At 32.4% G+C, this 108,163-nt stretch overlaps 4 protein-coding genes across 5 annotated transcripts in view; 3 read left to right on the plus strand and 1 right to left on the minus strand.

The window, feature by feature from the left end:
* The first annotated feature begins 3,958 nt into the window (after positions 1-3,958).
* Positions 3,959-42,500, plus strand: LOC143911498 (uncharacterized). Its single transcript, XM_077430386.1, has 14 exons — positions 3,959-4,170; positions 4,366-4,533; positions 8,642-8,734; positions 29,888-31,195; positions 31,279-31,410; positions 31,491-32,240; positions 33,003-33,116; positions 34,493-36,976; positions 37,443-37,670; positions 37,744-38,772; positions 38,872-39,843; positions 39,919-40,206; positions 41,976-42,092; positions 42,182-42,500. Exons 3-14 carry the CDS (start codon positions 8,648-8,650, stop codon positions 42,260-42,262), a joined length of 7,590 nt encoding a protein of 2,529 aa, XP_077286512.1. The 5' UTR covers positions 3,959-4,170; positions 4,366-4,533; positions 8,642-8,647; the 3' UTR covers positions 42,263-42,500.
* A 10,860-nt stretch (positions 42,501-53,360) lies between these two features.
* On the plus strand, positions 53,361-80,893 carry Ets98B (DNA-binding protein Ets98B). Of its 2 annotated transcripts, none has more exons than XM_077430645.1 (6): positions 53,361-53,710; positions 63,915-65,040; positions 68,679-68,833; positions 72,123-72,264; positions 77,421-77,588; positions 79,102-80,893. In XM_077430645.1, the coding sequence occupies exons 1-6, from the start codon at positions 53,672-53,674 to the stop codon at positions 79,290-79,292; spliced, it is 1,821 nt and encodes a 606-aa protein (XP_077286771.1). In that variant the 5' UTR covers positions 53,361-53,671; the 3' UTR covers positions 79,293-80,893. The 2 variants fall into 2 exon arrangements, with proteins under 2 accessions (XP_077286771.1, XP_077286772.1); XM_077430646.1 differs by lacking the exon at positions 53,361-53,710 and adding an exon at positions 61,674-61,841.
* Positions 80,894-99,438: 18,545 nt separating this feature from the next.
* LOC143911803 (uncharacterized) lies at positions 99,439-103,942 on the plus strand. Its single transcript, XM_077430852.1, has 5 exons — positions 99,439-100,269; positions 101,940-102,195; positions 102,266-102,499; positions 102,582-102,771; positions 102,849-103,942. Exons 1-5 carry the CDS (start codon positions 99,525-99,527, stop codon positions 103,017-103,019), a joined length of 1,596 nt encoding a protein of 531 aa, XP_077286978.1. The 5' UTR covers positions 99,439-99,524; the 3' UTR covers positions 103,020-103,942.
* Positions 103,943-105,274: 1,332 nt separating this feature from the next.
* LOC143911804 (CD151 antigen-like) overlaps positions 105,275-108,163 on the minus strand; it is a 203,689-nt gene continuing 200,800 nt past the window's right edge. The window contains exons 7-8 of the mRNA XM_077430853.1: positions 106,939-107,094; positions 105,275-106,866 (exon numbers count right to left, since the gene is read on the minus strand). Of these exons, the coding sequence (XP_077286979.1) occupies positions 106,723-106,866; positions 106,939-107,094 (300 nt within the window). The 3' untranslated portion in view covers positions 105,275-106,722. The remainder of the gene's footprint in view (positions 106,867-106,938; positions 107,095-108,163) is intronic.

A 108,163-nucleotide genomic window follows, 5' to 3' on the forward strand; every position in this document is an offset into this window, starting at 1 on the left:
ATATATATATATATATATATATATATATATATATATATATATATATATATATATATATATATATATAAACCAACCAACTAAAATCATTATCATATTCGAATTCAGTGGTTAAAATTTAGTAAAGATTGGTTAGCCTCCGCTCTGGTAATTTTTTTTGTTGCTCAGTGTAATTATGTAGTTCCCTTAGGGAAATCCTGTGCGCGCTCATACGTATTTACTTATTTAATTTATTATTTATTATAATAATGACAACAAAATGACTAGTGTGACCTGACTGGTTGCCCCAAAGCGTTACACTAGTTTTACAAAACAAAAAAATATAAAAAACAATAAAAATTCCAATCATTCATCTTATTCAAAAAGTCTCGTGTTGAATCTCAAGAACCTAACCAGCTCATAAACATGACAATTGAACAGATCCAAATGCTCATCAATCAGATTGAGGAACCGGATAGCCTTTACAAGAGACGAGTTATTGAAAGCAGACGTTTTCGCAGGAATAGGTTGGAAAAGTAAATGATGACGCAAGCTCTACCGCATTCAGGCGCCGAAAATTTAAATTAAAATAAAATCGAAAGGTTGTCGATTCTTCCCTTTAATACTCCAAAGAAATATTTGCAAATGGCAATAATTCTTCTCAAAGATAGTGAGTCAAAGCCTAGCATACCCTGTAAAAAGGCAGTGGGAAATAAATAGGGGCAATCATATGTATTTTATTTTTATTTTATTTTATTTATTGAAAAATCAACAGACAGGATGTACATAGATATGTATAAAAAAACAAATAGTAAATAAATAATATATGTAACATCCGAGTCCAATAACAGATTTTTACAAAAATGAAAAAGATAAAAATAAGGAAAACAAATTAAAAAGTAAAGAATAAAGGCATGACAAAATATGTAGAACATTGCATAATTAAACTATAGTATTAAAATATTGGGACAAGGTTATAAAATAGAATATAAGAAGAAATTGAAATTTACAAATATAAAACAAATGAAAAAGGTAAATACAAAATAAACAAATGAAAAGGAAAATAATGAAAGCTATAATATGATTAAATAGCACATTACATAACTAAACTAAAGTATAAAAATATTGGAAATATTGGAAAAAGGTTAAAAAATAGAATAGGAGAAGAAATGAATCAATCGGTCAAGATTCTCTTGATGTTAGACCTGAATTGATGTAGGGAAATACCAAATAGATCAACCTCATTCAGCTCTCCGTTAAACATACGATAAACGCGCTGCAGATAAGAATATTTTTGGGAATTAGTATTGGAAGGATCAAGTGAAAAGAGTGCAACGCGTCTAGAGTACCGAACTGGGATTCTGAAATTAACCTTATTCAGTAAATCAGAACAATCAAGGAAACCATTTATGAGCTTAAAGAAGAATATAGCATCAGTATGTCGTCGCCTGACAGAAAGATTGTTAAAAGAAAGGATTTTTAAAATGTCGGAAACAGTAGAATGGGTATAGGTAGGAAAAAGGTAGCGTATGTATGTATAGCGTAGGTATGTATGTATCTGGGTCTACCTTACGGCACCGAAGGTGAAAAGATTGAAAAGGCAAAGATCGAAAATCGAACGATCTTATATCGAAAGATCAAAAAAAGGGTGCATGGTAAACGGTACTATGTATATATATAATATACATAGTACCGGTACTATGTATATATCGTCTCCATTGGCTCAACCTCCGTTGGCTCAATCAAAACTGCCATTTCTTGTCTCAAAGAAAGTCACGCGCCAAACTGGGAGACCGAAAATTGGTAATTTATTACCAAAATGCACGAGGTCTCAGGACAAAGCTGGCTGCGTTTAATTCAGCCGTTTCTACTACATATTTGTGATGATATGGTAGCACTAACGGAAACATGGTTGACTTCATCATTTTTTGATGCTGAACTTTTTGATTCTTCCTGGAGGCTGCATCGTCGCGATAGAGTAGATCGACGTGGTGGTGGTGTATTATTTGCTTGTCGTGATTGGTTTCGGTCAGTCCGGATGACAAATTTTGAAACTCTATCTGGTGAGGACTTATGGAATTCATAACTTGAAAATCATAATCGAGAAAGAATATTACGAAATACAAAAACCTTGTAAACATAGAATGAATTCAAGACGATAAACGATATATAATAATAATAATAATTATTTTTAGTTGTTTGTGTATATATTTGTTTTGTTTTTGTTATGTCTAATTTATTATTTTGTTTCTTGTCTTTTCTGTTATATTTTTGACCATTGTGGCGCATTAGGAATTCCTGTAATGCTACAACGGTCCAAACTTTAAATAAATAAATAAATAAATAAATATATTACTGGCATGCGGTGAAATTATCTCTCTTTTTGTCATACAGCCTTGTTTAATGTGCGCGCGCAGAATACGCGAGGAAAAGCCTATTACTCTTGTTCCTGTTGTATCCTGCTCGCGCAAATTAAGTGAGGATATACGACGGGAGAGAGAGAGTTTTACCGCACGCCAATGATATATATATATATATATATATATATATATATATATATATATATATATATATATATATATATATATATATATGTTACACCGAATCCATGAAATTGTCTATTACAAGCATTCGGCAAGAGAATTGCCGAATGCATGAAAAATGCAAGCACGTTGCCCAGTTCACGGATTCCGTAAATTCTTTGCCGAATGCGTGAACTGGACAGCGTGTTATATTATAACCAAGTGTCAAAGTGACAGCTGAATAAGGATGTTTAATTTAGTTTAATTTACATATTATTATGTATAATATGACTACATACATATGTTTCATTGTTAAAATATTGATCAAAATGTATAAAATTGACATTAATTTATGTATAAGTCATATGAGATGATCGAAACATATGTATGTATGTAGTCATATTATACATAATAATATGTAAATTAAACATCCTCATTCAGCTGTCACTTTGACACTTGTCCACGCTGTCCAGTTCTAAAAAACAATACCGGAGAGCTGCTGTCTATTTGCCGACTCCATGCTTCGAGCAGACAAATTCTTGGCGAATACACGCATTCGCCAAAGAATTTACGGAATCCGTGAACTGGGCAACATGTTTGCATTTTTCACGCATTCGGAAATTCTCTTGCCGAATGCGTGTAATAGACAATTTCACGCATTCGGTGTAAAATGGTTAGTATATATATATATATATATATATATATATATATATATATATATATATATATATATATACTAACCATTTTTCATATGTATGCATGGTAAACGAACATTTCAGATTTTTTCACTGTCGACCTTTTTACGGTCACCCGTATGTATCTACATATATATTCATACATTTTGATCAATATTTTAACAATGAAACATATGTATGTAGTCATATTATACATAATAATATGTAAATTAAATTAAATTAAACATCCTTATTCAGCTGTCACTTTGATACTTGGTTATAATATAGCACGCTGTCCAGTTCACGCATTCGGCAAAGAATTTACGGAATCCGTGAACTGGGCAACGTGCTTGCATTTTTCATGCATTCGGCAATTCTCTTGCCGAATGCTTGTAATAGACAATTTCACGCATTCGGTGCGGTGTAATAGACAATTTCACGCATTAGTATATATATATATATATATATATATATATATATATATATATATATATATATATATATATATATATATATATATATATATATATATATATATATATATATATACTAACCATTTTTCATATGTATGCATGGTAAACGAACATTTCAGATTTTTTCACTGTCGACCTTTTTACGGTCACCCGTATGTATCTACATATATGGTAAAGTCTAGTCTAAATTGAGTGTGCATTAAAAAAATACTATTGACGATCAATGAGAATCATTGATATAAGTCACAAATTGACTTACGTGTATACCTTCAGACGGAATTGATCTGGTTTGGGTACGTCTAGGAGCCGTGGTACATGTCGAACGATAGAGATCGGCAACAGGTCGATCAGCGGTCGATATCGATTGCACCTTGCTCACGACGACAAGAAGTGGTTGTCGGTTGGCAGTGGTGGTGTCATATCGAGAGCAGTGCATTATCAGTGGGACTGAGGCCAGTCTCTTTTGGGCAGCAGTCTCGACAACTACTCCAGTCTTCAGTCGACGAGTGCTTTCGTTTCGGTGGGGCAGGTTTCACTTCAGATCGCTCGCTGAAGTCTCCGCGCCGCTTCCGCATTTCCGATACGCGTCGCGATTCGCATTGCGATACCGACACCGCTTCGCAATACGAATATGGTGGATTTTCCGATCCCAGTGCTCGTTTTCCGACCGTAATTTCCGGGCTTGTTTTAATTTGTTCCATTTTTTATTCTCTCTTGCAGTTTCGAGCTTTCATGTCTATGTAGTGAATGTGAAATGTGATCGGTGAATGCGTTCTCGTCGTAAAATGTTAACTATAGTTTTCCGCGTGTCTGTGTAGTGCGTTCTATATCGAAAGTTTATGAAGGGATACTGATTTTCTTTTGCTGAAGACATTCAACAGAAAGCACGTAAGATTTTTTTAACGTTTACTTTTTATTTAAACTAAAAATTTTAAATTAATTTTAATAGATTATTCAGGATTATTCACATACATTGTCCTTTCCGTTTAAAAGCTTATAAATATTTTGAATTTTCTCGTAACTTACCAATTTCAATACCAAAAAACTTTAATTTTTTACCTTATGGAAATCACTATTCCAAGAAAATTTTCAACAATGTACATACATTTATTAACATTTTATGCTAATCGCAATGGATGCTGGCCCATTCGTCCACTTTTCTATTTAAATACACCCGCTACAGTTTAGTACCACCCTAAAAAAATAATAAATATATTACTCTCATTTAATTTAAGTCGACAACCGCCCGAGGTCTTTAAAATTTGGCCATTCATGCTACATACATATATGTAGGTAGTACTTACATATATGTATGTATGTACAGAAGAATTCGGGCAGTTATAAAAAATAAATGTGGAGTAAAAAATTATTAACGTAATTTCTTTGTGTTTATTAATAGAATAGCTTATTTAAAACATATAAAAAAAATGTACAGGTTGAAAATCGCTTCAAAACAAGTGAAACACGACCAAAATGCAGCCAACACGTTTTCCCCATTTTTATACATTTCGCAAATAATTTCAATATTTCAGTAAACACGTGGTAAAAGTTCATAGTTTGTCCTGTTTTAATATCCTTATGATCCTTGTCATCGTTTAATAAACTTTTGTACTGAGAATATCGCTACATATGTACATTTAAGAGTAAAATCAAATTTCATAGAAATCTCAAAATCAGCTTTTTTTTTTGGCACTCACTGTAGTATGAGTACCTACTAGGTACATACTCATGCTCATGTTACGTGTACATATATATTAATGCATATAAAATATATTTTAGCATTTGCTTACAAAAGTAAATTCATGAAAATCTGAAATAAATTTTAATTCATTTTGCTTTCCCCTACAAGATTTTTAGATATGTATTCCTATTACAGATACGCTACACTGAATTAAATTTTTGAATTATCAATTAGGTAACATATTGCACAACATAATGAGCAAGAGAAATATCCGACTCGCACTATTCCTGTCTTAGATATAATTGTAAATTTGTATGTATTTGGTTTCTATCAAATAAGCAAATAAACATACGTAGTTGCCAATTCACGACAAATCGTAATAATGTAATTTCACGACACGATTTGATTTGTGTATTGCACATAAAACTAGTTTTGACAAACCATGCCGTTGCGCTTATTAAAAACGTAATGAGTGAGTATTTTCGATTTTGAAATTCGACGAACGAAAATCATTTCAACGATTCGAAACTCAAAAGGGAGCCTTCAATACAATTTTTATCACAGACAACGAAATTTTCCCGCGTTACGTTCAATAAATAAAATTGATTGTCTCGATTTACTATGGTTAGTTGCGTTTGCGGCGTGCTCCACCGATAGATCGATCGTAAGTTCGATGGCTCGTCATGGTTTTCAGATCGGACAACATACGCGCAAAAGTTCAGACAGGAATGCATCGGAATTAATGCGAAATATTGGTTTACCACTTGTATAACTTGGGTGTTGCATCATGCCAATGCTTACGAGTCCAATGTTGGGCGTGCGTAGGAACGAAAGTGGTTCAGTTGACTTTTCGCGTGAAAGTATCAACGTACCACTCTAAGGTCAATCTGCAGCTAATTGCATACTGACATACCGATTTTGACAAGTTTTGCAAATGAAAGAATTCACCTTGCGAACTGAGTATACAATGGAGAATTTGCGCGATCATTAGTGCTTTGGAGCAAGTAATCGTCAAGGGAAATGTTTATGTACGCGTTCAAAGTGCATAAGAAATTAAACGAAAGCACGATGGTGCTTTCGAATGTGTTACAACGGTTAATTGTTTTTCATTTATGTCTATGCACTTTATTTTATTGTTGTACCAAGGCGTTTTATAGACATGAAATTTCACCGATAAACTTTTCATCGTTAACTTTACAACGCATATTATGTTTATTAGAAAAGTATATGTTCACACTATCATTTACAGGCAAAAAAGGCAAGAACTTATTTTTTAAATTTTTATTTTATACAGCTAAAAACCCAGTTCGGTATATCATGTATGTAATATAAATAATAATAATAAAAGGAAACAGTATACATAGATACAAGTAATGAAAACAATAATATGCCGTCAATCATATGATAAAATATAAAAATGAAAAAAAAAATAGTAAAAACATAATATTAAGGAAAAACATTTGGATAAATCTACTAAACTGACCAAAAATCACACTAAATATGTCGATTGTCGTCTGATCAGTTATATGGTTATATGTTTATGTTAGATTGGACCATCGGAAAAATGGAATATCCAGTGTGTCGCCAAAATTTCAATTGATCTATTTTATTTTCAATGCTAGGAAAAATTAAAACTCTTTCTGATCCAATGTGAATTTTCGTATCAGATTTCATCACAATCCTTTTTTCTTTGTATATAATGAAGATATTTAGTATTTAAACTGAATCTCTGTTAAAATAGATATCGAGAAAGGTAACATATATAAAACAGATAGAGAAGTAACAGTTTTAAGTGAAATTACGTATCGATGAAAAGTCCAAGAGCCTGTTTCTATATATCAGCGATTTTCAATCTGCTTTCTTTTGACCTAATAGTCTGCAGGGAAATTTTGATTTCATTTTTATTACATGTACTCATATGCTACGTACATACATATTGGTCGAAATAGATTATGCAAGTTATCATTGCGACATAATTTTATCCCTTAAACAATATTTGGTTATATAAAAGAAAATACTAGAGAAGTCCGATGCATTTTAAATTTTTTCATTGAATTTGATGGTTTTTAATTTTCATTTAAAATAATCTAATGAAATAATAATATGAGGCATTATATAACACCATTGAATATATTTGAGCAACAATACTATTTAGTACATACATATGTATATGTATGTATGTATATTTATGTCATCATTATCATCATCATTTACAACCCTTAGCCATTCACTGCTAGATAAAGTCCTCTCCAATACGCTTCTTTTCATCTTTGATTTGGCAACTCTCATCCATCTCATTCCGCACATATTTCTAATTTCATCCACTCATTTTCCCTGTGGCCTTATTTGCATTCCCTTTTACCCTTATTACCCTTTTACATTCTATATGTTTATGTATGTATGTACATATATTAATTAGGAATTTTTACAGTAAATACCCTTTTGCAGGATTACTCGCTTTTTAAGAACAGATATCACTATGATTGATTAACATGATCGAGAAAAAAATTTGAATGAAGCATCGCGCGCCACAGTTGAAGTGTTTTGCTTGCATTTATCCGTGTAAAATTTGAAATTGGTATCAAAATGTGAAAGCAACGAGCACGTAAGACCGAAGCAGTCAAGTGTATACCCGAACGGTTGTGTTAAATGGCTCAGTTCGGTAATCAACTATCGGGATTGGCGTAATGCATTTCCAATTCGAATGAAAATCACCGTGATAACAAGACATGTGTACCTATATGATACATAGTTTAAATGTCAGTATGTTGAGATTCACTGGATAGCACTTCCGGCAGAATCACACGTCGAAAGCGTGTTATATTAAAATGCTATGTCAAACTTGACGAACGTTCTCTCTATGGCTTAATCGATTTTTATAATGGATGCGATTAATAATGTCTTTTTGTACATATTGTGAGAAACTAGAGAAATTTTTAAATAAATCAATAAAATAAAATGCGATTAATTTTTTAGACTTACAGCATGTATAAGCTGCGGAAATGTTAATCTAATTCTTATCAAATCAATCTCGAGCTGAAATACATATTTGAATCGATAAATCATATAAACCAGTTTATGTTCGTTTTATTAGACTAGACACTCATCAATTCGTCTCCTAATTAAGTAATTAATTTGATTGTTATAAAAAATAATTTCGAAATTTAATACATTTGGTATAGAAATGCATACATACATATGTTGCAAAATACATTAAAATTTTATTCATCGCAACTTTTAAATTAAAAATTCAATGATGCTAAATTTAGACATCGTTACTGAATAATTCAATGCAATAAAAGTTTTTTTTTTCAGGACAAAATGAAGATTCGACACTGGACTATTTTTCTAAGTGTTGCTACACTTCTTTTAGTGCCTCTGAATGTGGATGCTGCCAGGATACCGACAGTGAGTATTAAAATAAAATTTTCAATTAAATAATAAAGCAGAAAGACTGCTCAAGGAAAATTCGATAGGGACATCGTGATGGCCACAACCCACTTAAGAGCCTTCACATTTGAAATCATGATTAATTATAAGTGATGTTTAATTATTTATTTAATTTCACACACACCTATGTAAATTGAAAATGGTACACTTTCATTTGGCTTTTCAGTAACTTTTTTTTTAAACTATGATAGTTGCGTGTTTGTGCCAATATCTAAATTATAATGAGCGACGTCTATGTCGAACGAGCATGTATCGAACGAAAAAGAAAGTGTCAGTATAATAGAAGGAAAGGCTTTCGTGGAAACTGACAGTTGGTCAGTAGTGATCACGAGTAGGTATATGACGATCGCAAAAACGCTAAACCATCAACACTTTTACTACTAATTTTAGTGCAACGACTTTTGCCGCATTCTACAATGGTGCAAAACGATAATGCTCATTTTCCATTTAGCGAGAGTGAATGCACTATTGAGAATTTTGCATGATTAATACATACATATAACGAATTATTCTTTAGCACATTTTTCCCAGATTAGTATTTTTAGCAAATATTTTAAATATTATGTAGATTATTATGAATGAATTATACATATGTACATATTTGCGTGCATTGATGCATTCGACTTTACTAAATTTTTCGCTCTAGTTCATACAAAAACTCACACTTAATCAAAAAAAAAAAAAAAAACAACACAAAAACGTAATACTTGATACAGATATTGTACATATGTACATATCCATATGCATAAATGAAATCGAAATTTTTAATGATTGTAATATGTAAACAGTTTTTACGGCAATCGAAAATAATGAAATTTTCAATGTCTCTTGCATATGCAGTGATATGAATTGGGTAATTAAACATGTGTTTCATAGAATTTTAAATTTTGGATTATTACTCCATAAATAATGTTTGGGTTTGTATGTACATAAATCAGATAAATTAATCATACCCAATCTAAATTGTTAAAAAATTGAATTGAATCGATGATGCGTGAAAACGATCACGTCTTCTTCATCGCCGATGATAATGCTGACGGTCGTTATGATTTTCTCGTCAAAATTTGATCACAGCAAATAGTCGGTCACGATAAACGATTTGATAGTATAAATCACGTTCAACTTCTTGTTTTTTTAACTCGTATACCCAACGGTCAAATATATTGGCTTTGTCAAATGGCCTTCGTTATATTATACTTGTGTTTACACAGCTCTTTTTATATTGTAAAGGAAAATTTAATTTATCGCATCTGTGTCAGCAATTCTCTGTCTGGACATGTCACTTTCGCGTCCGCTTCTGGACCAAGGAGATTTCACTGAGAAACTAGGTGAACGAGATGTGAAAAACGCATCGATAAGATCCCGGGAAAGCTGTTTGATGACTTAAACTGCACCTACAATAAATCTTCTCGCTGTATTAAATTCGCTCTCTTTTTTCTAATAAAAGCATTTACAAGTGTAAGCATTTTCCAATGTACTTTTTGGCGACAGTGTGCATGATTTGATTTATGTAAGTCGAAAATCTACATAAAACTGTAATTTTCTGTGTCCAATCACACAAATTTCTCAGTCACGATTGTCATCACTTCATCGCTCTGGATAGTTTTATAAGTCTACCTGAAATTCGCTTTCACCGATTCGTATAATATGATCCTAAAATGCGATGGAATGATCTCGTTTTAATTGTCGCTTTTGAAAATGCTCATTCAGAGTTGCGAAATAATTGTTACACCACGAAAATCCTAAGGCTCATTTTCATATTCGATGAGTGGAAAACTAACATTGTTTTCTGCACATAAAACGAGCACGATGATCTGCGTCTCTTTACTGCAATTATTTCTGTATTAATGTTAACAATAGCCGATGAAAGCGACTGCGGAATTATGTGTACTAAAATCATTATTAACGTTATGCAAATGCATAATGAGCAATGCAACATGTAATCGCAGTTTCAAACTAAACTACATTATAATAGAGATGCGTTACACCAGCGATTCTTAGACTACGTTCCGCGTATCCACTGTAATATGGACATTAATAATTCATTCGCTAACACCTTCAGGTCTGAATATAATATACATATTTATCAGATTTTTTACTTTCGAATGGAATAGGCCAAGATCTAACATACTTATTATGTCATGTATTATATTATTCGATTAGTTAGTACATATGTACATACATATATACTACGAGAATGCATTTAATTTATCTTATTATAGTCGGAATTCGTGTGACGTATATAAAGTGAATGTTTAATGCGATCGGAAGTGTGTCGAGATTAATATGATAAAATTTACATAGTGATTCATAGTTGTCGAATAATCGATTGTACAAATCGACTATTGGCAAGCAGGTACTCCAATTTCCAATACATGTTCATTAAATTTAGAATTAATGATTTTTCTCATTTTGTTTAAATATACATATCAGTTAAAAAAAGTAGTTTTTTTGCAATAAAATTCTTTTAATGAGAAATAGTTAATTGATTTATGTATTATATGTGTGTATGTGCTAAACATATCGATTCGTGCAACACTTTACCTTGACAGGTTAGAAAGTGGAGTCTATTAAATACAAATAAAGCACGATATTGACTAGACATGATCACTAATTAGAATTGTTCTGTTTTCGGTCAAGGGTTCGGATAATATTTCAACCCTATTCTTGAAAGTATTTTATTTTTGTAATGTAAAACACTAACAAGTAACGAAAGACATCGTACAATCCGGTCATATGGTGCCCGAAGCAAACTTTGATTGATTGATCAATTCATCATTATGACATTGGTAAATCAATAAAATACTGCTACGAATCGTTTTCTGAAACAATGTTTTTATTGTAAAACATTTTTTTATAGATATGAATTTGTATCGAATGAGATATTTACGATTTCAACAGCGACATAGTGCCAAACACGAAATTTGCATTCACTTTTCACTCTCGACAATATTGCAAATTTATGAACTTGCTGGCACACTTTGTGAAGAAAGAAAATAGCGCAAAGAAAACACCAAAAGAAAATCGAGAATAGTATGACAATATAAAATGCATGGAAAATTGCTTCAGGTGTGACGCTCAGAAAAATACTGGTTAACATGCATGCATGCATGCATACTCATTTTATGTTATAATTGTTTCATAGCACAATGACAAGAAGATGTACATAATACGTATGAAGACACACATTTAAGAATTACTGAAAAATAAAATTAATACTATATATAGGTAAAAAAAACTGATTCAACTGAAATTTGTTATTCAAAAAAACTTTATAGTTTTATAAGCATTTTCTTCTTCAATGGAAATTATTGTGACCGCGATATACTTTTCAAAATGAGCATGTTAGAAAGTTTGCTACCTAAAACACTAAGCAGTTACAATTCGAATACAATAGGGTTTTAAGGGAAATCTACAATTATAATTGCGATATTATGGAGTATAAAACCAGACCGAATATAAACTTTTCTTCGCATAAATTTCATGAACGAATAGTTTGAGGAAAGTCAATGATCTCTTTGCGTTAAACTTTCCTCGGAAAACAAGCCCGTTTGATTTACTCAAGATTGTTGGAATAGTTGACGGAAATTCACATCGAACACAATCGAAATTTCGGTAATTAAACACGATTTAACTGCTCAAATGGGAAGCAATTTAATTCTGCGTGGGACCAAATTTTAGGTTCGATAAAAGTGTTTTTTTTTTCTTTCCATTGAACACTTTAGAGTCACTGAAATTAAACAGATTTACTACGAGAACCCACACAAACGACTTTTAGTTTGTCCTGTCTGGGATGTGATGTAACAGTATTGATGTGATGTAATATGTTATACATTGTTGTGTTACACTAATTTTTCGCAACACTACGCCTTATTGTGTCTCGATCATCCTAATTACTACAAACAAAGACAAGACACATTTCCATTCATTTGTATGCAAAAGTGGAATATATTTTTCGGATGATAGTTTAAATTTAAATATGGTGATGAGGAATACTTACACTTTTCTTTTGAAAGTGAAAATAATAGATACGAATGTCATTTCCATGTTGCGAATTCCATTTTTGCATTTTGTATAGTAATGTCTCAAACAAAGCGCACACGTTGCACATTTGTACGTGCACATGGCTTTGATGTATGGAAATGGGTAAAAGCACAATGCACTTCAAGAAGGCAACGGTAGAAAATGCATTAGAGCGTATCAACGCAATTTAGTGCAAGTGTAATGTAACTTACCGGTATATAATGAATTCACTGTTTATAAATAATATTTTGTTCGGTAATATTATATAATAATACCATACAAGTATTTGACCTGTATAAAAATGAAATGTAATTAAAACTTTAAAACCAGATATTCACTTTATTTTATGATCAGTCTTTTTTGTAAATATAATAAATGGAGTGAAAGCGGTTCAAGTCCTATATATGTGCAGAGCATATATGTATGTACAGTGAGCGACAAAAATAGGTACGCACAAAGATTTCGGACAAACAGCGCGAAACAAACCTCTCTACCTGCCGTAAACAATGAGACCCCAACCTTTTTTTTTTTTTACACAACTCTATGTACCGTTGGTACAAAGATTTACAAAGCTGATGGTCAATTCCCTATTTAGTTTCGCGTTAACTTTGGTTGCAATAACATCGCATCAGAAAAATGTCGTCCGCGCGCCAAATGTCGACCGATGAAAAAGCGGTAATTTTGGCTCTTACGAAAGAGCGAATCGCGTATCGAGAGATTGCTCGTCGGGTGGGGTCCAGTGAAGGTTCTGTGAGAAAATTCATCAAAAAATACAGTGATACAGGATTATTACCAAGGGCTCCAGGATCTGGAAGGATGTCAAAATTGATGGAACGTGAAAATCGTGTCATAAAACGTGCTGCTCTTCAATATCAATTTATTACTGCTTCTAAAATCAGGAATGAGGTTTACACTTCAACATCCACAGCAGTACATACCCGTATGATCCAAAGGAAGCTGAATAAATTAGGGTTTAGAGCGATAAAATTCGCGAAAAAGCCACTTCTGGCGGTTTCAATGAAGAAAAAGCACTTGAAATGGGCCAAGGACAAGAAGAATTGGATATCAGAGGACTGGTACAGGGTGGTGTTCTCAGATGAATCTAATTGGAATCTTATTGGATCTGATGGGAAGACCACAGTTCGCCGTAGAAGTGGAGGATGTTTTCACGCAAGTTGTGTTTCGCGACCGCGAAGCATTCCCCGTATGTCATGATATGGGGGTGCATTACAGGATATGGAATGGGGGTGCTAGAGTTCGTCCGAGGGTCCATGAATGCCATCCAATACGAAAACACGATACGGGAACGTGTTTTACCCACCATCGAAGCACTCACAGAATCCGTCGCTGAACCAATATTTCAGGACGAATCTTTACCTTGTCATCGAGCTCGTTCTGTAAGTTATCTAACCGTTTTTCTATCTTTAATTTGTTTTTTTATGTGGTAAATATCATCGACTTGTTTTAGATAACCAATTATAATGAAAGTTTGGGAATTAAATCCCTTACCTGGCCCGGGAACAGTCCAGACCTGAACATTATCGAAAATTTATGGGCGATTTTGAAGAGGAAAGTAAGAGCCCGCAATCCAAAAACACTTCAGGAGCTCGTAAACATAATAACGGAGACATGGGAAAAGGATATTTCCCCAGATGTTATAAAAAAATTGTTTTATTCTATGCCCAGAAGAATTGAGGCAGTAATGAAAAACAAAGGGGGAATTACTAAATATTAAGCTTTATTTTATTTATGTATTATTGTTTTATGTATATATTATTAATAGGAAACATTTAAAAAATTTATACCGTGAAAACCGCTTTAAATTAAATTAAAAACGCCCGAAGAACTGCCAATACTTTTTTCCCAACTTTGTCCATTTCGTAAATAATTCCAATATCTCAATAAATACATCAATATAATTAATTATTTGTCTTGTTTTATTATCTTAATGATCCTAGTCATGATTTCAGAAACTTTTAAATCAAAAATATTGCGTTATAAGCGAATAAAATGAAATTTTGCTACTGCGTACCTATTTTTGTCGCTCACTGTACATACATATGTGTATATTTTACAGTCCAAGTGAACATTTCGTTTGTTCATGAACATACTAGTTTGTTCATATATGAATTAATCTGGCCAGTTTTAGTGTGCACAAAATAAATATTGACAAAGAAACCACATAGTTTGTTTATTCACAAATTAATTATTAGACATCAGTTTAAATATTCTCAATCGTTTGTCCCATTCTCTCATGTGCATATGTATGCTTACTCTGGGTTGCAATATTTTAAAAATTAGCGGAAAAGGGAATTATAGCAACATTGTACTGTGGCTTACATAGGATTTAATTTTTAAATACTTGGCGTTTTGACAGCTAAAAGTTTCATGCGACATCAGTCAATTTGAAGAAAACTTTTGACTGTTAGCACTTAAGCTAAAACCAACAGTTCATGTATGAATAAACTATACATACGTATATGTATGTAGTATGCTCATGAACGGACAAAAGGGAACACTTGGACTGTAACATATGCATATGTATATATGTAAGTATACGGATTTAAATTGTGATAGTGGTTTTAACGACAGAAGAAAAGGTCAAAAAGTAAAGCTACCAACTCGTTAAAAAATGTTTACATTATCTTTTGCATTTAAATTTCAGTCGATTAATCTTCAAGACAATAGATGTTATCTAACAGACATAAAGTTCAAACCTATCTATGTATACATAGATTGAACTGCTTATGAATGCCTGCGTGTATGAAGTTGTTTGAAAGTTATAATTTATTTCGCTGACAGTCACACCTATATGCATGTCGATTATTTAAAATCGAGAATGAGATTTCGATGAAATGTCATCCACTTTTGAAAATAATGGTTCAACAAAAGTATTATATATCAATGAAGTTTTCCTTGAAACATCTCATATCGCGTCTGAGTGAAGCTTTAGGTTGTTAATGCTTCTGGTAAATGTTATTAAAATAATTTGGAATTCGTGTAGTAAGAAGTTTGTTCAGTGATGTTTTCTATTCGTAATTGTTATTGCACATTTGAAAAACATTTTTTTCAAAACAGGAAATAGATGAAATATTATGTATGTTCATCATTCTGTACCGTTATTAAAATTTAAACTAGTTTAATCACTAGACGACCTTCTATCATTATAAAATGTTACAGACATGTGATATATGATGTGATGAGGAGATTGGATGTTCGTAATGCTCCATTTAAATTCTTCAAAATATCCTTGACATTATCTTTTTCATTTACAATTTTGAAGTTGAAAATCGATTTCACGTCACACGTGTTAAGTTTAATTATTATCATTGTAATAATATATTATTGATATTATATTGCACGTAGGTATGACGAACTGTGAACAAAGCCCGTAAAATTTATTCGTTGGTGTAATCATGAAAATGCATATGTATATGTACATATGTACATACAAGAAAATGGAAACGAGACACATTTTCTAAAATCAAAATTTATGATATTCTATGTCCAAGTCCCAAATTCTACAACAATACGTGCAACTTATTGCACATAATATCACTTAATAATACATATGTATATTATACATATGAAGATATTTTGTAAAAAATTATAATATGTGTATATATGTATGTATGTACATATAAAATATGTTTTGATAAATTTGAGCTAAGATGTGTTTCAAGATATTATGCCATTTACTAAAATATTAAATTTTATATCAAATGTTTTTTTTAAATATGTATGTATATGTACATAGTATCTACATATTCGAATTTAAATTGAACAAATATGTATTTAATACTTTGTTTGTTTAGAAATAAGTTTGAAAAAATGATCAGAAACGATAAATGAGGCAAAATTGACGAAGTGTAACGAAATCCTAATAAAAAGAAACACGAAATCATGCGGTTTTCCAGGCTGATTGGCATATTATAGTCGTTGGCATCGGATTTTGATTTTTTTTTACCACGCAAAAATGCAATTAATAATAATATATTTATTTATAAAAAATGAGAACGAAATTCTCACAGACTGCGTTGAAATTTCGAAAGATACATACGTACATCCTTAATAGATAATTTTAGACAACTGGTTTTGTGCAATTTATTTCTCTTTCACTTTCGATCTGTATTAACAAATAAATTCTCGAAACACATCACTCACTTTGGAATAAATTACAAAGTTTTCCTTTTATTAATTCTGCGATCAAACGTGTACTGATTTTGATCCAGTTTTTTCATCCAAATTTTTTCCTGAGATGTAAATGGCGCTTCAAGGCCTGTCAGTGACATTTGCCTTCCAAATAAAACGATATATGTATTCAAAATGTTTCATCGGACAACGATAGGGCAAATGAATTCCAGTTTGGAGGGTGTTCATTTAAAATTAAAATCGTAAGCCATTACGGTTTTTTTTACACTCGTTAAGTTAACAATAAGCACAACGCAACACTAAAAAATACGACAATCGATATATTTTCAAGGTAATATGATCCGTGTATTTAATTACCCTGTAAATACATAGGTACATGCAATTTTATTTTATAGATATCTAGTTAGTTTTGCACGAATGAACCCGTACTAGAATCCGTTGGATATCCTCACTCAATTCCACGACATTAATTAAAAATTCCAATGTATCATACATTAAGTATTGAAATAACTAAATTAAGTGTTACATTTTCAAAATCAACAAGTGAAAGTTAACAAAGACTGAGGTCAACTGGGTGTGCTTTAATTTTAACAATTAGTGACTAATATTTTACCATTCAGTAACTCTATTGTGACATTGTGTTGATTTCTTATTTAGTCATTGCATAATATATAATAGTTAATTTAATGCCATGTACTTTAATTGAAACAATCCTTTATTTTTTTACATACCGAAAAATTTTCATTTGAATTTATGAATATTTACAATGCGTAATAAAGAACAATTGATTTTCTAATTTTACAACGAAATTGATAGGATGAAACAATTGCTAAAAGTGCAAGGAAAAGTAATGAAAATAAAATGCCGTGAACTTGATTTCCCGTACGAAAACAAAGCAAGGTTAAATCTGATACCAACACTTTCGCACGATTAAATTACCACACTTTTACTTGAAAAAATGCTTATAATGATTTATGTGATCGAAAAAAATATTCACAATTGTTAAAAAAACAGAAAATCCGACTATTTTTGATTTTGAATAAAATAATACAATTAAAATTACAAATTTCTAACGAATAATAATTTCTACTATCGAAATAATTATAAGCAGAAAATGATTAAAATGACTTGTGTTAGCCGAAAGTGAAAATTATATATATCAGTCAATTCGATGCTTAAGTTTCTTATATTAAATTGCAGTAATTACGTAGCCACATAATATAATTTATTGTAAAAAAGAAAATAAGTTTTTGCATTAAAATAAGCTCTTGTTTCGAGCGTGTTCGTATTGAAATAATCATTTTTAAATGACACGTGATTATCAATAATTTTATACTAGCATAAAGTAGCATTCAAAAATGAAGAAGATGGACTGTTTATTGGTCTGTTGATTCCTAAGCTTACATATATTATTACATATGTATGTAATAGTCCTACTTAGACATTTTTCCATCATTCGCTTTCTAAGCAAGGAAATACTAATTTAAACAATAAACCATATAAGTTTAATACTTTTTATAGACTTATCCACATTGTATAAGGTAGATAAGTCTATAAAATACTTTTAGATCAATGAAAAACTCACCTAGCTAAAGTTTAAAGCAATCAAAAATGATTTTAAAATTGAATGTAAAATAAATTGTGTGCTAATTGGGAAATTAAACCGAACGATAATCATTATTGACATTTAAAAAATGTAAACTCATCATGAACAAATCATAACGCATACATCTAATATATCAAAGTCAGATTTAATTATTTTAAAATCTAACGAATCATTGAATTATATGGCGATCTGTATTATCATTGCAGTCGAAAAGCTCTCAGGTAGTTACTTGGAACAAAAAAGTATAGCACGATTATGATTATATCTGGCAAAAGTGAAAATCGACATGATTGATTGGCAAAGCATTGATATTTGATAGGTCGATCGATTGAATAATTTATGTATTTTTCAACCTTTGCGTAACACTCGACTGCTCTTCTTCTCTACATATGTATATACCTATATTATTTATAAACACGAATCGGTTTCTATTGAGCGATATCCACGCAAATATCAGCAATTACAAAAATGGATTTTCATTGGGTAAATGTATATATTTACCTTGAAATCAGCGAAGGCAATGAACAGGGGCTACTACAGTGTTGTCATGTTAAAAAAATCATAACAACTTTCGCTTCGAGCAAAGGCTTTGCATGCGGCCTGTTCGAATTATACGCGGTCGAGTTGTTTTATATGAATCAATTATATAACATTAATATTATATTTGCCGCCATTTTTAATGCCATGTCGGTTTGCGTTTTGTTTTTAATATATTTTTAAACTTAAATCGATTGGTTGGTCGATTCGTTTTTGCCTAAACATAAAAAAGACTTGCACATGTCGGTCTTGTTTTGAATACACATATAATTTATATTCGTAAGTTTAAATAAAATTTAATAGAAAAATACAAGTACCGAGCGGACCAGTTTTCAAACTGGATTTCACAAAGAAAATCATTACAATATTTTTTATACGAAGATCTTTCACTCACAACCAATTTGGACCATGTTTATTTTTTCAATTCTGCTTAAGGAATTGGGTTAAGTGCATGTTATATTTACATTCCAAAAAATTTTAATATACCGTCTATATAAACAATAAATCATACCAAATAACTTTGGTATTTTCATTAAAATATTCACGTATTAGGAAAAATAAAGCAAAACATCATTAATGTGATCGGTTGGTCGCCTTGGGTCAGTGTACTGATATTGGAAAATGTTAACAGGTTTGTACTATAATTGATCAGTGTGATATTGTGACGTTGTCACTTCCTAGTTCTTGGACTATACTGTCATGAAAGATGTGTGTAAATCAAATTATACGGATCATGCTGAAGTATAAAATTTCATGTAAATATATTCGAAAAATTTTGCATCGATTTGAATATCTTTGCCCAGAATGGTGAAATTTATTTATTTAAATACACGGCAACGTTTATGTTAATTGCGTAAGTTATATAATCCGTTCCAGTTTACTATACTTAAGTAGAATTCTAACACACGTTCAAAATGTATGTAGATTTTTGGTCGCAAGAAAAAAAGTCTTGTGGAATTCAATGTGGGGCAATTGCAATGTCGACTTTTTATACGATTTTTACAAATAACTTTCATATTGGTATTATATGTACATATGTAGATAGTGAATGTACATATTTATTGCACTGATACAAAATCAAAATAGATCCTTCACCCGATATAATAAAATACTTTCTAGGATTAATCGACCTACTTTGTAGTTGATTACATAGGTTGAGTTATTATTATCATTTCTTAAAAGCTTAAATGTGACGTAAAACTACACACAATAACAGGTGTATACAAAATACATTCTACATACATTAAGTTACGACTGCATATAATCATTTTTTTTGGAGGTTGTCACGAGATCTAATCCTACTATCAAAGCATTTTCTTAGACTCAATTGTTAGGCTTAATCAGTGCGTTCAAAAAATGATCCATTGCAATTTTCGTCTCTTACCTTAACGAGGTGGATATATGAGTGAATAATGAAAACCTCAACGAGAACAAAAATAAATAAGCAAATTCCAAATAAAGGCAGGCGACAAATTTACTATGCCAGCGTGAGTGCGGGCGTTCTACCGTGATTTATTCTCAAAATTTTCACCTAAATATGGCAGAGTTTACATCATCATCATCATCATATGTATGTAGATCCATTAAGACGCACCGATCTCACCTGATTGATGATGGGTACACTTCCGTGGACTTTCATCCACCTAGATACCTGTGTACCATTATAGAACTCACTCTAGTGAAAAGGTACACTCATTTTCATACCGAAAAGTTTTCGTTAATCTTATGCACATTCCGAAAAGCCTATTATGCTTCGACTTTTCAATTTGCATTGACAATTTTCTATGACTTTGAACGCGGCGTTTGCTTAAGTGGTACTGATTTGATATCGAACAATGGCCACTTTTGGGATTTAAATTGTCGGTGTCGGTCTTTGACACTTTATTTACGATTCTCCCCGAAAATGACTCGCTCGCAGTTTGGAACTGGTTCGGTTTACTTTCTCTGGTCAGCCCGGCAGCTGGTCGAGGTTGAGATAAGCGGAAACTTTCGGTTTGGCCGAATTGTATCGATCGTAAAAAATTGGAATATCCAGTGTTTTTCAAACGTCAACGCAAAACATTCCCACCGAATGATTTCTTCGAGTATTTTTTTCCCGGCCAGAATGTCGCCGAGTTTAATCTTCCACATCAGAAAAGTTTAATAGTGACAAAATCAATACTGAACACATCAAACACATACATATGTACTTAAAATGAGTATTATTTCTATTGAAATTTTCCAATCACATTAAGAATACGTGTTCTGGAAATTAAATGAACGATTTGCCGCATGGGAAAAAATTACCCGCAAAAGACGACGACTGATCGTATTTAACCATGTAACAACTGAAAGTGTAAGATTTCATTTTCGTTCCAGTTTAAGTACCGGTATGTAAACAAGTTTGAACTGAATTGTATCCCATCGTAATATTACAATTTATTGCACACGTATTGGTCATGGAAATCGATAAGTGTTCTTCCTTGTGCGATAACTTTGTAAAAGTTAACCAATTTTAAAATACATACATACATACATTATTGCCTGACAATATCAGATCTTATCTGCTAGTTATATGACTATTAAAAACTGTCAACTAAATAAAATACAGCATAAAATGATTGTGCGATCTTCAAAGAAAATTTATTTTCCAATATTTTTATTGCTCAATTTAAACTTTCCCCATTTAATAAACATCACAATATAGAAAAATCATTCTTCATTCCAGCCACATTCACTGCTTTTAATTTCCATGTCATTTTCTCTCGTTTTCTCGCACCACGGCTAGTACACACTTTCAATAATATGATCAAAGCTGTTGAAAATGTTTTCAAATAATCATAATCAACATTCGGAGCTTCAGATACATATCAAAATAAAACCAATGGGAAAAAGTTCCTACATTGTTACATTGTTTGAATAAAGGTTATTTGAAATGTAACATTCTAAAAGTGTTTTGTATACATACATATGTTTAACTTTCACTGATACATCATAAAATCTTTACAGCATAGGAAATACTTTCATGATTAGTATTTATATACATAGGTACACTATAAAGGTATTCAGTGGTAATATATTCCGAATGGATTGCAGTTTTACTGGTTTTGTAGGAAGTAACGAATTCTTTAAATTTTCGCTTAAAAGCCACAAATTGTATAAAATTCAGTGGTAAATTTCAATTACGTGAATTACGCAAACTGAACCTCAAAAACTGATAAAGCGAAACTACCAGAAATTTCTCTCATTAAATAAGAAACTCGGATAAAAGTAAAGTTTCCATATACGCATTATAAGTTTCTCGTCCATCTTTCTATATTTTTTAAATACTGTCAACGTTCATTCATCCGACTATCTTTTCAGGAATGCACCGCACCTACTCTCGCGAGTCACCTTACAATTAGCTTTTTGCTTTGCTGTTATATTAGCTCAAACACATTTTATTAGACAGCCGATGCGCAAAAAATACTTGCAATCAAATTCATCAAGCGGAACTTTTAAGGCGGAACGAAACAAAAATATAAATTTTTTGATAATACCACTGTTAAAACAAGTATAAAAACCGAATTATTTAGTCATGTGCGTACTTCGTCCAAAACATAATCCTTGAGATACATATAACCATAATATTAGTCATTCAGTGTCACGCTGGTCGATTCAAGAATTGAGGAAATTTTCACAGGAAGCATGCATAAACCGGTGCCAATAAATCTGCCCATGCAATGGAATGAAAACGAAAGGCATATTGGCTTTAGATGCGTTAAATACAGTGATTGCACTTCTCTAAGCGTTCGTTTCATCTTCCTGAATGCGCTGTTTGACCGCGAGGCTTCGCAAATTGCGGCTCTAGACATTTCCCGCACTCACCTACAGTGTTTTTATTTTTTTTTATATGCATTCGACCACTTTCGTTAACCGATATTTTACCAGTGAGCAAATCGAGAGTGCGTTTCGAAATTTCATCGTATTTATAATTCGAAGTCGATGGGCACGAGAGCGAAACTGGCTCAGACTTAATTACCATCATTCGACAGAGACGCGAGGTTATTATGCGATCGGTATTTATGATGACATTTTGCGAAAAAAAACTTATAAAATATTTTTTATTATAAAATAAAATTTCCCGGCCGGGTGAAAGTTCGACATATGGGCTTGATTATACTTTAATTTAATTTTTTATTTTTTATTATTTTATACATATATACCAGAAAGGAATAATACGCCTTCCTGGCCAATTATAAACAATGCAGTTGTCAATTATAAACAATTCAAGTGTCGTTCGTGTGATCGATCCGCCCGCGGTCGTATATTTATCAAATACCTTTTAAATATATTTAATTTAATATTTATATTTAACTATATGAACCCGGCATGCGTTGCAATGCCACAATAACGTATGCAATTCCCGTTTCCGTTATCGTTCCCGTTCCCGTTCCCATTTGTCGGAAAATCGCAGACATCGAACACCTTTGTCGCGACGCGAAAACATTTGTAATTATAGCGTTGTAATGACACTGATTCCCGTTTTTCCCGTGTCCGTTCCCGTTTTTGGGCGATTTTTTTTCACAGTAATCTTCCCGGACATGCATACAACAAATCCTGAAAGTTCCATCGTAATCGGTTCAGTGGTTTAGGAGCCTATTCGAGAGACAGACAAACAAACAGACATTCGATTTTATATATATGTACATACATATACTAGTTGTTTTACCCGGCTTCGCTCAGTATTTGTAATATAAATATTCATTTTTTTATTTATTAAATTTATTTTACATAGTAAATATTCATTTGTTTTTTTATTAAATTTATTTTAATCGAAAAAAAAAAAAAATCGACTCGTCGTCATAGATATTTTGACTTGTTTACGATTGCCAACCAAAGAAACATATATATTTACATTCAAAGTCTCTTTCAAAATTATATATTAGATATAGATTAATAATACTAAAATAGTAGTGTAATAGTAGGTGGGAAGGTTTTTAGCCAATTTTTAATCAAGGAACCGTTTAAACAATGAAATCAGAAAAATTGGCAAACTATGATAGGAAACGATTGACCTGGAGCACAAATATCCAAGTCTAACTGGCAGCATTACTCAGAATAAATTATTTTCAATGGAGGTGAACTCACGGGATCGAAGCCAGCGCATGCTGGTTATTAAAAGTACATATGTATATACCAAAGGAAGCTCTCTACAACTTTTATTCTCAAAATAATAACGCGATAATGAAAAAAATGACGATTTTCTGAAAATAGCATCTTCTCCATACAAATGGGCGTTGTGAGTGTGGCACGCTTTGTATGGGAATTTCTGGTAAAACGGCGAATTTGTATTCCCATTTATCAGTCAAAATCGACCCAATTAAACTGAAATACGTTAAGTTCTAATAAACAAGATATGTATTATGTATATGAAAAAAAAAACTTTAAAATAAACCGATTGGTTGTAGGCACAGGACATTGTTTAAAATTTATGAAATTTTTATTTAACGTTTCCTTGATACGATGGAAGTTTTCCACTAGGTCTGTCGATGGCAATCCAAAATCCGCGTTTTTAGCTCCGGTCTAATGAGCATATGCACCTGTGTATATAATACATAGAAGAAGATGGAATATATTGAAATTGCATTGCAATACAATAATATAAGTTTAAATCTATTCATATGCTATTATATCAAACATAAGAATGTGGAATATTAAATGCCATTTTATTTTAAAAAATAAATAAACAAGGTATAATTATTTAAAAGCTTTGAATGTTCGATTGATCTAATAATGATTCAACTCAGTTGCATAATTGTTGCTCTTTATGTTATATGTGCACCTTCACTTTCAGGTTCTATACCAATGATATATAGGTACATATATACTTATATAAGATATTTATATATATGTAGAAGAGCGGTAGCATATTATATATCGATTAAAAGATAAAATTATGGAAATAAAATTAATTTTGTTGGTTTGTGCTTGTTTTATAAAACATCATGATATTATCAATTGGGAATCGTTGTGGGAAAATCAATTAACGGTAATTTAAAAGACAATATATGTATTATACTTTGATAATAAACAAGTGTAAGAACGATATTTTGTAAGTAATATTATCTAATATTCATTATTTGGCTGTAGGCAATCGGGAAATCAATTTTCTGCTTTTTATTATCAATAAAGTGGGAGTAATTCATCAGTGTGTTGAATAGTTTTGTTGTTTCATTAAAAATATCACTTAGCTTCATGGTAATTGTTAGTGGTATATAATTAGTGGTATATAAGTACATGCGTCTCAAAATCCGCAATTTAACCATGAAATAGTTTTCAATTAGCAACGTTCGACTATTACATATAACTAAAGACTATTAGTGGACTGGTATATAATTAATGGAAAACTTATTTGAAAATAGCAAACGGGAAGTAAAAAATAGTACAATGAAAAGATTTGATGGATGGAAATGCACGCTTTTGATGCGAATAAATAAACCGAGTGCAACTTAAGTAGTAAGTGCAGTGCGAAACAATAACAGGAACTGCATTAGTGGAACACAATAACAATATACAATAACTTATTGGAGATGTCTTTCACGGCGATAATTCTTCGGATTATCGCTGAGATTCTTCCAGTCGAATGAGAGTTAAATTATCAACTTTATTTCAACGGCTCGTTTATTTCGTAAAATAAAAATATCGATTCACGATCTTGTTATTACAAAATTACAGTAAAATTGCTCGTCACCTCGAGGGCTCACGTTTTCAAGGAATATATGCGTTTTATCGCATATCAGAATAACAAAATGTCGTGATGTTGCGTATGTGAAGATACCATTAAGTGAAAATGGAACTTATTTTGAATTTTCTGTACCTGATAATGTGTTCATCAAACGGTGAACACAATAGAGAGAAATCGCGCGGAAGAAAGTCAAAGCGTTTTCCTAAATATATGACACTAATTAGCACGGTGTTTTTGCTGTTTAAGAAAACTTATATGTAGGTACTTACAAACATTAATATTCTAAGCGGCATGATAAGCTTTATAAATCGCTAGTTGTGCCCGGAAAAAAGTTTCTAAGACTAGATAGTTGATTTGTAACTAAGCAAACAAGCAACAACGAATAATTTTTCAAATAAAAAATAATAAAGGTAAAATGTCATTTGTTTTTCAGTAGATAAATAGACCAGTAAAAAGTCGTTTAAATAATGATATATATATATATATATATATATATATATATATATATATATATATATATATATATATATATATATATATATATATATATATATATATGTATACATGTATAAATTTCAATGTTTCTTAATCATTTGTATTTATGTATCTAAGCTCTTTAACAATTAAAAAATTACTAAAATATAATATCGTAATAATAAAAAAATAAACTAGCGGCGTGGACTAGTGGTTGGCATATTACGCTTTCGAGCAGAGTGGTCACAGGTTTGAGTCCCACTAGAGTCCCACTGCTGGCCAGATGTTGGTTTATGACTCCAGGTCGATCGTTTCTTATGGAACCTCATTTTATACAGAAAATCCATTTTTACTAATTACTAACCTCTTCTTAGTTCGGAATCGATTTTGTCGTGTGACGAAGTTAAGGTTCTTATTCGATCGTTTTCAAATTTTGCTATTTTGCTTGGTTTGGTCATCAATATAATTGGAAATGTCCGCCATTATCATGGTGAAAAATAATCGAAATAGACACGTTTGAAAATACTGCATCTTCGTTCACTGTCGCATTTGTCCACACTGTTCTGATCGTTTTTTACCTTTTCGCCCCCCTCTCACTATAGCAGATTGAGCACTTTGCCAATACTCATGATCAAAATTTACAGAGGGAATTGATGATTTCTCAATTAGGATTTTTATATATGTACATTTATTTTTTATATATTGTCTTATTAAATAATAAGCATCATATATGTACACTAAACCTTAGCTTATGTGCTGAGTAAAAAATTTCATTGATTTTAAGCGATGTTCACCAGCCAATTGATTTATCTCCTCAAAAATTTCGGAAAAGTGCGCTTTTTTCATATCTTTTTTTTTTAGAACAGTTTCAATTTATTATATTTTTTTATCATTATTATTTAAATGAACGCTTTATTAGCTATTCTAGTTTAATCATGTTGATTATGATTAATTTGAAGTGTTTAACGAGAAACCAAAGTCGCAGTTTTGCCAGATACTACCATACAAAGCGGCCATTTGTATTCTAGAAGCGTTTTTTTTTTTCAGAAAATCATAATTTTTATCATGTTTCCGTCATTATTTTAAAAATAAAAATTGTTGAGAGCTTTCTTGGGTATATCTTTAATTTAATTTTTTACAATTTTCTTTGTTACACTTTTGAGATATGCTGCCCAAAGACATACTTACCACTTGTACATACATATGCAGTAGTAGTTATAAATTACAGTGACCATTTGTGCAAAATTTGGCTCTGATTATTTCATCTAGCATCATCATCATTTACAGCCATTCACCATTCACTAATGAATGAAGGCCTTTCCAACATGTTTCCATTCGTCAGATTGGATTCAGCGCCCCCCCCTCCCCTTAAATTTTTTAACAATAAATTTCATGAAAGTTCTTGAAATTTTATGTTGAAGAAAAATATATTAAGACAAAAACAAAAAATTTAATTTAAAATTTATATTCAAAATAGGCACGTTTTATGTATAAAACTGAATAAAATAAAATAAAATACGGATAACTATTAATAAATTCGGTAATGAAGACATTAGAGTGACATTTCTTCTTTCAAATATGATTGGTTAAGATATTTAATTTCGTGAAGCAAATCCAACCCTGATATATGTATATATATTGTACATTTAGCGGTATTTTATATAAAATACAATTCCATATTACAGTTTGTTTTTATTCGTGAGTCGTTGATATTTGACAGTCAACTTCCTGCATTCGTCGTAAATTATATTTTACAATCAGTAGTGTTACTTCGAGTAGAAAAATTAAGTTGATTATATAAAATGTTTTATAAGTTCAAAGCAAGCCAATTTTTTTTTTCAATTTAATAATCAAAAAAATAAAAATGGGGGTGCCCCGCAGCGCCCCTTACTTATGGCGCCCCTAAGCACGTGCTCTGCTTCTAACCCACTTATTCAGTTTTCTATTCATCCGTATTATGCCAAGCATACAGCAATTCTTTTGCAGCATTCTGGCATTCGATGTCCAAGTTTTACCTCCATCGTCATCACTGGTAAGATACACTGGTCCAAGATATATTTTTTTTCAGGCACAATGCATTTTACATAGATTATGCTTATATAATATAACCTGATTTTCAATTATACATATATGTATATTTTATTTATTGGATTAACAGGCCTGACGAAAATGCCGATACGTGATATTAATCCAATCCGTATTCGAAGACAAAGGCTGAAACAGGATATACATAGATAACATTTGAAATGTGATTAGTGATCGTACACGAATGTTGGTCACTGGTCATTGCGGTAACACTATTGCCGAAGGCTCTATCACAATAGGACAACTAAAACAACCGACAAGGCCTTAGGGTCGTTGTTCACTTTCAACGGACATATCTTTAATTCTTTTAAAACGATCACCGTCACACCATTATCGAAACACACGACTTTTTAAATTTTAGCACACGCGAAGGGCGGTTCAAATGATTGGTTCTGAGAGTTGCTTATCGGCAAATCGAATCGTAGAGACAGTTGCACATAACCGTGTGGTAAAAGTAAGCGAATAGAAAAAAAAATGACCATTCACTTACAGTCCGTATATCGTATATTGTATGTACATATAGAGAGAATTAAATTGACATACGTGTACTGGGTAAAATCTAAGTTTCAAATTCTCGTGTATATGTATGCTGTGTGCGATTTCAATTAAGTAATACATCTATGTAGTATTGTACTTAACAATGTGCAATGTGCAATTGTATAATAGCGAATAATGCGATATGTATCGTTATCAACGGCCACTTCCGGAATTTGCGCGGGTGCACAATTAAAAGAAACTGTTTATCAGTGACAAGAAATCGAATTGTTAGTTTTTCCGCAAATTTTTATCGCATTTGGATTACACGTGTAGGTGTTGCAAAGTGATAAATTTTAAATCGTCAGCGTTTAGAAGTTGTACAATTTGAATTGTGGGTCTTTTACTTTATTTGTAGTGTGTTGCGTGTACCAGATGCGAGTTGCATGCATGCGAATGCACTCTTGATTTTATTGGTTATTTGACGTGAATGGTTTTTCCAGGTGCAATAGGAGGTCAAGGAGTTGTTAGTACTGAAATGAAAGTTAATCTGATACCGTTTTGGTTATGCGGTCACAAATCACATTTTATTTCAAATTATTTCTGCCGATATGAGTGTGTATTTTATTCAACTAAATTGTGCAAACCTTTGCTGTTTGAGGGCATTGCATTTTTGAAATATTAGATTGGATATTGATTTTAATTATTTGAATTATTTTTATGACATATTTTCTTAATAATGTGTGATGATGGAACCGATTTTTATCCAAAATAGACAAATTTGATTTATTGTTTCAGCTTTCCATTCTTTGAATTCATATACGCTGTCTGTTTTTTAAAGTTTCAAGGTTTTATTATGCGAGTGTTACTAGAACCATTGTTACAACATAAAAATCGTGATTGTACAAATTTGTAACAGCCGTTAACAGTTCACTTACTGTTACCGTAATGACATTTCTTTCGCGTGCAATAAGCACGATGAATTGTCCAAAAATGAAAAGACCCACTGCTAGAAATTGCAAAAAAAGAAAACTAAATTGTATTATGTTTTCAGAATAATAGAAACCTGCGTACGCGGAGTACTTCCTCAGAACTACCACCGACAGCAGAAGAAAATGACCAATCTGACGCAATCAGTTGGGAAGCATCACGAATGTCTATTGATAAAGAGTCCAACTATAAGCCGAAAAGCTTTTCCAGAAGAATTGACGGTTCAAGTAATATGAAAGCGCCTCGACCAGTAGTCGCAGATGTAGTCGTAGCAAATGCCGATCCAGTATTTCCCAAAAGTGCTAGGAATGTGAGAAGAAATAGAAAACCGACTACAGAAACGTCTGTTGTGGAAGTTAAAAACAATGGAGCATTTTCAGAGACGCGTCAACCGAGAGTTTTACCATCAAGAGATAGCTTAGACTTAGAAACAAAAAACACCCATCCAACAAACAGAGGAAATAGACAAGTGTCTACAACTCGAGTAAAAGGCGAAAGTTTTACACGGGGTAGACAGCGACGTACTACTACAGAAAAAGCAGCTTCTCTTAATAGAAGAGGTAGAATAACAGCGTCGGATACAACTAACAACATCGACGAATCTAAAATTGAAGTATTCAATTTAGACATGAAAAGTGGTAATATAGAAGAGTACAGAAGTGAACTAAATAGAAACACAAGGCCGCAAAGTAGAAGCAGACAAACGACTGATACGACTCCAGTAGAAATAACTTCACCAAGGGGTCGAGGTAGATTTAATAGTAGGAGTGATACTACAGAGATTACAAATATCGACAGCACTACGGAAGTTTCTCGCATAAGAAGTAGAAACAGAGGTTCAAGTCAAACTCAAAGACCGGCGATTCGAACGGAAGCACTTTACGATAGAGTTGAACCTGAAAAAAAGAAGGAAAATTCGAGATCAAGGCAGACTTCTAAGTTTCAAACGTCTACAACTGCACTTCCATCTGCAAAGCCGACGGTAAGAGCTCGATCAAATTTTAGAAAAGCGGAAACAACACAGACGACGAAGACACCGTATGTCCAAAATTCCAATAGAAGAAGTTCAACGCATGTCGAAAACGAAAATGATTTCTCCCCGCCCACGAACACAGCAACACGAACGACTCCAACATCATCAATTGTGAGATTTACAAGAAAGAAAACTACTACGACCGAAAGCAGCCTCGAAGCTACCAGTGTCAATGCTAATGATCAAAGTAAAAATACCAGAGGTAAAGCACGTGGAAGTTATCGTGCACCTGTATCAGAAAGAAAAGGAAATGGTGATGCAGCTGCAACAGAAGACTATGACAATGAAAATTATCCTGAACATTTTAAACTTCTTCTGCAGGCAAAAGAAAAGACCACAGTAATATATTTTTATTATATAATTAATTATTTTTTCTTATAAACTCATAAATAATTCATGTTTTATATATAATTAATTTATAGAGGAAGCCATTGCGTGTGACAACATTCGAAACATTATCAACAAGAGCGTCGCAAAGAATTTCCAACATTTATAATCCATATACTTCAGAGAACTCAAACGTAATTAATACACCTGCAAATAAATATGCTAGGGTAATTTAAATTTAAATCTATAAAAACTATTGACACTCATTACCGAAAATAAATTTAATCATATAAAAATTGATTTTCAGTTTCGATCAAAAACATCGACAACACCAAGTACAACAGTAGCAGTAAGCAAAAGTACAATCGAGGATGTAAGTTATGAAAACGAATTGGACGAAAGCGACGATATTAATCCTTCAAAACGTCCTTTAATTCGAACCCAAAAAAATAGTGAGTCAACACCAGCATCGTATTTGGACAAATGGACAGAAGTATCGATCGAAACGACCGAAAGAACTTCAACAACAACTTTAGATTTAACGACAAAAAAATTGCCCAAGTATGAGTATAAGAAAATATTTAACGCATCTCGTTATAACTCTCAAAAGAAAGAACCAATAGTCAATACAATAGATAATATTGTGACGTCGACAGAGGCTGTGAATAGTGTTCCACATTCTACTTACAGAAGGAATACGTTCAAATTAAAAACAACGACTGAAAAAGTGCAAATAGATGATAGTATTAATAATTTCAAATCTCTCGAAACAGCGTTAAAAAATGAAAACAAATTCAATTATAGAAAAAACACTGGAAACAGAACAAGTTCCTTTAGATCACGAAATAAGTATACAACTCCCAGTCCCAAGAGAAACCAAGTAACGATAAAACCTTTAAGATTAAAAAGTTTCACCACGAGATACACCCCAAAGGGAATTCAAAGAAAGAGTGATGAAAACAGTGGAAATTTATTAAGCAGAAATGAAAATGAAGAGCTTATTTCACATAAAGATACTGTATTATCCAATAGTAAGAACACATCACCTGCTGGTTCTGTAAGTATGATTTTATATAATTATAATTAATAATTATAACCGTATTGAGATTGTATGACATAGTTATGTGTTTTATCGATTAAAACGAAACAAGTCTTTTTACATATGTCTATATAAAAAAAAACAGTTTGTACAAATAATTAAAATAGTTACAGGACTATGTGTAAAATATGTATAAATATAAAAAAGATTGACAATTTAAGAAAACTACTACTTCTATACGTTTTTTCTTTTATTGTATTAATAAAACATTACAAATTGTAAATATGACGTTAAAAAACACTTAAACATAACATTGTTTAAAAGTTATATAAATGATACATAGATGGCTACAGAAATTAATTAAAATAATATGATGGATTAATATACATATAAACATGCTCATACATTCTTACACATAGTATTTTCACATATTTTTTTTTATTTAAAAGGATAATCTTCTTTCAAAAAGATATCTACATATGTAGTTTGAACGGTGAGATTAAAAAATAAAATTGCATTAATGCATATGTATAGAAACAAATGTGTTAATGTAAGAATATTGACTATTTTGTAAATATATACAAAACATGTGTTCAATGTTTATGTGTGCGAGTTTGCAATCATTTCTATGTATAAATGTGATTCTTCTTTCTATACATAAAGCTTTTTTTCTCATAATCTCATTGCTATCTTATGTACAATATAATTGCAACATAGGCAAGGGCTTTAATAAGTGTATATTGAAATTGACGTGTGTTATATTTTAATTCCCTAATTTAGTCCCCTATAAATACTGGGAAACGAGGTCATAGGTTTAGTTCTCGTTATAAAGCTCCACTGTTACGAGCCCCGCCAGCTTACCAAGCAACAGTCCCGTCAGTCACTTCAACAATGGTATGTCTAAATATGTATATTTTCCTCCTATTTTTAAGTGTATAATCCAATTCATTTAAATAGTAAATTGAAATTCGTAAGTCAGTATTTGGCCGACCTTTCAAACGCTCCCCAATATTCAGATAGTGTTCATCCAAATAACCACTATACTAAAATGTAACCTTTAATTTGGATGTATCAAACCAATGTACTCCTTGGTCCTGGGAACAAAAAACAAATCAATTTTCATTTCGAAATCTATGGGTTTAACAATTGAAATTATCCTACTAAAATTTACCCATACCCCAAGGTAGTTAAGCAGAGTTGTTTGCTTTGAATTTTAAACAAAATTGATTTGTTTTTGATTCTCCCTTCGGACAGGCTTGGCTGAAGTTCTTCGTAACGGACTTTCCAATCATGGACACTCTAACGGAGCCAGTATGGTTTGTAGCAGCTGACGGTCGCTTGCAGGGAAAATCTCATCAACAAATCATTCGTGCCATCACTCATCCAACAACAATCAAAGAAAATTATCATTAATTTTAAAATCTAATTTAAGACATCTGTATTCACATATTTTAAAAATAGCACTTACATATTTTTACTACATTATGCAAATATATACATAGGTATGGTGAATTTTTTAATAAAATTTATTCTCATTCAAGTATGCATTGATAAATTATAATATTATACATACTAATTCATTATTAATTATAAGTAAAATTAATTTTTATTCATTAGTTTAAATACAGTTCTGCTTTCATTCCACGATCTGAATTTGCTGAATTCATGCATATTATATATAATATATTTTAAATACGACAAATATAAATATTTACAAATCCCCTTCCATAAGAATCAATTCAATACAAAATACACACAATTTGAAAATTAAAATCAACATAAATGTTTACATGGTTTGGTTAAAAACACTGAGTATGGGAATTCATAACGTAAAATTAACTCTAAAAAGACAACATGTATTTAGTTTATTTAAGGTTTGACAATTATAATATTATATTTGTGTTGTGTGTATGTATGATTAAAGATTTAATCATTTTCTTAGCCACGCTATAGTGTAACTTATAAATAGGTATTTGCAACACAATTTTCTGCTACCATTATAAATACTTCAAACCTTATATACCAAGAAATCATTTCAACATGATTTTTTACTAAGACTATTAGTTTAATTAGTTGAAAAAATCCTTTTAAATGATACTTATTATTTTCTTCTTTCTTTGAAAGAGGTTAAGGTTAGAATTTTTCCTTTCATTATGTAGCACATACTCATTATGATAAATTATAAAGTTGAGTATATCTTCAACTATTATATCTATTATCACTCTATTTCTGAATCACTTGTAAAAGCACGAGCTCATTTCTTATTGCAGGACATAGGTGAAGAAAGTATATATCCTGATTTTGAAGTTATATCCTTCAGTCAGCCCCGAAGTACTCCGGCATCTGACAGTTTGAAAACTGCAGAAACTGTTATGATGGCTTCAAGACTTATTAACGTGGAAACTTCCAATCACTCTCCATCCGTCACTGTTTCAATATTTGATGCTTTAGCCGAAATTTTAACTTCCACTCGAAAACCCGTGCCTAGTGTTTCAACAACAACAACGACAACAACAACAACAACAACTTCCAAACCTCTCGATTTAGTGTTGAATATACCAACGAAAAATAACATAGGAGTGAGTACAACAGAAACATATAGTAGTAGTACAAACGATTTTTCTGAAAAGGAATACTCTTCAGAGATATCTTTAAATGTACAGTCTGAGAGCCAAATGTCTCAAGTAACCACTACTACTAAACTTGTACAGGCATCCACAATCCAGGATGTCACAACAATATCAACTATGAGCACATCAGAAATGTCAAGTACTACTTCTCTTCCATTAGAAACAAATGCACCATTGCCTCTATCCACGCCTACTCCAAAAACTCTTGATTATCATGCACAATCTACTATAGAAACACCCACTGAAACTCAAGTTTCTACAACCACAAATTCACCATCCACTATAGAAACATTAACTGAAGCTCATATTTCTACAACCACAAACTCACCATCCACTATAGAAACCTTAACTGAAGCTCATACTTCTACAACCACAAACTCGCCATCCACTATAGAGGCACTAACTGAAACTTATGCCTCTAGAACCACAAATTCACCATCCACTATAGAAACACTCACTGAAGCTCAAGTTTCAACAACCACAAATTCAGCATATACCTCAAACCAACTCTCTCAAAGAAAACCATTTGCAACATTAGTGTTGTATTCCACAACCTCTGCTCCACCAACACTTAATGAAATTATATACAGCGTCACACCACACTATCATCAAACTGAACCCAATACATTTAGTACTACTGAAGTTATTACCGATGATATCACTTCAGAAATTTCACTTCAGAACTATTATGAAAATACAGATAATGAAATAATCGAAACTGCAACAAACATTGAAGAAAATGAGTTTGTTAAAACTTCAACTTATGAATCCTATAATATTGGGGTCACTAATATAATTGAAAGTACGCCAGAAACATTAATAACAAGCACAACATCTAATTCGTTATTATCAACAACAGATACTATTGTTGACTATTCATCCACTGAAAAATCTTCTATTGCTAATTATGATATTCAAAGTGACATTAATAATATTATCAAAACATTAACAGCAACACCACCAACTCTTGAATCACAGTCACTATCTACTGAACCAGCATCTTTAATATATACTGACCAACTAACAAAGGAAATTGAACTAATTTCATCCAAAATCCATGATATCCTAAACTCGTCTGCTAAATTACCGGGCTTAACACGCAAAGCAAAATTATTGCAAGATATAGAAAAGATTATATTGGATAATGACATTGAATCCCTCCAAAAGGTAATGGTTTCTGGTACAGTAGTATTAGACCGACCACTTCTAACAACTGACAATACTAACATCACCGATATTAACATCGGCAAAATGTCGAACTCCACATTCATTAACACAATGACAAACACTGGCCAACAGTTGGAATTTAACAATTCAGCACTTGATGAAACTAACATTTCAAATAACCTCGATGAGAAAACAAAAATTGATGGCTATTCAAGTATTGACACTTCAACGGCTTCAACTCTTTCAATTTTAAATGACAACTTACAAATATTAACATCGACTTCTAAGGTTGCTTTGAATAATTCTACATCTAAAGTTGAAGTTTCACAAACGACAATTTCTCCTGATGTGGCATCATCACTCTCACAACCGATCAATTCCAATAATACTACTCCAAGTACTTTTAATAAAGTATTACAAACATCTCCCAACTACCAATGGATCCCACCCTTCCCTACAGCCTGGCGTAATAGGCCAGATAATGCACAGCCAAAAGAAAATCTTGCAAATGGTATAGCTAATGCACCTTTTGGAACACAAAGTTCAACCACATATCGACCAAAGAAGGATTATTTTGTGTATGGAGTCCTCCCGAATAACACAGTGGTACGTAAAAATCCTAACGATAACCAATTGGAGATTTTAACAGAAGCCAGTCCATTCATAATCTTTGGATTGCTACCGAATAACACCATAATAAGAAAATTTCCGAATGGGACATATGTGCCGACTGTGACTCAACGAATTGACGTTCTACCAATTGATCCGAGAAGCTTGAGAAATCCACAAAGTCCCGTGTATAGCAATCCTGATTCAATAAAACCAATTAATAACGATAATGTAGTGTCTACTAATGAAATAACTCGAAATATCACAAATCGGAATCCAGAAAATCTCCAAATCACCGACCAAAGTAATTCAACGACGTCTGCTCCTGTACATAACAATCAAATAACGGTATAAGCGTCTTTTTAAGCATGTTTTGTGCATTATTTGTGATTGCTTGTAGTATAGTAGTTGTGATGGTGGTTGTGGATTTTACATGAGGTGTTTACTAATTTAATTTACACTAAATTGTATTGTTTATAAAACACATTTCAAAAGTACTTACATTTTACATACACATTTCATATATGAATTTGAAATGATAATTTGGTTGTGTGACATAATAATTACGAACTGCTCCAGTAATATAATATATATTTATTGTTATTGGCAATGATGGAAAATTCGATGACAAAATCCTACAAAAAGGACTGATGTGTATCTACATATTCATATATTTGAAATATTATGTATATATTATTACTAATAATACTAAAAGAAATTTAAATTTAAAAGTTATTTAACAATTAGGTAACTTGTATTAAAAAATTGTGAAAATTTATAAAGATAATATTTTAAATGTGATTGAAATTTTCAGCGTCCAGATAAAATAAATTCAAATGAGAATATCGTACAAAATAACAGAGAACGTTCGCCAGTAACTGAATCAAACGTTGCTAATCTCTTAACGACAGCAAAATTACCTGCTATTAAAGATATTTTATTGACAAGTATTGCTGCAGCGGCTAAACAAGAAAATCTTCATATTAGTTCTAGTACAACATCGACTACTCCTCAATATCTTACTTTGGATATTGATCCAGATGTATGAGTGAAATTATAATAAATATTTTTTATTAATAAAAACTGTCTAGATTTATAATGACTAATTGTTTCAGACAAAACAAATTCGCACAGAGAAACCAAGAGATGGTAATTCAAACGGCGCATACCGTTGGAAACCAATTTCAAATGATATATTATCCACGGAAAAAGATGGTTTGCCCAGTATATTAACAACAGCTCGAGGATCAAACATCCAAAGGATCACCACATTGAAACCGGCAAGCTCTACTGTAACAACAGTTTATCCATCGACATCTACAGTTTTTACTACAACCGAAAAATATATCGTCGATGTGCCAACAACTGATTTATCGAATCTGATCAGAACAGCTGAAAATCAAGTAACCACAGAAAAATATGTGCATAGTAATTATGAAAACAACATAGAAGCGTCAACTATTGATAATAATCTATCAACATCAACAAATGATTTGAACATAAATAATGTAGAAACTTCTACAACCTACGGGTATAATCCAATATACGATTTAAGTACTGAAAATCAATATAAGAATGTCGATACTATTGAAAATATTCAACATGAAACCGAATCATCTTTAGAAAAAGAAGTAATTATAATTTCCACAACAAATAAACCGACAACGATTACGACGCCTAAGGAAATTTTTGAAGCTACCGCTACATCTACAAAACGGGGTACCAAAACTTATACAGAATTGCCTGTATTTGATTTTAATTCACAACCAAGTAGGCAAGTTGTTACAACTACCACTCAGAGAAGAACAACAAGTCCGACAACAACTAGAGCACCAAAAGTTTCTACCAGTCAGCATACAACAAGAAGTACGACAACAATTAGAGAGAGACAACCGGAATCGAGAACCACTCAAAGGACAACCACAACACCAGAAGCAATCACTGAATATTATCCGACTCAAACAACTGTTCGATATAATCCAGTGACTACTACAACAAATTTACCGACTCAGAAAAGGTCTCAATCAAATACATCAAAAAGGAGTGAATTTAATAATTATGATTTAATTCAAATAAAAACGACTGTAAAACCAAAAACATCGACCTTTTCTGTTGAAGATGATATTGCGTTTTTAAATAGCTTGGTAAATATCAGAATATGGATTTTATTATCATTTAATTGTATGAATAATTTTTAGGTTTTTTATATTTAAATTTTGAATACCTATGTTCTTGCTTTGCAGCGTCAGTTTGTTACTCCAAAAACCCAAGATAAGGAACTGTCATTGGCTAATAGAATTATAGCTTTAGCGGTAGATAGAAATTTGGCTGAAATAAAGAAACCACCTCCTACAACTACTACCACTACTACTACTACAACCACAACTACAACTACAACTACGACGATGAAACCAACAACAGCTAGAAGTCCTAAAAATTTAAATACCGGTCCTTTAAATATCAATAACTTAAGTTCCCTATCTTTGAACAGACAGCAAGGTTCAAAAGATGTTCCATCAATAGAAGATGATTTAATTTCTTTTCAAAATGACGCAAGGCTACTTCAAAATCTATTGAAGTTGACTGGACAAACATTGCCACCGATAAATGTACCTCAAACTACAAGTGCAAAGCCATCTTCGTCTACATTTAAAGATTCAGAACTGAAGCTTCTTCAAAATTTACTTGCTAGTCCATCAACTAACACCAATATAGACGCAAACAATGAATTATTGAAAGAGCTATCATCATCGTTGAATTCAAATTTGATAAATAATCAAAAAATCATACCAACAACACAAAGAAGAAGAACAACACCTACTACAACTACGACTACTACTCCAAAACCAACAACTAGGAGAACGACAACTACCCGAAAACCAATAATCACCACCCCTAAATTAACCCCTTCGATTGAAGAAGATTTAAAAAACTTCCAACAAGATGCAAAACTTCTTGAAGGGTTATTAAAAATCCAAGGTATCGGACAAACAACTGCTTCTCAGCAGTTAGATTTGAGTAGCTTAACTCAGGATAAGCAACTGGCATATTTACTAAAGCAATCGGAAAAACCGGTGACTGTTACAAATGCTCCGATTCAAGTCAGCACAGAATATGGAAATAGTAATGAAGCTATATTAGCAGCACTTTTAAAAGAAAGAGGAATTGGACCTGCGACACCTGAGAACAATTTGCAAGAGCAGTTGAACTTAGCAGTAATTTAATAAATTTTGTCGTTAATTTTTTGTATTTATTTATGATATTCTATTAATGAAATATTTTTGGTGTAGGCATTATTAAATCAGGTAATTGTAACTCCGAAAGTAAAACCACGCACTACAAGACGCCCTCCACCACCACCAACAAGACAAGCACGTCCCATATTAGATGGTTTAGCATGGTTATGGCAACAATGGCAAGAATCATCACCCGGAGCCGGTGGTGGACAACGTCCATCTCAACCGGCGGCACGACCTTCATCTTCTGGTGGTGGAGGTTTGTTCTTTGGCTCAGGACCATTCATTGGAAATGCCGAGGAAGAAGAGGAGGATAATCAACAATCGGGATCAGGAAATAGGGTGAGAACTGAATGATTTTTTTTGAGTTGGCACACTAAATTTCGTATAATACTTACATTTTGAATTTTGAACTTATATCAAAGTGAAATATATAATATAGTCAAAATCAAAATCAAGTCAAAATTCTCAAGGTGGATTTATCTCATATTTATGCAAATAAAAATACATAGAAGTACCATAGCTTTTAACAAAATTTGAAATCATTGATTTTGAATATACAGTCAAATTTCAAAATTTTCATTTCAAGTCAACTCTAAATTGTAACATTTCATACATTGGAAAATCGCCTCTAATGAGAAAAAATTGTATATATGTACGTATGTATAGTGATTCATCTTTTACATAACTAAGAAGCATGATAAAATATATTGTTTTATCTTATATTTATGAAAAAGGTAGGTTTTAAAATTGTGTAAATATAATATATTTAAAACATGAATATTTATTCAATAAGTTATCAAATGATTATTTAATGGTTGATATTTATTGGTTTCAAGTTAAATTAAGAATAAACATAAATAATATTTAAGGAAATCATCAAACATAATATTTACTTGTTCTTTAATTTCTAATATTCTACAATGAATTAACCAAATGATACGATTCCTATAATATATATGTTTACAGGAAATTCTAAATGTTATATAAATGTAATATATTTCAACTGTGATATAATAACCATTCATATTATGTACTGACAGACAGACGGACGGTGAATTTGCACGTTGACTTTTGCACTGCGTGCTTGAAATTCATAAATAAAACAGTTGAAACTGTTTGTTTTCAGATATAAAATTGGATCCTTTGAAAGTAAATAAGATTTTTGAATCTAAATGTCATCAGAAAACGTGATATTCAAGAATTATAAGAATTCATTTTGTATCAAAAATTATAGAATAATCATTGATAATCGATATACATTTACAAATAGAGCGATTAGAGGTCGAAAAGTGCGTAGAAAAGCATTATAGAGCAAGAATGATAGTATTTACCAGTGAAGAGTACGAAAATGAAGACAAAGTCAATTGAGTGCTGTGTATTAATGATATTTAAGGATTTCATTCAAGTTAATTGTATTGTGAAGTATTACAAAAGTGTCACAATTTCACTTTTGTAAATATGTGTGTGTTTGTTAGTTGTACTGCAATTTTAATTTAAATAACATTATTATTATTAATTTATGAATACATCACAAGTGTAAGATCAATATTTAATGCAATTAAATTATGCTATTTAATAAACGGCATTTACTAATTTATAAATCGATAACCTCAATTAATAGTAAAACTATTGATTCCTGCTAATTGCGGCAACAAAACTGAAGTTGGGAGTGAGAAAATCTGATCCATTTATTTATTTTGAATTCAAATTGAATTGAAACACGTGAAATAGACATGCGATTGACTCAAAATGGTGAATTTTTCTGAATCTCCCTGCTTCTATTTTATATTTATCGCTTTAGATAACTAGGGTTGGCTCTATTTAATGCATATTATATACATACATAGATAAATGGTTAATGGTTTTTAAATTATTGTATATTTTTTTATGTTTCACAAGAAGGTAAGTTAATTTCATATTAAAAAGTATTCATTCGAATAAAAAAATCTCATAATTGGCGATTTTTCTGACAATACATAAAAAATTAAATTAAAATCATTCACAAAATATTTAATTTGGAATATAATAAAAACACCACTTTTTCTTATAAAATAAATTATTCTTAAATTTGATTAATGTGGTTCTTTTTACTTTCAAATAAATTTTAGGTACCTCTGCCACCACCTCAAGAAGAATCAGAAGGTGGAGGAGGCAGAGGACAATTGGTAACGGCTGCTATCAACGTCACGCGAGCATTTTCACAGTTCCTAGGAGCAGCAATTCAGGTTATATATATTTTTTTCTGTTTTATAAATATGTGTGTGTGTATATAAATATTATAAATTATTAATAAAACAAACATTTAAAATTATAGGGTGCTACTCAAACATTCCAAAGTGTCTTCAGAGCGGGTCAGAGAGTTGCCGGTGACTATTATAGCAGTGGCTCAGGATAAACTACATTTAGTTTAATCAATCACTAAGTCATTAAATTACGTTTATTGTTATCTAATGTATAAAACTTTTTTATTGTGATTCGACTTTGTGTCTTAGTTTGATAATTTATAAAAGTTGATTCGGATGAACTACCAGTGAACAAGGTATTAGATAAATAAACTTTTGAAGAGAGTGACGCCGAAGAGAATCGAGAGTTCATTTTGAACTTGAATTAGGTGAAAGTTAATAATGGTTGTGAATAGAAAATTGAAAATGATGTTTTTATAACATAAAAAATGTATGTACTTATTGAAATAATAAAAATGGCTTTGGTTCCATTTGTTTAATGTTGATCATGTGTGGGATACATTAATGATGATAACGACGTGTATTAGGAATAGCTTATTAATAACTAGTCTCAAGCCTATAAATATTTTTATATTGTATTTAAAATAAAATATTTATATACCTACTTTTTTCTATGTATTATTTTAGAAATTAATTGTATTAAGTATATATATATGTATGTAGTTCCTTAGTTTTTCATTTTCATAAATCTTTTTTTATTGTGTATAAAAAATAATAAAAAAAAAACTTATGTATATTCATTTAGAACAAATACTAAGAAAAACTTTTTAAAATAGTAATGAAATCAAATTTCATAGACTTCTTTGTGCCATAAAAGCACGTTATTATTTTTTGTACTTTTCACAAAATTTATTCTTATTTAAATGTACATATTTTTGTGTGAAATAAGTGGACACACGTCTCTTTAAACATGTGCACTATTTTATAATACATATATCAGTGCCTTCTTAAATTAATTGAGTAACCAAAGAAAGAATTAAATATTTATCAATCTTGGTGTTTACTCTATGTATTGTATTTATATAATATTAAAGTTATGAAGAGCTTGTACATATAGGTAATAAATATACATAAAATTGTATAAATTGTGTACATAAAAAAATTAAAAAAAAAAATCATATTGTGTTTTTCTTTTATTATAGTTCCAATAAATTATGTATAATCTATTATATTATTCAATAATTCGATTTTGGAAAATGAACAAGGATTAAGGATCTAATTCAAACGAGGCAAATCATAAGCACATGCATAATTTTCTCATTATCGAATATTGGCAACTTGTTAGTGGTCAGCTTAACGCCGTCAAATTCAATAGATAATACATATATGATTTATGGATTTTCTTAAGTTGATTTGGATTACCTCACCAATATAAGCTTCCGCGTAACTTCCATATACCCGATTATTTTAATGATACTTTTATTAAACAAATCAGTAATATAAAAAAAATACGCACACATATGATTGTACAATGTATACGTCACAAAAAATATTAGTTAACCGCAAAACTACAGGGTTGAATTCATACATAAATTACTAATTAAAGCAGCCGTTGAAATTCTCAGTATTGGTAATTTTTTATAAATAAAAACTTGAATACCTTTACTTTTCTTAGAATTTCGTTTGATTTTACATCGTAAGATAATGCAATAACTAATATCCTGATCCAGTTCTATATTTGGAAATATTTATTGGTTGAACACGATGAATAATCACTTGTGTTTAGACATAATTGTTCAGATTGATTTATAACAATATGCTTTTAAATTAAACAACGATAAAAATAACGATTAATTAATTCAAAGTTATAATTAGGAGCAGTTCAAAATGCCGATATATTTTTCTTACTTACAAACTATGTATATGTGTATCAAATAGAGGTAATAAATTTGAAAACATTGAAACATACATCAAGCGAAACGAGTCGCTAAGGAAAATCACACGCAAAATTCATTGGAGTGGATAATAATATTTACAAATCGCAAGCCCAAATAAAGATTTTTTAAATATTTGTACAAATAAGATCATTGTTTGGTTGCTTAAATAATTTTGGTGTGAGAGCATTTTTTCAATCTTATTTTGGACAGATTTACACAATCTGAATATGGTTAGTATTTACATACACATAATTCTGCAGATATGTTTTATGAAGGTATATTATATATTGTGAGTATGTACATACACAGAACCCAAGTGGACTGGATTAGTAATTTGTATTATATGTATTATAATATTCAATTCGATATAACGCCAGCAAAAAAAAATGTAATCACTATGTGAAAACATTGTATTTCTTTCATCGAACCAGCAGTATGGCTCAGTAGTTGGGTCTTTGTTTGGCACCGAGAGGTTTACGGGTTTGATCCTGTGCTAATCTTTAATATTGCTGGTCAGACTTGGATATTTGTGACTCCAAGTCGATTTATTATCAGAATTTGCCAATGTATATGATTTCATTGTTGAAACGGTTCCTTCATCAAATTGGCAAAAATCATCCTACCCGCCAGTGGCGGATCCAGGTAATTTGCAGGGTGGGAGGCATTTCTAATTTTTAATACACATATTTTTTTTCAAAAATAGGACGTATGTGTGTACATATATTCAGTTATATTACACTGTTCGACACGAAAAATGGTTCAGAGACGAGATATGACTTTTCTTATAGATCTATGCCCAGTAAACACGAATCTGGTAATAAAAAATGTTGATTTGCTCGAGATTCGGAAATATGTATATGTGTTTTTTTTTAAATCGCGCGATTTTTCTATATCTTGGTGTTGTTTGGTCGATATCTCAAAATCTGTCAATTTTCTGTTCAAAATGAATATTGAAATCTATAGTCGGCTGTTTTATCTTTCATTTGTAGTACTTTTCAGCTTTCAAATCTCTCCAAGTAGTCGTCCAGTTCAAATCAAAAGTCAAAAGTACGTATTTTCACTTGGGATTTTTTCCCACTTTTAATACTATTTTATATTGAGAATTTTTTATTGAAACATATTTATTGAGATAGTGTTCTGGCCACACTATTTTTTGTTTTCGTTTAAAAGGATTAATTGGAAGTGTGCTGAATTTTAAATCGGTAAAACTCGTATTTACACGAATCGGAATTGAATTATATATTATCAATATAAAATAGTCTTAACAGTGGGAAAAAATCTCAAGTGAAAATACGTACTTTTGACTTTTGATTTGAACTGGACGACTACTTCGAGAGATTTGAAAGCTGAAAAGTACTACAAATGAAAGACCTGACTATAGATTCCAATATTCATTTTTAACAGAAAATTGACAGATTTTGAGACATCGACCGAACATAACCACGATATAGAAAAATTGCACGATTTAAAAAACACATATATCTCCGAATCTCGAGCCAATCTACATTTTTTATTACCAGATTCGTGTTTACTGGGCATAGATCTATAAGAAAAGTCATATCTCGTCTCTGAACCATTTTTCGTGTCGAACAGTGTTATTAATTTGTGAAGCCAATATTTCAACTAATAAAAAAGTGGAAATTCCCAGTGTAGGCGAAGGATTATGGATCAGCTGAATTGATTATGCACATGATATTATTTTATACCTGACGGGAAGAGTGGTCTGCTCACATCCCCGATTCAATAATTTTACTTTTTAGACCAAAAAGGCGTTTGAAATGCGTTTTTAAACGCCGAATGCGAATTTATATTATTATTTATATGTATAATATTATGTAGTCCTTAGGGTGGTGGCCACTGACCTCGTTCCGCCACCATGGATCCGCCAGTGCTATCCGCTATGTCACAAATATCTGAATTTGATTTATGTACAATATGTAAAAATGTATGTACATACAAGTCTAAATCCATTGTCTCTATGGATTAATTCACTAATTAATTAATTGTTAATTTCGTGTCTTTCAGCCTCTCGAAATACAGCGATTTATTTGGTAATTAGTTGTCTAGGAAGGCGCATTGAGGTCTACCTGGTAGGCCTTCCTGGTATATATCTATGTAAAATAAAATAAAAATAATATTGGAGAGATTATTTTAAGCGTGGATAAAAAAGAAAAAAACATCAACATGTACATTCTACAAGTTTAATTAAAAAATAAACAATAAAAAAATGAACTATAAGGCTATTAAACCACTATTAAATAATGGTCGATCATTGCAAAATCACATAAGAAGTACATAAGCAGACACTTATTTTCTTTGTTGTTATACTTGCATAATTGCTAGCATAACTGGTTCGCATCGAATGCCGTGGCGATAGAGATCGATCTTGGTCTGAAGATAAGACTATCAGACCAGTCGTTAGACACTGAACAACTGGACTAACTTCCCGAGAACGCTGCAAATTACTCTCAATTAATAGTAATCGATACTCTCGCCTTTACAAATGTCACAATCGCAAGCGAGACTCAATACTAAATAAGTGAATTCTTGAAACGGTTATGCGACAAAATGTCACGAGACGGATTCAGGATTTTATCTGCAGTGATTCAATTGATTTTAATCAATGCTGAAAAAATACGCATATTAAGAGTTAATTATCGAGTACCAGGAAGACAACATGTTATTCATTATTTTATGTATCACCTAATATCTCTTCTGGTATATGTACATATGTATACTGTGGTGTAGTGATAGATTTTGAGGTGCCGGTATGCACTTTTTTGCAAGAAATGCATCGAGTGTATCCTCAAAGCAATCTTCGAGCGATGAATGTATCCTTCAGTTCATGACACAAAGCCGTTTGTTTGTTCGTCGCAGCCCTAGAGAACGCTACCTACCCTCATGTATCGAAAGCACAATTAAACATCCACCCTAGACAATGGTTTGAGCCGTCATAAGCGAAAAAAAGGTCCAGGTCCCATTTATTTCGTTAATGAGTCCATGAATGGGGACCAATATTTAAATGTGCTAAAAACACATCTGGTGCCTCACATAAAGACTGGTGGTATCATTGATCCTGACAGCATTTTTATGCTCTATAGCGCTCCCTGTCATCGAGCTTAGGTGAAATATATTGCAAAAGTGTTTAAAATTTTCGAAAAAATAAAGATTTATGTCGCGTACCGGTGCCGATAAAGGTGGCGGGGCACCGTACCGGCGCGTACCGGCTATTCTACAGCCCTGTATGTATATTATATGAATACATATGTAAAATAGAAGTAGCAATCTAAAAAAATTCGGATGTGATCAACCCATGACTTTATCTATATATTTGAGGAAAATAAGAAGGTCACAAAAGAAAATTCGATAATTAAACATAAATACACGTTCACACATACCGGTTATGAGAACATTTTCGATACAAATTTAGCGCAAATGTAGCGAAACTTACACAAGATAAAATTTCTACTACCGGTTGTCGGATTTTGTACGAAATTTTTACTTTATCTATGTACGTAGTAACAATAGATGAAGTTTTGTGATCATGCGAAAATTTGAACTCGAGATTTTTTTATTATACACATTAAATATAAAAAAAAATCCAACAAGAGTAAACTGCCACTTGCGGTTGACGGACGCTTCCCAAATTTTATACATTACTTGGTATCAAGCTTAAACTTCTAGATGTGAAATTTCAGTTTAATAAACCAAAAGATTTCTGAGACAAACATAAAAAACCTCGATTCTCTAGAAGTAAAAGTACTACTTCCGGTTCAGGTAAAAAATTCAAAGAATATTAGGGAATAAAATTTATAATTTCTATTACATGTAAAAAAATTCGGGTGTGACCAGCCCATGACTATCTATGTATTTGAGGAATATAAGAAGGTTACAAAACAAAATTAGATATTGAACTAATAACTATGATAGCGATACAAATTGAGCGCAAATATATGCAAATCCTTGCACAAGACAAAAAATCTACTTCCGGTTGTCGGATTTTGTTCAAATTTTTTTTATTATTTAAAATCAGTATAATTATTATACACATTAAATATCAAGAGGATAAAAATAATTTAAAAGGTCAAAATAAAATAATGAAATATTGTTTAAAAAAAAAAATACTACTTCCGGTATACGAATTCTGACCAAAAAGTTACCAAATCTAAGTTAGTACATAAAGAAAACAAATATAATTTTTCAGCTTAATACGTTCAGGGGTGTGGACAGGATCCAGGCGTCAACATTTTTGACCTTTCTAAGAGGAGAAAAACCCACTTCCGGTTTATTAAATTTAGTGATTTTTTTTTATTTTCATCACATTAATACAAAAATTATACTTGATTTTTTTTCGTGAAGATCACACATGTTTAAGGGGTCGAAAAAAATAGTGGATGATAAATCGAACAAAAGTAAACTGCCACTTCCGGTTGAGGTATGCTTACCAAATTTTATCCATAACTTTCTATTACGCTTAAACTTCTAGATATAAAATTTCAGTTCAATAAACCAAAAGGTTTCTGAGAAAAACATAAAAAACCTCGATTCTCTAGAGTAAAACTACTACTTCCGGTTCAGATAAAAATATTTAAAAAATATAAGGTTATAGACATTATTATTTCTATTACATGTAAAAAAAATTTAATCCGATTCAGTCAGCGGTTTGGGAGATAATTGAATTCAAAAACTTAAAAAAAAAGAGGACACCTATGTATAAGGGGAGGTACCATTTCCGGTCAACTTAAAAATTTGAAAAAAATTTACGTCGTATAGATAAGAATTTCAGTACCCGATACTAAGTTTCAGATCGATAGGACTAACGGTGTTCAAAAAATCCCCAAAATACACTGACACACACGCATACAGACACACACACATTTTTTCTAGATCATGAAAACGTGTAAACGAGTTCGAATCTTTCGAATTTTTGCATGATTACAAAACTTCATCTATTGTTATTACAGGCATAGATAAAGTAAAATATATGCATGCATGCACATTGTATGTTTGTAGGTAACTATAATGTGAATGCTTTAAAAACATTAAGATTGGTGATTCAAATTAGATTGCATTGACCTTTGAAAAATAAAGGTCCATATTGTACATACATATACATATGTCATTTGTACAATCGATTTATAATAATATATTAGTTAATTTCTGGGAAATTTTTGCTAAATATTTAAAAATGAAATAAACATTTGAATTTAATCCTATATATGTACATGTATTTAAAATGTTTAGTCAGTTGAAAAAATACAGCATTTTAATTGGGACTTTACTATAATGTTTTATAATATCGGTAAAAATCTACATGAAATTTAAAATGAAATGAAAATCAAGAACCTAAAGCAAAACTAAAATATAATTATTTCATATATGTACTATATATGTATTAAGTATTGCACCATCTATAAAACTTTCGAAACCTGTTTTTGATTAGTTATGATGTAAAAATAAGGCATTTCATTTTTCAAAATGGACTTTGTTCAATTAGTTAACCCATATATATATTAAATATGTATTGTATTTCAAATTTCAATTAAATCAAAAAGAAAATTACCATTGTATGGATCGTGTATTTCCCAAGTATGAATCATATTTTAAACGAAGCGAATGTTATGTATTTATGAATATCTATACATTTTACAGAAATCAATTTACGCAATTATGTTACATGAATATGTAACATTGTATTAGGAATCATAGATATTATATGTATATCGTTGACTATTAATAAAACAAGGTCTTATCTTGTTCAGTCGCATTACTAAGTGTTAAGCTACATATAAACAAGATTACATTTGTATGCTTTTTATTATTGAAAAATACATATTAAAACATAAAATAAATAAAAAATCTTAGATTGATGATACTTAAATGTATGTGAATATATACGAATATGCGTGTGTATTAAATAAAGAGGTCAAGGCAAAACAGGATTCCACGAAATTACACATCGGAACGCCAACGGGGAAAACCAGGATCAAGATAATTTTCGGGTTTAAATATGAATTTTTAACTTTGGGAATTTAATAGTAATTTTTAAATAAAGGTATTTTTTCTTTTTGCTGAATACATACATACATATTCGTCATGTATGGTGTAATGAAAATTTCACAAATATATACGCACGTACTCAAATGTTTGAATAATTGGTCATATTTTACATAATATTGTTGGTTAACAGAAAAAATTGTTTGCACAAGATAAAAAGAAAATCGGACTTAAATCTACGCGATTTTCCGATTGTCATTTACTGTCATCTATCGGTTTTGATGGAACTAAAAGTACAAGTTGAGAAGTGGGTCGCTGGTTACCTGTAATGAGATCGACAACCTTTTCTCATTCCAACTAGACTCCGATTGGAATCTTACCAGAATGAAAAATCACCAATCAGGTTTTCCATGGAAATTTATTTACAGTCAAATTTTAGAAAAAGCTACACAAAATATTTTCATATGCACAGCAATAAATGAAAATATTTGGATTTACATAAATTATGATAATGTAACGTGGGAACACGAGAGAGAGTGAGTACCCACTGTCTAAGTGCATTCGTGGGTGAACAATAGAGACCCCAGATTAGGCTAATGGGATTGAGTAAGTGTTCGAACAAAGGATACGCTGGAGTTCTCACAGGCCGGGGCGAGTGCGTTCGTAAACAATAGACTCGCCAGGGTAGACCTTTAAGTGCTTAGGCAATAGATACATTAATGTACTTGGGAAGCTGTGCTGGGCAACTTGTCCTTTATAATTAGGTACACACGGTAGATCAGATTATTCTGGAGTGAGCGGTGGATCTGTGTGGACCTCTTGAATCGTTGAACAAATGCTGTGAAGCGAATTTAAGCGGAGTTCTTTGATCGAAGATTTTTACAATTGGTGAAGTCGCATACTACTACATGAAATACATACATAAATATATCCTAATAAATTAAAATATCAATACAATACACTATAAATAATAGTATTTTGATTGTTCACATTTCAACAGGTGGTTTTTGGAAGAAATTGATAAGTGATTTGAAATTTGAGCTAAAACTTTTGTATATTGTAATGTAAAATTTACACTGTTTTCTAATATTGTTTTGCCCGTTGATATTTGAACGGGTGATTTTAGAAGGTTATTTTAATTCAAAGTCAAAATTCAAAGCCAAAAAGCTTTAATTTTTAAAAAGGTATCGTTTAAGCCAGCAGCATAGTTTGGTGTTTCAATCCTGTTGGTTGACCTCAATTGAAAATAATTTATTCCAAGTATTATCTGTAGAGCTGCTGTCAGACTTGGATATTTGTGACTTCAAGTTGATTGTTTTTTTTTTAATTAATTAAATTTTAAATTATTAATAATTTATTAATTCCTTTGATCTGAATTACGATATTTTACCGAGTACACAATTATGTGCAAGCAGGCCACTTGTATGTATGTATATATTGCACAAGAACAATCCGATAATGGCATCAGGGGAAAATATAAAATTGGGTCCACCGCCTTTACCAAAGTATAAATCTTCTTTCTTCTTTTTCGCTTGCTCAATGCGTCGTCGTGGTCATTGGAGTCACCTTGGAAACGATTGACGATCCGCCTCCACTCCTCTAGGTTCTGTGCCAAGTTAAAAATAGTGTTGATCCCGCTGGTTCCTTAATTTGGTCAGATCATCTCTTGGGAGACCGTCTTCTCGCTCGCCCTCCCTCTATCGTTCCGGTGACTACCAGCTTCTTCAGACGTTATAACAGTGATGTTATCTTGTTTTCTGGAACTCGAGGTTATCCTTGGTCTCTGGGTGACGAGATCGTCCTTCTGGAAGTTTTCACGAGCATGGAGGTCAGGTCAATGTGCAAATGTGACTCAAAGTTCATCGAGTGATGAAATCTTCCTTCTGGAATAGTCGAATTGGGTCATTGCCCTCAAATAGCGAAGGTAATTCCAGGAGAAGTTAGCTCTGAATGTTTGTACAGCAGCGCAATGTTGCCATCGTGCGACTTGTGTATTATTGTGAAATATATGAGATCATTGGCTTTGGTTCACGATAGCACAAGTTGTGCTATATTCCTACAAGCTCTTTTCCTACACATTGTGGAGAGTCTCTCTGAGCAGTGGCGGATCAAGTAAATGGGAGGTCCCAGGCTCATTCGAAATTTGAGGCCCCCACAGTACAAAAATGCTATCATGATTTTTACCATGCTTTTCGGTATATGGATTATACAAAACCATATTGTTTGTATTTATTTACTATATGTACTTGAAACACTAACAGTTTTTTTTTGTATAAAATATGTACTATTATAATATTACTAATACTATGTAAAATAAGTATTAATTTCATTTATTCTTGACTTGCGAACGTATTTTGGATAACGATAATAATTTGTAAGTTGTAAATTTTATTTATTTTTATTTGTATATATTTAAATTAATCATGCACTAACAGATTGTTCCAAAGCGGCGAGTGTGCTAAACAGATTAAGACTTGAGAAATTATAAATACATATATTAAATACATAATTATTACATACATACACCTGTAAATCGGAACAAGACCTGCCATCTATGGTCATATATTACAAACATCGTATACAATACGATTTTAACATTCAATAAACATCCACAGAGACATATATGCACAGAAATCTGGCGAAACCTGAGATAAAACAATAATTTAAGGTTTGCAATAGAAAATTGGAGAGGAAAAGCCAATTTTACAGAATCGTTTCTGATAAGAAATAATTCGAAAATTCTGATAAGAAACGATCGACCTCGACAAACCAAGTTCTGGCCAACGACGAGACTCTAGCGGGAATCGAACCCGTGACACCCTGCACGAAAGAATACGACACTCACCACTAGACCACGTTGCTGGTTTTGGTAGCAAAGGCCCATTTCGGGACCTCCAAGATTCGGGAGTCCGAAGCGCGTGTTTATTTTCAATGTATGCTAAACCGCCTCTGAGACTACCAGCTCTTTGAGGATGGAGATGTTTGTGGGTCTTGCGGTCCATGGTATGCGCAGCATCCGTTTCCAATAGGATTCCAATAAGTTGCCAATAGGATTCTAATAAGTTGCCAATAGGATTCCAAAAATACCGAAATTTTTAATACCGGTATTACCGTAAGAGAAAAAAACGGTATTACCGGTACTAAATTTTGTAATATTGGTTATGTTGAAATTCTGGATTTATCTGAATACCGGTATTATATATACCGGTACTACCGGTATTGCAATTTCAAGTTATTAATATATAAGAATACGAACAATTGCGTTTTTTTCGTAAAACAATTTTTGCGGTTTCCTTACATCGAGTTTACACTTTGACTATAGTTGTGGACCCCTGGTATTTGACCAACCACAGAAGCCCTCCCACCCGTTGTCTGTGTTGTCGAGAAAGCGTTGCTGGCGTTTCATTGCAGTGTTGGGTTGCTGTCGCGTCGGTCGTCGCGTGCATGATGCACAATCGCACCCAAAACTTTGAACTGCACCGAAGATCATCTCAACGCCACGAAGCAACACACTGACGACAACGGTGCTGATAAATTGAGAGTTCGTCTGAAAATTTTCGCATTCCACGGAAAAGCCGCAAATAAACTGTGTGATCTGTGACCGTTTGGTTCGCCGAGTGCTGCGCGCTGCTGCGTGGAGACTTGCTCGGACTACGTGCACACACACACACACACACACACCCAAAAATGATCTACGGAAGAAGCTACGACATGGACAAGGAGACGGTGAGATTATATTTTAAATATTATTAAATTGTACATTTTTAAAGCATGATTTTGTGTGTGAAAATTGGCGATAGTATGAGGCAATTTGAAATGGTTCAGAATGTTTAAAGCGCTTGTACATATTAGTCTCTGAATATATTGAATGAAAATTTTAGTCTACAAGCAACTATATAGTTATTTAAAAATTGTAATTAAATTATGCATATGTTTTTTTAAGGATTTCAAATTTAAATGTTGAAGCTAATGACTGTAAAAGTTGCTAGCTTGTTCATGACTGACTTTCGTTACAGTTTAGCCTTTTCCAATCTGATTTTGTGAGATAATTATTTTTCAACATCGAACTATCGGAAGCGATTTAAATTTCTATCGGTGACCAAACCGCGCAAAATGCCAAAGTTTTAAGCCGATCGGACGAATTGAATATTGCCTGAACGATTAGCGAAGTGAATTATTAGTGAAACAGCGTGGCTTATCATTCGATTGACAACTATTGATTGAATGAATTTTGGTACACTTTGTATAAAATTATTTAAGTTTTAGCATGTTTATTATTTTTAAATAAATTAAAAAGGATAATCATGCTTTCAATGTGTTTTATATTCATCATTTCTATCTGTTTCATATTTTTTAAAACGTATTTGAAGTAATGGAATCAATCATGAAACTTTTATTTTCTTGTATAAAAACTTAAGCTCATGGGTTTCATTTCTTAGTAGAGTATTTCAATAAGTAGTGTGCACTGGAAGTAGTCGACATTTAAATGACGATCCATCAAAATGATATTACTTTAACTACCCAATGCTTATTGCAATAGTTGCATAGTTTATATTTGAAATGAAATTCATATTCAATTTGAAAGCATATAGTTAATTAGATGATATTATTGTTCACGTTGAATGCAATTCTTCGAATCATTATACATGTGATCTTGAGTCAAAAATCTAGTCTTGTTAGATTTTATTTTTATGATGTTTTCGTTTGTGCTAGAGATAATAATGCCTAAACTAACATAATAAGAGTCGGGAAGATTTTACACGTTGACTCTATTCAAGATGGGCTTTTCACAGTCTGCGATAGCGTCAGCATACTAACGAGAGCGTGTTGTTTACACGAGAGATTTCGGCTTGCAACTAATTTTGGCTCGATTGAATAAATTATAAGCAGACGGCCATTATGTGTGCGTTTGTTTTTGTAGTTGTTACATCTGCACACCGCCAGAATGTCTAATGTATTTTTTTTTTGTTTAATATTTTTTATTTGGTTATTTAATTTTGGCGCATTTAAATAAATATACGTTTTAAATTCAACAAGGAAAAAAATACTCGTTTGAAATTAATTTAACGATTTTGCGAGTCGTCACAGATAATTATAGACTAACGACGCGCAATTGCTGCAAGGCAAAAGCTCCGAGTTAAATTGTAATAAAAATATCTCACTTTTCCTAATCGAATATTGTTAAAGAATTCGCATGAGCATTACACGCATATATTTAGCGAGAGGACCACACCGAATGACCTCAAGTTTGTTATCAAATATGCATTGAAACAGATAGCTTTTACAACGATGTTGCTCGATAAGGTGTTTACAAATCGCACGCGTAAGAAAGCGCCCGATGCCGTTGAAGATCCGCATTTCGCACTTTTCTGTCGAAAATTGCAACGAGTCTCGTTTTCTTTGTGTCGAAAACTACATAGTACGTATTGTAAGTTTTCACGCCCAAAACCACGTGCGAAATTTCAATTATATTTGGTTTTCCGATTTGAATTTGTAATTTTTATGGAACATGATGTGCATAATTGGTGTCGGTAATTTATTCGCGCGTGTGCGTGAGTAGCGAATTAGCCAATCGGTAATTTTATTGCCATGTGGAATACTATCTCACTAATGAATTTATCGTTGAATGTGCACGGTGTTAATTTAAAAATATTTTTATAGTGTACTTATTCCAAAATGGTTTTTAACGATCGCGCAAATGTGCATACGAATCGAGCCGCCATATTTATTAAATGATGTAATTCACGCTTCAAAGAGTGTATACATATTTGGAATTCCTTCTTTATAGTGTTTTTGATGTACTATATCAAATTTGTTGCGATTTCGTCACAAAAGAATGTGCGTAAAGTTTTCTAACGAATCGAGGCGGAGTCCTACTCCTAGCAAAACCGCAAAGCCGCGTTGTCATTCATTGTTCAATTGTTCTAGCCGTGTTATGAAGTTTATTAGAAACGTGTAATTACAATGTAATGGATAATTTATTCACCATATTTATTATCCATTGTCGAGAAGCAGACAGACAGTTGCGTTCTTCAACTCGTATTCTGATTTAAGATAATTTAATTTGATTTTTATCATACGAAGTAGGTTTACAAGATGATATACCTTCATATGTAGGTATAAATTAATCTTACTCGGTCATCTTCAGACAAGGTTTATCGCATTGGATCATTTTATAATCATACATATTCATTTCAATTACATTCATATATAGCACATCTTTTCATATTTCGATCGACATCAAAATTCTAAACTTTTCTCCTAAAAAAGAGTTCTTTTGCATTGAGTATAAATCAATCTAGTATGTAGCATTTCCTCACAAGGTTTTACCGATTGTTTAATTTTCAAATAGTTGCGGTTTTTCCCCGTTATTTCAACCAATAAAATTCGCTTTGTTTTGCATCCATAGAACGTGTCCCAATTTTTGCAACTGAAGTCTTTCAATGGAGATTTTCGTATCTCTACGGCTCTAATTTTGCAATGCTATATTATGTGTATGAAGACAGGTATATTAGGCTGTATTTTATTAGTTATAGCTGGTGTTAAATGTGGTATTTCCTGTAAGGCAATAGTTGTGTAATAAACGCTGAGCGTTTATCGTGTGAACGAGCGAAAAATATTATTGCAAATAAATAGTCGAAGTATAATTGCAATTCGACATGCGATGCGCGTGCTTTCCTCGCAACTATGAAAAGATTAGCCGTCAATTAAGAGTTGAGGATTGTTCTTCAAAAGCATTCGATCAATAGTTAACGGCGAAGTACCGGTTAATTACCGCAACGATCGTTAACTCGCACACATACATATCTCGAGCCGTATCGCATCCACCGAACTCGGGCTTTGTTTTGATGTGAAAATTCATTCACATTTATTTTGTGTATTATTTTCCTTGTTACTTTCGTAGAAATTATGCTGTTTTTTTCATTTTTTTCCAATTAACGTGAGTATTAAGGTCATGCGTATCCTTCGGGAACCACAACTTTGCGGTTTTGCGCGACAAATTATTCACCGTTTATGATTTTGCGAAGCACGTTCTAGTCAAAAGGATGGATGCTACTCGTTTTTGCGGTTTTAACAGCACGTAAAATGATTCACTTACAATTGGACGATTACATGCAAAACGACGCAGTAAATTACACTGAACTTGCCGTCTTATTCTTTTTTAAATTCACACATTTTTATCCAGTCCATATATGTACTTGTATAGAAAAAATATGCCATAATGCTCCAATATAATCTAGATATGGAATCCTTTAACCTTTTGATCGTACATATTATGTACCTATGTATTATATTAACATGTACATAGTATCAAATATCTATGTAACATGTACATAGTACTTATAAACTTCTAGAAAGTTTCAATTTTTCATAGTTTTTCAAAGAACACAGTTTGGTGTGTAATACAAAATAAAAATAAAAGAAAGATATAGCAAAATGCTTATTTAAAAATTCAATTAAGAGAAAAAATCAATTTTTAAAACTGTTTTCAATTGTTTTTCTGAAAGCTACGGTTTGCTTCTAGTCAATGTCGAATTGTGTGAGTACTTTCTTCATTATTTCGTCATATGGTTTCGAAATGGTGCAATAGCGTTTAATTCGAAACGTGCATTTTTTCCTCCTGTACTATGGAGTGTTTGAGAGCAAAGCAACTCATCTCATGTATGTATTTTACCCGTCCAGACAAGTCGACTAACGGTTCACAATTTCTTTTCGACCATAAACATCGGCAACTCATCGGGTAAAATGTTCGTAACGGGCCATTGCTGTCGCGAATCCATCATCTGTTCGTTTATGGCAAAGAAGATCAAAGCGACAAGTCGATAACTGACAACGATACTTTGAAAACCTACCACAAATGTAACGAAATGATTACAGTTGCTATCTCATGACCCTTATCACTGACAGAAGGGAATATTCATGCGATATTATTCTAGAAAATGTTTTCATAAAAATAAAATAGCACAATTAGGTTCATTTTATCTAAATTTATTCAATTTAATAGTGGATTTATTCAATGTGTGATTCATCACCGTAATAATTTTTATTGCAGGCTTAAAACGTAAATATTGCACGAAATCGGCGCGCTTTTCTTTTATGTGGGGCGTTTTCGACTTTCGATTTTAATTTTATTTTATGAATCAACGACCGTTATGCATATTGATTCGTTCGTTATGACTGACGACTAATTAGTAGATGACAACTAGCAAGTTACACAAGGCCTTTTTAAAAGCACTCGAAGAGAAAGTAGGTGCTATTTTCAGTTTGCTATTTCATTCACAACCGACTTCACACGTTTCCATCGATACTAATGCAATTTTACACTTAAATAAATCGTTTATTGCTTCATACATATATGAAATGATTTATCCCGCATATAATTTGTTCATTATTATATGTATATGTAGACCTCAATATTTCAATACATAATCAGTACATATTTTAAGTTGAATTGTATTCTCGACCGAATATCCATACATAATTACCTATAATTAGATTTTATGACATAACTTTTGTAAACAAAGGAAATATGCAATAAGCTTCACGGGTCTTAGACAATCTTTTGCGCTTCATAAAAGGCTCGTGTGCCATTTAATTTTGGGAAAAACCAAGATCACTCGACGGTCCTTGACAAATAATAAAAAAATGTATAGACTTGTATATTTGAATGTGTATTAACCGGTTGTGAGACAAACAAACAGAAAGAGACAGTGACAGGCGAGCAAATTCATTAGTTAAATGGGAAAAAGTATTGCGAGCAACAGAGACAACGTGTCTCATGCCATAAAAACAAGTATTCGAGGCATACATATATTAGTTTTGTAAATGGACAAAATTGGAATTTCAAATTGATTTTCAGCATTCTTTACATATTCTCGTGTTTTGTCTACGTAAGTGTGAAAAATATATTGTCAAAATATTACAATACACTTCGGCAAATATTCTACTTTTTATAATTGTAAAAAGTGCTTTCCATTTCGACGTCTGCCAATTTTTATCAAAAAAAAAAAACCAAATGCAAACTTATTTTAATTATTTCATATTAACTTAACAAATAGATCCAAATATAGGACGTGGATGTTTTTGAGCTTCAACAAAATATTTAAAGCAAAGTATTTCTTCCAATAACATAATTTAAAAAAAATCAGTATTACGTAAAATATTGTTTTATAAAGACATGCCAATTGTATGACGAGAATATTTCCTAGAAGATTGTTTGAAGTTCATAAAATAAAAGTTAAATGTCATGGATGACATTCGTGAAACTATTGTTATAACTTTTGTATCTATAAATAACGAATTAAAGGTCAGAGACGTTCTAGTTTGCATGTTGAGATTAGCGTGGCATGATTAAATACATATGTATAGTAATTCTATTCGACTCTCCAAGTTTGACCAAATAAACACGCGGTCGCATTCTAACGTTTGAGCAAACCCACTTGTTTGCGGGTAAAAAGGAAAAGTTTCCGCGGAGCATGTGCAACGTGATATAATCAACATATGCATCTGATCATTGTCTGATGCATCACGACATTATAATTGAACGACACACTCGGAATAACCCTGGTTTTGCAATCGTGAAAATAATCTATATACAGCGACCCACGCAAAATTCATTATTCTGACGTATCTCGGTACTTATGTATGTACGTGTACCTTCTCGCGACTATATGAGTAATATTCTCGTTCACGGTAACTACCTGCAGCAGCCATTTCTAGAATTTATTCGAATGCGTATCATCGCATGCACTTAATTGTGACGTCAATGACGCACGCTCCTCCATTCAGGTTTCATTCACTCGAATGAAAACGTTCGGTCTGTAGTCGATTTGTTCTGTGATTTGTCATGGTAAATACTTTGAGTGAAAGGCTTATTTTCGGCTACGAAATTTTTTAGAAGCAATACTGGGTGAGTGTATACCTATCATACATATGTATGATACATATGAGCCGTTATAATTGAAAGTGGCGTAAGTTCACTTTTCCATTTTGAGAAATGTCTTGCAAAAAATTAAGTATAATTTTTCGCATTTAACAATATTTAAAAATACTGGTGGCTTGTAATACGTTTATTCTGCTTTTACGATATTCTGGACATATCGAATTATAATAAGTAATAACAATTTGTGTTTTTGGAACTGAAGATTGCACTTTTAAATATAACGGCTCATATATTGAATTATTTACATTTACATTAAAACTCTGGACCGTTGTAAAGGTCTATATTAGGAAATTTTAAATTCATATTTATCTATGCATAAATAAATATCCATAATTTATAACATGAAGTCAAATTTTAAATTTTAATTAGAATATTTTATGATTTCTATTAGTTTAACTAATTTTATGTTTCGAACACTTTACATAATACGTAAAAAATATAACGTTTCAATAAGAAACATCTTCCATAGATTTTATTTTAATTGTGTAGCAGTTTTATTATTCTGCATAAGTACATATTTGTTTCTACGTGCTCAGTAAAAAGCTTTGTCATTAATATCATTTGAATATATTTTTTTTAATTATCAAAACATCTACTCTGCAATAAGAGTGCTCGAGATATTTTCAGCATGCAATGCAATTTTTATTTCTTTATTATCTGAAGTTATGTTTATTCAAACTTTATTATCTAAATATGTACATTATTATTTAAAGTTATATTACAACAATTAGTTGGGCATTATAAACACTTAATTTATAATTAGTGTTTGTAATACGAATTTTAATAAATCAATTGGGCGGATTTTAAATGCAAAGAAAGCAAATATGTGTATGTATGTTACATACACATATTGAAAATTGGAACTTTATTAGTATCGCCGTATCTCTCGATTACGTTCTACGAAAGACCGCGTTTTTCTTTAGATGTCTACGAAATGAATTGATTGAAATCGTCAACTTTTCAACATCGTGTAAATTGAGGGACGTATGTACATACACAGATATGTATGTAGTATATTTATGGACACTTTTTAATGGTAGAAAATGGGACTCTTATGCGATCATTATATCTACGACTTTATGAGATGAAAACAGTGCATAAAAATTCCATAGATATAGTTTGGTTTGATTATATATGTAAGTTTAATAAAATGCCATGTTTGGAGTTATATTATATTATTTTAGGGTTACTGATTATAAATTGTTAATTTTGCTAACTATGTTATATTAGTTTTAGTTTAAAACTATTAATTGTGAAATAATTCAGTAGCAATTTGCTATTTAATAATAATAAATAAATAAATAAATTTCAAATTTGTTTATAATTTTCTTTACGATAGAAAATGGAGGCGGTAAACATGTTGATTTAGATGCGGTAACAATTCAAATGTGCTCGTAGATATCTTTGAGTGTCATTTCAGCAAGGAACTAGTCCATTAGTGAGCGATCAGATTAAAGTAGGGAAACTGTGACTGGACAAATATGTCGTTTGGTAGATTTATATGTGTCAATGGATATGCAGATTGATAGACGAAGTGCTATGGAATTCGGCGACGGCGCCTTAGCACGCGGAAGAGCGTCGCAGAACCTCGAGAAAAACCAAGGCGACTCGCCGACACGCGGCCCCAACGAGACGGAAGCTTGCCTGCCGTTGTTGTGTTATTTTTTTTTTGTATGCACACGTAAGACTGTAAATTATTCGCGTTACGCTATCAGGTATTTCCCATGATTGTGCGTGAACGAGACGGTGAGATCTGTGTGGCCGGCGTCGAGAGCGGGCAGGGTAGCTGCTTCATTCAGTTCTACCGGTGCTCAGGGCGGACGTGGTCGCCGAATCGGTGCGATTTCGACAGACCACGAACTTGGCTCGCCACGCCATGGCAGCCATGGATCTCAACCTGGTCTGAAGCCAAAGGTGAACGCTTTTCACGCAAAAATCTGCGCAATCGCGGAAAAACGCCGCTCGGGTGACTTCATCGCGCGGGTAAGCGCGAAACCTGCCATTGTGAAATTCATCTACTGTGAAATTCGACAAACCGCAAATACTTATTACATATATATTAATTGTGAATTATTACAATTCATTATTATTGTACTGTTCATACATACCTACATATGCGTGTTTGTGTCGTGTGCAAAATTGGTGTACGTAAATTGCGCCGATTTGCGTACAATGTGTATAAATATTGTTCATTAGTATGCCAGCCGCTCCCTTCGGCCATATGTGGAGGGTTACGATGTGGTAACTTTTTAAAAGATCACCATTAACACTTCGTGTATATATCGGTTCGCGGCTCGAATTTAAATCGAGAGTTAATTTTGGTTTTGTGATGCATTGAGAAATTCGTGTGTGAATGACGAGGGTTTATGTACATATATAAAGCTGATACGATAAGCGCAATATTTTACTTGCATATAAACATATAGTCAAAGTGCGATTAATATCATTCGAAACATGTTTATGAAGATATTGGATGAAATGTCCTGTTTTATTGTTAATTTTTATACATTCAATTACGCTAAAATGTAATTGGTTTTGTTATGCATTGAGAAATTCATGTGTGAATGACGGGGGTTTATATATATATATATATATATATATATATATATATATATATATATATATATATATATATATATATATATATATATATATATATATATATAAAGCTGATACGATAAGCGCAATATTTTACTTGCATATAAACATAGATACAATCAAAGTGCCATTAATATCATAAGAAATATGTTTATGAAGATATTGGATGAAATACCATGTTTTATTCAATTAATTAAATTAAGCTAAAATGTAATTGGTTTTGTGATGCATTGAGAAATTTGTGTGTGAATGACAGGAGTTTATATATAAAGCTGATACGATAAGCTCAATATTTTACTTGCATATATGTAAACATACAATCAAAGCGCGATTAATATCATTCGAAACATGTTTATGAAGATATTGGATGAGATACTCTGTTTCATTGTTAATTTTTATACATTCAATTATGTTGAAATTTAATTGGAATGTTTTTTTTTTAGATAAAAGTATGTAATTGCTAAAAGTTATATAAATTTTCCTTACTTGTGCTTATTGCATATTGATTTGTTTTTAGTAGAATTCGTCATGTACTTTCAGATCTTTGTGTGTGTGTTTGGACATGCTTTTAGATAAAGTCCTTGAGTTCCACTCGTTGCATGTTGCCTGTCCAAACCTTGGTCGGTACTCCATTCACTCGAGCATAACTTGGAACTTGGCTAAAAATATAACATAAAAAAATATCTAATGAAATAAAACCGATCGGTGTTCGCGACTGTCTTCATTCGAAAGAGTTCGTCGAACTCGTACTGCGTAAAACCAAAGATATCCAAGGTCTATCAAACGAAATGTAACAGAACAAGCAGCGAAGTGTATCCTGCAACATTTTATTTGTAAGATTTGATTTCCGCATTTGAAGAAAATAATGTTTGTTCCCGTGCGAACGCTGCAATTCTTTTTATTTATTTGCGTTCGTATGCTATGTTCGTATGTACATATGTATGATGCACGAGATATTTCGTGTTACGCAGACAACACCATATGTCACTTTTTTATCTTATGGTGTGCTCGAATGCAAACGGGGAGCTAGCCAAATGTTATTTGACGTCATATCTCTGACGTAGTTAGTGTACATTTACATCAAACGTGAGACATATGCATTATTTACAAGCATGCGATTATCCTTAATATACCAATTCCCATGCAGGCGTTTTTTTTCCGTTGTTATTATTCACAACGAAAGCTTTTCAACATGTTAATTCTTGATTGTTTCGTTGTGTATTATTCGGCGAATCGACACTTTTTGTATAGATTAGTGCACGTGAGAAATTTAATTGTGAAAGAGTTCGAGATATGTTTCGAAATATGTATGTGTCTGAAGCATAAGAGGTCAATGATTAGGTTATCGAAGTGCGTAGTGAAATAATGTTTTGATGTTGATTGTTACAGATGCCCCAGACGGTGCCATCAGCCGGACTGTCCCCGCCCTGCGCGTACAGTTTCACGGCTGACAGCTTCGATCTGTCATTGCTGTCTCCAGATGGCGAAGTACCTGTCTCACCACCTTCCCTTCGCCACCTCATGAATCTGTTCGGCGATCCAACCACATCCCCAGAGCCCATGTTCAGCTCCCACGAAGAGGAGGATTACGCCAAAGGACTAGATAAGAACAAAGAAACCAATACAATCCACGACTTCGACTTTCCCACGACTATTTTGGAGGACAACATTCCGCAAATAAAGTCGGCGCCTCAGTTGAAAACGGAAAACTTGACACAGTCGATAAATCAGTATCAAAACAACACACTGTTCGAGCAATTTCACGATTTCGGATACCAATCGCCGTTATATCAAACGCCGTCGCCATCTTCAGATGAGGGATCGATTCCAACGTTCAACATCCAACCTTGTTCTCCATACGACCAAACCAGCATCGCGTACAACACTCAAAACACATACGTGCCACTTTTGAGCATCAAAGAGGAGCCGAATAATAATTTACTGAGTCCGCAGTACTCGGCTAATTCGCCATACACTCCTTTATCACCTGCCAGTACTTGTACCACGTACTCTAATAATTCCTCTCCGAATTACATGCAGCCTCTTTCACCGCTGCAGTACACGCCCCGGCAGATAAAAGACGAAGCGGCCATCGACATTGAGGAATTCCTCAAAGAGAATCAAATTTTGCAAGACTCTGTCGCCTATTCGCAAAGTAAGCATTTGAATAGTTCGCAACAGCCTCGCGAACAAAATATTCTCATTGGAAAACAAGAAGATTCAAAACCTAAAGATTATCAATTGTTACGTGAGGTACTGCAAGACACGTCCTTTCAGAAGAGGTTCAATTTGAGGCCTTTGAATTTCGATTCACTTACGTCTGGATTCGTGCCCAACAGCAATTTGACCATCAAAATGGAAGAACCTGACGGAATGGCGTCCACGAGTGATAGTTTTATGACGTCATGCAGCAGTGCCATAGCCAGAGAGAAGATTGAACCAGTGTTGTCGTTGGCCATTGAGCAGATGAGAAAAGACGTTGACAATACGTGCTCAGCGCTTGGCATTTCACAAGGTGAGTTTTTAAAGTTTGTTTGAGAACAATGGGTGATTTGGGTCATCGATTTTTTATTCAGCATCGCCTTCCGAGGATGCTTTTAAGATTTAACGACAGTGGCTTTTGAATGCGCAATGAGTTTTGTTCGAACTTGTTTTCGAAAATTTGGCCAAAATACGCTTTCGAATCGTTCGGTCGACGCGCAATTAAACAAAAATTGGATACCGTTACGTTTGCAGTTTTTTTTTTCAAACTAGTACGTTTGACCCGTGATATAACAGGTTCGAGACGATTGTTCCATTGGACGATGTAGGGTAGAAGTGGTGGTTTCTTGCGGTCGAATTTGTGATTGTTGCAGGTGAGACCTTGCCGCGGGCGAAGCACCTCTTCGGCGATACCATCTCGGTGACGTCAAAGCGGCGAAGAAACTCGGGTACAGTCGACACGAACGTTTTCGTTCTCAGCAGGCTCGTTTTCGGTTGCGAGACCGGTGAAATGGTTGCGGTTGACTGTACCGACGGCTCTTTCTTCGGATCGAAAGTAGTCCAACCACGGGGGACTCGCGCTAGAGACGACCATCGACTGGAGAAAATGCTCAAGGCCGTGGTGGTTGTCAAACGTACATAAAAACTCGAGAAAATCGGTGAAAACTTTGCAAACTATACATACGTACTATATACAAACATGACTGTCCGGTAGACAAGCATCGGTCTTGATTTATCACGACTTTTCTTAATCGAACACATATATTCTATACGTCAACTTAAATGGATGTATAATAACATTTTATTTATTTATTATTTTCAAATCGGATCATCATTACAGTAGTAAAGACGAATGCTTGCGCAGTATTTAAATTTACAGTTTTTAATTTAAAACCATTCAATTTAGAAAAATAACTCATCGACTTCAAAATTTTTCACCGGTAAAAATCCAGTTCAAATTAAAGGTCAAATTCGTGTTTAGATTTATAATTTTGCGTCCAGTTTCTTATTTCAAGCCACAAGGACCGTGTTCTTACCAAAGTAATATTATAATGTAACAAAAGGAGTGAATCTATCTAGACATATGTACATATGAAATGAAATAACAATGTTTTAATTATTGAAAAACGTCGTTTCAAGAAATTTGTAGGCCTACTTGATTTGAGTTATTTATATGAATCTATATTTTATTCAAAAAATAATTGATCTTTTTATATTTGTATAAGATAAGACTCGTTTATTAGCAGTGAAACCTGTCAAATTCAACAACATCGTTAGATTTTTTTTCTCGTTCGCTTTGTATGATAATGTGAATATTTTTTGACACATAAATGTGTGCGTAGTTATAAATTTGTAAGTCTCAGGTTGTATAAATCAGGTTGTAATAAAATTGAATTAGATACATACATATGTACGTGTGCGTGCTTTTTCTACACGTTCTAGCGTCACAATTCCGACGTCGTTAGAAAGTAGTTTAATTTTGCCGCCGTTTAGTTTAATTAATTTCAAAGAGCAAATAAAGCCGAAATCGAACCGCGACATGAGCTTGAATTTTCCACACGACTTGAGATGCATCGAACAAACTTATGAATGACAAAACATGCAGTTTAAACGGTAATTGGTGTCGCACCGTTGACTTATTGACTTTGTTTTCTATTGTCGATGTGCATATTTAACTATATATTGTGTATTAACTTTGACGACATTTTCCGACGACTGTCGGTTGAGGTTTTAAAAGTGGTACGGCTAACTGACCGAGCGTGCGATATGCTGCTTACCGAGAAAATACATAAAAAACTTGAAATAATTGCAACGACTGCAGCAAGTGCATACACGCACAAATGCATCGTTTGTCCGGCCAATCGGTCACAAAGTCAACGGTTTTATCCCACTGCCTTTTTTGCCTCCACAGTCTTAGATTTTCCCCTGTGGGTTTATTTATTGAATTATTATCTTTAATCTATCGGTGTTTTAATGCTAAAATGCAGCCGTAATATCAATGCCGAGATCAGTATTCAGGTGTCACGTTCTGAACGTGCCCTTGACTTGACCAACTTATTTTGAATGAATTATAATATGTAATTATCATTGTAATGTTTGAATGAACAGTATTGACGCTCAATATTGAGATTTGTTTTTATATAGAACGACATTCTTTCCGTCGAGATAAGCTGTAAATTGATTTATAATGATTAATTACTTGGTGTTAAGATATTTTTTATTCGACAACAATAGAATTTCTCCGTCCTCATTCGGCAATTCAATAAATGAAGTCATCCAGTCGCATCAAGTAGGTGTGTCTCATCGAAAACGAAAATTTTATATTGTCGCATCGTATCGTATCGAAATTTTCCGACCTCGTTTGTACAATGAATTCTGATTTCTAATGTCTCATTAGAATATTAGATCGAAATTCAGTTAAAACTGAATTTATGTATGGAAATTGTTTGAAAATTTCAACTGTTCCTAATCATATGATAAATCAAGTTCAAGTTTGCTATTTGAAATTCGATTTATTGACGCTAATTGGAGGTACTAAATTCTGAAGTTATGCCACATTTTTGTACTGTTTGTAATGTTCATAGAAATGCAACAAAGTTTATGTATAAAATGTCACCACTATCTGTCACTATCAACGTTTGATTTCTAAATATTAAAATAGGAATTTGTAGGTGTGCCGGATTGTGATTGTATAACTTAATTTAAATGTTTCTTTGTGGTGTTATTTTATTGCTCGTTTCAATTTAGTGTACTGTGTTTAAGATATATTGCAGGTATATTTAAAATTATATTGCAGGTATCTCGAATTTAATTATCGTTAATAATAATGGCCAGCTAGCTAATTATTGTCCTCTCTTGCATCTGTATAACTATAAGTAACCGTCAATCTGCGTGGATATCTCACTGTCCTTTATAAATAACATAAATAATTCATTCGCATGTACCGGTTTTATTGGCCTTCGCCTTTGGGTGTGGTCAACTTCTGTTGGAATTCCAATAATAAAAAAAAATATATATAAAAAAACAGACACACAAGCGGCACGTATTTTGCAAATACATATATTCGTATGGGGCGATAATGTTTATTTTGTCGCTGCATAGCAACTTGTAATGTTTTAATTGAGCGGTCAAGTTACTGAGAAATTTTACAATTATGCAAATCGTAAACGTATTGCGATATTTTTTTTAATTATGTACGTAATAAAATAGCAAAGCATGGGGTTTCGCATAAGATAAATTGCTGCGGTTGCGTGTCTTAATTGCTTGATTGAATTTTTATTTGTCGATATCGTCTCGCGTCGGCAATGAAATAAAATACATACGATCGATTGTTTAGTTGCCGTTACATAATGAGACAGACAATGTATGCTTGTGTGTGATAAATTGCGCTGTTTCACATAGAAAAACCGTCTAATTTGAACTGTAGTCGAACAATAAACAAAACCGGTCAACTTATTATTTCCCGATCGCCTTGAGCTATCTGACCGCGGCCAAAGAATGTCCCAAATATATTATACATACATACATAATACACTTTTTGAAGTGTGTTTGTTTAAATGTCACATTTCGAGAGCTCGTTGCGCTAAATGGTTAGAAGTTATGTATGTTCTCGAAATTTGAATCGCTGTAATGATTGATTCGTCTGTTACATTTGTTATTTTTTTTTGACAGATCCGCTCCAGTGGAGTGGTGAAGATGTGAAAGCCTGGCTGCTTTGGACTTTGAGGCAGTATTCCCTTCCTATTGTTCCAGTGGAATATTTCAGTATGGATGGAGCAAGACTTGCAGCTCTCAGTGAACAGGATTTCATTCAGAGGGCTCCTCAGGTAATTCGACAATGCAATGCTATCTTCTACTAACAATATAAAGATTATTGTTTGTCTGTTGTATACATTTTAATTTTGAACCTAATTTTATCTTACATATACTGTAGATGGGTTTTAGAAGTGATCCAAGTTCTTTGAAGTATTTTTTATAATGCTGAACCACGTTTTCAATATATGTATGATGAATCACTATAAATTATATAAAATGAAATGCTTATTAACTATACAGTACCATTATTTATATACAAGTACAATATTTTCTTATTTTTTTAAACTTTCACCAGTCTGAGCCATACCCAGAAATTTGGTAGGTCTTCTTTTATATACTTATATAATTTTTTATTTGTTTATTTGGCATAAAAATGTACAGTTTTATATTAAATATATGGTATATTATACTTACGGTGACCATATTTTTTTGGAGAAAATAAAGGACATATCAGGTTTTATAAGTTTATAACATTTATTATAGGTATGAAATATTAGCATACAACATTTTGAATTTTGAACAATAATATTTATCACACATTATTGAAATTTGTAGGACTTGCTGATCAAATTCGTACATTTAGATATTGAGATCGAAAACCAATCTTTATAAATTCGCTAGATAAGTATTTTTATGGCATTAATAAGTCATAATCAATAGAAAAAAGATCTGACTATTGATTCCAATACTCACTTTTGGCATATCAATACTAGATTTTGAGTTAAAGACTGTAAAAGCCAAGAAATTTTAAAAATTGCGCATTTTTTCAAACGCTCATATCTCACAAGAAAAAAAAATCTAACAAAAATCATTGTCACATAAAAAACTTTAGTGGGTCAAATTTAGTAAAGATTAATTAGTCTTCGCTCCGGTAAATTTTTTTGTTGCTCAGTTTAATCAATACAGGTTCGATAGAATTTATGAATTGCATCTTTTAATATTTTTAGCGATAGTTGATAATACAAAATAAAGGACAAAAGAGAAATTTTAGAAAATAAGTAAATCTAAAGTATAGAGCAGTGAAATAAAGGATTATCCTTTTAAAATAAAGGTCGTATGGTCAGCGTAATTATACTATGTCATGTTACTTTAATTTAGACTGTATATTTATACTTTCATAACGATTTGGTTGTACAATTTAGAGTCTAGTAATATCTTAAAAACTTATGTTCACAGAGTCATGCCTAATATAACGTAATTATAATAAGGCAAATTTTCCTCGTTTGCGGTTGAATAACAAGTCAGTTGAGAAATGAGGAAAATTTGGTGAAAACATGGTACATATTTACAATAATGCTAGTGGTAGTTATTTTTTTGCGAAACAACGCTTTTTCTACTGCCACGTAAGTAGAAAATGTCGTAAGATGAAAGGCTGTGATGACTCAAGCGGCCATTGCAATGCGAGCTTTTGAGTCATCACCAATAGGAAGTCGGCATGTTCGTTCGTCGAATTCTTTATGTAGGAAATTTTGAAATTGTCACATTCCATATTGCGTTTAATCCGAAGCCACCATTGACCAGTAGTCGATTGCGTTCACAATGGAGGATAATTAGATTCTTTAGCGCATTCAAACAGTGGTCGGGTGTCATGCGTTCGCATGTGAGCCGAGGAGAAAGTAGTGGTCATTAATATTCCTCTTCATACTTGTGGTAACCTACTTGGCGCCGTTTTTGCGACAATATTTTATTCGATCGACCTTGCGAACGATCAAACGGTTTCCGAGAACCGAAAAACCATTTTCTCGTCATTGGAGATAATTGGGTTGCGATACAGTAGCTCGCCTTTGCGAATTCTATTTCAATTCCAACACAATGAAGTACGTGGTGTTTGTTTGGTTATAATATTATTCGTTTGCTTATATTTTAATAATTTATCGTATAGTTATCACAGATGCTTTGGAGAAGGAAAGTTTATTTTCCAGGGAAAATATGAAATATTCAAGGAAAGTTTCTAAACGTATTATTCATAGCACAGTGAGAGCTCACTTATCACCCAAAAATTTTTGCAGACTGAAATTTGTCTGTACGTCAACTCATGCTTTGCGATGTCTTGTATATTTGTAAAAAGAAAATTCCTCATTTTTCAGGAAAAATATAAATATATAATATATTATAAATAAACAGGGAAATGTTTAGTAAATTTTCTGAAATTTACATATCGTAGTGAGAGCTCACTTATCTCTCAAAAGAATTTGTAGACGATTGATATTTTCATACAGTTTTTTTTCATACGAATCGAAATGTTGACGTTTTAAAAATTGGTGTGTTAATTTGTATGAGCCGTTGTATTTGAAAGCGGTAGAAGTCCTAAAAAACACTATTTATGTATGATTGACTTAATTCACAATTTATCATCACTTCTTTTAATTCGATATATCCAAAATCTCGGAAAAGCAGAATAAACTTATTACAGCATTTTTAAATATTGTTAAACTGAAATATTTCTCAAACACTATGAAACTACGAGTATGTATACGCTTTTGGAAACACAATAGAAATGAATAAAAGTGGATTAATGCCATTTTCAAATATCGTTATATATTAATGCAGACATTGAATAAATATGTATGTCCGTACATAAGTCTGAATTAGTTTATTTACATAAACCACACGAAAGCTATAGGCAGTAAATTGGAAAGGACATGTATCTTAACAATTGGATTGAACCAGTATTTTAAAATATTTTAAAACGCAAAATATTATATCTAATGTTTCGCGAGATATTTATCCAAATTAAGAAAAGTGGACTTAGCCAATTTCAAATATAACGACTCATATAATACATTTATTATTGTTTTGAATAGCTTATGTGACTCAAATATGTAGATATTAGTAATGTTGATAACCTTGTTGACCTTTTATTGTAATTAAAACAATTCGATAAAGCTCCTAAATTCTTCTTATAGTGATGCAGTGTTTGATTTTAAAATAAATACAGTGGAAGAGTGGGTACGGAATATTCCAAGTTAGCTTCTTGCGAAGAAATTACCTACCTGCGCGGTTGCGAATATGAGCAAAATCGTACCTGCGATGAGATCATTGCTAAAAATGTTACTATATTCGTTTTCGGATAACCAATTAACAGTAAATCTCCGGCAGGTATCTGGCCAGCGATGGCCGACACACGTTTCGCAGATACGCATCTGTACCATTTCACTTCGCAACTGCGAGATGCATTGTATATTGTATTTATCTTAGATATAACGCTACTAGGTGCAATTAGTCATGTACATATTGTTTTGTGGTGGGTGTGACGGGTATCCAGTTAGAGAAGTCATTGAATGTGGGATTTGTTTGCAGGCTGGAAGCACTCTATACGCCCAGTTGGAGATATGGAAAGCTGCGAGGCAAGAGGGCAGTGCCATGGGTCCCTCATGGGGTCCCTCTCTACATCACACCTCCGCAACCTCAAACGCCTCCAGTAATGAAGAAGCCAGTGATGGTGAGTTTGTTCAATTATTTATTTACCCAATAATTGCTGTGTACATATTTGGTTTCGCTATATCTCCGAGTGGAAACGGTCATATTTAGAATATGTGCCGATGAAATGATTTCATCACACGACTTGGGTCAGAGGTTTTCAAACAATACAAGTGTACCCATCGACATATTTGTACATATGTAGATACGTATATAAGTCGTGCAATATGCATTGGGATTCCCTAAGCCACGTGGGAATAATATGCTCAAAATGCACCATGTGGTATGGGGAATTCCATTTTACATTTTTTTTCGTATGTGGCCTGACAGGTCACCATGAATCGACACTACATATGTCACCTAAATGCATTTTAAAATTTAAGTATACATACGTATCGCTTGCAATAATCAATCAAGAAATTCGGACTAGCCAGTTTAATTGGCAAACACTAACAGTAGACGGTCGATCTAAGTATCCAAATGTTACCAAAAGCGATAGAGATACTCGTAATCATCTAGAAAATCGAATATATTTTTTTCAATTTCAGCCGGTCGGTTGAATTAACATACTGATATCACATCACACATGATATTGATGTTGGGGTTTACCTTTCATGTAAACAAGATAAATCACAGGGAAATAATTGTATCCTTAAAGCATAATGTTATAATAAATATAAGCATTGGAATATAAAAACGACAATTCTACGTACTTTAGTTAACATTTTTTCAATTGTAAGTTTCTTTAGTCTTATTTTTTATTAGTATTACTCCCGTTGATGTATCAACGAATAATTTTATAATGGATAATATAGGCTATTTTAAATTGAAGTGAAACTTCTATATATTTTGTATATTGTATATTTCCGAAAAGAGGTGTCGTTATTTTGAAAAGATACCAGCTTTGATATAATATGAAAAAATAGGAAACATATTGATAGTTCGCTTTAACTAAAATGTAAATGTATCACACTAAAGATGCGATATATCATCATATGTCTTTTTAAAATACAATTACTTTGTTACAATTAAAGATTAATGCATCAGTTGTTTGGACATTTTCATTTAATATTAGCCTTTACTTATGTATTATATCTTAAAAGATTAAATAAATACATTGACTACATATATATGTATGTATGTATATTGTATTGCTTAAAAGAGGCGACGTTATTATGAAAAGATATCAGCTTTGATATAGGAAATTTTGAAAGTAGGAAGCAAATTGTTAGTTGACGTGAACTAAAACGTAAATCTATCACAATAAAGATGCGATATATCAAAGGTCTTTTAATAGACATTTACTTTGTTTCATTGAGTTTTGATCAAAATTAAAGATAAATGCATCACTTATTCCGACATGTTCTTTTCATATTAGCGTTTACTTACATATAATGTCTTAAAAAGGAAAAAAACTCGACTACATATGTACATGCAATGACATAAAAAAAAACACTCACAGTTAGTTTTAACGTCAAACCGTACTTCATACTCAACCCACTTATATATTTGTCTAGTTGAATTTTATAGTCATACTCGATCACTTCCATCGCAATTTAAAAAAAAACATACGAAAACCCACAGAAGAACCTGTTTTATGGCATTTATCACTTCCGTACATACTGTGCACTGCAAAAGCGGTCGTCTTCATTTTCATATGACGATAAACGTATCAATTGAATGAATACTATATCTGGAATCTGAATAATTTTTATTTTTTTGCTATTGTAATTCATTTTCCCTTGGATTAGAGGGATTTCTTGAATGTTTCGAGTATCCTGTTCCCTCGGATGCGGACAGGTTTTGTCGTCTGGATGTGTAGGGCACAGCCGAGACTATCTAACTGTGGTTCACTCTCATTCCATCTTGAGCGATTCTCGAGAAAAACGGCTGGGCGCGGCTCATAAAGCCTCTCGGTCGGGAATGTCACCCGAGAACGAGAAGTCGAGACGAGACGAGAACCTGACAACTAGGTTTACGGCTTCCACTGAACCATTCCAGTGTGTGACAGCCGTTTGGTTTTTGCATTGACCGCAGCAGCTTAAATTCCTTCCCAATATACAGTACACTCTCGATTATCAGGGCTAATGCTGGGTAGTTGGTTTGTTGTTTTAGTAATGCTTGGTTTCGAGTATAATATCATATTATCAACACAAATTTTTGTTTCATAATTTTAATACTCATTATTTATTAAGAAAAACGCATATAGTTAGATATATGGCTGTTAGTACTACTGTTGCCAAAATATAAAAAAAATCTAGTCAACCAGCCAGACGAAGCATTGAAGTTGTCTACTAATCATAATTTTTCATGGAAAAACTTGGCTGTTTCCATACACATTTGACCGCTAATTGGTATTCCTTTTGCTCATTTTTTATCTAACTATGTATATGAGCATGCATTGCATCCAAATCTTCGTATCTTGACATTTTCATACTTTTTCGTTTCGAATTACCTGCAGAACTATCACAATCTCTCGCGAACGCCTCTAACTTATTTTTTTGTTTAACTATATTTCGAACATTGGCAAAGAAAATAATTTCACACACAAATTAATTGATAATAATTTAACATATGTATGTATGTTCGAAAAAATATGCTCTGAATACACGCACTTGTTACTTCTTCGATGATCAAAAGCGGCTCGAAGAATTGACGCAATAGTAAAATACATTTAAAAAGGGAACGAAAAACATTTCTGTGTGACATAATTTGTTTCAAACAACACGCATGTTTACGGTCGCAATCAATCGGTGCGTCTTATTATCGGGTCTATCTCACGAGCCGGAATGTGAAATTACCGAAAACGCAAATATCGGAAGGCAAAGATCGAAAATCGAAAGATCTTAAGTCGAAAGTTCTGCGCGCGCACATTAATACGGGAGGAAAAGCCTGTTCCTCTTGTTCCTGTTGTATCCTGCTCGCGCAAATTAAGTGAGTATGTACGTGAGTATGTACCGTTTATCATGCACACTTTTTTTTTGATCTTTCGACTTAAGATCTTTCGATTTTTGATCTTTGCCTTCCGATATTTGCGTTTTCGGTAATTTCACATTCCGGCTCGTCTCGGAGACCGCTTATTATCATATAAGAAAAAAAAAATTTAAAAAAATATTTATAATTTTTCAAGCACTGATAATCCGCAATACGGATAATCCGCACCCGGATAATCGAGAGTACACTGTGTATACATATATAAAAAGGTTGTATCTATTGGATAGAATTACATACATACGCACGATCCTTATCAAATCAAATCTTTCGTACCGCTGAATTTCTCGATAAGCTCGCTAATTTTGACGTCACACCTGAACTTCACTGTATGTCATGTTTATCAATATTTGGATACAGAAATAAACGCTCACATTTTTTTGCAATGCACCGAAATTCTTGGTATTCTTCTTGTGTGTATGTGGTCGTCTATCACTGTTTATTTAGAATACCATTGATTTTTAAATACATCGCAATGTCGTAGTAGTGTCTACTTTAATATAAACACGAGGGTTTGGCGTACGTACATATGTACTTAATAATAAACAGTTTAAAATAATTCAAATAATTTTAGATTTATTACCTTTAAGACACTTCTTAGTTGAGCCAGATATGAAAGGTTCTGGAATATGTCATTTCAATGATCTATCTGCTTTGAAGTTTCATTATGAAGCACAATTCTTTGAATCATGCAATAATAATTGATGATAGACTCGTATATAGTAAGAATTTTGTAATAATTTTAGTAAGAATTTGAAAATTCTTGGTACAAAAACTTCTGGAGTATTTCATATACACTTTACACACTGGCGCTAATTGACACGTTCGCAATCACGTGTTGACTTACGGCTTTTTCTTCTAGTTTTATATTTAAAATGTCGATAAATGCACGTATTTCGGTGGGTGGGAGGTTAGTTTATATTCGCTTTGACCGGCGACCTTTAACCTCGATATCTGCGTCTAGTGGACATTTATTGTATTTCGCATAGTATGCAGAGATAATGCGTAGATATGTAGTGTTAGTATTAAATCTATAAAGATGTTAATTTTCAAACGAATCCTTGTGTGTGAATAAGCGTTTTTATTTGTTTTGGAAACTAGCGCCCTCTAAAATATTATATTTTTATCGAGTTTGTTTGTATTACATTTAAAAGAATAATATGAAACGTTTGCGCAATGTTTACATTTGTAGTCCAGATAAAGTGTTAACTAAATTATTCACGATTGGTCGATATTTCTATTACGAAAGTTCACAGTTCAACGATATGATTATCTCAATAAATTCTATTCTTAAGCTGAGTGTACACGATTTTAATACACGATTTATTGGGATAAACATATACAGATTATATGTCGTTCATTACATTAAATTTGAAATTAATTTTAGATGCATTTGTATATATGTATGTACATATGTACATACATATATGGGGCTTTATATCATTTAATTTATTTAAACTATAATCTATTGGTTTATATACGCATAAGATATTTACTATTATTCGACTAATTGTATTCTTGATGAATATCAAAATTTGATAGAAATTCAAAAAAACATTTGTTTTAGTCCAAGCATACATTTAGACAAGTGTAGTGTACACAATCAAGAGCAAATTGACTAGTTTTTTCATGCACAAACTATGTGTTTTCATTAGTTTGTCCCATACTTTATGTATTTACATATGTACGCTTACCATGGTTTGCATTATTTTATAAATTTGCGTTTTGGCATCTCAAAAGTTTGACATTTCAAAAGTGTTGACAGCTAATAGTTTCACGTGACTCTTGGTGAGTCTATTTGAAGACTTTTGACTTTTGGCATTTAAACTAAAACCGATAGTTCGCATATGAACAAACAAGCATGTTAATTATTAACGAATCGGAGTGAACACTTGGACTTTAGCATATATATATGTACGTATTGAAATATAATAACATACATTCAGAAATATGGATCAGCAGATTTTCATAAAATTATGCAGTTTTCAGATAAACATTGGTAAACTTGTACACTGCATATAATATACATATGTACGTATGCATGTATGTACACATGTAGATAAGAAGTATTATATTGATTTTTCTCAAATGTCAAATGCGATACGTACGAGTATTTTTGTGCAAACGTAAAGATATTTGTCATATGAAAGTAAAGGTGACTCATTTTATTTTTTGTTTTTGTTGTAGAAGACGACGAAGATAAGCCGGGAAAAAATGGACAGTCGACTAGTACAGGTGTTGGAAAAGCTCCTTCTTCTAAACAGGGCGGTTCGCACATTCATCTTTGGCAGTTTTTGAAAGAATTGCTAGCTTCGCCGCAGCTTCACGGCTCCGCAATACGCTGGTTGGACAGAAGTGAGTATCGCATTTTATAGTAAAACTATCCTGTAGTAAAAATTGTCGTTCGAATTGTATGTACGCATATCGTTCGTTTATTATATTTATTAGAAGTAAGCCGTGGTGCTTATCGCGAGCGATTTATCTTATCGAGTGCGCACTTTCACCCCTCTTTGTGATTATAATGCACAATCTCCTTATGAAGCATTGCTCACCAATCGACTAATCACAAATTGTTTTTGAATACACGAATGTTTTGTTTAAAACGCTTAGTATATCGCTTATGTAATTTCTTGCATTATTTACATGTTCTACGGTGACTTGTATGACTTTGCATACATAGCAGTTACATAGAAAGGCTTACGTATGACGCCTATGTTCGCATTAATCTTTTTTTTTGTTAATGTTTGTATTAAAATATTGTCTGTGGGTGATACGGTGACATGAATGAACCCGTTTAAAATTTGATTGTAATTGACCTTGTCTTCTTTATAATTGTGTTATACGGGTCGAAACTCGCTAATTCAATTGCAAAATAGTTTCGAATAAAAATTCCAATCGCATGTGATTTCAATGAAAATGATTCTAATTGAATTTTGTTAGTGGCACGGATTTTGAATTTTTATCTTTATTTGTTTTTAAAGACTTTTTGTTGTTATTAGGATAGTATACATTCACAATATGTCTCAAGTCTATTATAATAGTTACTAGTTCAGTAAACGTTATCTATTTTACACATTTATAGTATTTTTCTTACTTTATATTAGTGTCTTAAGGCATAATATGAGGAAAAGCTTAATAATAATACATTTTATATGTTATTTAACAATTTGCTCACCCAAGCGGGGTATAAGCGGATGTTTTTTAGCATGACGTCTGTCTGTCTTTGTCAAACTCTCTAAAATGCTACAAAAATACAGAAATGCTTGGATATTTCGGTTTATAATAGCACTGAGCAACAAGAAAAATTACCGGAGCGGAAAATAATCAATCTTTATTAAATTTGACCCACTGAATTCGTATATGATAATGATTTTTGTTTCGTTTATGAGATGTGATCGTTTAAAAAAATGCGCAATAACAGATTTTTGGCTTTTGCAGTCTTTAATTCAAACTATAAATATATACATAGTATTGTTCTGCCAAAAGTGAGTATTGGAATCAATAGTCAGATGTTATCTCTATAGATTGTGTTTTTTTATGGCTTTAAAATATTTGTAATTTATTATTTTTATTATTAATATTGATTATTCTACGCTCCGGTAAGTAAAAAACGTGATTTTTTGTTGCTCAGTGTTTGTAATTACATATAATAATACATATATGAAGTTTCGTAATCAAATAAGTCCGTTATTGACGAAAATACCCGCTTGGGCAGAGTTTGATTTTGTTTTTGCTTGGTAAAGGAAAGTTTTAAGACAAATTATACTATGGGTATTAAGACAAATTATATATTATATATGTAGAATAGAGGAATTTCACTAAATGATTTGGAATGACCGATATTTATATTTTTTGTTTTTGTTTATAGGTAAGGGAGTGTTCAAGATTGAAGATTCAGTGAGGGTGGCTCGATTGTGGGGCAAACGTAAAAACAGACCAGCCATGAACTACGATAAGTTGTCGAGATCTATTCGCCAATATTATAAGAAAGGTATCATGAAGAAGACGGAGCGCAGTCAGCGTCTCGTTTACCAATTCTGCCATCCTTATTGCCTATAAGATTTATATATATGTACCTATGTTTAAGCCGCGGGAGAAGGGAAGCTGAATCGTATTCTTGTTAAAATTAGGTTAGGTTTTTTCGCGCGAAAAAAAATTACAACATATTGTTCGTAAATTGTTATAGTTAATAATATATGTAGATTGTACGAAGCTCGTGCAGTGTTGCAGTGTTGCAAATTGCATTCGAGATTCACCGCGTTGTTTCGCTGTCCGTGTGTATTTGAGCGTCGTGACGCTCCAGGTCACGATTCGCAGCTTCTAAGTCGACGGACACACAGCTGTGACAACCTTTAATTTATTCTCAATAGCGTTTAGTTTAGTTGGTAGTGCCGGCCTTAGGTGTAAACGTAACTTTAGCGTGTAGCTGGTAAGCCAGACCCGGTTGGCGGTTTCGAAAGGTAATTTTCCTAATGCCACGCCGCGGTCTTAGTTGTTAGCGATTTACGTTTCGTAAGTGTTAAAATATTAAGCTTAGATTGTTTACTGTTTAGGTTTAGTACATTTTTGCTGGCCGCTCGGTGTTTGTCAGCTTTTGTCGTAGCCCGCGCGACCGCCATTCGAACGCGCCTCGTCCGCCATTTTGTGTCGTGTGGCGGGAAAACCCGAAAAAGGCCGTCGGCCATTTCGCGCGGTTTTTCCGGCCGCGTTGCATAAAAAGTCTAATGATGAAAATAATAATAAAAAAAATGTGCATGGCAGTATAAATTATACGGTCGTGAACGTTCGAACGGCGATACGAGGGCGATACAAAAATAGACTTGCATCAACGGTCGGTGATTTCGATCCCATATATCTATGATATATTTATGTAAGTTCTATGAACAAATAATTATATACGTAAGCAATATTTATTGTTTTAAGGTTAGCGTGTAAAAAAGTGTGCTTTAACAATACATAGTAAGTGTACGAATTAACATGATGTAAGTATTATGTGTGTGTATATGTTTTACATTGTATGTTATGCGATTTGGGTGTATAAAAGTTATGCTATCAACCTACCTATGTGTATGTTAAATATGTATATGTAAACATTTTTTCAATTGAAAAAAGATGCTTGGGAATGGTTCGGAAATTAGAGCTCTCTTCCGGACGGATTCCCGATCATGTTGTAAATTAAATTTTTCTACTACATTCTTTTTTTAGCTTGTGTAAATATGGTAATAAATTTCCCGCCGATATGTTTGGATTGATGTATGAGATTAAACTGGTGGAGGAAACGTCATAATATATTATTTATGACACACTTTGAAATTTATTAATTTTATGAATTTAAAAAATTTCTCGTTTCGAGAACACGAAAGTATATTTTTATTGAATAATTTATTCTCTATGTATTATATATCTAATATTAATTTGATTTGACCAGTTAGGTTAAAGCAAATATTAAAAATAAATGTATTTTAAAAGTTGAAATGTAATAAAATGTAATTTTATTATGTTGTATTTATGATGTCTTATTTTGTGTGGCACAAAAAGAAAACAAAAAATTGTAACTGTTTTTACAGTGCCTTATTGTATTTATTATTGATTGTATGATATAAAAACACGTGTTTTTTTTTTTTTGTATAAAATATCTATTTGAAATAAATGTATATATTAAAAATGAAATATATTTTTATTTAAAACTCCATCATTTCCTCGTTTGAATTGCATTCACATTTGATGTTTTATGACACATTCAGTTACACCAATTAATTATGAAAGCATTTATCAAATTTAGCTCGGATTGTGAGACAAATACAAATTTAAAGGTCAGACAGACCAGACCAGATCAATATTAAAATTGATGATGCGTATAAACGTGTAGTTCAATAGAGCAAAGTTTCACGAGCTATCGCATGCACGTTTTATAAATTTTAGCTGATTTTTTAAATTGAAAAAAATATGTATATTGAAAAAACACATTAAAATTACAGCGAACAGCAACAAAAACACAATGGAGTGAGTAATAGCGTTCGCTTTTGACCTTTTATATGCCAGTAATAAAATAAAATAACATACAAATTCAAACCGGTAGTATCGGCGTGAACTTTAGTATAAAGATTTGTGTATTTGTATCAAAAATAAATATGTTTCATTTAAATGTTAAACGTGGTTTTTTTTCCACTCAACGTGCGACGGATTGATTATAACGTTGGTTTTGTTGTCGATCAATATTCATTGCGAACAGAACGAACTTCGTGATTGTATGTTATTATCGAATCGTTGGATGTCTCCTACGCATAGGCATTCTAAAACGAAATATATTCACGACCAAAATGGCGATCGATCAAAATAAATATTTATTCTGGACAGAGAAGCGTACTCGTTTATCGTCGGACAAATATTTGCCGAAACTAGTCATAATAAATAGCATCGGCAATCACGCGATTTAAGCACATCGAACATTTATCCACAATGACGATATCTGCACACAAGTGCCATGAAGTGTCGAGAAGAAAACCCACGAAAAATTTATTCCCCTCTGACCGATTGCGGTTGCCAGCCGCAAGATCATCGTATTCAAATATACATAAGAGTATAACAAATACAAAATTTTATCGCACTTCAAACTGCATACACAATCATTTATAAAAAGTGCATGTATTTGGATCCTTCAAATTATTGTAAATGTTCTATTAAATATACATACATACATACACACTTATACGCTAACATGAATATAAACAAGATTATTATTTGTTGAAGAAAGTCAATACAGGCAAAACATTTGAAAATCTACAAAACTTAGAAAATCGACCAGTATAAACGCAGTGTATCAAAAACACAGACAAATGGCAGTCAAATATAGTCTACAAATATACTAAATAAAGTTGAACGTTTGCTTGTTTTTAAATGCTATATAAAACTATAGATAAGCTAAATTTGATATATATAATATACAACTAAAACGGAAGATTGGTTTTAGAAGGGGTCAAATAAAAGTTTCAAATTTCAACGCCACGCGCGATGGATGAGAGTTGCTTAAAACAGGGATAAATAGAAGCATGTTGGAGAGGCTTCAATCCAGCGGTGGATGGTTAATGGTTGTAGATGATGTTGATGATGATGATACTAAATATATGTAGAGATATATCAAGTCGTACCGATTGTAAATTAAAGGTGGTGGCTTATTTCCATAATATAATGTATGGATATGCCATTCGAAATAGTTTTATACAGAATCTCATAAAGAAGTTGAGTAAGTATGTATACATTATATGACTAGAATTGTAGCTATGAACATAAATAAAATATGATATTTTGTAAAAGCTTTGAAAGGGTTAAACAGACAACGGCGCATTACAATCGTTTACACATAGAAAGGCTTTCAAGGTTTTTGCATACAATTCAATCCATTAATTTTTTACTACCTATATTTTTCTATGGATTAAAGTGTTCCACATTACCGATAAAATAATTTATATTGTGCAATAGTGACACACATAAAAGAACACACGACTAAAAATATGTAAATAATAAAATAAAGCTTACGTTTAATGCGTTAAATTTATTTTATTGCCCTCAGATATCGAATTCATATATATTACACATTTTTTTTAAATATAAAGGCTATATTTTATAATTAACAACCATCGCGTGATTATTAATAACAAAATCGAAGGCCTTTTGGCGAATTGACGAGGCGGAAAACTTCATCAATTTCGCATGGAAAAGGGCAGATTTTCCGATCATTTTCTTAAATTTTGTGTTTGGACACTCGAAATTATTTTTGCGACGCATATATTTATGTAGACTTTGTGTGCTCTAGGCGTGCAAATTAGGCACGTCTAACAAAGCGTGAAGGCCTTCCGAGTCTCTATTTGCTCGTTCATTATCTACCGCACTATTCGCGTAAGGCTATTATTTTTTATATTTTGTGCACGCTGGCCGGTGAATGGTTGAACAATTTCGCTCGAGTTCGAACAATCGTCTCTCTCGGAGATTATTCACATTTACCTTGGTGACTAATTTCCAGGTAGAGGTGTTTCGTAAGAGTTGGTCGCCACCAGGCACCGACTCGAGCTGGAATATTTGGGTCGCCTCGGCACGTACACATAACCAAGTCGCGATCAAATCGACTTGCATATTAAACGGTGTTAAAAATGCCCAACGATTTTGCCAAGCGATTGTAGGCATTCTTAACGTTGCAGAATCAAAGATGTCTCACTAGTATTCTTGTATAAAGAGAGCCATTACAGTTGACGCTGGTTCTAGGACACTTACCCCCTGGACACATACCCCCCGGACACATACCCCCGGTCAAAAACCCCCTGGATATTAAACCCCCGTGCAAATAACCCCCCCCCCGTCAAGGATAAAAATATTTTATAAAAATTGACATAATAAAATAGTCAGTATCAATGCTAATTTATTTCAGCCAGAAAAATACAGATATTAATAATACATATATCAGATTCTTTATAAAATATCAATAATCAATAATAAGAAATCAGTAATCAATAATAATAATTTAAAATATACAAAACTCTAAAATCAATTGTATTTTAATCTCTTTTTCTTTTCCTTTTCTCGATTTTACAAATTCCATCATGGATAGTCTAAAAATATTTAAAATATAATAATAATATGACAATAATATATACTTCTATTAAAATTTACTTTCAATACCACAGAGCGCAAACGCTAACTGGTGACTAAATGTCTTTTAAATTGGTATTTACTCTATTTACAACAATAAATTGAAATTAAATATTGTATATAAATTTAAATTCAATATGCTCTACCACACTTAATTTATTCTTATTTATTACTTTATTTAAATTCGTAAGCTTTTTCAGTATTTTTTGTTTTCAAATTAAATTTATGAACACTCAAGACAGCATTCAATGACTATTATTTAAAAAAAAAATGACGAACATGGAAAAAATTACGACTTTCTGACGAGAAAGCTTCTGCCATACAAATATGTAGGTGTAAGCGTTGCGCGCTTTGTATGGGAGTTTCTGTAAATGTGATGACTTTGAGCTCTTTTTAGTCAGTAAAAACCTATCGTAATTGATCTAATTAAATTTAAATAGGTGAATATTAAATGTATATATATTTTTAAATAGCAAAAAATAGAAACTATTCTAAAACACAAGATGTATAAAAAAAACCAATTTTTTTGAAATTTTCGTCGAGATAAATCGATTGTTTGAAAGCACAGGAAATAGTTTAAAATCGATTTTTTTACATTTCCTTGATACGACGCAAGTTTATCAAGGAAACACTAGGTCGGTCGATGGAATTTCAAAATTAGCACATTTACGGCCTACTATATGTACAGTATAGGTATACTATCACTATTGATTAAACTAGCAATTCATGTAAATATGTATGTTTGAATAGTTGTAAGTTTTATCTTAAAAAAAAGGGCTTACGGCCGTTTATAAACTGAGATGAATCTACCCATTTCAGGCTCAAAAAAGAATTTTAAATAGGTCTTAATTTAGAATTTTAATTAGACTTGGAAAAAACTAATTTATGAAGTTAAATTTACCAAATTCATACATACCGTGAAAGTCTGTTGAATGTTAAAAATAAATAATTTTATCACAAATACAACGAAAAGTGATTTACAAAACAATTATACATGATAATTCTAATAAAGTCACCTGCATATCTAACCTATGTATTATAGTTACGGTTGAAATTAAATGGATTGTTAATATTTGAGCCGTTATATTTGGAAGAGGCAGGTCCACTTTTCTTTGTTTCGAGAAACATTTCGCAAACCATTAAATATTAGTTTTACATTTAACAATATTTAAAAATACTGGTGGCCTGTAATAAGCTTTTTCTGCTTTTCCGAGATTCTGGACATATCGAATTAAAATAAGTGATAACAATTTGTGTATTAAGTCAAACAGAAATAGCGTTTTTGGAACTGAAAATTGGACTTGGTTCATTTATAAAAAATATTCTGAAAATTGCTTAGATCATGACTTTAATGCTAAATATAGTTTACGATTGACAAGAATATCTATTGTTAATTAATTATATTTGTTGAATAATATATGTATGCATTCACCAGAAAGAGTGCAATCAGTCATGAATACCAATTAAATATATAAATACATAAATAATTCAAACGATGAATCGGTCGACAATTGAAATTAATATTCACTGTGTAATATAATTATATTACTAAGCAATAAATATAAAATTTATTGGAAACGATGCTGAAGCTAATATCCAAGTATTATATTATACTCGAACAAACATATGTATGCAGATTAAAAATTAAAATAATACCTTCATTAATTAGTTTTATAATTATCGAAATGAAATCGATAAAACTATTACATTTATTACACATACGATTATACATTTTCTAATGGATGCATTTTATTTGTGTATTATATACATATATTATATTTGCACATAAATAAGTACGTTTGTATAAAATTTGTATTTACGATACATTTCATGCAGTATGTTGTGTAATGCCGGAAAATTCTAAACGTATAACATTAAAAATATATTTTTTAATTAATCTCGTATTATGAAAATGTATGAATATCCGTGTTTTGAAATAAATTAGTATTAGGTATTCCTCGAATTATGTATTTTAATATTGAATATTCATGTCAAATATTAATTAATTATAAAGGATCGTGACAAAAATTAACATTGTGCATGTATAAACGAGTACAATTTAAGAAAATAATATAATATTATATTACATGCATAATCACGAAATAAGTATGTAAAATATGAAATATTTGTTCGTTAACATTTTATATGAACTTTAAATTGGATAGAAAATGTCATGAAATGTTTGCAACGTTACTTTTTTATTTGCGAAACGTCAATATTACTTAGTTTTTTGAGATTTTTGTCCAAATTACGCATTTACGTGGTCAATCAACTCTTGTTTCGAAGAAATGGAGAAAGGAAACTGTGTTCACTTTCTCTTCCGAGCTTAGCAATTGCGTCAGTTTTTGTACCTACCTCTACCGTGGCAAACATCCAGAACGACATTCATTCCTATTATATTATCACATTCATAATTTTTGCAATGCTAATTTTATTTTTTATTACATTAAAAAGTAAAGTGAAAAAAATCACCGAGAATATGGATATAGTCATACGAATAGGCGAAAATTAATTCCATAAAGAAATAACTGTACAGTGAATATGAAATTTTTGTATATATTATATGTACATATGTATAATATATTTTTCGTGAGGATCAAAGCATTGTCGAATTGGCTGGCGTATGTCAATATTTCGATTTTTAATAAAAAAAACTGTAGATCTGCATATTGGACATACAAAATTTCAATTTTTATTGATATGTATGTACATATATACATATGCACATATATTAGCCAGCAGTAAGGCTTAATGGTAGCGTGTATGTTTAGCACCAAGTGATCAGTGGGTTCGATCCACTACTGGTTAGATTTGTGGGTATTTGTGACTCCAAATCGATCGTTTCTTATCAGACTTTGCCAATTTTATCTGAACATTGTTGAAACGGTTCCTCAAAATTGACAAAAAATCATCTTTCCTGTTGTCACAAATCTTCTGTATTTATTGTGTGTATAATTTGTAAAAAATATGTACAAAATCTAAATCCATAGATGTCTCAATGAATTCGTTCTGTAATTAATTAATCAATTGTTATTTCGTGCTCTTCAGCTTCTGGAAATACAGTGATGTATGTAATAATAAAATGCTGCATTGTTTGTAATTACTGTCAAGCCTTCCTGGTATATGTATATCTATGTAAAAATATAATATATGTAAATCGAAGATGGATAGATAAAAGCTTCAAATGTTATTGCGATAATAGTAAATACTTTTATGATTATACAAAACAGCATTCTCAATTATAAAGTCTATATGTTACAGTCCAAGTTTTCACTCCAGTTCGTTCATGAATATACTAGTTTGTTCATACACAAACTACATAATTGGTTTTGGTATAAGCGGCAACTAGGAATTGCAATACTGATATATCGGTATGCCGGTTTACCGGTAAATAGACAAAATTTCACCGTCGGTAAATACCGGTAAAGAGAAAAAAAATCGTCATCGATAAATACCGGTAAATTAAAAAATACCGGTATTAAGTACACATACAGGCATATTAACATTACATTAAAAATCCATGCAAATGGCGTATTGTGGATTAGTTTGTTTGGAATTTGTTTATTTTCGGTATCAAATGTGGCAATTTCAAATTGATAAATTAATTGGCAGCACAGACCAATCAAATCGTAATAAATGCAATCAAATGGTTGTTTCAATTATGATCGAACCTAAAAATGGTCCAAACTTATAATGTATATGACTGGTTAAAAAAAAAAAAAAATAACACTTATTTATTATTACTAGAGGTAGGATAGTCACAGTGCTATCCATTGTTCGGCAAACCGTTAACAATGCATTTACAACCTTTGAACAATACACGGCCCCCTCAGGCTCCGGTGACTAATTATTACGAATTTACTTTCAAATATTATATATGACATTTTTTACCTGAGATTTAATTTTAATTATTTACTTTTCAATCTAGGTTAACGTTTGAAGAAAAGTAACCACATATCTACAGCTATCTAATCTAATCCACGAAAGATTTTTATTTTTTTCATTTACCGATGAATATGGGTATACCGGTAGTAGGAAAAATCATTTACCGTTTACCAGTTTATGAAATTTGACGGTAAATTGCAATCCATAGTGGTAACAGTCAAAAGCTATCTTCAAATGGAATCAAGCGGTGAAGCTTAAACCTTTTAGCTGTCAAAACTTTCGAGCTGTCAAAACCTTTGAAGATGTCAAAACGCATTACAACATCGCTTATTTTAAAAATTTTGCAACCCAGGATAAGGATGCATACGTAGAGGATGAGACAAACTATTGAGAATACTTAAACGTATGCCTATAGTCGATCCGATGCGAGAACCGAGCATGCTGTTACAATCGTGCAATTTCTTGTAGCATTGAAAGAACGCAAAATAATTTATTTATTTCTAATTTAACTATATAATATTATTACAGTATAATTCGTTGCAAAGTCTTTGATAATATTACTGTAAGTTTTGCTGTCCATAACATGATGTTGAAAATTACTTTTACCGTTTAAAAAATTTAAATTTCCATTAATATAAAATATATACACACATATTCCGTGAATAATTTAATAATATCAACAACCTATGTATTTTATATTAAAATTTTAATAATTTAAATATTTAAAAATGCGAAACACGAACTCAAAACTAACAAAAAATAAAAGTCATCGATTCTACCTACCGCTATATGTACGTAAAATGATGTATTTCTTAACCAAAATGCAATACGAAACTGAAACGAAATGTAATTGGCCATCGCGGGTCGAGTGGGGGGTGAATGCAACAGAATGTACATCATATGTAAGTCTCAAGTTTGTCCACAAACATACTAGTTCGTTTGTCAATATGTTCTCTTGTGTAAACTATAACTGACTCGAATGGTTCCTGCATGAACAAACTAGTATGCTCATGAACGAACGAAATGTACACTTGGACTGTAACATACATACATACATATATCAGCAGCGTCACTAGACCCGTGCGGGGAGTGCTGTCTGCACCATTGCCATTGTGACACCATTTTTGGGGTGACACCAAATTGTTCAAATTGAAAAACGCAAATTTGACATATTCGTTCTATGAAAGTCCTCACCTCATTTAAATTTCTGTATATATACAGCTTTCTGTATATATATGTATATACAGATTTCTGTATTGATATACATAGCTTTCTGTATTTATACAGCTTTCTGTATTTATACAGCTTTCTGTATTTATACAGCTTTCTGTATTTATACAGCTTTCTGTATTTATACAGCTTTCTGTATTTATACAGCTTTCTGTATTTATACAGCTTTCTGTATTTATACAGCTTTCTGTATTTATACAGCTTTCTGTATTTATACAGCTTTCTGTATTTATACAGCTTTCTGTATTTATACAGCTTTCTGTATTTATACAGCTTTCTGTATTTATACAGCTTTCTGTATTTATACAGCTTTCTGTATTTATACAGCTACCGTGAAATCCATCTGGTGCAGTTATATACATATGTATATACATATATTTTGTAATATAAGCCATATTGGATTTTGTTTGAATTCCTGAGAGATCAGTGAATGTATCTAAAGGTAAGAAGGTTAACCGATTCAGTCAGACGGAGATGCAATGCAGAAACAACGCGCGAACTTCCAATTAACAAATATTAATAATTAATAAAAAATATTTTTTAGGGAACACCACCACGCAACAGGTGACACCACCCCTAGCGACGCCACTGCATATCTAATGTATAATTTCGATAGATACTTTTTACGTATGTATGTAAGGTTTGTTGGCAATCGAAAAACGAATCAAATTTTCTATGACGACGATTCGATATGGTTGAATTTGAATTTTATTTTTTCGATTCAAATAGCAAGTTTATAGATAACAAATGAATATTTACTATTAGATTCGCCTTGTTTAAGCTGTTTATATTACAAATACTGAGTGAAGCCGGGTAAAACAACTAGTCTAATATACATATAATTTCGAAAGAGACTTTGTAAGGTTTGTTAGGAGCATCGAAAAAAAATTAAAGTTGAATATGATTTTTTTTCGATTCAAATCTATATATGTATATAAAAATGATTGTGTGTGTGTGTGTCTCTCGAATAGGCTGCTAAACCACTGAACCGATTACGATGAGTTTCAGGATTTGTTGTGTGCATGTCCGGGAAGATTACTGTGAAAAAAAAACGGGGAAAAACGGGAACGGAAACGGGAAAAAACGGGAACGGAAACGGGAAAAACGGGAATGAGTGTCATTGCAACGCAAAAATTTCAAATGTGTTCGCTACCTGCGTTTTTCCGTCAAATGGGAATGGGAACGAGAACGGGAACGGAAATGGGAACGGGAACGAGAACGGGAATTGCATGCGTTATCATGGCATTGCAACGTATGCCCGGGTTCAGCTAGTAAATTTAATAAAAAAACAAATGAATGTTTAATATTAGATTGTTTTGCCATGTTTAAGCTGTTTATATTAAAAACACCGAGCGAAGCCGGGTAAAACCACTACATAGTATAATATTATAATGTAATGCATCAGTTAAACAAATCAAACACACAGCGGTCTTCATTTGACTATGAAAAAATACTCGTCAGTGTTTGTAGTTCGAAATAAATAATAAAAAAACAAACACAATAGAACAATTGCACTTATTTTTTTCGCTATTATTCTTTGTAGCGGAAAAAATAGTTGGTCATAATAAGGCTTTTCTGACGCAGGTTGAATTCGACCGTGAAGTAAATATAATACATATGCCACTCGTCGACCATGAAAAAGGGTCTCTCGAGCGATATGTTTCAATCTAATTTTTAATAGCGTACGGCTTGCTAGATACAAATAGATAGAGCAAAAAAAGTATATATTATATATGTATGTATGTATATATTTATTTGCGCACTATATCGTATCTAAATATAAGTCGGGCAAAAAAGCTATCGTGATTGCGAATCGAGCAGCTTTGTTCTGGCCGGCCAATGGCGGTCTTTATAAACAAATCGGCGATAAATAAAACCTGTCCGTGTTCTTATGAATTTGAGCAGCGGCTGTATGGCTGCGGTTCAACAGTGAATGTAGAATGTAGTCGACCTTGGTCCAGCCAGCTCCACTCAGCCACGTCTGTATGGTCTCTCTTGGCTCATTCGCACTCTACCTGACACTGCAGCAAAAAATAAAACTCAATTGAAAAAAAAAAAATAATATGTTGTAGGTATACCTTTATATAATTTGCCCGACGTGATTTTCACCCGAAAACCGGTGAAGGCTCTCAGAGTGGCGCGTTATGGTGTCCAAAACTCTTGCTAGGGTGATGACATCATGCCGAGGGGCAAAGCTTCTAGCATTTAATTCAACTCATTGAATTTTTTATAGTCTCAAAGATTAAGATGATTTATTCGAAAAATAATTTCGTATGGTTTTTTATTATTTCGTATGGTACTTTTTTATCTCCTCGTATTTATTTACCTCTCAGGTACTTATATATTCTTGCTGATCGCTTTAAGAACAGAAGTGAAATTTGCCACATTCTTTCAATATTCAGTAGTCAACCTTTGAAGGACGGAGTGTCGAGATCGAACGAGTGTCCCGAACCGGGGTCGCGTAAGACCCCAGTATTTTTTAATCAAAATACAACTTTTCTCAATACAAATGGGTTCAATATATTGTTACGTAGGGGTGGGTGGAGGATCCAAGTAAAAGGCCAACAGTCGTTTCACAGCATTTATTGATGATTAAGGAGATACACGCACTGTCACTGCTCAGTCCAGAATGACATGATATCGCCTACGTACCGCCTTATAAAGGGTAGATCTCTCAGGACGCCTAATATGTTTACCTGTTGTATAGTCACGTATTCGGATATGTATTTCCTAGACATTGGGTCTCCCCGTACCGATTCTGAGAAATAACTAATAACGGTCATTGTTTAGCCTAAATGCACTTAGAGTCCAGATATAATCCTTGGAAGTAAGTGCAAGCACTTAGTTAATCCGATAACAGATATCCGTTGATCTGATTGCAATTCGCTCAATCCGCGGCGTACGTAACATTATGTATATCTTGGATGCGGTGCATCCGCTCTAAAATCGCCAGACAAATTGAACGACAAATTAACGGACGGCTGCTTTAAATGCAATTGTCGTCTTCTCGAATGATAGATTGCACATCATATGACGGGTAACCTTTCGATGTGCACAGATGCAATTATTATTAAAATGGTAATTATTAAAATTGAGTTGGATCTTTCAGGCGAGTTTAATGAGGCAAGATTCGATAAGTTCCGATAATCTATCATTCGAGAAAACGAGAAATAAGTTTAAAGCTGCCGTTCGTTTGTCTGGCGATTTTAGAGCGGATGCACCAAACCCGTATATCTTATTAATCATTTTATACATTAACATAAAAAAGTTTTAGTCATGTAGCATGTTTTTGACTATTTTTGTATTAAAAAATAACGAGTCCCGCTGCTGGCTAGATATATCCAACTATATCCAAGTCTGACCAGCAGCACTACAAATATCCAAGTCTGACCAGCAGCACACAACAGAATTCTTATTTTCAATCGTCGATTTAGGGCTTGAACCTGGGAACTTCTCGGTGGTTAGTATTAGCGCAACCACCGAACTATACTGCTGGCAAACATACTACATACATATGTACATATGTATAGTGTCTTTAGGTATTTTCATGTGTTTATAATAAAGTTAGATACGCAAAGAAGCTCTCAATAACTTATATTTTCAAAATGATAATGGAAGCATGAAAAAATTTATATTTTCCTGAAATGACCGCTTCTTCCATATGAAGGAACGTTGTGGGCCTGGCGCGATTTTTATGGCAGTTTCTGGTTAAGCAGCGACTTTAAGTTCTCGTTAATCAGTCAAAGCTTAGTAATAATTAACCCGATTAAACTGCAATAGGTGAATACTAAACGTTTATTTTTTTAAATAGCAGAATAGTAGAAACTATTCTCAAACACAAGGAATATGAAACAAAACCCACTTTTCAAAAATTTCGTCGAGATATATTGATAGGTTGAAGGCACAGGCCAGCTTAAAATCGATGATTTTTTTTATTCTACGTTTCTTTGATACGAAGCAAGTTTTCCATTAGATTCGTCGATGGAAATCCAAAATTTGCATTTTTCGCTCCGGCCTAATGTACATATTATTTAAATTTTAAAATCAACACTACATATCTTAATGGTCGGTTTGTTTTTAATTAGACTTTTTTTTTAAATCTTCTTGATATTTTCTCAAGAATCGGCCCCCCCAAATAGAATAGGCCCCGGGAATTTATCTCCTCTCATAAGCCCTACATATATATTTATTTACAGGTATATTTGGTCAATTCTATGTTGAAAACTGTAGATTTGTATTGCAGACATACATATGTATGTATATACATAAGAATATTAATTTTTATATACACATACGAAATCAGTGCGCTCCGTTGTAACAACTTGCAATATCTCGAGACTTGTTTTCTGAACTTTACTTAAACAGGAGTTTGTATATTATTTGTATATATACAGAAATGTATTGTTTGTATATATACAGAAATGTTTTTTTGTATACATGTATGTAATATCTTTAATATTCGAGACATATTGTGATCATTCAGAAAATTTTAAACTATAAAGAAACACCTTTAAAATAAAATAAAAAAAAAACATTTAAAAATTAATTGTTACTATATATTTTTGATAGTTAATGTTTATCTCATAAAATAAGTATTTCACGGTGTAAAACATTTTCATATATGTGTTTTGTATATATAAATTATATTTATTTATTGATTATATACAAATTCAACGACGAAATACAGTGAAAAAGTTGGGAAAACGAGTTTTGGGATATTGCAAGTTGGCGGAAAATATTTTTTGATTAAATGCTCTTGTAAACATGTGTCGCATAGATAGTTAGTTTAACGCTAAACATATTTTTGTATATTGTAATATATATATGTACATATGTACATATGTATAGCCAAAAATAGTTATTTGTATAAATTACCCATTTAAATATGTATGTAGTATGGATTGTTACTATAGAAAGCGTTTATTTTAAAACCCATTTTACTTTTGGATATTCGTTTCACTGTCACTCATCAAGTGCATTTCAAAACAGGCTCAAAAAGTTGAGTTCGAAAATATGTTATAAACTATTATGTTTATGAGTGCGATTCCACTTAAAGTAAATGGCTGGTTACAATATTCGAAAAGGCATTATTAAATTTTGATGGCCTGTATTTTAATCCTTTAGAAAGTCGAACACTTTATTTATTCTTATTCAATTCAGGGAATATATGCAAGTATACAAAATGTGGTTGGAAATAATTGACTACCCATAAAGTGTATTACTTCTGTTAAGTATTACTAAACTTTAGAAATTCCTCAGAATTATTACACCGATTTAGAAATTGTGAAAATACTGTAGTGTTTCATAGTATGATTAGGAAATATCAAATTTTAAATTACTGGGTGGGATTTTTTCTATTATTTTTCGATTAATATTAATAATAAAAATAATATTTTTTTTCTAGACGATAGGAAGAAACATGCAATCCCTATGGACCAAATATTAATTAATATATAGATAAATACAAAAATTAAATAAATGTAATAATACATATATTGTGTCGCTTTTTCTAAAATTATTAATTTCACAAATAATTGGGTGGTACACCGTGGAGAGGGGGGGGGGGGGGAGATAGTACAAATTCCCGGGGTCTGTCATTTTTAAATTCTGTAAATTTTTAAGGGCTTGGTTCGAAATGTTAAGCAATGTAAGTGAAGGCTGGAAATTCTTGACTGCTCAGCGGTGACAAATTTATCTGATTTAATTGTTAAAACGGTTCTTCACACGGTTTTTATCCTGCATTTGTCAACACTGTCTGATTCAACACAATAAAAATTAACCAGAAAAACAGACAGAAAACCAAAACGTTTAGTTCTGAACAGGACCAGACGACAAGAGAGACTGAATGTTTTCAAGTTCATTCATAAAAATATAGTGTTTTACCCCCCAATACCACACCTAGGACATTGTTCTTTCAATGGCACTGTCGACACCAACAGTATTTACTAACAATCCTTACAATATTTTCCGTATCCAGTTCTGAAATAGCAATCACAGGTTGGTATATAGGAACTGGAAATGGAAAATATTATTAGTAAATACTGTTGGTGTCGACGGTCCCAATAACCAACCAATAATCAACATCCTTGAAGAAATACATCAGGCAGTCGCAAAGATAATAAAACATTAAAGATCTAGCTGTATGCAGACCGAAACTATACCTGCTATCCCGTTATTCCCCCGAATTATAGTTCGGGTGTGTTACAAGTTGTAGCATTCAACAGCAATCCACAAGTAGACAACCTAAATGAATTTTAAAAAGTACGATGTCTATGTACTTTCGTATTTTTTAAGGAATATAATTTTTTCGAATCATTTCTTTCAGCCGACTTTATATTTCGGCCGCCTGTGTGCGTTGCACACATTTGTACATATAGTAGGTGAGGCCCTGCATATATATGTACATACAAGTTTGGTTCAATTCCCACGTGTCGATTTGGGCCAACCTATTTTGGCACGCTGATAAAAATGATTATTATTTTATTTTTATTTTTACATAGATATATACCAGGAAGACTCCAATGCGAGACTCCTAGACAATTAATTACAAACAATGCAGCATTTTATTATTACATAAATCACTGTATTTCTAGATGTTGAAGAGCACGAAATAACAATTAATTACAGATGAGACATCGATGGATTTTAGATTTGTACATACATTTTAAAAATTGTACATACAATAAATTAAGAAGATTTGTGACAGCAGAATAGATGATTTTTTGCCAATTTTGAGGAACCGTTTTAACAATGATCAGATAAAATTGGCAAACTCTGATAAGAAACGATCGATTTGGAGTCACAAATACCCCCAAATCTAACTAGCAGTATTGCGGATCAAACCCACTGACAGGAAGGAGCGGGTCGACCGAGCCTCGCTTCCGAGCCTAGAGGGTCCGCCCTGTCTAGATTTCCGACTTTTACCCAACTTGGTACTAAACATACACGCTACCATTAAAGGTCTGTTCATACCTATCCAGCACGACCCGTATTCTGCAGGTGTCATGCAAGTGCGGATAGTATTCTTTGGTACATTATATACAGTGGCGGCTCGTCCATACGCACTGCGGTACTGCAGCACCCCCAAGGAAATTGAGAAAAATTTAATATTATTATATACGTAAATGTATGTATATTATATGAAAATATCAATACTATTTAAGCGTGTATTAAGCTCGCCCGCACACCGATACATCCAATAATGATCATACATCGCGATACTAATATCAGAAAGTGAGGCATCGTGTATGATTTTGTGCAGTACGGTTTTCGATGGAATTGCTCGAGTGGGCGAAGGAGGGGCGCGGGGGCAGCTAGAAGCTTGGTCCGTACTGCACTCCCAACAGTGCTATACACATTTCTTGTTGCGTTCGTGTGCGCTCGACACGCTCCTCACTTTTCCTCATTTCTTCTGCACCTTTTGTCTTTCTTTCTACACCTCTTACACTTTCTATCTTTCTACACTTCCTTCTACACGTCACTCTAAGTATTTAAGATGGTATAAAAATCAAGAGAAGCTGAGCCAATGTTTTCAAGAACTTAAATATTCTTCCGAAAATACTGATAAAACAATTACAGATTCTACCAATTTACGGAATACAATTTTTTATTTAAGTTAATGCCGCATGTAGAAATTATTTATAACCAAATGCAATCTAGTAATATCGATGCATTGAGGCCAAAAATATGTGATGCATATATTATCGCACATATTATAGAAGCCAAAAATATGTGCGATGTTATTATTAAGGATATAAAAGAAAGATATACTTTTTCTAATCAATTAAAAGCTGTGAAATTATTTAATAAAGAAAATTTAACCTTACCTAACCTAACCGTTGAATCATATCCTAGATAAAGAAAAACTTCAAACTGAATTAGAAGTGTTTTACTCAAGGAAAGAAATGCATAGTATTAACGATTTATTAATAATTTTAAAACTTATTTTTGCAATCAATTTATGCAAAGTTCGTGTGGAAATAGCAAAACTTCAAAACTTAAATAGCAGAACGGTGTTTTTCATCAATAAATAGAATAAATACATACATATACGAGTATAAGAAACACAACGGTTCAGGAAAGATTGACGGCTTTGTCTATGCTGTCAATTGAAAAAAAATGATTATGAACAGTAAAAAATTTAACGAAAAGGTAATAGATCTTTTTTCAAAGAAAAAATACAGAATAATCAATTTTATAATGAAATAAAATACATACAATGTTTAATTTTGATAATATTATGTTAATAGTAAAATATAATCCAAATAAACATTTTTTTTATTTTTAATCAACCGCAGCACCCCCAGATATCTTATCCACGAGCCGCCACTGATTATATATGGACGCGCATGAATGCGTAAATGCGCATGCGCGAATGGAGTGTGACTACGTCCATATAATGTACCAATGAATACTATCCGCACTTGCATGACACCTGCAGGATACGGGTCGTGCTGGATAGGTATGAACAGACGGTAAACGAACTTCTAGTCATATGTGAACCAGTCACAGGACAACCGGTCGCTCTAGATCGGTCACTCGTGATCACCCGTCACACTAAAACTGGTCACACCCGAAAATTGGTCACGAAAAAACTGGTCACACCCAAAAATTAAAAATTGCTCGAATTTTTGGGTGTGACCAGTTTTTTCGAGACCAATTTTCGGGTGTGACCAGTTTTAGGGTGTTACCAGTTTTAGCGTGACGGGTGATCACGAGTGACCGATCTAGAGCGACCAGTTGTTCTGTGACCGGTTCACATTTGACTAGTAATCACCGAACCGAACAGACCTTAAGAGGGCTGTACACCCGAAACCTTAATTTTGTTGCCGTTCAATTCTTCGATATATATATTGAGTGAATGTATATATTGAGTGAATACGACAATATATATCAATATATATATTGAATGAATGCGACAGTTGCGCTTCGACCAGATAAAACGTATTTCAAATTGACAAAACCGAGGTTTCGTATTCTTTTATTTTCTCCTCCGAAACTGAACCAATTTTTAAAAAAAATTCATCATTCGTATGAGAAAGATATTTTTTGTGCAACTATGCGCGTATTTTTTTAAAAATCGACCTTTAAATAAGCACGCTGGACTCTTTTCGTGGGTGTAAAAAAGAGGCGATTTTATCGATGATATCGAGGCGGCTCCTAGCTCTTATAAAATATAACTAATCAAAAAAATAAAACGATAGATGCAAACCATGGGTAGATATCCATAGCATATTAAAAAATAATTTCTCTAGTGCCATAATTGAGGAAGGGAGAAGTCTAATACGTTTGTATGGACAAGGTACTGGTGTCCAGCCCTCTTAACCCTTTGACTGCTACAACAACGATAAATCGTTGTTTTGAAATCGGCGAAGATTGCTACGACGATCGTTGTTGACGTCATTAATTGTCGTATTTCATTACTTTCTTTGCCAGCGCATCAGTGGCACGAAACATTTTTTTATATACGTATTTATATTTATTTTTCAATCAAGCTTTATAAATATTTATCAATTTTTTAAAAGCTCTTCAATTTCGGGTTCATCATCAAAGTAAATTTCGGGTTCGTTGTCAAAGTCATATAAGGAGTTATTACTTGGGAATTGATTATTGTCGATAAATTCATTTTCAGAATCAGTAGAGCTGCTGATTTGTCGAGTTCCTCGACGAGGAGCTATTATTTCGCTTTCGTCACTTTCACTGTCCGATATCATTTTGCAGAGTTAAAATAAATGGCAAAAAACAATAGAAATCCGCTTTCAATTATATAGGTCACGAGACGTCACGAATTCGTGCAATCAATCAAATACAACTGAAATGCATACAAAATGTTTATGATACATGTTGAAAAATTATTTGATTATTAGAAACTTCGCATCCTTGTGTGTCTCGCTCACACATACACAATTAAAACCAAGAAAGAAAGAGAGAAAGACCGCTACCTGTTTCAAATGTATCGCATGTTTTAACAACGACAAATACATCGATGTCTAAAAATAGATTATTGAAAAAAATAATGCGTCGGAAACAATCGTCAAAACTTATTTAGTGTATATATGTAGGTATCTCTTTCGCACGCACGCATGTAAAAGCAAGACAGAAAGAGAGAGCGCGAGTCCACAACTGCTTCTTAAAAATGTATATAAAGTATTAAAAAAATACATTATATTTATTTTTTTATAAAGTAATTACAAATGTTAGCATTTTTCGCTTGGACATTGAAAAACCTCGTAGCAGCCAAAGGGTTAAGCCATACTGCTGGCTATGAAACGAATACAGTAAAAAATATAACAAAGATCTTTCTGAAACATATTTTTTATTATTTTACCTGCCTGAGCAACACTGGAGAATCATTTTCGTAATAAAATAAAATGGAAATAGTTTGAAATGAATGAATTAATAAAATGAACAATGGTTGTAGATGTCGGTGTTATAGCCTAATGACGGCATTGTCAGTTCGTTGTTTGAAAATGGCGTTTGGCAAATGTCAAAGGTGAATGCGTGGGTGGCGCGGCCCCCGGCGCACCCCTTGGCATGCCTGCGCCCCGCTCGCCCCGCGCACCCCGCGCACCCCGCACCCCCGGCGACACCCCCGACACCCCCGGAGCCCCGACGCCCCCTCCCACGCTGACAGCTGGCGCAGAGGCCGAGTCGGAGCCGGAGCCGGAGCCGGAGCGGGAGCGGGTTCGCAGGGCGAGGGACTCCTGGGCCGACTCCGACCTCAACATATCCGCCGATGGTGAGCTCCACATCCACAACCAGATCAAGCTGGGCATCATGGGCTTCATGGAGAACGAGATCAAGAAGCCCGACGCCACCAAACAACCCATCACCACCCTCTCGGCATATGTCAACTCGGTCACCGAGTCCGATGAGAATTTGCTCCGCCACGCCAAGAGCTCGCGGCCTTCCGTTCACAGGGAACGCAAAAGTCCGTCTCGCAGGAAGAAGAAGCGCGTCTCCAGACATCGCTCGGATATGGGCTCCGATTTCGACATCACCAGTATGAGTGCTCTGGAGAAGGTCGACGATTATCTCAAGGAGTACGACAAGGCGGAGGAGGTTACACTGAGTGGGGAGCTCGAAATCGATCCGAACGATCTCGTTAATAATAATGGTTCGTCTAAAGAGAGCAAGCTGAAGCCGAGGAGGACGAGGAGGAAAAGCCGACACGAAGATGGCAAAAGGGAGAAGAGTCTCAATAGTAGAGATATCAGCCCGAGGGTATTTGATCCGTCTACTGGCAAACTTGGAAAACCTTCACCTGGAACGAAACCAAGTTCGTACTTTTACAATATGTTGCGTTATTTTGTAGTCATTTTTTAAATTATATGTTTATATCGATTACTTCTTACTTACCGGAGCGAAGACTTATCAATCTTTACTGAATTTGACCCACTCCACTGAATTCGAATATGAGAATGATTTTTGTTGGTGTTTTTCCTTTTTTTGAGAAATGAGCGTTTAAAAATTGCGTAAGTTTTACAGGTTTTTGGTTTGGCAGTATTTAACTCAACATCTAGTATTGCTGTGCTAAAAGTTAGTATTTGAATTAATAGTCGGATGGTTTTCTATTGATTTGGAATTTTTATTGCTATAAAATACTTATCATTTATTTATTGTACCAGTTTTATATTTTCCTACGTTTACTTACAAGGCTAAAAAATGTGTAAAAAAATATATTTTTGACTTAAAATTCACTAGATAATTAATTATACGTATTGTAAAGCGATAAAATATCCCAATCAATAGAAAAAACATCTGACTATTGATTTTAATATTCACTTTTAGTAATGCAATACTAAATTTAGAGTTTAAGACTGCAAAAGTCAAAAATCTGTAAAAACGCTCAAAAATCAAAAGTCAAAAATCTGTAAAACTTTTTTTTTATCTCATAAACGAGAAGACAAACAATAACACTGTTCGACAAATGACGGCTTTTTTTTTTGGTTCAGAGAAATAGTATTTAACAGTAGGAAAAATCCCAGATGAAAATATGTACTTTTGACTTTTGATTTGAACTGGACGACTACTTAGAGAGATTTGAAAGCTGAAAAGTACTACAAATGAAAGATAAAATACCCGACTATAGATTCCAATATTCATTTTGAACGGGAAATTGACAGATTTTGAGTCATCGACTGAACAACACCAAGATATTGAAAAATCGCGCGATTTAAAAAACACATATATCTCCGAATCTCGAGCCAATCAACATTTTTTTTACCAGATTCGTGTTTGATTTGATTTTTAAATGCTTTTTATTATTACGAAATTATGTTCACAATACATCTTATATCTATTTTAATAGCTACTGATCTACTGATCATTTTCTATTTTACAATTTTAATTTAATTTGGTTAGTAATCACAGTATTATATTATTCTAATGTTAATCTAAAGCATAGTAGGAAAAAGAGCTCAAAAACCTATTAGATTCGTGTTTACTGGGCATAGATCTATAAGAAAAGTCATATCTCGTCTCTGAACCATATTTCGTGTCGAACAGTGTAATCATTGTTATATTCGAATTCAGTGGAACAAACTTAAGAAATATTGTCTGATTTTTTTATTTATTTAAATAATAATTTTTTTATTAATAAAATAATCTCTTAAAACAACAAGCAATCTACATAGTTCAACTTTGAAATAGAGTTGTAAATTGTATACCATTTTTCTTGTTCTGTTCCGGATTATTGTTATGAAACAGCAGCTTTACGTATGAACATATATTGTCCAATTATATACAATAACATGTTGCTGCTTTAATTAAAACAAGTTGTAATAAAAAAATTATATCATAAAATAATGAGGAAGACAATGTTTGATGAAATCTACTTCTTGATATTTTTATTTATTTTCTCAATCGGCTTAAAAATTAATAATATTTATTTGATTTCAATACAGGTAGCAGTTAAATGGAATTTAATTTTTATATTTTCATTTACAGTGCGTCCAACTCTTGATTTAACATCTATGCTCGATGAAATTGGTTCCGATATCACTAGTTATAACGATAGACATATTGACAACCCATTTTCTTCTCCTTCTCCGATGACGTCCCCTAACGACGGAACTTTGGATCGTGCTTTTAGCAACAGAACAGAAAGGATATTTGTACAGAGGGGCGGCACATTCAGAGCTGTAGCCAGAGACAGAGTGATAGGCGACGGACAAAGGCGAGCTGATGAAAGAAAATACTTTAGGTACGGCTAATTATACTTCAAATTCAAGTCCTTTCAGTGGGTGTATATAAAATTATGATTTGTGTTTCAGGTTAAGCAGTCTCACTCCACTAGATATAGCCATAAGTAGTCAAGGTGGTTGGAGAGGGGTGGCGACTTTGTGTCACGGATTGCTCGGTGGTTTATCACTGATGCACCTATTATCAATATGCTACGGTGACGGGACTAGTTTTGGTCATTTATCATTCCATTCGGCGATCGTGCTACCGTACACGGCAGCGTATTACTTTCTGTGCGCATGTTGCATAGTTTCAGTGCTGGATAAGTATGTATAGATATTTCTCTATAAATATAAATGCTCGATTCCTTGTATATTGATTTAAAATATATACATTTATTGTTTTTAGTTTGGATCTCAGCGAATTTTCGTATTCGGTCAGTATCCAGCATCAAATCAGAGGGATTTTCCTAGCATTCCTGTATATTATATGCATACTACTTACTCTATCCAGTCGCAAATATGATGAACTTATGGCATTCCATTTCGATTCCTTTACGAATCTCACTCATTCTGACAATTTTAATGCTACTACTACGGTATCTGTTTTATTGATATTTTAAAATTTTGTTTTGTTTTTTTTTTTGTATTTTGACATTGTCTTGTGTTATTTCAGCACGTGCCTCCAGAGTTTTATTCGACTTGGTCACACTTGTCCATATGGCGTGCTGTTTTACCAATTTTAGCTGCCGTATTTGTGGCCATAGTTAGACAAGAAGATACGCTATACAGAGACCTTACAAAACTACTTCAATTCAAACATTCCTTGCAATCTATCGGAGGATAATATTGTAATTTAAAAGCATATTATACCTGTAATGTTTTATACAGAATGGAAATATTTGTTTGTGTTAATAATATTGTCATTTTAATGATTTCCACTATGATCAAATTATTTTAGTTTTGCAACTGTATGTATTTACTTAGTTCAAAAAAGGCTTAGGGCGAAAACACTGAGTGGGATGTGTTTTTTTTTTAATATATTTTTACACATACGAAAAAAACGCAGCATCCCTAGCCCATATACAGTCACAAAAATCACCCCCTGGAGTGTTTTCGGTGATATTTTATCCTTGCTTGACAGTGATCGATAACTTTGAATCCCATATTTCAAGAAATGTAATAGAAATTTGTCAGTTGCATATGGATATGCATACACATGCAATCAATGTCCCATACCACTCAGTGTGTTTTCGTCCCTATTGGATTTAAACTACAATAATGTAGACATTTAAATACATTAAATTGTTTTTCACAAATTTAATTGCTTGCAATAGTAATATTGTTTTCATATCGGAATTGTTAGTAACGTTTAATTATTATTATAGTGAAAATATGGCTTAAATCAGTGGTGGCTATTAAATTAGTTGTGCTTTTTTTGTTATTTATTTTCGTATTTCCTTCTAGTCATTAGCTGTGAACTACATATGTAATTGATTATATATAAATTATTTTTAAAAAAGGAAATGAAATTTTATGTAGAAATAAATGAATACTGTGCTCTGTGGATGTATTATATGTATAGTATAAATGCAATATTTACTTTGCCAGTGCATAATGTGATATTATCTAGTCACTTTCAACTAAAAGTTTCTTTCGATAAGCTTCTAAATAAAATTATATTCTAAATGTACTATAATTGTATGTATGTATGTATGCACTTGTATATTTTATGAAAATTAATTTGACCAATATACATGTTATATATTATAAATATGAAATATATTTATTGTGATAATTCTATAATATCATATTTATGTGAATTTCATGGGTCTACTTCGTTCCACCGACTTGAAATTTTTCGTTTTCCCGACTTTTTCGGTGTATTTCATCGTCGAGTTTGTATATATGTTACAGTCGAAGTATATTCTCAGTTGTAATATATTCCAACTGGCGCTTTTGGTCATTCATATGCCAATACAATTCAACTAGTAAATTATATCTCTACTAGTGCAAATACACTTTCAACAATGTGTGCCAGTTGTAATAAGTTTTGACAGCTCTGATTATTTTTACAAATGCTTTAGAATTCAATAATGCGTTAATATTTGCTAGGTATTACGAATAAAGGTAATGAGTACCGTATTACATTAACTCTAAGAATGTGCTCAAAACAAAAATTTGACTTTCTAACTCAATTTACAAGTCGAGTGACGTTTTCATGAAAATCTAACCTCCATCTAACCTGGTACCAACTTATAGTTGAACTGTATTTTCAGTTGTAATATATTTTGACCAGTTGGAATGTAATTCTCCATATGAATCAACTTATGTGAGTTAGACGGAATATATTCCAACTAGTCAAAATATAGTATTACAACTGAAAAAAGTACACTTCAACTATAACGGTAGTTGGTACCAGGTTAGATGGAATATATTCCAACTAGTCAAAGTATATTAAAACTGGAAGATACACTTCAACTCTAACATATATGTATATAAAACACTTGACAATTTTTTTAAATTGTGAAATACCTATTTTATGAGATAAACATTTAATTATTAAAAACTATGGTAAGAATTGATTTTTAATTTAAAATATGAATGATCACAATATGTTCAGTATATTAAAATACACCAATATACAAACCAATTATACTATATTATACCAATATTTGAATTGAAAAGAAATTTCACGCCGGTAGAATGGAGCGCACTGGAATTCCATATATGCGGGGTATAACATTATTTTATGTATCTGATTTATTTTATGCGTTTTGTTATATTTTTGGAAGACTGATCCATTTTAAATTTCATTTCGATATCTGAAAAGAATTACTAATAAAGTATAACTTCTGATGCAATCTGTAGTTGTATACGTATATAATTCCCAAGCCTTTCATATTCCATCCTAGCTATTATAAAATATGTTTCTTCATATATATAAAGTAATTGAGGACAGATTTTCAACAAAAGGAAGGTATATTTTACCAGCCCAGCTTATATGATTAAACATATCTTAATGTATGTATGTATGTATACATATCTCTTGGAACTAACATTTTTTTGTACATGTTATTCTGACCAATTAAAAAACGATTAAATTTAAATATATTTTTATTATACAATTGATGACCACAATAATTGCATTATTGATATTAAGTATTTGTATTTACAGAAGAAATTAAGTACATAAATCATAAAAAATATATTTTTTAATTTTATTTAAGTAACAATACAGGATTGTTGTAAATTTAGTACGAAATGATTACAAGACAAATGACCAGACAGCTGAATATATTGTCTTGAAAAAATTGGTTAATAAAAAATATTTAAACGCTAAAGGGTTATACCAAATATGAGCTAAACATGTTTATTCAAAAATATAAGGCAGAGGGGATTCTATAGTAATATTTTCGTATTAGTAGATCTACAGCAATAAACGCTATGTTAATGAATGACTCCAAATTCATCCAGACTTTATTTGCTATCCCCATCTTAAATATTTGTTAACAATTCCTTATGTGCTTAAAATCTATTAAAAACAACTTATGGTACTACATATTACATATAATCATAAATATATATAAATATCATAAAACTTTCTTTGGGTTTTAGCGTTTTTATTATTTACAAAACAAAATATTTCTAATGCCTTATATATGTATGTATTGAATTTTTATTCATCTATATTACAAAAGCTACAAATTTTTATTCAATTTTTTCATTTAATTCAGTAATAAATATTATATATTTGACTCATCATTAAATAAAAAAAAAATCAGATCATTTTAACAAGATAATTTTATAGTTTTGCCTGAGATTTGATTTCGTGTAAACATTTATTTCATTTATTTATTATAAAATTAATACTAATAATAGAAGTCATTAAAATACAACAGTTTATAATAAGAAAATAGTGTTTTAAGAATATTTAAGTAAACATAAATATTTATTAATAAATTAATAAAGTTGTGTTTATATAACAATAAATTTGTGGTCTACTGAATACATTGACTAAAATGGTTGATATATTTTGTGTTATAATTTAACATTAGCAATATATATGTATATGTAAGCATAATTATCACATTTAACATTACAGCATAATATTATAGAATTAAATCAATATCATATGTCAATATTCCAATTCAAATAGAACTGTGTACATATAGACAGATACAATCCAACTCGGCAGACCACCTAATGCAACAGTACGCAGTATCTAGTCAATATTTATACAATTACATACATTTGTACTGAATAAATGAAGCAGTGTCAATATAAAAAAGCTAATTTTAAAATCCCATATCGCTTATGGTGGTGATACTAATATTGTTATCGACTTGGTGCTGTTTACGGTGAGATCTTCTCTTCTTCGAATGTACGGGACACGGGGCTCGTCCCGCAATGCCGAATGCATTCCCCCTGGAGATCTTTCCGTTTCTGAAGTCGCCCATGTGCTCGGTGGACTTGTCGAACACTTTAGACTTGGAAGAGTTGGTCGCCTTCCTCGGATTGTTTGCTAACGGAGTAGCTTTGGGTAAAGGTCAGTCGAGAATGTCCTTCAGTTTGACGTATATGCAACAAGAAACGACCATTCCGAAGATCGGTATGACGCTAATGCCCAAACCCACCGCTCCCAGTATGATAAGATGATCCCTGATGTGATTAGCCATCGGTCTTATACAACCCTGAAAGTATTAAAAGTCATTTCAGTATGCATTTTTATATTTTGTTACAATGAAAGTGTATTTCTTGCATACTGTGTAATGAATGTTTGATGGGTGGTCTCTGATGCCGCACCGGGGAGTCACCGATTTGCAACATGAGTCAGGAACTAGTCTTTTCTCCCCGAGAGACACTCTCAACCAAGCACTAGCTTTCCAATCTTCGTGTCGGACTGCTCCACAACATTTGAACTGAAACATTAAAAATACAACTGAATATAAAGCTACTTCCAATATGCACGTACTATTATATACACAATCTGCTTTAGATCGTCGACTTTGGAGAGTCTTTAGTTAATATATTATAATAATATTGTTGCGTAGAGGTGGGTGGAGGATCCAAGTAAAAGGCCAAAGTCGTTTCACAGCATTTATTGATGATTAAGGAGATACACGCACTGGCAGTGCTCAGTCCAGAATGACATGATATCGCCTACGTACCGCCTTATAAAGGGTAGATCTCTCAGGACGTCTTATCTGTTTACCTATTGTATAGTCACGTATTCGGATGTCTTCCCACGGTATGGGTCAGTCGTTCTGAGAAGTGCAATCACTGTTTAGATTACTTGCACTTAGCCTGTCGCTAATCCTTGAAACCACTTATACCGGTCGCACGGTATGCACTTAGTTAATCCGTTAACAGATAATCCTTGAACGGTCACACAGTCTCTGGGATTCTATTCGCTTAATCCGCGGTGTACGTAACAATATATGTATATATAAAAAGAGACGTGACGGATGTGGATATGTGACTATGTGTGTGGCAGACGCGTGGACACACAACCAATCAGAGCAAAGTATTAGAGACGCGGGGTAGCGTGGTAGCGGGGGAGGTGGGTGGGGTGTGCGACGTTGGGCCGAGTCACGGGTGACACATACACACTATTTATTACGATTAATATTACGTGGGCCCGCGTGACTATAAATTACCTTACTAAATATTTATATTATAACATATAACTTTATTTTAATTCGTGTATCAATTCCTTTCCGAAAACACCCGTTGAAATCAACGGGCAGAACACTAGTTATGTATAAGATGTATTATGAGTAGAGGTAGGATAACCAAGGTGCCGTTTATTGTTAAAATGTTGTAAATGCATTGTTAAAGGTTTGCCGAACCTTTTTTACAAAGCATTTACAACAATTGAACAATAAGCGGCACCTTGGCTATCCTACCTCTAATTATGAGCATTTATAAGAATTGTGAATAGGTTTTTGAATTATTTTTCCTATTATGCTGTCCATTAAAATTATAATA

The sequence above is a fragment of the Arctopsyche grandis genome, chromosome 5 (assembly GCF_051622035.1).
Source record: "Arctopsyche grandis isolate Sample6627 chromosome 5, ASM5162203v2, whole genome shotgun sequence".
In the NCBI taxonomy this organism is placed as follows: domain Eukaryota; kingdom Metazoa; phylum Arthropoda; class Insecta; order Trichoptera; family Hydropsychidae; genus Arctopsyche; species Arctopsyche grandis.

What these genes read in the sequence shown, in the direction of transcription:
- LOC143911803 (XM_077430852.1), top strand. Translation starts at nt 99,525, where the DNA reads ATGCCTGCGCCCCGCTCGCCCCGCGCACCCCGCGCACCCCGCACCCCC. An exon ending in GATGAAAGAAAATACTTTAG is followed by an intron (nt 102,196 to 102,265) that starts GTACGGCTAATT and finishes TTTGTGTTTCAG; the next exon opens with GTTAAGCAGTCTCACTCCAC. An exon ending in ATTTTAATGCTACTACTACG is followed by an intron (nt 102,772 to 102,848) that starts GTATCTGTTTTA and finishes GTGTTATTTCAG; the next exon opens with CACGTGCCTCCAGAGTTTTA.
- Ets98B (XM_077430645.1), top strand. Translation starts at nt 53,672, where the DNA reads ATGATCTACGGAAGAAGCTACGACATGGACAAGGAGACG. An exon ending in TCATTCAGAGGGCTCCTCAG is followed by an intron (nt 68,834 to 72,122) that starts GTAATTCGACAA and finishes ATTTGTTTGCAG; the next exon opens with GCTGGAAGCACTCTATACGC. An exon ending in TAATGAAGAAGCCAGTGATG is followed by an intron (nt 72,265 to 77,420) that starts GTGAGTTTGTTC and finishes TTTTTGTTGTAG; the next exon opens with AAGACGACGAAGATAAGCCG.
- LOC143911498 (XM_077430386.1), top strand. Translation starts at nt 8,648, where the DNA reads ATGAAGATTCGACACTGGACTATTTTTCTAAGTGTTGCTACACTTCTT. An exon ending in TTGCGTTTTTAAATAGCTTG is followed by an intron (nt 38,773 to 38,871) that starts GTAAATATCAGA and finishes CTTGCTTTGCAG; the next exon opens with CGTCAGTTTGTTACTCCAAA. An exon ending in TCCTAGGAGCAGCAATTCAG is followed by an intron (nt 42,093 to 42,181) that starts GTTATATATATT and finishes TTAAAATTATAG; the next exon opens with GGTGCTACTCAAACATTCCA.